The sequence below is a fragment of the Nymphalis io genome, chromosome 16, assembly GCF_905147045.1.
Source record: "Nymphalis io chromosome 16, ilAglIoxx1.1, whole genome shotgun sequence".
NCBI classification, from domain to species: Eukaryota; Metazoa; Arthropoda; class Insecta; order Lepidoptera; family Nymphalidae; genus Nymphalis; species Nymphalis io.
The window spans coordinates 4,198,180-4,342,358 of NC_065903.1; the positions used below are offsets into that span (position 1 = coordinate 4,198,180).

The 144,179-nt window shown below is 32.1% G+C and overlaps 1 protein-coding gene and 1 non-coding gene across 2 annotated transcripts; one reads left to right on the plus strand and one right to left on the minus strand.

Annotated features, from left to right (window-relative positions):
- Window positions 1-42,229: 42,229 nt before the first annotated feature.
- On the minus strand, window positions 42,230-42,302 carry Trnar-acg (transfer RNA arginine (anticodon ACG)). The gene has a single exon. It is a non-coding gene; the product is annotated as a tRNA-Arg (tRNA).
- A 10,502-nt stretch (window positions 42,303-52,804) lies between these two features.
- LOC126774518 (collagen alpha-1(XV) chain-like) lies at window positions 52,805-121,546 on the plus strand. The gene is made up of 24 exons (XM_050496083.1): window positions 52,805-52,883; window positions 78,110-78,442; window positions 92,732-92,780; window positions 93,188-93,216; window positions 94,078-94,125; window positions 94,339-94,476; window positions 94,645-94,839; window positions 97,040-97,195; window positions 99,194-99,311; window positions 99,666-99,746; window positions 100,918-100,961; window positions 101,823-102,029; window positions 102,784-102,927; window positions 103,332-103,421; window positions 103,503-103,740; window positions 103,945-104,016; window positions 105,051-105,163; window positions 105,998-106,090; window positions 108,755-108,868; window positions 109,333-109,463; window positions 111,392-111,571; window positions 112,876-113,019; window positions 121,292-121,363; window positions 121,477-121,546. The coding sequence occupies exons 2-24, from the start codon at window positions 78,254-78,256 to the stop codon at window positions 121,544-121,546; spliced, it is 2,715 nt and encodes a 904-aa protein (XP_050352040.1). The 5' UTR covers window positions 52,805-52,883; window positions 78,110-78,253.
- The last annotated feature ends 22,633 nt before the right edge of the window (window positions 121,547-144,179 follow it).

Consider the following 144,179-nt stretch of genomic DNA (forward strand, 5'->3'; position numbering starts at 1 on the left):
ATCACTGACAATAATATATTTTTATTGAATTTATTATTGTTTCTACTTTTTTCATTTAATGTCCTTGTTATTGAAAATAAAAATGATAAAAAATACACAATACAAATACAATTTACACAAAAAACAATTTAACAAAACCACTTTCTGTAGTAAAGCTTTAGAATACAAAATACATTGGAACCTTTACATACATTGGACCCTTGGAAGGAACGTTGCTTCAGTGGGAATGACCCGACAGCTAGTGCCGCTGCTGTTGCTGATGAGATCATGTTAGGAATGGAATACTACATTCCTTGCTCAGATCTCATCAATAGGGGTACGCGTAACCGTTGGTTCACTCGTGAATGTGCCGACGCTGTGTCATCTAAGCAGGCGGCATATCGCGCGTGGATCAACGGCTGCATTAGCGGAGCATCTAACATTGACTCACTGAAAGCAAACTACAATAAAAATTCCAAGTCCTGTAGGAAGGCATACACGAGAGCGGATGCACAGCGCATTGTACAGATTGGTCATGACCTTATTTCGCATCCTAGGGGCTCCCGTAGCTTCTGGCGTCTGACCAAGTCTGTGCAAAACAATTTCTGCCAACATTCGCTGCCACCGCTCAGAAATCCGGACGGATCGCTAGCTCACAGTCCGCAGGAGAAAGCCGACCTCCTGGCTAAACTCTTTGCCGACAACTCTGTGATCGATGATTGTAGTGCGCAGCCACCAACAATACCTTCATGTGGCCACACGATGCCTGACATCAAAATCAGGCAACGTGATGTGCGTGCGGAGCTGCAATCACTCGATATACGGAAAGCTAGCGGTCCCGATGGAATACCAGCCATTGTGCTGAAGAAGTGCGCGGCGGAGCTGTCTCCTGTGTTAACGCGCCTGTTCCAACTTTCTCTCTCTTCGGGATGTGTGCCGGAGGCTTGGAGAAGAGCTAATGTGCAAGCGGTTCCCAAAAAAGGGGATCGGTCTGACCCGGCAAATTATCGGCCAATAGCTATCACCTCAGTACTTTGTAAGGTGATGGAACGGATTTTAAACAACCAAATGATCCATTACCTAGAAGATCACTGTCTAATTAATGATCGTCAGTACGGGTTTCGACCAAAACGGTCCACAGGTGATCTTCTAGCGTACGTAACGCACCTCTGGGATGAAGCTATCGACAAGCATGGAGAATCGTTGGCTGTCAGCCTCGATATCTCCAACACAGAACAGAAGTCTTCTCTCCAAGCTACCGGCATATGGTCTGCTTGCTCAGCTATGCACCTGGATTGCCAGCTTCCTACACAAGCGTAGCTTTCGTGTTTTAGTAGATGGTTGCGCTTCACAATTCTATGTAGTGAATGCTGGGTTCCCCCAGGGATCTGTGCTATCTCCCACACCCTTTCTTTTGCATATCAATGATATGCTCTCTCTTGGGAACATACATTGCTATGCAGATGATAGTACAGTGCATGGTGGATACCACGGACGCGCAGTGGCTGGGCGGGCGGAAACTGAAGAGAGGCGGGAGAATCTTGTCATTGAACTCGATAGGACATTAGAGCTCATCGCCAAATGGGGTTCTGATAATCTTGTTGAGTTTAACGCCAAGAAAACACAGGTATGCGCTCTCACGGCGAAAAAGTCAACATTTTCCCCTCTTCCCTCCCTCTGTGGTACTCCGCTGGTGATACAAAGCAAAATCGCCATGCTGGGGATGGACGTTCGTTGCGACCTTAGTCCAAGGGATTACATCGAGGCTATTATAAAAACAGCTTCACGGAAACTCGGGGTTCTGAACAAGGTGCGGCGTTTTTTTCACGCCACAACAACTGTGCCTGTTATACAAAACACAGGTACGGTCTTGCGTTGAATATTGCTCGCACCTTTGGGATGGCTCCGCTAAGTACCTAATGGAGGCCTTAGACCGGTTGCAGCGACGTGCAGTACGCATTATTGGTGACGTAAAGGTCACAAACACCCTTGAACCTTTACAATTGCGTCGGGAGATAGCAGTACTGAGCGCTTTCTATCGTCTGTATCACGGCAAGTGCTCTGAGGAATTATTCTCTCTAATTCCTGCTTCCCCCTTCCTTCTTAAGTCCACGCGAGCTGGTTCTCGATGTCACCGCCTAACTGTGACATCAATTCCATCGCGCACAAAGAAATTTGGCAACTCCTTTCTTTGCCGCACTACCAAAGAATGGAATTCCTTACCAGCTCACGTGTTCCCCTCCTCTTACAATCCGGGTTCCTTCAAACGAGGCGTGAAGAGGCATCTTGCGGGCCGGCAAGGTGGGGACGGCTAGTACAGAACATTCTTCCCGACTGTACTGGCCGTCGTCGCGTTTGGACTCTACTACCACTTACCATCAGGTGGAGTAGAGTCATTTGCCATCCCGGGGCATATAAAAAAAAAAAATACATGTACCAAGGTTCACTTCATCTACACACTATCACAGACCATCTCCGACCAACGACCCTCACTTCCGAGCATCGCGTTGATGATGCTCGGCAAGGAGAGGTCTCCACCGACAACCGCCGCCAGGGAATGCCTCTGGGCACGCGGCACACTCCGTCAGGGTGTGATGCGCCGTGACGAATGGTGCACCACACTCGTGGCAGGAGGGTGACACCTCCCACCGCGCTATCTCGTGCAGGTACTTACCGAAGCAGCCGTGTCCGGTAAAGTACCTGCGTCAGCCTGAACGAGAGCGTGCCTCGTTTTCTTTTGAACCAGCGACTCAAGCGGGGACGTACCGCCTCCACTGTCGCCAGGCCCACCGTGGGGAGACCCCAGGTCCTCCTCCCATCGGGTGATCAGGGCCTGCTGATCTAGAGCCCTGATTCGCCCGACCTCCACCGACCCTGGACGGTCATCGCGTTCTCTCACGGAGGTGTACCGCTTCCGGGCGAGGCGAGGGAACGCGGCGACCGTGTACTAGGCGGGCCCTGAAAGGGTCCCAGCTTGTTCTCTGCTTGAAAGGGGGCAGGGATTTGCGGCAGTTCGGTGGGGAGCTTTGGCCATCGTAGGGTGCTACGTCTCTTCCAATAGGTCCCTCACCGACTACGAGGTGTACCTAGACGGGCCGGCAGGCTGCATACGCAGATGCTTATCCCGTCCCTTGTTTTAGGAGACTTCAATGCTCACAATGAAAAAAAACTACATTTTTATTTATGTTATAGGCGAACGAGCAAATTGGACACCTGATGGTAAGTAGTCACCCATAGACATTGGCGATGTAAGAAATAATAACCATACCTTACATCGCCAAGGCGCCACCAACCTTGGGAACTAAGATGTTATGTCCCTTGTACCTGTAGTTACACTGGCTCACTTGAAACCGAAACGGAGCAATACTAAGTATTTCTGCTTAGCGGCAGAACATCTGATGAGTGGGTGGTACCCACCAAGACGGGCAAAGGCCCGTTTGTAAAGACAAAGCCCTACCACCAGGTAAATTTTATGAAATAAGGGTCTTATTATACTTAAGATCTAAGAGATTAACAAAAGCTATAAGTTCGGAAATGTTTGAATAGAACGGAACTAATATAAGTCAGCTTAGAATGATCGATTGCAGGTAGTGATTATAAGCATAACTCTAAAATATTGAAGCGTGATTGATGTGAAAATTTCTTGCTTTTCGTATTCATACGCGTATCTCATTTGATAAAGGGACCTAAAGTTTCACCCTATCCTCATTTGCATAATTGTTCAAACATTGTATTTAATTATATTATTCATTACAAGATACATTCCAGGTTTTGCGAAATTCCTTTGATTAATTCGTACTTTAATTAAATATGTTATTAAATAAAATGTATAATTTTCAACTTTAAATATTCGAAATCATTGGAATGCAACTAGTGTAGTATGAGCGGAAAGAAATACCCTTATAAAATAACCTTATTTTATGGTGGTCGTGAATTTTTAATTCACCTGATTTAAAAGATTCAAATAATCGTAAAATACAATTGATATTTCTATTTTATTTTATATCCTTAAATAACAACGTTCTTGTATGAACAAAATAGATATTTTATTAATACAATGATATTAAAGTCAAATATTTAAATACTCATCTGATACAAAAATTATTAGTATTGCCTTAAAAGTTGTTTCGACGTACCGTAAAAAATATTAGTCGTTCCCTTATGTTTGATACAAATAATGCTTAAAATACGTTGTTTGAAAATGTTAATCATTTTATTAATCTTTTATAAAATTTCTAATCAGAATCGTTACACACATTAAAGTCACATTTACAGAGTTACCTTGAAACCTTAAACTAACTTTAATTTTGTTTTATTTGAAACGCTTATTTTGATAATATAGATTTTATAATAATGATTACTTTTTTTAAAATACTGTTTTTAAACTCATAACATTAAAGCGCTTTGAATTAATGAGACAGAATTAAAAAATGTTATATACAAGAGTTATTTAAATGTGCAAAGCGCAAACAATGGTACAATCTCACGTGTAATTCGCGGGGCTGTTATTGTTTTTCTTGTTAATAATCACAGAACAAAGGGGCATTGTCTCCAACCGTGTAAGAAGTGCCCCGAGAAAGAATAATTTTGTTTCGGGCAGGCCGCCGGAAGAAATTGGGGATCCTCAGGTAAGAAAGTATTAGAATGTAAATAAATTGGTACCTTGTCATTTAAAATGAATAATGGGTATTTATAGAGTACGGGTAAAAAAAGAAAAAACAAAAAATAGCTCCATCGTTGTTGAGACTTCCTCCACCACTTTAAAAACTGGCATTTTGAAAATGTGTAAAGCCTACAATATTAAACATAAATCTAAATTGTGTGCCAAACACTTAAGGATAAGAACAGCCGAAGACACTCCGATTTACATATCGGAACAACTTACTCCAAGAGGGGCCCGTCTGTACTTTCTGGCTCGGGACATCGCTAAATCGAAAACGTATCGGTTCTGTTGGACTGCTTACGGTAAAGTTTATCTACGGAAAGATGAAAATTCACCTATTATTAACATAAATAGTGAGACACAAGCGCATCAATTATTACAAATATGACTATATGTAGCCGGCTTTATATACCAAATGTGTTTCAATTTAAAGTACTTTAAAAATATTATATGTAAAATTATGTTTTGGTTATTATTAGAATTAGCTGTTAATGTAATTATTAGTATTAAGAACATTTATACTACACAGCATGGAACTCATTTACCTTTTTTCGTCATCATACAATCAACAGCACACTTACACATTTACAATGTACACATATCTAAATCTTATATACACAAATACACATTCACACATACACACCACCTAATAACCATATATTTTCTGACTACAAAAGTATATGTTAAAACCATTCACAACAGAAGCACGCGTATTCTTTTTAACTTTATTAAAACAATATTGTATACAAAAATATCTATATATTATACTACTATATATATAACTTACATACTCTACATACTACTCAGAATGAAATAGACGATCTCGAAGTTAGTAGAGCAATGCAATGTGATATTGAAGACCTTAAGCAGTATATACCCGTTAAAGAAAACGACTTAACTATCATATCACAAAACATTAGAAGTGTTTATAGTAATATATGCGATTTGAATGTTGCCTTAAATGTATTAAACTTTGCCCCTGACATAATTATACTAACCGAATGTAGAATTAATCCTAGTAAAACAATTCCAAGCCTTTCTAATTATAATATGCACGCCACGACTCATCACCTCAATCAGAATGATGGGGTTGTGGTATACTTAAATAAAAATATTGTTTGCACAAAAGCAAAAGAAATTAAATTATGTCATGCTTCATGTATTCAAATAAGTATTGGAACTACTGTTATTCTGGGCATATATCGTTCGCCATCAAACATAAACGCTGAACAGTTCATCAATTCATTAAATTCCCATCTGGAAACTTTAAAATCTTTTAAAAATATTATATTAACTGGGGACATTAATATAAATATTGTCGCTAAAGAAACAGAGCAAAGTCAGGAACGTAATAATAGATTAAACTATATGAACATGTTATCGATGCACAGTTTGATGCCGGGTCACTCATTCCCAACAAGGGAAAACAATTGTCTTGATCACTTCATGTTAAAATTAGACAAAAACAAAAATTCTGCCCAAATCGCAGTCCTGAACACTACCATCACAGACCATAATATGATATTTCTTTGTTTGGCTTCACTTACATCTAAACATAAAGCACATATGAACATAAAAACTATTGTAGATTTTGATGGGGCTCTTGTTAGTTTAGCGGAGAAAAATCTGTCAGAATTACTATTTTGTGATAACCCACTGTAATTGAAAAGCTTATTCATAATATTGCTGAGTCCTTGAAAGATAACACCAAAACTATACGTGTACCTAAAAATAAAAGAGTTATAAAGCCGTGGATAACTCCCGGTATATTGAAATGTATTCGAAACAGAAATAGAATGCAAAAAAGGCTAAGATCAGACCCATCTAACGAAATTTTAAAAATCTCATACAAAAGGTATCGTAATTTCTGCAATAAACTTATCAAACAATTAAAACGAAAATACGACAGAGATCAGTTGGAAAAATCATCTAAAAACTCTAAAAAATTTTGGTATAACATTAAATCTATAACTAACTTAAACTGCTCAAAATCAGATAATACAGAATTACAAACATAAGATCTTCTCCCACTCAATCAATTAATTATATCAATGACTACTTTGCTAGCGTAGGTGAAAAACTGGCCACTGATATTGTCCAAACAAGTGGTTCATTTTTTTCCAATACTCATACAAGTCAGTTAAACTCCTTTGTACTTCTTGATACAGACTGTAAAGAAGTACATGATGTACTTATGTCTCTTAAAACAGATAGTGCCCCTGGATGGGATAATATTCCAACTAAATTTTAAAAATAGCTAAATTAGTAGTTGTTCCAATAATCTGTCATCTAACGAACCTTTGCTTTAGAAAAGGAATCTTTCCGTCCCTGCTTAAACGATCTATCATAACTCCCGTTCACAAGGGTGGTGACAGAGATGACGTTAGTAACTATCGTCCAATTTCCGTTTTGCCGTCAATATCAAAGTTAATAGAAAAAATTATAAATGTGAGATTATTAAACTATTTAAATAAATTTAAGCTTTTGTCAGACTCTTAATATGGTTTTCGTCAGGGCAAATCCACGGAGGACGCTGTTGAAGCTCTAACCTCGCACATTGTTAAGAGTCTTGACAGTGGTAAAAGGTCTTTGGCTGTATTCCTTGATTTAAAAAAGCCTTTGATACGGTCTCTGTCCCCATTCTTGTGAAAAAGTTAGAATATTTGGGAATCAGAGATACCTCGCTGGCTCTTTTTAGGGACTACTTGAGCGACCGAACTCAAGAAGTCAAAATTGGACAGTTTGTTAGTCGTGCCTCAAAAATAACTTATGGCGTACCGCAAGGTAGTGTCTTAGGACCTCCCTTGTTTCTAATTTACATTAATGACCTCTGTAATTTAAAAATAAACAATGCTAAAATATTTTCCTATGCAGACGATACCGCAATTGTTTTTACAGATACTAGTTGGACTAAAGTTAAAAATACAACAGAAAGAGGTCTCTTCACTGTCTCCTATTGGCTGAAGTCAAATTTACTGTCTCTAAACACAACCAAAACAAACTACATGCCTTTTTCCATCTATAATCGAACCCAGCAAGATAGTAACTATAATATTACAGTTCATGTTTCCAATAGCATTAAATGTGAGGATTGTAATAACTGCTCCATGATCAAACGAGTGAACTCTTTCAAGTACCTTGGTGTGTTAATAGATCAAAGACTATCATGGGATGCACAGCTAGAAGCTATAGGATGTAGATTGCGTAAACTAATTTGGATATTTAAGATGTTACGCCACAAAGCCTCTTGGGCCTTATTACATAAAATATATAAAGCTTTGGCGCAGTCAATATTGGAATACTGTATTCCTGTATGGGGAGGAGCTGCTAAATCTAAGTTCATTGAAGTTGAGAGAGCGCAAAGGCTTTTGCTAAAAGTTATCCACTTCAAGCCACATCGCTTCTCAACGGACACGCTATATTCAATGAGCCAGATACTGACTGTCAGACAAATGTATATCCAACGTATCATTCTTAAAGCTCATAAATCATTAAAATTCATTAAATCCAGTTCATTAAAAAGAAGAATAAAACATAAAATTGCTGAAACGTATGGTGCTAAGACTACTTTTGCTAGCAACCAATATATAACACGTTCTGCCTACCTTTATAATAAAATTAATAAAATTCTAAACATATATCCCGAACAATATTTTAACGTCAAACAGAAATTATTTGAATGGTTAAAAACAAAAACATACGATGACACCGAATTAATTCTGTTTCATAAAACATAATCTAATCTACTGTAATCTACACATACATCCACCTACACATACACACACACATACACACATACACATACACACACACACACAAACACACAAGTAAAATTCATTTTGATATAATGTTTGTTTACCTACTGATTGTGAGTTTTAGTATATAGTAAGATATTGTTTATTCTTTTTAAGAACATGGACAGAATTGTATGTTATGGAAGAGCGGGTCCTTCTGTCACGAGTATTATATTATACTCACTAGAGGGTCCCAACCTTTATTTGCTATGTACAACTTGATAAAGAATAAACTATTTTTTCATTTTCATTTTCAATGGGTCGCACTAACTGCTAGTATCTAAAATAAGTAAAGTAACATTAAAGTTTTGGTGCGATACGGATATTTCTTAAGAAGATACAAGTAAAAAATGCAGGTCATTATTCAAAGTAGCCAATATTTCAGATAACAACTTAATTTTCATCAAATAGAATATAATGGAAAAATATTTACCAATAATGTACTAAGACATCGTATGAAAGGTAACAAAAAACAAGTGACATTTAATTGTCATTTTTTAGGAAAGGCCATTGAACTATTAACAATCAAAAGCTTACTACTGACTGGAAATAAAAATACGTCACACCTAAAATAACCAATGAAAAAAGTTACATATACTATAAAATACTTAGACATTACCTACTAAACTTTTCTATTACAACTTTTAACATTAAAAAAGAAAATTACTATAAAATGTAACAAAAATATCACCATTATTTGAAATATATATTATATTTCTTCTGAAATTTAAAAGTTACATTTCGCATATCTACGAAACCAATTATTTAAATATATTAATTTAACTATTCAGGACTGCACTTATAGTGCTGTAATTATAAAGTAAACTGGTTTAATGTTGATAAAACAAAAAGGAACGTCCATTCATGTTTTTTAGGTTTTCATTAAGTTTTAAAAGAGCTCTTCTGGAAGCCTAAAGACGAGCATTCATTCTCGCGTAAACCTAACGGAGCCCTTAATAAGAAAGGTGGGCACACACTTGACGCTTTTAGGTTTTTTTCCGTTGAAAGGAACGAGATGAGCGATGCTTCCAACCTTTGGGAACTCCGTGATTTAAAAACAGAAAAAATAAGAACGACACAAAGCGGTTTGAATTTTCGCAAGAGTTATGATATGATAAATAAATATGATATGATAAATCTATGTACTAATATTATAAATGTGAAAGTAATTCTGTATGTTTGTCACGCTTTAACGGCTAAACCATTAAACCGATATTGATTAAATTTGGTATGAAGCAAGGTTGAACCCTGAGAAGGGACATAGGCTACTTTTTTATACTTAACACCTGCCCATTCCCCAACACGCGAGTAAAACCGCGGGTGAAAACTAAATATTTATAAAATATAATATTTTTAAAATATTTATTATGCTCGTCCTGGGCCTTCAAGTTCTGGTATATTTGTGGTTTAGATATTATAAGATCACTCATCAGATATTCTACCGCAAAACAGCAGTACTTGGTATTGTTGTGTTCCGGTTTGAAGGGTGAGTGAGCCAGTGTAATTACAGGCACAAGGGACATAACATCTTAGTTCCCAAGGTTGGTGGCGCATTGGTGATGTAAGCAATGGTTAACATTTCTTACAATGCCAATGTCTAAGGGCGTTTGGTGACCACTTACCATCAGGTGGCCCATATGCTCCTTCCTATTCCATAAAAAAAAAATTGAAACCTTCTTGATTTTAAGACGATTTTCCTCTTTCAAAGTCATAACATTTTCGTTCAATATCGAATAAAATTATAAAAAATACAAAACAGTGCGATTCTGACTGTTCTTTGTTCATTAGTTATATAAACATTAAAAATATAAATCTCGTAAGAAATTTAATTTAAATGAAAGGTAATTCGTATTTCCATTTCAATGGTCTGTTTCCGATTATTTGGAACCCGATCGGTTACTAAGAGCATTCTTTTGTTAGTTGACAGACCTCATTTGCAATTCAATTTGGGAATTCGGATCGTCAGATTTTGCAGAAGATGCATTTATCTTCCAACAAAAGAATCATTTTCTATATTTAAATATTAATAGTTTGCTTGCGTTTTATTAGACACTGACATTAAAATCAATCAATATTTACATCAATAGATAGATAAGACACTACTTTGGAATAATTAAAGATGAGTTACTAGACTTCTACTTAAATATATGAATAATAGGATAACAGTGACCCTATGTACCTACTTGTAATAAAATTTATTTTAGCTTTAAAAATTTCTATAGTACTTCTTTCTAGTAGTCCATTATTACTAAAAAAAATGTGATTGTGAGGGAAAAGTCGAGGTTCAAATCCAAGCAAACACCACTGAATTTTCATGTGATTAATTTGTCTTCATAATTCATTTTGTGCTCAGCGGTGAAGGAAAACATCGTAAAGAAACCTGCATGTGTCTTATTTAACAGAAATTCTGCAACACGTGTACCCACCAACTTGTTTTAGAACAGCTTAGTGGAATAAACTCCAAACCTTAAATTAAAGGCGGAAGAGGTCTTGGCCCAGAATTAGGACGTTACTTAATTTTTTTATGAGAGGAGAGCACACGTAGACAACAAACAACAACAAATCACTGGTATGATCTATATATATATATAGAAGTACGTGGGTTCGGCGTTAAGCCAAATAGAACACATTTTGTTCTATGTGCTGTCACAAATTTTAAGCTCATTTCATACTTATGACATAAAACAGATGTGATTGTAAAGTTATGCTAAAAAACTGTACCAAATCGCAGCTCATTTTTTCAATTTAAAAATATCCTGTCTATTTTTCCAATTATCATAAAAAATCGCTCAGTCGTTTTAACAAGAAGCGATAATTACATGTTAAAAACTACTAATTTTTGTCATAATATTCGTACATTTTTATATATTAAAAATTAGGATAAGTTACTTTCTGGTCCCTAAGCTTTTTTTATATATAGAATAGGAAGGCGAACGAGCTTATGGGCCACCTGATGGTAAGTTGTCACCGATTGGCATTGTAAGAAATGGTAGCCATCGCTTACATCACCAATGCGCCACCAACCTTGGGAACTAAGATGTTACGTCCCTTGTGACTGTAATTACACTGGCTCACTCACCCTTCAAACCGGAACACAACAACACCAAGTACTGCTGTTTTGCGGTAGAATATGAGTGGGTGGTACCTACCCAGACGAGCCTGCACAAAGCTCTACCACCAGTATTATAATCTAATCACACTCACTGCAAAAAACATGTAATTCTGTTCTGTGTAATACAATGATAAGACAATTAATATATATTTTTCAAATGGAATTTTAAATAAAGATAAAAATAATTAATTAAAAACAATAAGGGCTTTGTATTTGATTACAAAGGTAAACAACATATAATTAATTTATTATGAATATTTTATATACTAGTATTAATAAGTTTGATAAAATACTTCAAAGTCCTTCAGTCCAGCAGCAATTTATATAAAGCACAAAGATTTACCGTTTCGTTTCAAAGACTCATTTAAATATCTTCAAATAAAAGCCTTACAGAGTAATACTCTGAAAATTATCACTTTCCGTCTCATATGTGTTTCGTTAGTAGCTATTGTGTGAGATGATAAAGATACAAGTGGAATTTCCCTTCATTAGTGAACAAACAGAGGTACTAACTTTGTTTGATGTAATTTCGAGCTACGAGTGTGACTCATATCATAAAATGTCTTCTATACTAATATTATACAGAGGTAAAGCTTGTGAGGTTGTAGGGAGTAATCTCTGGATCTACCGAAGCGATTTTGAAAATTATTTTACCAATAGAAAGACACATTATTTGTGAGTGCCATAGGCTATATATTAATCCAAAAAATGAAAAGAATTTTATTAATGTTCGGCCAACACGACTTTTGGCAATCAGGAAATAAATCATAGCACTTAGTACTAACCGAACAACAATCATAATTTCATCACAAGTAAAAATGTTTGCAATCAAACGAAGTCAGCTAGTATGTAATAAAAGTAATAAAACTAATATTAATGCTTTATTAAATCTTATTAATTAATATAAATATTAGGTTTTATTAATTCAAAATGTTACAAAAGCTTGGCATGATAATTCATAAATATTTAATTAACGGTGAATTCAGAAAGGTCTACCAACATACATCGTTATGAAAGTAAAACAATCCGAATGGTTTTTGGTCTCCATCGCCCATAACCATTGGCTCTGTATGATACATTACGAATCCTCATCTCTTATATGCCATACTTGTCGATACATCATCGATGCATCGACAAGTATGACATATAAGAGATATCTTGTGCCTGTAATTACATTGGATCACCCATTAAACCGGGACAATCAAAATGTAAAATAAAGTAAGGCAATGCCGTCTGGTGATCCTTATTTGATGAGTGAGTAGCATCCAAAGACGGGCTTGCAAAGATAATATATTTATCTTTGTATATATGTCTAATTAACTTCTGAAATATGATCATAATAGTTAATATTCATTACTGGATGGATACACATATGTCTGAGAATTTCAATCGACAAAGTCAAGTTATGTTTATTTGGAAAGAACAACAATAAAAAAATAATGAAAAATATATTTTCCTTACGATGTTTCCCTTCACCGCAGAAACGATATGAATAATTTAAAAAATAAGCACATGAAAACTCATTGGTGCTTGGGGAGATTTGAACCCGCGATATTCGGTTGATTCTCGCATTCTATCCAACTCCGTTCTAATAAGAACATAATAAAAATAAAATCGTTATATGAGTAATAAAAGTTCATATTTATAAAATGAAACAAGCAATGTGCCTGTTTACCAGCATTCTAGGAGGATGAAGTAGTACCAAAACAGGTGTTCTCATAATAACACTTCCGTCAGTTAATTTACAACATTCAGGCGAGATCTGAGTCTTTGTTTTGTGAACGGGTTATGTCTCGTACAAGTTATGAGAAACAATATTTTAAACATTAATATCAGACTACGAATCCAGATAGCAACTCTGATAGATTTTATTCGAAAAGGCAAACATCGTTTTTGCGAGTGATTGATTTATTTATAATTCATCTCGTACTACGCGAGAAAGCGACACGTCACGTCACTCCGACACGTCATGCACGTGCATGAGTATAATTTTGCATATACATATTTTCCAAGCCATAATGAAGCACAGTGATATATAATGTAACAAACCATCTACGTAACACAAGAGGTCGTTGTCCAGGAGTGCAATACAAACATTTATTTCATCAGGTAATACCCGTATTAGAAAAGCGATGTATTTTAAATACAAACTGGCTATAAATTAACAGGTATATTTTTCACAAAAAAAATCAGAGTATATTTACAGTAATATTGATTATTTTGATAGGAACTTTTGACACTCGAACATATACATATGTAAGGATCTACGCAAAGTCAAGTAAGATATTTATTTGTTCATTTATATAGGAGCACAAAAAGAATATAATCAGGACATACATTAAAATTACGAATTTATAAAATTTTAAGCTAGATTATATTCCTAAGCATGTGTACACGGCATGCTCATTAAAATAATGTGAATATAGTCAGTTGTTTATAATAATATAATAAGAATATATAATAATTAATTAAATTATTAAACTAAGGTAATTAATATAAGTGGATAAGGTGTTCGCTTCTATTATTGATTACTTAATACGCAATTACTTTTTTAACTCCGTTTCGCGTATTCGTTGATTCTTATATACAACAATTTAATAGTAATTAACATACATTTTTAATTAGTTTTGTGGAAAAGAGTAACCAACGTTATCGCTAATCTCTTATACCTTATGCTTGTATACTAGCAAGCCGTACGCCTGCGTCTTACCGAATCGAGATGACATCTTGAGTAATAGTTGCAGAATTCACATCGGGTTACAACCAAGCACAATTTTTCTTCTTAAAATATCGTGTCGCGCTCGCGCGAGAAATGAATACGACTGATGGCTTAAAAAGAGTGCTTTTTATGATAAATAAATATCGCGACATCGTACAAAAACAAGACTCAAGAATTAACAAATGTATAATATATTCGATTAAACAAGAATGCGGGTAGACAAAATTATATATAATTAAATAGAAAATGGTACTATAAATAGTGTAACCTATAAGATTCGATGTATCATAACCCTTGCGCTAATATTTACAATGTTCTACGCATCCTTTATATTGCCAAACAGCGTAATTGTAGCTTAGGCTTGCATAATATCTAAAATAGGCGTATTGATGGTGTAAGAAGTAGTTAATATTAGAGTGCTAGTGTTTTAAGCGAAGATAACAAATTAACCTTCACACCTTCGATTTGCCGACGATATCGTCATCATAGCAGAGTCGCTGGAACAACTCACCGAAATGCTGCGTAGCCTAGGCGAGTCTTCCCGGTGTGTCGGTCTCGGTATGAACTTGGACAAGACCAAGGTTATGTTCAATAGGCATGTCGTGCCGGAACCGATATACGTCGAGGGGAAACCTCTCGAAGTTGTTAGTGAATATACCTACCTAGGACAGATAATACAAGTCGGTAGGAACAACTTCGAGAAGGAAGCCGATCGAAGAATTCGCTTGGGATGGGCAGCATTTGGCAACCTTCGTCAAGTCCTCAAGTCGTCTATACCGCAATGTTTGAAGACGAAAGTCTTCAACCAATGCGTCTTACCTGCCATGACATACATAGCTTGCAAAATTAGCAGGCTGAAGTGGCAGTAGGCTGGTCACGTATGTCGTAGGACCGATGGCCGTTGGAGCAGACGAGTCCTAGAGTGGAGACCGCGAATCGGCAAGCGCAGCGTAGGGCGCCCTCCAGCCAGGTGGACCGATGTCCTTAAAAAGGTGGCGGGCACCAACTGGATGCGGAATGCGGAGGAGAGGGAGATTTGGCGCACCTTGGGAGAGGCCTATGTTCAGCAGTGGACAATGATTGGCTGTTGATTGATTGAACAACTTCAAAACACATAACCTTGTTATAAAGGAAACAAATTTAAATGCTCTTTAAGATATTCAAATAAATTGTATGTCGTAAATGTTTTAATTGAATTTAAATTCTATCATTTTTTTCTAAATTTCCAATCGTCCAACATTTTCTAAAGTCAAAAGGCAACCAAGTACACAATTCATACGATTACTCGTATAGGAAAACTTGGAACTAATTTCGCGGTCCACCGGTGCTATTCGCGCCGCTAACTACATCGCAAAGTGATTTTCTATTTTATGCCAAAGCAACGAAACTTTTGTTCACGTGGTGATTTTTATTGTAACACTAATTTATTTTCTCGGTTTTGTTTGTTTAAAATTATTTTTGGCGTTCAAGATAAGAATAAAGCTGAAAATGTGCCAAGCTGTAGTTCATTTTATACATACATTTATTTTAAAGATCAATTTAGAAATATATTATATATAAGTATTTGATTATATTTGTTAAATATGAAAAATATCTCTGCAAGCACTTTGATTAACATAACCGTCTGCTACTTTACCGTAAACAAGAAATTCAGCTTTTACGAGTCATTGGGCGTGATTACGAGCGTGAATACCATATCTGTTTTGACTTAGTAAGCGTGTATTTTGTGCATATTATTATTTTATACGGTTTACTTATCAAAAATAATATGTTGTGATGTACATAGCCTCTGCAAACTTATTTTGTTTGAAACTAATCTTAACCATTCTCTACATATCGATAGAACATTGATCTAACTACGTCCGCTGAAACACCAACATATGAAACGCTGAATAGTTGGTCAATGATTGGTCGGTGCTAATCAATAAGTAACCAATGAGCGTTTAGATAAAAATCATTTGAATTTGACTACCGTTACAGAAACTGGAGGTCAAAGGTTCAAAGTTGTTCTTTCAATTGATAATTTCTCTGCTTTAAGGAGCTGTTAAAATGGAACTTAGTATTATAAATCTAATTCGGTAATAGAATTGCCATTTAAATATTGTGTTACAACCATTATTGCATACCAATATTTATGTCCGAATTGCAACTTTATAACCATAATAATAAAGAATACTGTCCTGTTAAATATTTATTTTCAAAAGCTTTGGTAGTATACTAGCATTAAATATTATAACGTCACTGACATGTGTTACGACTGCTAATTAATAAACTAGACATAATGTCCAGTTCATTAAATTACCATAAAAACATTATGTAAATTAAACGCTCATTAATAGTTGATCATTCGAATGACTTACCTTAACATCGATTGATACCTATTAACTTGATTATATTCAGTAGATTAGTAGAGCGAGCTTGACTGGTAGTGCGTAAGGTAATATGATAAGCAATTGAGAAATATCACGGATGCTTAACGACATTGATTAGGTGACAAAATAATTTGATTGTTATTATTTTTATTATTAATATTGAAAATCGAAATATTTAATATGTAACAATATTGGTAAATTTTTAAAAAAACAATACACAAGAGGTTAAGTAATGCTCAAATTTTTAATGAGTACATTATGTTCAGACGACGAAAATCTGACTATTAGGCATTCATATATAGAACCACCGGTAAACCAAAAAAGCGATTCATAACACAAATATAAAATTATAGCTTTCTTAACGTCTATATTCCATGTTTAACCTGAAGGAGCTATTTTGTTCGCATCCGCGCAACACACATTAAAAGGATACGTCGTTGCAATATACGCGCAAAAAAATTGCATTAAAATGCTTAATATACTAAATTACAAAAACAGAGAGTTCTTTGCTTATTTATATCTATTGACTCTTAAAGTTTTTTAAACAAATTAAACGAAGAATTTCCTCTTGAAATACTATAAATTATATGGGCTCTCATAATATATATATATATAAAGTTCAGAAAACACAAACAATACGAAGCACGTGCCACCTAGATACTATGATTACTCCGTCAGAAAGTTTCATACAAGTGCCAACAACTGTACAAGTAAGTTTCAATACAATCCGATGAACTATGAAATACAAATATATGAATACAAATGGAATGAAAACTTAAATCGAGATTGCTATAATAAAACTGCACCTTAATTATATTATTGGTAAAGTAGTGTTCTTGTCCCATATTGATATTGTCCAACTGACCGATTTTGGCCTCGGCGGCCAATCTCAAGAGAGATTAGTCACCTGCGCAGGACATATAATAGTGCACAAGGATATGCGCAAACACAGATTCTTTTTTTTTATAGAACAGTTAGGAGGACAAGCATATGGGCCACCTGATGGTTAGTGGTCACCAACGCCCATAGACATAGGAATTGTAAGAAATGTCAACCATCGCTTACATCGCCAATGCGCCACCAACCTTAGGAACTAAGATGTTAAGTCCCTTGTGCCTGTAACACTGGCTCACCCACCCTACAAATTGCAGCACAACAATACCAAGTATGCTGTATTGTACCTACTTGCTGGGTGGTACCTACCCAGACGAGCTTGCAAAAAGCCCTACCACCAGTAAAAATTCTATTTCTTCATTCTCATAATACGATGGGACGGCAATCTGCCACGACCGGAAAGAGTTCAGGCGCAGGACTAAAGGCTAAACGTTCAAAAAAACCACCACTAGACCAACGAGGCAGTCATATACTATATTGTTACTTGTTTCTGTATGTATGATTACTACGGAGATTAAAAAAATATATTATACATCAGTTTTTCATTCTCTCTTCATCCATCGTATGAATTTGATATATATTCTTTTCAAAATTCAATAAGTTCTCGAATATTTTTGGTGTCGATTGGAAAAATAATTTACAATGATGTCAATAAGACACCCTTTTGATAATGCAACTCTTATTAAGCATATATGGACGGACTCAATTATCGAAAATTTTCAAAATTCTAATATCTTTTTTTTAAACTATTATAGCCCCTTTTGACAAACCAAAATACAATTAAAAATATTATTTTTGTCTTTTATTACAATTTTATTTCATTCAACTCGTGTCTTTACAAATTCACAATGATAAAATTCTATTCATTATCCGGTAATTTTCAACTATACTTTAAATTGGAATTATATTTTAAGTTTGTAATTTATTTAACACCTCTTAATTCAGAGAAACATAATATTATAATTATATATAACCTCTTTGTTCTCATAATTTTATTTTAAATTTTATATTTTAACTTACCTTATAACATAATTAAAATGTATAAGTTTTAAATACAAAATGCATTTATTTAAAGCAAACAACTATAATTTAAAAGCTAAGGATTTTAAATGCTTAGTTTATAACATATTAAGCAATTGGATATATAATGTTTTTTTTTTTTTTTTGTATATCAAAATAATATCACAATTTCCTCCTAAACTTTTCTGTAAAACAATCTCTATCGCAGTAATCGATCGTGAATTGTCAGAAATTCATTTGCGACTAATAATTAATAATAACTGGTGACTGGCGGGCTGGTTCATTTTTCGCCCAGAGGCAGAAGATCGGAATTGCAATTCAAAGGGGAAATGCTGCTAGCATTCTTACTATCATTCCACGCGGTCATGATTTCTACAGTAGCTCCTTTTAATTTTTATTTGTACATGTTTAAGGCTTTATTATACATCACTTATTAATGTAATATATAATAATAAATATAGAAAATGCTACATGTTTTGTATTTTATATAGCGGACCGTAAAACATTTCAGAAATTATACATGATAGTAAGCTCCTACGGAATAGTATTGCTGGTTGGAAAGGTGAAAATGAAATAAACATATAATATAATTTAAGCAACAATGGTGCTGAGCTTATGGCATCTTTGATTAGTAAACTTTTTAATGGCGTAAAACTCCCTCCTTCTTTAAAAATGGTATATTACTTACTCCTTGTTGTTAACAACGCTATAAAAATTATCTTGTTTAATGACTTTGAGAACTTTTGTGTTACGGCACTTTCGTATTTCGTCTCATACTTTGGCTCATTTCTATCCTTGGTGCCAGATTAAAATAAAGGAATATTTAAGCTATAATGAAAATTAATTACTACTTATATATTATTATCATTTTTCAATGGTTACTATGACTATGTTGTGTATTATTTGATATTAAGATATTATAGTAATTGTTTGGACATATATGGCACAGTATTCTGTTAGTGCAACGTGTTACAATAAATACAAAATAAAATGTAATACAATCATTTTCCATGATCTTCGTGAGCGAATAAATAATATTTTTTGAATGTTTTATTGTATCATTCACAAAGTCTGAGTAAACTCTTATTTTTGTAACTTGAAACAAGGAGCTTCAATCAAATCAAACATTTTTCACAGCATTTCAAAGCGCATTGATTTATATTTGGTAGTGGTTTGAACATTTTAAAACTAATTATTTGATCGCTCCATACTACAAACACCTTTATTTTTTAAAATATACGGCCTTTTAAATTTTATTATTCCTGAAAAATATTGCAGATAACATTTTGTTGCTTTTTAACCGTTAGTAAAAAAAACTGTCGAATCGAATTCAATTATTGTTTTCGTAATATTAATCATGTAATGTTAATTAATAAATATATTATATTAATTTAATGTTATAATATATCTGTATGTTAAGTAATCATTGTCCAAAGACACTGGCATTGTGAAAAATATAAATCAATTTATCAATGTATTTTTTGCTTGTAATTCCACTGTCACATTCACATTTTAAGTCGAAACACAACGAAACAATAAAGTGCTATTTGGCGAAATAATTGGTTAGTGATGATGTCAAATTTAGATCCACAAAATTCTACCATGCAATAGTATTTACGTATTCGACGTGTTTCCTTATTGGGGATTATTTAAAAGATCGAAGCCCAAACCAACTTACAACATTTTATAAAAGGTTTGATGAATCCTAGCTAGTAAAATATAACAAAACCCAGATAAAAAATTCTCACGTTTATAGAGCATTTTAACATTTTAGTCACAAATGTTGAGTAAACCATTTGGTTAGAAAATGACATCACACAGAAGCTGTTAAAGGACTGAATTTATATTGACTATTATTGGAGCGATTCTTGCATCGCTGCGATTTTGGCGAACCAAAGAAAATAGGTCGACAATAACGTGTCATATTTATTCAGAAACCTATTTTATTGAGTGAGAAAAATATTTTTTATGGAATCGTTGTTTGTCACTTTGTTTGAGACATTTTTGAGAAAACTATTAAGTCAGTATTTAATATAATTTCACACAAAAAAAATTCTAGACAACCAATTCGTGTCAATAGAAATGTTTTGGACGAAATTAATACACAATTATACACATACACTAAACTTACATGAACTATGTAGCCAAGTCTTAACTTATGCTTTACAAGAACTCACTCTGTTTAAACTTGAATCAAGTTATATTAAGATGATGCAATGTATGCTATAATCATGTCTGCGAATAAAGTTAACCAGCTCAGCATATTACACATATTTGACTAATGCTCGTTATTATGAGTCCAACAGCTATGACATATTATCAAGTGATCCAAAAATTCATCTCATGGCTAGATCAATCTAAGAGATGATTTATGTTTTACCCTATAATGTTGTTGCCACGCGTTAAGTCAAATAATGGATTAGTGTCAAGTTCCAAATTCCAAAGTATTTTTTTGTGAATAATAATTAGCGGTCACTTAGACCTCAGAGTTTCTGGAGTTGTGTCGAAGCACAAAGATAATAGAATGAAAGTAGATGAATAAATCATAATTGAATTGGCTTATTATAATGCCCTAATCGAATATTGAAATAGTAATATAGTTATAATAGTTATTTTAATTCCATAAGAGGCAATAAGCTATTATTTATTGTATTATTTTGTTATATATATTATGTATTTTTCACAATACTGTTTGAGTACATGGACCTGGCTCTAAACAATACACCGCGTTTAAATATTTGTCTTACAAATTCAAGCAAATATTCAGCGGTTTTATAAATTTTCAGAACCCAAGAGACGTCGTATTTACGTATACATTTGTTTATTTACTTTAAAAAAGTATCAAATTATTCTATAGTAAATATTGGCCTCAATTTTTTTGGGTTTATTTATTTCTATAAGACGAATTACAAAAATTGAAATTAATGTATATTATGTAAAAACATTTATCATAATAAATAATATCTTTCGTTAGGCAAAAACACCCAGGCTCTCTTCAACGAAGTTATGGTTATGTTATAGTATGGCATGGCACAGGCAGTAGTAGCAGCTAAATCTGTCACATCGGCAACGAGCACACAGCTGAGAACACTCTCATGACCACCATCAACTTTGGGATCTACAAGCGCTGGCCGAAGACAGGACGTCGCTCACGGTGGACTGCATTGGAATGAGTGGCTTTAGAGTCTCCTTGAAAACGAGATCCTCTTATTTCACGGTCCTTCTCTAGGGGGATCTTGACGGTATCTGTCTATTGCTTCTTCAGATCGTCACGAAAGGAGTCTGTACCACTGGTTCTTTGTGGGTATTCCAGCGCTTGAGGTGCCTTACGACTGCCGACGAGTCCTTCATACTCCTCCGCTTTATATTATAGGTAGGCGGACGAGCATATGGGCCACCTGATGGTAAGTGGTCACCAACGCTCATAGAGATTGGCATCCCTTGTGCCTTTAATTACACTGGCTCACTCACCCTTCAAACCGGAACACAACAATACCAAGTACTGTTGTTTTGCGGTAGAATATCTGATGAGTGGGTGGTACTTACCTTCATGAGCTTGCACAAAGCCCTACCACCAGAACTTACAGCTTTATATCCACCACACCATGTTCCATCAGGAAACAAAAAGGCTTAGCTGCTTTCATTCTCATCATTCAGTCTGTCTCAATTCCCAATTCACAGATTCTATTATAATTCGTGAAATCTCTTGAAATCCACAAAAGTATTGTTCTGAATGTGTTTTTAATTAAAGTATTAAGCTGCTTAGGCAGTTTAGCGAGTAAATTAAAACAATTGCCACTTTATTATCCGTACAAAGATTTTAAGCCCTTTCCTTAACAGAGACGGAGATTTTGGAACAATTATAAAACATATTCGGTGCAGACTATTATACTCTCAGTGAGGTCAAAAACAGTGTTTTTCAGTTATTGTCTTGTGACTCAAGTGGAGCGGATAGCCTGCATTGTTGCCAGACCTGCTGATGCGGACTCCAGGTCTTCCTACCGTCTGTGAATTAGGCGTAGCGTTCTGTTTGCTTTCCCTTCGCCCCTCAAGCAGCTAATAAATTATTGAGTAAATTATATTTTTAAGCTGTTTCTAAAACTAGACATTTCCATAAAAAATATTTATCGCACCAGTACTTTGTAAAACTTTGTAGAACTTATAAAGAAGTAGTCCAACAGCTGTAATAAACTTTTGATTCATTCGGCGCTTAGCGCGATGATTAAGGTTGAACATTATTAATATAATTAATTAAGAACATTAATTTTAAATGAATTTCATGTAAAATTAATGCTCAAAAATATCAGTAAATACCTTGTTTAATTCATACACATATTTACTATTTTATATTAAATAAAAAATAATTTAATGTTTAGAAAAGTTGCATAAAAATTAACATACTTAAATATTATATGTATATGCAACTCACGGGTGGTAAACAAAAATAAAGAACAACAAATTTAATTCTCCACTTTAAATAATCTAAGTATGACAAAACCATGATGAAATATTACGTATCGTTTGTGTTATAGCAACTAAATATTAATTGATATTATGTCTTTAGCTAATTTACAAATTAAAATTTATAATGAAAATACAATAATCTAATAAAAATGTAGAATATTAGTCCCAAATTAGGCAACAGCGCAGCAATCGGCGCGCTTTACATATAAGCGTCGCGTTGTTTACATTATAGGTCGCACTTAACCGACACAGTCCAGCATAAGCTGAACCCTATTTAATATGATTGATCATATAGATCTGAGCTCAACTTACATTGGAAAATTTAATTTGAATTACTAAATCTTTGAAACGGTCCAATTTTTAACTTTGGTTTCCATAAACTTTCATTCATCATCAATTTGCAGACTATCATTTATAGGCAGCTAAAGTTCCAGCCAATTCAACTGAACAGTTATTTTGTAGCATCTTTATCGAATAAATGTTCGACGTGATTCTTTAAATTGACATAACTTTTTTATTTATAAGCTGATTGAAATAAAAAAAGCACTTAAATTTAAGTGAAGTTTACCACAATACATTAGTAAAAACTACACTCAAATCAGTTAACTCGTTTCTAAGATTAGCGTGAACAAACGCGACAAACAGGCAAAAAATTCTAACAATCATTGTTTTGGGTTCTATTGCGTCGATAAAGGCCACCGATAATAGTTTTTCTCATACATCTTTCATGTACAGACAGTGATCAGTTACATTTTTAATATAGATAAACGTTGTTCGTCAAGAATATTAAATATAATTAGAGTTATATATTTGTGAAATTAAAATTATTCAATTTTGCAAGCTGCATAAGAAAGTTAGGAGACCAGATGTTAGCGGCTTCTCCGCTAGTAATTATTAAAGCCGTCGACAAAGTTAGTTTCATACAGTTCATCGAAGTTATTGTTAGTGCTGGGGTAAAAATGGAAAATGTTTTTCATTTATTGAAAATTAAACTTTATATAAATTTATGTAATTGAATATAGGTCGGGTAAGGTAAATATTTTCCTCGTTAAAAATACTACTAGTTTACGTTTAAAAACATAACTAAATCCATAAAGTATAATGTAAATAATTAAAAGATAAGAAATCGGAATAAAAATCTAATCAAATATTTTTATTATTTGAACTTATCCTACATTTATTCTAATAAATTTTATAAGTATTATGCACTCTGATAATTAGCTGATGACATATATTCCGAAGCAGCAAGCCGTAAAACATACATGTCTAATTAGTAAAATTATTTAGGTCAGGCTGGACAAAGCGAATGGAAAATTTCAAGCAAAGAACTTTCACGTTGCAGGGATTTATAAGTTTCAGATAACTTGAGTGTTCTTTCTTGGATTAAGCAGAAACATTGTGAGAACTTAAAAAAAGTCGCTCACTTTGTTCGCAACAGATTAACATAAGTATAAGTTTTTTTTTTATTGTGCAGTTCTTATAGAAAGAAGAAGTTGTCTGGATGCAATTTAGTGTACTAACACATTAAATATTAATGCACTTTATTTTTTTATTTGTTATACATCAAAGAAAAACTACTCATTCAACATTTTTTTTATATAAAATAGGAAGGTGAGCCATCAGATGGGCCATCTAATAGTAGATGATCATGAATGTTCTTAGACATTTATTTAGAAATATATATTATTGTTGTGTTCTGCTTAAAAAGGAGATTGAGTCTGTGAAACTACAGGCACAAGGAACATAACATCCCGTTTCCAAGGCTGGTGACGCAGGGGTGATATAAGGGATAATTAATATTTCTTGCAGTGCCAATATCTACGGATATCGACAACTTGATGTTTAGGGGCCCTTCCTTAGACAAACTGCATTTGCCAGTGCCAGGGATAAAAATAAAAATAAAAATACATTGTTAATAGTCCTTGAAAAGATGCCTAGTTAAGAAAAAATAATTAAACATATTAAAAAGTAAATTTACTTAATGCCGTAGAGGTTTTGAAACAAACTTTTTTTTATTTGTATAAAAATGTTTTATATACATATGTTATAAGCTATAAGCTTGCAAGTATTGTTCCTTATTAAAATAAATTACATATTTATTTAAAACATTATAAAAAACATCGCAATTTACAAGATTAATTCTAAACAATTGTTTTAGAAATATTACGAGATATTAAAATGCAAGCAAATAATTTTACAACAGTAAAATCAACAAGTAAATTAAATTATACGAAAGCAAAATTATATTACTACATTCCCAATAAGGATTCTCTTTCAGGGGCCAGCCAACCTTTGAAGTACGAAGAGATTTAATCTAGAAAACTAGATTAAAAAATCGTGTACAAACTAACAAAAAACTTTAAAATATAAATGAGAAAACTGCTAAGCAATACTAATAAACATTATCAACCTCATTTGAAAACGTTCTTTAGCGTTTTTGTCTACTCATATACAGAAAACTGTCAAGGTATGCTCTAAGGTATAATCAGTGTTCTCTTTTTCATTCATTAACCAACATTTGTACTAAGAAGACAGATCAATATTTAACTGGGTACCCCTTCTCAAAGAATATTAAATAGATTATTGTATCAAATAAATAAATATATATTGTATGTAAGCATATAATTATAACTAAATACTAATTGCCAGTTTCAACTTCGTACGGGTAAAATAAGGTTAGTTTTAGTTAACCAAGCATGACATACGAACACAGTGTATGTCATGTTATGTATGTGTATGTATATATATATATGATCTATTCAGCCGAATGTAACGCACAACACATGCGATTTTTTAAACGTTCATTTAAATATGTCGTAATATTTCTAAAACTATTGCTTAGAATTTAATCTTGTAAATTACGATATTTTTATAATGTTTTAAATTAATATGTTCTTTACTTTAATAAGGAATAATACATTGAAACAATTATATTAAACTAAGGAGGATGTATTTTATATTTTAAATCGGGAAAACGTTACAATTAAACAAAGTCACTTTCATATTTATAATATTATTTAAGCCATGCTGTCAAAAATTTAATAATTTTGAATCAATTTATTTTAAGATCATAAATAGTTTCCAAGGGAATCCGTACGCCAGTTTTCATTACATGGTAGAATTTATCACTTACCGCTAATTTCGTTTGTGTGAACTGTCTTGAACAAACTTGGTCTTTTTAAGTCGTAGGCTAGCGAAATACGGATAATTACTTGCCAAGAAGCAAGCAGCTGTTCTGAAAGTTTCTTATACGGACTTTAGAGGAACGACTTTGGTTGATATAGAATGTTACTTGCATTAAGTTTTTATTACCAATAAAAACTCTGGAACATGATGACAGGTTGAAAGATAAAAAGGAAAGTACTAATTTTTATTGAATCAGCGAACGAAAATTTAAGAAAAATCATATTTTAATATGGGATGTTGACATGTTCATTAAAGTTTGAATGAAATAATCAAAATATATTAGATAGCTTTTAAAATAGAATGGGAGAGAATTGTTCGCTATTCTCATAATTATTACTGTTATTTTATTAGAAGTGAAATACAGTTAATGAATAAAAGAAGAATATAAAGAATGAGGTATACTATTTAGTATTTATCAGAGACCAAGGCACAAAATCAACGGCAAAAAAAAGAATAGGTCAACCCGTAGGTGTTGTTTGAGCCAAGGTGTTCTTAACAACATTTATCAATTTATTTTATTATAGAATAAGTAGGCGGACGAGCGTATTAGCCCCCGATGTTAGTCCGCCTACATATACTACAAATAAAAAAAGAGATAAATATGTTTGCGTTTCGAGGCAATTTGTTTTTTTTTTGGACGATATATATAATCTGTTACATATAAAAGTCAATAATAATTGTCTCACTACTGAGAAAAGGAATCCTCCTCCAAATATAATCCTCATGAGGAATCATAAGGAGTATGATAATATTTGGAGCATGTGGAATAACTTGCCTCAATGTGGGTTGATATATACAAATGTGTCAGAACTTCATTCAAAACATGCACGAGATAAATTATAATCACAAATTAGGCAGATAAAATCTTGATTATTTTACGGGTTTGAACATAAAATATTCGATTGCCATCTTGACTCAAAGTTTTGTTGATATTTCTTACTGTTTTGTATAAGAAATTATGTTATATTACTATGGACTGTTTGAGGTATCTCACTATGAAAAAATAAACATTTATTGCTTCGTAAAACGGTTACTAACCCCACAAAGTCTAGATTGTTCCAAAATTTTATTCAATGAATATTCAAACATCAACTCAACAGAACTTTTACAATTTTTTTCTAAAACATTTTCTCTTTTAAAATAAGTTTAAATAATGAATAGTCATACTAAAGATATGTCTTTAATATTTAAATTATTATTTTTTTATATTATTTTGCTAATGATTCTATTATAGTCGAATAAATTGGAGACGAACTGCTTAGTTATTGCAATAAGGAAATATGCAATAAATATCATTCTTTGTGTCTATCCATATATATTAGTATACATATTTTATATATTTATACGTAGTCTAAATGGCCAATTTCTTTATCACGCTGGCTTATAATAAATCACTCAATTTCCAGTTACCGACAAAAAATAATAATTAAATTGCTATTTTAATACACCATTAGTTAATATTTCATCACCGAAATGTGTTTGTAAAACATAGCCTGTTTGAATTCTTAATATTTAATATTAGTGCTTGCAAGCCTTGAAATACGGTATTTTAATTAATAATGTCGAATAGTCACGCGATTGTTTGCAAGGAAATGAATATAAAAATAGTATTAACATATAAATTTCTTTTTTAAAACTGCTTCTAATAAAGACATAATATTAGTAGTTTCTTATATATTACTTATTTACTTACATATTTTACTACACGGTGGTAGAGTTTTATGCAAGCCCGTCCAGATAGGTACCATACATTCTTCGTATAATATCATACATCGTAGCGTTATAATATTATGTGATGAACGGGTGCCACCTCTCTTTACCACTCACACTTCAACCCGGAATGCCACAATACTAAGTATAACCAAGTGGTATATTTGCCAGACTAAAGTATAAATATTCTATTAGTTACCTGTCAAGACTTAATAGGATTTTAACATAAAAAACATATTATAATATTATAGGCTATGTAATAAAAACTTTAATTATTTAATGTATGAAAGGTTCAAATAATTCGTGCCGTGTCATGGAATATATTAAAACATTTCGTTTTTTTTTAAGAATTTAAAGTTCAATTCATAACTGAGCTTCCCCTGAACTGAGAACTCTAGACCTCGGGATATATGACTTTGTAAACTAGCCACTAGACCAACGACAGAAAGACAAACTTTGCGCGATCTGGTTGCGTAAGGGCAAAAATGGTACTGATTGTATCGTAATATGTTTTTATTAATCTTTATTTTAAATGAAGAAACTTCTTTGTTAAACCTCTGTGGATAGCTGGCTTACTATAAGTAAAATATAGAATATATATAGATATTCTACCGCAAAACAGCAATACTTGATATTGTTGTGTTCCGGTTTGAAGGGTGAGTGAGCCAGTGTAATTACAAGTCTTAGTTCCCAAGGTTGGTGGCGCATTGGCTATAAGCGATGGTTGACATTTCTTACAATGCCAATGTCTAAGGGCGTTTGGTGACCACTTACCATCAGGTGGCCCATATGCTCGTCCACCTTCCTATTCTATAAAAAAAAAAAAATAATCCTCAGTTATACTAGTGTAAAGTTGGCCAATAGATTGCTTTGGATATGTATTTTTATGATTAATTCATAGCAAGACTATATTATATTTAAATAATAGGCGTTAAGAATATAAATAAAATTTAAATATATCACCGAATTGTTAAAATTCAAAGGACGTGAACAACAAAGAAAATATGAACAGAAACTTTCAACATTACTCAGAATATAACAATAGCGAACTAGTTTTTCGTTTCACAAAGTTTATCCTTTTAATCAAGTCCGTGTAGATACTTCACAATATACCCAAGTAAAGTTCCAAGCTATGTATGATTGTATGAATCAAAACATAATCGCGGAAGCTTTTTTTATTATTTACTTCTATACTCATCAGATATTGCTACTTCAAAGGATAACATTATAACATAAAAGAAATGATATGACATTAGAAATCAAACTTTACAATATGCGAATACTTTAAAATAATTACATTTATTATTGTTATATAAAATCTTTACTTAAACTATAAATGTAAACAAACGGGCGGACAGTAATCTCTGAATTTTACGTATAAACTTATCGTGACTAAATATTAAAAAAGTCACCTTTCAAGAGAGATAGTCAAGATTATGTGTAATCACTTAACTTGATTTCCTGAAGAGTTTGTGCAGGCCTTTCTGGGTGGGTACTTCTTTCATCAGATATTCTGCAGCGAAGCAGCAGTACTTGGTATTATTATGTTCCGGCTTAAAGGGTGAGTGAGCCGGTGTAACTACAAGCACAAGGGACATAACATCTCAGTTTCAAGGTTTGTGGCGCATTGGCGATTTAAGGAATGGCTATTAAGTCTATGGGCGGTGGTGACTTACCATCGAGTGTCCCATTTGATCGTCCGCCTTACTATAACATAAAAAAATAAGAGTTAAAATCCTATATCCCTGAAAAAGTCCAACTTCACTTTGTCGCTAGTTTGTTAATTAAACCTGTAACCGAACACTGAAGTCCTTTATTATCAACTTGTTACATGATTCCAACTTTAATATCACGAGCTTCCATTCAAATCTAGAACTTTTTCTTTTATTTCTTTGCCTGTTATATAAAATAAAGTGTTAAAAATTTAGTCTTATATAGTAGTTAGTTGTTTAAATGATAAAAGAAAGTTTTATCTACTACATACGAAATAAATTATAAATTTCAAGAAATAAACAAAAGAAAAGTACCTAACTTGCTTAAGATAAGCCGTGTAGCTATCAAAAAAGGTACAACTAAAATTCGTATTACAAAAAAAATATACATTCCCTCAGACAATGCACAGCGTAAATAAGGTCATAGGAGTCGCTTTCTGCCAATGACTTCTCCATTGGCTTAAATGTTGTTTTTTGCGCTAGAAAAGGTTTCTTTTTTTTTATTTATTTGATATTTTTTGAGAAAGGTTTTACGTAAATGTTTTTGTTAAAACAGATTTTTTTATAGAATAGTACAAACTGGCCAAACAGATACAACAGAACAGCGTTTATAAATTTGCTCAAAGTCGGACTCGATCATTGAGTCAAGTTTTTGGTGAGGATATGCTTTAGTTTTCATTGAATTTTTCAGTTTCTAGACGGATGGACTTAGTTTATTTGATATTAAATTTAATATCGTTTGTTTGAAAAGGTTAATCATTGACATATTTTATATTTAATTATTTTTTTATGACTAATTTGAATTGTCAATGTAGCTGCTCAACTAAATCCAGAATCATAAAAAATATTTTTTAGGCAATACGGGTATTGTTTAATGCAATTTTTAAACTTATATAATATCCTAAAATGAAGTCCGGTGGGTGAAATGCATTCATTATACCTGCAAAAGTGTATTTAAAAAAAAGACTGTAATTTCATTTAAGCTGTTGATATTTTTTCAAATATTCTAAAAGAATTTTGAAGAAACATTATGGTACTTATGTAAGTATGACGCTAATCCTCTTTGACGGCCGCGTCTTTAATAGAAGTTGGTTTCTATCTTATTTTTAATGTTATTTTATTCAATTTTATATTATTTACTTATATATCGTTATTTCTATTGTACATATCGTAGTAGCCTTTAAGTAATATAGCACTTAATTAAAGTTTTATCAATTAAAAAAAAAATTCTCCACATTCAGCGTATAGCTATATACTATTCAAGAAATCGATCTATTTTTATTTACCTTCATGCGATTATATTATTTTTCCTATACATGGTAGCCAATTCAAAATATTCTTAAAAAACGGGACTCATTTCAAACGGAACTTTGTCCAGTTTTTTGGTAGTTGAGGTCTGCCGAAATATTCTAATTCGATCTAGCAATAGAGTTAACATCTTAAAATTTTCTGGATAATTAAAACTCAACGATATGTCTCACCTTTTTAAATAACTTACGTAAATATTAAAACATAGTTAAGTTAATTTATTAATCTTAATCATGTATAAATAGCAATTGTCCTACGCTTATACTTAATTAATAATTATTAATACGTAATAAGTCATATTTTTTTAATTGACGTTGGTAACATTTTAAATTAATATATTAATCGTTTCATAACTAATCCAATTTTCCTTTATCATGTCAAATATCCAATATCGTAACATCACACGTCTTCTCGTAATTACAGAATCTGGCCCACGGATACCCGAGGGATTTATTTACGCGTCAGAATAGGTTATTTTATATAGGCCATGAACTCGTGTAAGTGATCAAAATTTATTCTACAACACAGAATATATACATTTAGGAGTTACGTTATATGTTTGTCTCGGTATAGTTTGCGTGTTTATATATTTGTACATACTTTAAAGTACAGTTACATTTTGCTTTAAGAAAAAGGCGTAATTTAAATCGAAAGCAGACTTATAGGCTAATAATAAGTTGAAAATGTTTTTCAATTTGTAACACGACATCTAAACACGTGTAAATTCTGGTTTCGTTCAACTAAGCCTTATTGTATTCGTTAACGGAAGAGAAAGCAACGGCATAGCAATATTGTTTTAACTCAATGTTCTAGTGACTAGCTAATCTATCTTAAGATTAGTTGCTGTGGCTGAAATCGGTCAGGTAGACCTCATTTTTAAAATAAAATAATCGCCATCATGCTATATGATTAAATAGTTCGTTGCTGGTTTTAAAAATATATATAGATAGTAATTTTATTAATCCTTCGAACACAAATCCCATCTGCTGGCTTGAGAATAATTGTAAAATTGTAATTTACATTTTTAAAACCAATAAAATATACTCATATTATAGAAAAAATTTAGTAAGTTCTTATTTAATTAAATATTATAAGGTCCTTTGTAAAATGTATAAAAATTTCACTCTAAGTTCAACGAAATACAATTTTTGCATTTATATCTTCAGAGTCTTCAATTCAATTAATGGCTTATGTATGTTATGTTAGCATGGCTTCGAAGCTCTCTATACGGGATAGAATTGAGATCTTTGAATGGACGCAATGATTTCTTAATATCTACTTACTTATTTGCATGACCCGTCTGGACAAATGTTTAATTTTATAAGTAAAAAAAATGTTGATAAATTTTATTTTAAACTTATCCTTAAAAAGTGCCAGCTCAATCGGTTGAAGATATCTGCTTTAAAATTGAGTTGCAAGATTCCACCCGAACGATGTTCGTTGCAAGTTAAATAAAAGCTTGTAAAATAGAGGTGCTTTAAGTCCAGCAGCGAGATATTATGTACAGACTGTTACTTTACTAATGTTATAAAGAGTTGTGTTGGTTAAAGAGAAACTTTTTAGTAATCGATGACTAAAAAGTTGACCTGAGTTTAAGTAAATTATATCTATTCTTATGGATGTGAATATTCGTCAAATTTCTAGTCAGACCCATTGCAAAACTCATCTAAATGATTTTTTTAATAGAATAGGAAGGCGGACGAGCGTATTAGCATTGTATGAAATGTTAACCATCGCTTACATCACCAATGCGCCACCAACCTTGGGAACTAAGATGTTATGTCCCTTGTGCCTGAAATTACACCGACTCACTCACCCTCCAAACCGGAACACAACAATACCAAGTATTACTGTTTGAAATGTAGGTAACTATAAAAGGTACAAAAACTGTATCACAAAATTGTGTTATCGTTACTGACTCTCACCTAAGCGGTCACTATTACAACGGCTTGGCACACGCTGCGTTGTTCCATCCCAAACGAACCATAAATATTGCAATAAAACTTGTACCACTGTGTTCAGCACTATGTTCAGGTGAACGAGGTAATCCTCTATGTAAAAGAAAAATAATAAAAGATAATTTGAAATCGCAATTGTATATCACATAAATAGAGTATAGAAATTTTTATTTCGAGTGCCTATTAGTTATGTAATGTTATTTGATTTTTACAATATTACATTTGTGATTATAGTTTGATTTCATTTAATAACCTACGATTTTCTTCGATTTGAAGTTGAAATAACTGTTGCTCTTTACCCGCAACGAGGAATAGCCTATGTCATTCTTAAGTCCGGAAATTATCACCAACTATATACATCAGCTCCATCCGTTGCCGCGCGAAAGGAAGACACACCAACAAATTCACATTGACATTTATAATATTAGAAGTTGTTGTATCATCATATCATCAGTAATAGAATTATCTTAAAAATATATAAAGTTTTTTTTTAAATATCGCTAAATAAAATAATGTTTTCTCTTAAAATTTTGTGCGTTAATGTATTAACGTTATGCTATTGCTACAATGTGCTTAACTTTTTATTTAAGAAGATAAGAAAATGTTAAATATTATATTATTTTCAAAATTATAACTATTTAAAAAAAAAACAATACTTTTCACCAGTCAAATAACAATGAACTCTATATATGTAAATATTTCCAATATATAATATATTATGTTTTAATTAATATAATGGAATATTAGATTGAATGTTACATTTCAAATTCAATTATAATACGTTACTAAATAATAATCATTCATTTTAAGTTAAGGCTTCGACAAAATGACGGCACAGCAAAATTTTCACTTTGTCCCCGAATAATAAATATTTCATAAAATGATATCAGTCGCTAATGTCATTATAAACTCCCTCAAGCTATCTGTCGAAGATTTTCCCGTCAATTTTATTATACTGACTCTTAGTGGTACATGATTTATTCAAAGTATTTGATGAATGGATCGAAAGCTTCGAATATTATGTGGGTCCCTTTGTACGAAAATTAGGGGTTTTGTCGGGTCGCAAGTTTAACAAAATTACTGTTAGTATGATTAAAAATTAGTATTAAATTACATAATTATTTTTTTATAAGCACATTAAACCAAATTATTATTAAATACATATTTACAGGAAATGAATAGCACGTAAATGTCCCACTGCTGGGCTAAGGATCCTCTTCATGTTGGGACGCTGCTACTCAGATTACTCGATACACATGTGGCAGAATTTCAGTAACATCGACATATGCAGGGTTCCTCACGACGTTTTTCTTCACCGCAGAGCATGAGATGAATTATAAAAACAAATTTGGCACACGAAAATTCAGTAGATTTTGCCTGGGTTTAAAACCGTAATCATCGGTTAAGATTCTGATCTAACTACTAGGTCATCTCTGCTCTATAGATGTCCAGGAAAAAGTAAAATAAATGTAAATGTCCCAAACCTGGGCAAAGGCATTTGTCATATTTAGAGAAGGTTCGAAGCTTTCAGCACACTGTTCCAAGTAAGTTGGTGAATAGTAATTGGTGGTTGGTGAACGGCTCTGTTGGCATATTTTAATCTGACATAAACCAGTTTCCGCGCCTTGTTTACTACCGAGATTAATTATAAAAACAAATTAAGCATCTGAACATTTATATATTAATTATTAATTTTAATTATTAAAAATAAATTTAATATTCTAAACATGGAGTTATTTCGTTTCATTTAGCAAATTTAATTGCAATATTTTGGAAAGAATTATATAAGATAATGTGTGTCATAATAATTTATATATTAAATATATATTTTATTGCGAATACGAGAAAATATTTAACGATATGTGGTTTAATTGAAAAAAATGTTCTGACGATCTGATTTAAATGTATTGAATTTTAATAAAAAGTGATTATATTTTATTTCATATATTCCATAAAGAATTTCATTGGTATATTGTTAATAGCTTAAAAAATATAAATAAACTTTACACGGAACATAATACGTTTGTTCAATTAACAAAGGTATACTTTGATATGTTTTAGTAAAATTCATCTTACATGACCTCTTATATGAACTTTGATTTTAGAATATTTTGAAACGATTTATAGATAGAATTTTTCCGGACTCCCCGAACAATCTTCATATAAAAGTTGAATAAATGTTACAATCAAAAACTTACTTATTTTACTTACGACGAAAACTAATTTGCGAACACGAAATTATAATATAAATTTTTATCAACTTTTTCTTCTTTATTGACCGAGCATTAATTAAAATTTCATTATTCAGGGTGAGATTATAACTTCTCTGCCATTTGCATATTTGGCTGGAATGTTTAAAGAAAACTCTTAAAATTGTCTTATTGAATTTGTTATGGATCGAGTACTTTTTTACCAATACCATATTTAATACGACTTATGTAGCTATGTACAATTAGAATTTTATACTCATGAATTTTGTATCGGTTTATGAAATTTTCCTTTAAATTTATAATGTATCTCTAAATATAACGGAAGTGTTTATTTTTTATCAAGAACAAACATGTGTTCGGCATGTTTTGTAATAACTTTAATTTTTATGTCTTTTAACTTTTTCGTCAGCATCATATCCAGAAACCTTCAAGAACAAACAACGAGTGTACCAAGTTTCAACTCATTTAGATGTATTTTATAGGAAATAATTCAATTCATCATTAACAAATAATTATTTATATAGTTAGACTAGTAAAACCTGCCAACATCCTTTTTATGAAATAGCCACTGTTAGAAATATTAATCAGCCCTTACATTGTCAATGCGCTGCCAAACTTGCAACCTAATGTACTATTCTGTGTCAAGTCCCTAAATTGAACAACAGGTGGCGTTGTTTATTTTATTTGTTTTTCAGAATCACGCTATATTTTTTCAAAAGAAATACTATTAGGTTATTTATTTTAATAAAATGTCTTTGTCTAGGGAACGAGTGGTGTTTCATTCAGGTCGTTTGTACCTGTAGTTACACTGGCTCATCCTTCAAACCGGAAACCAATGGTGTTTGGCGATAGAATATCTGATACCTACCTACCACCGAATTAAAATAATATTTCAGTCATGACAATGTCATAAATTTATTTTGTGAAGTAAATAAAAGATCGTTTGATTCTTATATATTATATTCATACTATGTAGTCATGCTATATTTTCGTTAAATCAGTAAGAATTAATGTATGTATTAATAAGATAAGTTTGAAAAAAATATTTAATGTGAAAGACTGTATGTCATGTAAAACATTCTAAAAACTCTATATAGCAAATCTAAGCTTGAAAAACATATACTCCACCTAACCAGAAGTTTTCACGTTAAACCCTTTGATTACGTCAGACTTACTCAACGAATGACTGTCAGACATGGGTAATATTTCTTTTTTCTTTTTATAAATTCAGTCGGATTCTGAATAAATAAACTTAGTTGTTACTAAGTGTTACAAATTTGCTTCGTTTGACAAAAAAAATCAAAAGTATATAAAATACACATTTTTAACCGATTACAAAAAAGAAAGCTTAATTCAGTTGTAATTTTTTCTATGTTTGTTACTCCTGAACTCCGTAATTTATGGTGCCGATTTGGTAAATTCTCAATTTGTTTAGAAGAGTATACTTTCCGTTTGGTCACATACTACTTTGACATAATATTAAAATCTGTATCAGTGTTGAAAAATAGCGTATTAAATTATTTATACCTTCGAATTTTATATCAACCTTAGGAAAATATAAACTTGTCGATTGATTTAAAAATGCGTGTTTTCATATTTTTTTAAATGTTAATAGCGTTTAAAATTTTAGATTTTCTCAAATAGCTGGCCATAAAAAATAACAAGCAATATTATTGTTTTCGTTAATCTAAATATCTTAATATTGTTTTTACTTTACTAGTTAATTGAACTTTTTTTATTATTTAATTTCATAGGCAATAGATACGTTGAATTTCAAAAGCGAATTCAATTCTTTATTTAGCATCTATTGTTCACAATTATTCGTGCTTTATAACGCAATTTTTTATAAATTTCTAATTGAAATACTAGAATTTTGCACGAGTAAAAAATATTCATAAAACGCCCTGCTCTCGGAAATCTATTTGTATTCAAGCCCGAGGTATTAAGTTATCAGCGAGGACGAAACTTGGAAACGAACAGGTGAAATAATAACGAAAAACATTCTAAATATTTATGTAAGTCTTACAAAATAAACTCAATGAGTTCGTTATTATAATATAACTAGCGCTTTACCCGCTGCTTTGCTGACGCCATCGTTCAGAATTGCTTAATTTCCAGTTTTTTTATTCAAAAATGAAATATTTTGCATACATAAATCACATCACATCTTTGTGGTTAAATCTTAAGGGTTGCATTTTCCTCCTTGTGCTAACTTAGGATGTATGCAAATTTTGATGGTGACAGTCAGTCAGTCAGTATATATATATATAAGGTTTATGCATATCTGAGATGTCTGTACAACGCCGCTACAATGACTGTCCACATCCAGGACTGTAAGACGAAGGCGATCCAACTGCGCAGAGGGGTGAGACAGGGGGATGTAATATCCCCGAAACTGTTCACCAACGCGTTGGAAGACGTTTTCAAAACGCTGGATTGGACTAGGTATGGAGTCAATGTAAACGGCGAGTACATCTCACACCTTCGATTTGCCGACGATATCGTCATCATAGCAGAGTCGCTGGAACAACTCACCGAAATGCTGCGTAGCCTAGGCGAGTCTTCCCGGTGTGTCGGTCTCGGTATGAACTTGGACAAGACCAAGGTTATGTTCAATAGGCATGTCGTGCCGGGACCGATATACGTCGAGGGGAAACCTCTCGAAGTTGTTAGTGAATATACCTACCTAGGACAGATAATACAAGTCGGTAGGAACAACTTCGAGAAGGAAGCCGATCGAAGAATTCGCTTGGGATGGGCAGCATTTGGCAACCTTCGTCAAGTCCTCAAGTCGTCTATACCGCAATGTTTGAAGACGAAAGTCTTCAACCAATGCGTCTTACCTGCCATGACATACGGTGCCGAAACGTGGACACTAACTGCGGGACTAGTCCACAAATTCAAAGTCACTCAGCGTGCTATGGAGCGAGCTATGCTCGGAGTATCTTTGAAGGATAAGATCAGAAATGAGATTATCCGGAAAAGAACCGGAGTCACCGACATAGCTTGCAAAATTAGCAGGCTGAAGTGGCAGTGGGCTGGTCACGTATGTCGTAGGACCGATGGCCGTTGGAGCAGACGAGTCCTAGAGTGGAGACCGCGAATCGGCAAGCGCAGCGTAGGGCGCCCTCCAGCCAGGTGGACCGACGACCTTAAGAAGGTGGCGGGCACCAACTGGATGCGGAAGGCGGAGGACAGGGAGCTTTGGCGCACCTTGGGAGAGGCCTATGTTCAGCAGTGGACAACGATTGGCTGTTGATTGATTTGATTGATGCATATCTGATATATATATATATATATCAGATATTCTGATATAGATATTTGAAGTTTTGATATTGATTACAACTTTGCAAGCATTCGATTGCTTTCTGGTACAACTGATTGAATCCCATAAAGTATACTTTATGTTCATTTGTTTTAATTAGTTACATTTCTTTCTTTACAGAATGTGAATCTGTACCTTATTGAATTTATTTTTTATTATATAATTATTATATATTATATTATTATAAAGACTTCATTATAAATTTTCTTATCGATTGTTTTAAATTAAGCTGTACACTCTAAGTGCGTCATTTGCTTACAGCGCTACGATTTCAGCGATAGAAAGCGATGTTAATATCAACAATTCAATGAATCGTTTGGCTATTGTCACCTCTACTTTTTAAAATAGAGACGGTGGTTGGCTGTGGTGTGTTTTTTTCCATTCCATTCACATATTTTTTTATGTTTTTGAGTCATTTTATTCTTTGCAATTTCCATTTATCTTTTTTTCGGTCTTCTTTTCACTTTATAACCACATCACCCATTTCTTTCATTCATAGAATATAATATTAATTAAATGAGATGAGAATATTTGTTATTTAAAATTAAGTGGGTAATTTTATTGTTATAATTTTAGTATTATGAACTTCTTGTTATGGGGAGTTAAAATGATTACAGAGCTTTTTGGTATATATGTAAAAATATTCTATTTCTCCACATTACAAGCCCATTGTCGAATACCACGATAATATAAATTATTTCTTTTTGAGTTATTAGTCACAGAAGCTACTGTTAATTTATTTACAGAAAAAATAAAAACAAATAAATATTATTTTGTTTCACTTTGAGGCCATAATCCTATAGTATGATTTTTATCGTCTCCCTGTTTTTGCTATTGTTTTTAGTTCACACAGCTGTAGTAGTGTGTAGTTGTAATTATGTAATTTATTAAATTAAGTTTTTTTTTTTTATAGAAAAGGAAGGCGGACGAGCATATGGGCCACCTGATGGTAAGTGGTCACCAACGCTCTTAGACATTGGCATTGTAAGAAATGTCAACCATCGCTTACATATCCAATGCGCCACCAACCTTGGGAACTAAGATTTTATGTCCCTTGTGCCTGTAATTACACTGGCTCACTCACCCTTCAAACCGGAACACAACAATATCAAGTATTGCTGTTTTGCGGTAGAATATCTGATGAGTGGGTGGTACCTACCCAGACGAGCTTGCACAAAGCCCTACCACCAGTAAAAAAAAGTTATAGAAGTTAAATTAAATTAGCTGTATCTTCTGTTATATAAAAATACTTGTATTTGAAAAGGTTTAGCAAATAATATGGTATACTTTTTTTAAAACCCGGTTGACTTGAGTAAATAAAATAAAATAAATTAACTAATTTATTTCTATAACTGGTACCAACCATTAAAAAGTGGTAGAACCAATAGAAAGTGCTTACATAAAAAGCTATTTAAATAAAGAATATTTTGATTTTTGATATTACATTAATGGAACAACAACTGATCATCAGCCAGTCCGGGTACGACCATCGAGAGCTTCCTTAGAGTAAACTCTAGCGTATCCTTATAGACAATGTAAATTGCGTAACTTTTTTTAGTCTGAAAGCCTAGTCATATTTTACCCACTGTCAATAATTGTCACTTCAAATTACTATTTATCCATATAAAAATTATTAATCACTAATTTAAAATTACAATTAAAAATATTTAATTTAATTTTATTCATATATTAATCTTTATTTTTAAGCTGTTTTTGTAATAATTTTGTTTAGACAAAACAGTATTATATATAAAATACACATGTTATTATATGTGTATTTTGTGGTATGTAATCATTTTATTTCACCACAAACGAACGTCACATCGAAATAAAAAGAAATTATAATAATCCTAAGTATGCTCTTTACTTGCATTTAATTTCAATTTAAAAAAAAGGAACGCTTAGCTTATAATTTTAATAATGCATTTTCTTTACGGATGCTATTCGTATTTTTCAATAAATCGTCCGTTGAACATAAAATAAAACTAAAATAAAATGTCATCGCGGAACCGCGTGGTGAATTATTTACGACGTCATATAAAACATCCGACGTGCAATTTTTTTTTAAATTAAAAAGTTCAAATTACTTTTTAAAAGAATTATATAGATTCCTTTTCATGCTTCGCACTTCATATAGATATTCAAATACTCAGTAGTTCAAATATTCAATAAAAAAAATCTTAGTTTGAATATCAATTTTTCTCATAAACATACATATAAGAAAAAAACTTTTTGAATATATTTTCTCACATTGCTTTGGAGTTTCCCAGTAATGCGCAGTAACTATAGCTTTAAGTGATTTAAGCCCCATCACAAAGTAACCAAGTGTTTCTAATATTTGAAGGCAAGTAACTGATCATAATATTAAAGGGGACTTTAAATCAGCGAAGCTATTTTAAACCTGATGCAAGGGGTTGGGGTAGTAAGTATAACGGGTATATCAGAGTGTTTGCTGTGACATCGTATCTCCTAAACAGATGAACCAATTTTGATTTAGTTTTTTTTTGTTTCAAGGGTGACAATCTAAAATATTCATCAGCCCTTTTCTAGTTGTTGGAGGGATGCAAACAACTAGAAAAGGGCTAATGATATAGTAGATCCGAACTGATGCTGCTGGTTCATCTGGAATCAGCAGGATATCAAACTTCTCACCAACTTTGCATAACTATATATATATATATATATATATATATATATATATATATATATATATTAGGTTATATATATAGGCCTATGCATCTTTGTCATACGATTTAAGCAGCATCGCGAAGGTATTTGCGTTCATGACTAAAGAGACCAATGCGAGAATGGATCCTTCGGCCGCACTCTTGACAAGTGTATGCGCCCCCAGATGAGCGGGGGTTTGAAGCTTGCTCATGACGCCTAGATGCCTTCTTTAAGCCGTTTTTTAATTTAACTTTTATGTTTTTATAGTAATAGTATATTTTCAAGAGATTATATTTTTTTATGATACGTGTTTACTTAAATATGTAATTTAAAAAATTACGAATTAGTTCTTCTAGAAACTTCTGAGATGGCGGACGTAATCATTGTTCTTCTAAATATATTTTTTAAGTGTAATATCAATGTTATTTAACAAACTTATGTGTCTATTTCGTAAATCTTCGTCCCAAGATTGTATTGAACAAAACTGAAATTCAAGTGCACGTAAAAGATAAATCAAGAACAGATGTTTTAACAAGTTGCATGCAAAATGTAGAACATTTGTTTTCTATTATTTTGTACAACAATGATTTACTGTTAGCAATGGATACCGTCCACTTACAAGTTACTCAAGCGTTACTTTGCATCGATTTTGAAGTAAAAATTTAGATACAAGAATCACAGCATCGTAGATCCCATGATTAAAAACGTTAATTCGGTAGAAATATTCACTTAACTAATCAATTAAATAAATTTTGATAACAATATTGTTAAGATATTCTCTGGAAAAATACATTAACGCGATCACTTACGCATACTACCGTGACACCTCGTCGTGCCAGACGATACACTTTACACAAGGAATCGTTCGGAAGATTTTTTTTCTTGTATTAAGTCACGAATAGGCAACTTAAGATTGTTTGTTGTGTTGTTGTTATAGTTCAAATATATTGTTATTGTTAAGAGCGTTATTAATTTTGTTGCCATAGCAATAGGAGAATTAAAAAATATATTGTTTAGAAAACCATGTTAGTACACTTACTTACTTCTACACATAATGATTTATTAAAAGATAATACGACTGTACTAAAATCAAATAATATTTTATTATTTTAATTTAAAATAATAAAACTTGTATTCGACCCTGCCAGGATTCGAACCTGGAATCTTCTGATCCGTAGTCAGACGCGTTATCCATTGCGCCACAGGGCCTGGTTGATAACATTTCTTCATGAGCTATCATATCACACGAACCTTACTATGTATTAAAACTAGCAGACTAATAAATCACTTTTACTATTTTAAAGTACTTATAAGAGCCTAGATGAAAAATATATGTACTGTATTTATGTACTGTATATTATGAAATTTCATTTAAAAGGTATATTATGAAAACAGATTTTGATTTATTTCAAATCAGAATTATTATTATTTTCAAGTTTAGGACATATTTCACTCACTGGGACAATGGCTCCGGCAACGACGCCGATTGTCAAAAAATTATACTTTTCATTTTTCCGGTGACCCGGTTTTTAATTCTGAGACTTCATGACTTCTGTATATATTTTGTGGCATATTATATATGTATGAATGTATATATTTATGTATTTTTATAGTTTTATAAATATGTGCGTAAATGTGTTCTGTTGATAATATATTGTTTACCTCATTCACAGATTTCTGCTTAGCCTAAAGTTTGACTGGCAGAGAGTGACCTTTGTTCCAAGTAAGTAAGTAAAGTTCTTAAATAAATAAAAAGCAGACAAACAAGGGATCCACTAGATCAACATGGCATTTTATATATTTATAATATCAAGTGAATGAACTTACTATGGATAAAATTCAAATGTATCTAACAAATTATATACATAAATTTATTTTTTTAAAGACGCAAAGGGATTTTTTGGTTTTAGTAATTAAATTCATAATGTCGCGCCCACTCTTTTCCATTCGCTACAGTATAAGTGTGGAGTGCACTGTGGAGTTTTACTAAACTCGTCTGGGTAGATACCATCCACCCACAGTACTTGGTATTGTCGTGTTCCAGTTCGAAGGATGAGTGAGCCAGTGTATTAACAGGCACAATGGACATAACATCTTAGCTCCCAAGGTTGGTGGCGCATTGGCGATATAAGCGTAAATCAACATTTCTTTTAACGCCAATGTCTATGAGTGGTGATGCCCACTTACTATATATATATAGTGACTGACTCACTGAGTCATAGCAAGATCTCCAAATCTGTAACTCCGATGAACTTGAAAAGTAAACGCTCACTGAGAGGGTTTCAATCAATTCTGTCTAAAATATTTATTTTAACTTATTTTTTCAACTACGAATTAAGATACTATATAAGAGAACCAATACGAGGAGTCAAGAAGGCCAACTAGTAATAGATAAAATGTAAAAGAAGCTACAACACGTTAGTTTTATCGAAAAATACATACAAGTACAAACGATAAAGGAAATTCGAAGCGAGTTTCGTATTTGATTCACATTCAATTGTCAGACAGCTAATTGTTTTTGAAATGTCGGCCATTTTGGTATTCTGTAAAACGGAAGTATAAGTGGGGAGTGACGAATTGGGAATGAATTTAATTTATTAGGAAATTATTTAATTTCCGTCTAATGGTGACCTTGCTAAAGAAATTCGTTAGAGAGAAATTGCGTCTTTGTGTAGACTCAGCACTGTTTTGACTCTACAGTGTATCATTTGCGGGTCTAAATGATATAATATAAATAATTATACGATGATAATAATATTAAGCTAATCAAAAGTCATGAAAGGTCTTTATAGATGATAGAAGTAATATTTTTTAAATCAAACTTTTTGACCGCTATAATAACAATACCTCTAAAATAATACAATAATACAAATTTTTGCAACGTTTTTTTCGCAAACCTTTTTTTCCTGGGACACGTAATGTATGCACTCTATTTAATTTTTGACCTAAATGTGGAAGCCAATAGCTGATCTTGATAATGATAATAAAAAGTCACATGCACAAATTCATGATTATAAATATACTTTACTGCACAGATTACACATTATATAATTAATATGAGATAATTTTCTTTTTTTGTTTAGTGATTAATAAGCTGTTTTATCAATAAAAAATAAGGATTATATTGTCCACGTGCATTATGTTATGTTCATAGTAGATTTTATTCCAATAAAAACATAAATGTGGAACGAGAGCCAAGTTCAATATTATGATATATGCCTTGGTTGTTGACTTCAACGACAAAAAAAGTAATATCTAAATGGGTGCCAAGTTCAATGGTCAGTCCTGAAATTTATTTATAACAACTTAAAAAATAATTTCTTCTTATAACTTAGGATAATATATTGAAGCCTAAGGACTGACTTGGCTAGTTCTAATAACGAAATAAATACGAAAGTCGACTATACTCTTAGTTATAAGTAGTTATAAGTAATAAAACTGATATGTTTGGATTAAAAAAGCTTAAAATCTACATAAAGATCGGCTGTCATCAATTTTGATTACTAATACTTATATTACAGGCACTATAAGTAAATGTTCCTAATAGAATCAATTAATGGAAAAATATAACAAAATGATAAAAAAATTACTAGTTTCAGATTTATTCATTTGTAATCACCCAACTACCTATCTGGATTTTTTTTTTATAGAATAGGAAGGTGGACGAGCATATGGACCACCTGATGGTAAGTGGTCACCAAACGCTCTTAGACATTGGCATTGTAAGAAATGTCAACCATCGCTTATAGCCAATGCGCCACCAACCTTGGGAACTAAGATTTTATGTCCCTTGTGCCTGTAATTACACTGGCTCACTCACCAAATTGCCAAATTAGAACTTTCTAGGTCATCTGGAACTGGGTTAGAGTTTTAATTTATAGGTCAGTCAGTGATAAAAATGACGATTTTTGGACGTTAATATCTAAATGATCGTTTGAGGTGTGTTTATTAAATTGAGAGCACATATGTATCTCATAAGTTTTAATATATGAGACAAATTTGAAATGTTTATGGGAAATGGTTTTTGAGTTATGAGGGGGTCAAAAGTGGCTCCAAATGATTCGTGTAATGTTACACACGGTGCTGCTCGTCAGTCCTGTTAGCTTCAACTGGGCTTGACACGCTACCGCGTGTCTAGATAGTAACGTCAATTAATTGAATCATTTATTCAATATACTAAAACATCAAAACGACTTTTTTTTACAATGAGAGATACAACTATAATAAAGAGTTCCTTATCTTTTATTTTCTTTTTTAATTCATACTGATTGTAATGATCACTATTACTGGCTCACTACTACACGCAGCAATAGCGCAGGCGAACGTCCAATCCGCACGATGTCTAATAAGGCTGCTTGATTGACAACTACCCTCTCCAATCGTGTACATGAGACAATGTATTTTATCTATTGCATAGATACAAACACTACATCCCTTCCCTTTTAACAAATTGCAGTTATTGTAAACGTAATCAATGTTGTTAAATAATCACACTGAACTACTTTTATTTTTTTTTACTCATACTATTTTAGTTATCAAATATTAATTTACGTATTATTTTCTTCCATTATGTGATCCTCGTTTTTATCGGACTCTTCTTCTATCGATTCCCAATGTCCTTCCACACTCTTCAAGTGAATTACGTTCCTTCGTAATCTTTGTTTAGTTTCTTCATTCCTTATTGTAATATCCCCTCCTACTGATTTTTCCACTACATGTGGCTTAGGGTTAAAGGTAGTTGAGAGGTTATTAGCATTTTCCATTTCTTTTACGTACACCTTCTCTCCTTCTGTCAGTTCTAGGTTTTCCGCCCTTCTTTTACGATCTCCATACTCTTTCCCTTTTTCCTCATGTAACTTGTCTCGTTCTCTAACTTCCGTGTCATCTGATTCATTTATATTTATCAACATTGGGATTTTGTACCTGTTCAACCTTTTGAAGAAAAGTTCTGAGAGCGTCTTTCCTGTGACTGAATTTGGAGTGGAGTTGTACATAATTAAATATTCATATAGTGTATCTCTCATATATATTACATTTACTTATTATAAATAATAATAAATAAATGTGCTGTCGAAATGGAGGACGTTAGTAGCTACGACACATTAATATACTATTGTAGTTACTATCGTATATATTGTTTAAGATATATATAATTTGTTCAAAATAAAAATAAATAAATATATCTCGTTTTTCACTAGAACCTCGTATTTAGAGTTTTGACGCTCCACTTCTTCATTCATTTGCGGTCAATATGGCACCGTATTAAAAAGGTTAATGTTACAATTACGACAAAAAAATTTGAATTCCTCACTAACGAATTGCCGCCCGTTATCAGCAGTAATTGATAGCGGGTAGCGCAGTCGACTAAAAAGTTATTTTAAAATCTTTATTATTTGCGAGTTCGTTATGGTTCTGGTAATCTTGATTTCTTTATAGCGACTGTAATAGTCAATGACTACTAGGATATAATCATTATTCGGTAAGGGACCTAATAGATCCATAGCAATATCAACCCTTGGTTCAGATGGAAGTTCTCGACGTTTCATTGGTGCTGATGGGTTTGGTAAGCTCACTAGGGTGCATCCATTGCAGCTTTTTACCATCAATTCAACGTCTTTATCCATTCTAGGCCACCAAACCTTAGAACGAAGGTGACTCTTCATGGCAACAATCTCCGGGTGTCCCTCATGATCTGCTAGTAAAACCTGTTTCCTAAGGTTCTGAGAAATAACTATGCTGTTTCCTCTCAAAAGGATATTCTCGTAAAAACACAATTCGTCCGAAAATATTTTATATGATTTCACAGACTCATCCCACTGGTCCATTCCATTCTTAACATTCTTGATTTCCTGATTGCCTGCTGATTCTTTTATTATTTCTTGCATTGAAGTTGCACAGGGTCTGGCGAGTTCGACCATTTGGTGGACATAATTCTCTTCTAATGAAAAGATTGGCCGATCTGAGTATTTACACAGCCGTGATAATGGGTCTGCAATATTGGTATTACCCGGTTTATATTTTACGTTGTAACGATAAGCCTGGAGTCGCAAAACCCATCTTTCAACATGGACGCATGGTTTTGATTTCGGACTGAACAGAAATTCCAATAGCTTGTGATCTGTTATTAAATCCAATTCTTTTCCAAACAGAAACGTATTAAAATGCTCAATCGCACATACCAGTGCAAGAACTTCTTTTTCTGTTTGGCTATATTTTCGCTCACATTGACTGAGTGTCCTATTTCCGTATGCAATAATTTTTGGTCCTTTATTGTCTATCTGCACTGAGACTGCTCCTAGTCCTACATGATGTGCGTCCGCTATTACTTGCGTCTTGTCTTTGATATCGTAATATCCCAAAGTTTCTATTTTAGATAGCATCTCCTTTAGCTTCTCAAATACTTCATTGTCGTCATCCTTCCAGTATTTTTCTATGTTCGCCATTTTTCCAAGTTTCTGTCTTAATATTTGTTTTAGTGGTTCTGTTGTCGTGACCAAATTCGGGATCCATTTGTTTATATATATAGTTAACTAGACCTAAAAAACTTTCCAATTCTTCTATTGTTTTTGGCAATCTAAATTCAGTTATACTTTTTATATATTTTGGCAGTGGTTTTACTCCTTCCGGTTTACGTTCATGCCTTATGAAATGTATTGTCTGTACTTTGTAAATACATTTCTCTTGATTCAACGAAAAATTTTTTTGCTTCAACTACTCCATCACTCTGGAAAGTCGCAAGTCATGTTCTCTTTCGTTGCTCCCCCAAATTAATATGTCATCAATAAAATTTATATTGTACTTCTTCATTTTCCAGGGAATTTACTGTTGTTTCAATTCGTTGTCGCTTGTTACAGTCTTTTTCTCTTTCTTGATATTGTGCGAGTTTACGCTTTTGTCGAAATGATTTAGTTTTGCCGCATCTTTGATAGTAGCCTAATTTACCACATCCGTTACATTTTTCTTGTCTTTGGCTGGGCAAGGAAGACCTTGGGAGATATGCAATATATTTCCACGTCTGGAACACTTTGGCGTCTTTTCCTCTTCACTAAACTCATTTCCGTGCGGTTCAAAAGTCTTATTTTGTTTAAGGAGGAAATAGTCATCTAGTTTACTAAGAGCTATTCTTTCTAGCTATTTTTTCTTTTTTTTATTTTTTTACTGGTGGTAGGGCTTTGTGCAAGCTCGTCTGGGTAGGTACCACCCACTCATCAGATATTCTACCGCAAAACAGCAATACTTGATATTGTTGTGTTCCGGTTTGAAGGGTGAGTGAGCTAGTGTAATTACAGGCACAAGGGACATAAAATCTTAGTTCCCAAGGTTGGTGGCGCATTGGCTATAAGCGATGGTTGACATTTCTTACAATGCCAATGTCTAAGGGCGTTTGGTGACCACTTACCATCAGGTGACCCATATGCTCGTCCACCTTCCTATTCTATAAAAAAAAAAAAATCTGAAAATATCAACATTCTCCTCAGGTTCCACGTTTGCTCGAGGCAAATTGTAGAATCTTTCCTGCAAAGCACTCCCACCTAGAACTAGCAATGTAGCTCTCTTTTTAGCTGAAATCGTGATATCGGCGGCTTCAAGGTAAATTTGGAAGGATCGTTTCCATTTTTCCCATCTCAGACCAACTGAAGCACTGTCACACTCAGTATCTAATTTTTCAGGTGGCGGTAACTGATTTGCCATGATTAATTGTATCGGAGCGACCTCTTATTTACAATACTCTTATTTAAAAGATATCCAATATGTTCTAAATTCAATTTAATGAACTTCTTATTTCCAATTTAATGGAAATCTAAATTTAAAGTTTATTTTCAATTGAATGAAAATCTAGAATTAATTTGTAATTTTCTAAATTCAATTTAATGAACTTCTTGGTTCCTATTTAATGGAAATCTAAATTTAAAGTTTATTTTCAATTGAATGAAAATCTAGAATTGATTTGAAATTTTCTAAATTCAATTTAATGAACTTCTTATTTCCAATTTAATGGAAATCTAAATTTAAAGTTTATTTTCAATTGAATGAAAATCTAGAATTAATTTGAAATTTTCTAAATTCAATTTAATGAACTTCTTGTTTCCAATTTAATGGAAATCTAAATTTAAAGTTTATTTCAATTGAATGAAAATCTAAACTTGGACCACAATAAATACTACACCTAATAATTCCTTATTTTATTCACTTTGCCACGCTAAGTATGTTCCTTTCAATAAAACATACCGTACTGTAACAGCCTGTGAATGTCCCACTGCTGGGCTAAAGGCCTCCTCTCCTCTTTTTGAGGAGAAGGTTTGGAGCTTATTCCACCACGCTGCTCCAATGCGGGTTGGTGGAATACACATGTGGCAGAATTTCAGATAAATAAAACATAGTTAGTTAATAATTATCGAATGTATTGAATTTAAGCTTGTAACCTCTATATGAGTATATTGTGGTTGATTAATACATAAAACTTGTAGAAAATACAACGTTATCAAAAAAATCAAATCACCAATAAATGTTCAAACAGGTATTTAATATTTTATTTGGATTACCTACTTATGAACAAAGTGTTAATTAGGTTACAAGAAGAAATTATTGTAAGAAGTATAATTATCTAATTATTTTGTTACGATTTTATTGAATAAACACGACGGTACATTTAACAAGTCACTTGTTGTTTTCTGAATTAGATACTATGTGAAATAACACCTGTTCTATTAGTTTAAATATTATTAAAACATAAGGAATGGTAGGTTAACGTTTTTTCCTTTTTCCATACGATTTTCACCGTTTAGCGAATTGAAATTTTAGATAACATATTACATATTTTGTATAAACATATTCCTTTACGATTTTACAAATTACTTTTACTATATTTAAATAGAATTCATGCCGTAAATAGATTGTAATGTGACTTGTTTGGTTTCATGAACAATTAATCACTTCGTATTATCATCTTCCTTTCCTTTAAAATAAATAACGTTTTTATTTACTGACCTTTACTCTCGTCGCCACTTGTAATGATCACTATCACTGGTTCACTACTACACGCAGCAATAGCGCAGGCGCACGTCCAATCCGCACGATGTCTAACACCAGGCTGCTTGTTTGACAACTACCCTCTCCACTCGTGTACATGAGACAATGTATTGTATCTATTGCATAGATACAAACACTACACTGATGTATAATATATACAAAATTAAATTACACTTTGTTCAAGTAGGCTCTTATAAGCCATTTTACAAGATTGAATTATGTGTTAAGCAATCGTTTCGAAATGCCGTTTGTACGAGTATCTTGAAGAACAGGCAATCAAATTCCTAAAATATACATAATTGTTTAATTATCGTTCTTCCATTATTTAAATAACCTGAACAACTTTTTGTTTTTTAAAATAATATTATTGACACTTTAAATTTCTTGAAAATAACATAAATATTTGCATCATCGTTAATTATGAATTATTTTAATAACAATCAATTTGGATATTTTACATATAAAATGATTATGATATAAAATTCCAATAAAGGTTGCTGAAGCACTCATCAGAAAACTTTTAGGGAATGCAATGAGATATATTAATACTGTTTTTGGCTGAATATGAAGCGATCGATATTTCGGTGCAATATTAATCAAACTGCTAAAAGTAAAAATAATATATTAAGCCCATGCACAACAATTTAGAAATTTAATATTAATAATTTGTTATTATTATTATTAAGAAACATGTTACTTTATTTTTATATACTATATTCTGAACATATTTTTATGAGATATTGTTAGAAATATGTTAAATAATGAAATAAATGTAAATTTTTATCTGAAATGTAATATATTTAAAAGTTTCATGTATAAATTTCTCGCTTTCAATCATTTTTCTTTAAACGATATAAAAACAATACCATTTTTAAAGAATTTTAATTTCATCGCAAGTAAATCAAACGATCTTCATTGGACTCAATTGAGAAAGTCTACGAACCGTCAAAATTATCTTCTTGATTGAAAAACAAAAATTTCTGACACGAAAAGTCGGAATGTTAAAATAATTCGAAGAATATATTTTTAAATATATCTCAATCTACAAGTGACTGAATTGAAAAAATATAGAAAACGTGCAAGAAAAAGAAATGAAAGCAAATTAATTTATGATTAATAATCTGACGAGTATTTGATATTTCGTTAATGAGGCAGACATTATTAAAAGCGGTTATTTTATTGTAAGAAACTCCACTCGTTACGATAACATGCATTGTCAATTAACAGATTAAAAAAATATCGAATGATCATATTAAAGAAAAAGGCTCGTTACGAGTATGATATATAGAATACGAGCAATCTACAAAATCCCGCATTTTTTTTCTATAAAATGAAATTAAAAAAATTAATGATGCCCTATTTTACTTATAATTTACTAGAAACTAAAACGACGTGCCACCACGTGTTCGACTGCTTCTCTGTTAATTTTATTTTTTAACATAATAAAGTTTTTTAAAAACATTGAAAATTGATATAAATAAAAGAAAGAAAAAACATTAAATAAGATGGCTGTTATCTTTAGACATTAAGCAAGAATTAGAGAATTCAGAAACTATACTTATGTAAGTAGACTTAAAGATTAGGTATTTTGAACATTAACACCACTTGTATATTAAGAATGTATAGTATAACCAAACAACTGTTCAATTATAATAAGTGGTTAACTGTAAGACTTAAGAAAGTTACTTTACCACAGAGTAATAAAATCACAGAGATTTATTTTTTTATTTTATTAGAACCAACAAAATTATATGTATTGTTGATGTCTCACTTAAAGGCACCTACAACGTGCATTTAAGAAAAGTAAATCGTATGAATATAAAATATTAGTAGAAAATTTATTAAAAGGAATGAATTAAACACAATTAATCTTTCTTAAAAATTATACAAAAGAAAATAGTTCATTTTTAACAAATACAAAATTACAATTAAAAAAGCAAAATAAAATTTACTTCATACTTACCGCCTGACATCTTCCGCTGAAGGGTCAAGCGATTTTATTAGTTTATTTTTAAATATTTCTAATTTATCTGCAAGCATAGTGATTTATTTCTTAGCGTGAATTAATTAATCGCAATGAACTCTTACATAATTTAATTAATTAGCAACGAAGCGTAATTATATGATATAAATTAACAAAATATAATATATTAAAATGCAATTTACCTAATTCAACAATCGTAAAATGATACGAGACAAAAATAAACATATATTATTGCGACTTTATTACAACACAAAGTTAAAAAAATAGTCTAAAAAATTTACTTTAAATGGCTGGAATATAATATTTATTTTCAATTGCATAATGATTGTAAAGCGGTAATTAAGACGAACACATTTGTTATGAGAAAATATGACAAAACAAATTACAACATTATCAATGTAATCATATACTCAAAATTCGTAAGTCTATTGATTGTGAAATCTGTGCTACGAGAAATCTAAACTAAAGAATAGCGCCGGATTGTAGCTCACCGTAGGCAGTACCACCGCGGCATCGTAGTGAGATAGACGTACGCTACGCGCTACGAGGTTTCGTAGCTGTCCCATAGTGTCTCGTAAAACTCGTGATTTTAAGGAAAAAATAAAATGTACTCAGTGATTGTGTAGTGTAATAATAATTGCAGTGATTTTTTTTAAACGAAATTTTGTTGTTTCGCGAATATTAGCACAGGTAAACTGTAATGCGGACGTAAAAAATGAGCCGTAAATGGTTAGGAAACAGTACCCACAATTTTATTTCGTTTTATCCTACGGTACGTTAAGCGTTTCAGTCTAATGGTGTGTTAAGATAACGTCAGTCGATTTTACCCTGAGCGTTTCTAGTTAGCTATTAACGTCGAAATGTCTATCTTTTTGTTGAACTAAATATAAATTTCGTGAAATAAGTTATGTGAGATTGGCAGATTAATAAATTTGTCTTCTAGTTTCAATCCATATCAATTTATTCTATTTAATTGACTAATCACTTAATAATAATATATATAATAATCTGTAAACTATATATCTTATTTCAGAAGCAATAATGAACATTTCTTAAGAAAAAAAAGAGTACCTATCAAAAAGTCTTCGTACCATTCAAATTTATTTAAAAAATGTTCGTGATAAAAACAAACAACTGCGAGCAACAATTAAAACTTTTGCTATTACTTAAGTTAACAAAAGATTCGTTTCACAATTGTTTCAAAATGAGTATTACTTTATTTCATTCTGTTTTTTTGTATTACCTCTATAAAGGTTGGCTTAAATATTTGATTTTTTTTAAACAAACATCGAATAAAATGTATTTTCTTGTTAGTTATCGAGACTACCGTGATGCTTAAATCTAAACGTGATTATTTATAATAGTTCCACATCTGGCACTTCTATAGTAAATTACTACTTAACTGATTGATATTTATTTAATTCAAATTACACCTCAATACCGTGCGTATGAAAACACCTACAATAATATGGGGCGTTTATAATCAAACGCAATTGAAGAGTGTTATCCAATTTCCCGTATAAGGTCAAACTACTTTATTAGACGTACTGTTTTTAGCAGTATCACTTCTATCTATTTTATTTTCGAGAAAATGTTTTCGGTGTTATTAAGGATACTCATGTTATTCTTATATTATATGAGACGCTCGTAATATTCTGCCTTGTGAGTAAAGACCGGTGCCTTACCTGTTATCACATATTCTAGCTAAGGTCGTTTTCAATTCTCATTTTTGTGAGACAGCTATTTATATCGATTATGACTATTCTGACTTTGTTACGACATTGCTTCTGCAATATTACAAAATTTTATTTTAGTTTTATCGCAATCGAACGACTGTGGAAACGAGTGTCCATATCTTTCTTCTGAAAACTACCCCAAAGAAAATTTATATTTAACATTAATAAAAACTTGAATCAGTATTCGTTTATTTTTATTAAGGAAACAAATATTATAAATTAATTTAAATTTATATTGGTTAGGCGAAAAAAAGGCCACTGATGGAAATTCACCACCACCCATAGACTGAGAAATATTAACCATTCCTTATATCGCCAATCTGCTACTAATTTTGGATTATAATAAATTTTATGCCAGCAATTATACTAAGAAGTGCTGTTTAACAAACAATTTATAGATATCATGAGTGGGGTGGCGCAATGAGGCGGCCATGCACAATGCCCTACAATGAAGTAAAATATGTGTCGTACATACAAATAATAAATTTGTGATTATAATTCATCTCGTGCTTTACGGTGAAGGAAAACATCGTGAGGAAACCTGCATGTGTCTAATTTCACTGAAATTCTGCCACATGTGTATTCCACCAACCCGCATTGGAGCAGCGTGGTGGAATAAACTCCAAACCTTCTCCTCAAAAAGAGGAGAGGAGGCCTTTAGCCCAGCAGTGGGACATTCACAGGCTGTTACGGTTACGGTTACATACATATACATATTGCACCAATTTTATGAGTTTAGAACGTTATTTAATAAATATTTAAAAACTATCTATCAACTTAAAATAGATTAAGTGTGTAATAAACTAGCGAAAAAAATCAAAACACGAGTCTTTCGTGCGAACAAAGACCCAGGCGCTACCTAATACTTATACGGTAAATTTAACACTTGAGTAAAAAATTTGAGCTCGATGTCGAAAGAATCATGATTCAAAAAGGATCTTTGATCTCATCCCATTACTCACGTAAGCTTTTCAATGGTAATTCAGCATCTCTACGTAAATAAAGAAACTGAAAATAAGTGAATATTCCTTTGCAATTTAAGAATTCTTGGAGCGATGCTCAATATTGACTTCGTCTGTTTCATGACCTATTTTTTAGTAGTGTAGCTGATGAAACTAATATTACTTATCTCCCGTTCTATTCAATTATTTTTTTCGTATTTATTATGTTAACGGTATTAGAATAATATCAAATTATTATAATGAATATTCAAATCTAGACATCTCAAACACTTTCGCTAGGTAGTATATTTTTATATGACTGCCTCGTTGGTCTAGTGGCTTGATGTAACACCGCAGACCCGGAGGTCCTGGGTTCAATTCCCAGGTTGGGCCAGTAAAAAGTTATTGGGTTTTTCTGTCAGAAAACTCTCAGTAGCATCCCGGAGTCTGGAAATTGGAAGTGTGTACACTCTCGTGCCTCGGAAAGCACGTAAACGTTGGGTCCTGCGCCTGAACTCTTTCCGGTCGTGTCGGATTCCCGTCCCATCGGATTATGAGAGTGAGGGAAGAGAGAGTGTACCTACGTTTGCGGACACACTTGTGCACTATAATATTTCCTGCGCAGTTGGCTAGTTTCTCTTGAGATTGGCCGCCGTGGCCGAAATCTGCTGAAGGACATTATTAATATTATATTTTTATAACATATTTTATTAATAAAAAAGGCGCGTGTACTGTACTATCAAACTCATACTATGAAGTATATATTTTTACATATATAAGTATAAATTTAAATATATAACTATTAAGTAATTGTTTAATTATTTATTTTAAGCTATATAAAGTCATTTTCATTCATATATTCTACAAATAAAATTAAAATAAAATGAAAAATATTCATTCCAAATTTATACAATAAAACTGTTAATAATAATAAATTACTGATAGTAATTTACCTTTTCGGTTTTTCGATATAATACACCATTAGTCTTTGACGGGTATACGTGTAAGTACATAATTATTTCAATCTCTTTCGTAACTAACTTCGTAGTGTAATTTTGTGTTGCAATATTCGTTTCATCATATTATATTACCCTCAATGCGTTTTATGAAGCATAACTTCAATAAAAGTATAGAATATTTAATAAATATCTTATCAACCACTTGCTTATATTGTCTTTATATATTATGTCATCGTGGAGGCTATTTGGTATTTTAATAAAAACTATTTCTCATAATTTAATAACAAAAACAAACTGTGTGTGTTAATTTTCGTTATTTTATTATTACGTTTTTTTTTTATTATGTTATGTACTGGTTTTAAATTATTTTATTGTGATTGTGAATATCGCTGTTAATTTGTCTATGGTAATGAAGTAAGTACTAGTTATGGATTTAATAGCTTTGAAATAAAATTATATAAAAATAGTAATGATTTCTTAGAATTTGTTTAATTATATGGATTCATTTTTAAAAGTAAAGTAGAATAAACAAATTGTAAACATCCAAACAAGTGCATCACTATTAGTCACTTTAATTAATGTAATGATGAACACATTAATTACGTGACCTGTCGTGTCTGAAGAATGGCGTAAAACGTAAAATAATATAATTATTGCCTTAAAGCTAGAATAACTGAGTGGAAACGAAAGGTTTATTAGTCCCTTGGATTTGACACGCGTGTAATCATAGATTACTAATTTACTAATTTATTAATTTGCAGAGTTTGTTTGTTTTGTTTTTGAATGCTAATTTCTTAATCTAAATATCGGATTTGAAAAAAAGCATTCAAATGCATTTGATAGCCCAACTCTTGAAGAAACTTATTTAATATCACGATATGGCCTATGAGGAGAGATTATATAACGCAAGTAACCAAATAGTTCTTATATTAATATATTTTTCAAAATTCTATCTATCACTTACGAAGTTTGATTTAGATACTACAAATGTAAAATAGATTTTGAAAATTTAATATAACGTTTTGAAACTAAAAAATCCTGAATAAAAACTTTTAATAGTAATAAATATTAAAATTAACTATATTTAGCACGTGTAACTACAAAGTATCTTGGTGGTTTTTCTCAGTAGAATGGACATTTTGAACCAAAGGTATGGCTGATGAGCTGACGAAATATTAATGTAACTATTTAACGATGGATATAAGTAATTTCTAGTATTTGTTTTCTCAGCATTTCTTTTAATTATTTTTTTCGTTTTCCGTGATTCATGATGAATCCAATGAAAGCAAGTAGAACCATGAGCAATTTATTTAGAAGAGCTTTTTTACATGTTCATTACTAAGTCTCGCATTGTTTGCAGAGCCCTGGATACCTGCTTCGGGTATTTTGTTTATTTCTAGTATGAATTTGAACATCAGCCTTAGAGGCAGGTATTAGAAAATAATTTAATATTCGTTTTAATTTAAATAGTCGAAGTCAATGTCATCGATATCGCAATCGTAATAGTCAAAGTCAATGTAATCGATATCGCAATCGTAATAGTCAAAGTCAATGTCATCAATATCGCAATCGTAATAGTCAAAGTCAATGTCATCAATATCGCAATCGTATTAGTCAAAGTCAATGTCATCGATATCGCAATCGTAATAGTCAAAGTTAATGTCATCGATATCGCAATCGTAATAGTCAAAGTTGATGTCATCAATATCGCAATCGTAATAGTCAAAGTCAATGTCATCGATATAGTAATCGTCAATGTCAACAGTCAAAAGTATGAACTAAAGTTCATTTAATCTATTTTAATGATTTATTAGTTGAACTATTATGTAAGACCAAAGTGAAAAGTCTCCACGTTCATGAATGAATGTCGGAAGTTGATACGCGACTTTTGAGTACTATGATAATTATAACATATATATTCATTTCAAAATAGCGTGTTACCGTCCGTCAGTTTTCAACATTTCACGAATAAGACGCGAACTAAGTTCTAACAAAGTAGCATTGCTAATTATCAAGTTAAATTTCCTTTGAGAAATTAATATGACTTGTGTGGTATTCAATCTAGAATTTATCTTACATTATACCGTTGAAGCTATATAAATTCCTTCTTTAATATTATTGTTCTTCTTTACCTTATTTGATGGTAAATTGTGAAAGCTCATCTGGGTAGGTACCCACTCATCACTTTTAATACTTAGTATTGTTTTGTTCTGGTTCATAGGGTGAGGAAGTATAACTACAGGCACATAGGATATAATATCTTAGTTTCCAGGATTGGTGGTATATTGACGATGCAAGAGATTATTCATATTTTTCACAGTGCCAATTTCTTTAGGCGGGAAGGTCCCAACATAATTTTTTCAATCTATTCGAGGTTGCCGTTGTATAATTATCATAATTCAAACGAACATTAATAGCTACATACTTAGCTGCCTAATGTTCCGTTTTATACTTCTAGGTCTAGATTTATGGTCTAGATGTTTCAAGGAAATTAAATGTTATTTAAGGTGAGATTTCTTAAATAATTTTAACGAATAATCTTAAAAGTAAAATATTATGTGATACAATAGTTATGTGATAATTATGTCATGTGAGATAATTATTAAATATTTCGGAAATCTATTCCATACAAACAACAATAGCTTTATCGACATTCATTCGAAAGCACCCGGAATGGTGCTATATCTTTGGAAAATGTATATTTTCCTTTGTAGTCCTAAACTATAAGCTATACTAAACACGATATTATCTTTTCAGACGAAATAATAATTCTGTGTGAATCTGGACATGAAAAAAAAAGAAACTTTACGCTCTTACTATGGCTAATAAATAATCTCGTAATAATCTACGTACTGTATGAAGAACCATTATTCAATATTGTTATTTCAACGATATAATATCTTTCAAATGTTAATTTTGAATGGAATTAATATATTAGCCTCCTTAGTTAAACCATTGAATTGACATTTATAAAAGTCCTTGTACTAGGCATACAAACGTGTGTCTCCTGAGCGTTTCCTGGTATGTCCAAGTTTCGCTATACTTCGCTTAACTTTTTCCTATTCCGACGTGTCCTGTCACCAGCTTTGTTACAAACGTCGTTCGTGTAGTTCTTTTATAGCCTTGATACTGTTAATGCTAATAAAAAGTATTTTAAAACAATGCTATACAATTTTTATTTCTAATTATACTGCTAGGAATATTTCATTTCAATATACTTCTTATGTATAACTGAAAAGATCAATTTGAAATCGTAATTCCATCAATAATAAATAGATAATAATAATCTTATAATAACAGCCACTTATATTCAATAATTATTTGATTGCCTAGTCTTTGGTCCTAATACCTATCTATAATAATATATTGACATCGAAATGTATACTTGAGAAGTCAAGAAAACATATTTTTTCTTCCTATTCTTATTAAACATTTTTTATTTTTATACAGTTTAAAGATTGTTACAAAAAAAACATTTGAAGTTGATAATATTTTGCAAAGAATCTGTTTTCTGCCTTCTCTCGCCTCTAGGAAAGAGAGGGGATCTTTCCTATCGTCAACATAAAGCAGGAAACATGAAACTTTCGAATATTCTTTGGCGTGTTTTTGGTAAGGGTTCGTTTGGCGTTGAGTTGAGGTGAATATATTCAAGCCAATTTCGTAACTGAGCGTAACTGGCCCATTTTTTTTTTTGATACGTCAAATAAGATATTACACTTTTTTTTAGTACCTGAACGACTGAGCTTCGATCGGCTCTAGTGATTATTAAAAGAGTTTTATTTAAATCTTTATATATAAACTTTAAAAGCAAAAATTTATCTAAATACAAATCTTGAGCCAAATCATTACAACCGTTTCCGAAGATATGTTGTTAAAACATCAGTTAATTGGAGGATTTATCGGTATTTTATTTAAAAAGATAAAAATAATTTTTTTATGTGACGCTAAGTAATTATAGAAAGACATACAATTATAATTATATAAGATTATACAGTTCGAGTATAATATATATAAGAGTAGAAAAATACAAGTTGTTCATAATTTTTATTTGTAAAAAGTTATTATTTCGTAAAACAATGAAAACATTTTTAATAAACGCTGTAGTGTTTTTATTTGCACCTTTTTAGTATTTAAAGAATTGTAGTTGTCGAGCTTCATTCTTATTGTAATGGTTAATTATAAGACAAAAACTATAAGATCTCGAAGATCTTGGTTCAAATCCCGGGTCGAGCAAATAAAATTTAGGGTTTCAGTCATAAATCTCTGTAGCAATCTGGAAATTGAAACTTTTCACATATCGCCAGTGCTCAATCAACCTTGGCAACTATAAGATGTTATGTCCCTTGTGCCTGTAATTACACCGGTCCACTCAGCCTCCTAACTGGAACACAACTTTATTAAGTAGTGTTAATTAACGGTCGAATAAGTCAAGAGTGGGTGATACCTATCTTGTTGGTGGCTTTCCGTCTGAACGTTTTCCGATCGTAATGAACTGACATATCTTTGGTTTATAACAGATAAAGAAAAGAGAATGCACATAAGGGCCAAATTGAGTAAAATATCAAAAATCATGTAACAATTTTTAATATTACTTACTATTTTATTTTTAAATCGAAGACTCGTAAAACCTATAATTAAGGAGATATCTATTTTGCAGATTCATTAACTCGTAATAACGATTGAACATTAATTTTAAGCCTTAGTTTATTGTTCGGTTTCTTTCGTTATAGTCTGCTTATATGAAAACGGTTATCAAAAATCGTGTCACGACATACTACATTTGTTATTTGAAAGGCGATTAAAAATCCATTGTTACTTGCATAATTGGAGGCTCAGGGGCGGACTTTCGTCCGAATTTTAATTGGACTTGAAACAATAAAATGTGACATCATTTTTTTTGTAACAATTTAAATACGAATCATTAGCCTTAGAATCATTTCTTTTATTATAAATACTGAATTGAGTTTGTTTGGTTGTTCCGCTTGCACGTCTTAACTACTCAACCGATCATCATAAGCTTATACATAGGGTACTTAAATAATACCAATAAAAAGACAGATAAAAACAAAATTGTAAATATACTGAATAATATTATTTCAACAATTATATAATTTAATTTATTCTGATATGGCCCTTGTCTTCCAACATAATTAAGAGGAATATAGCCTATATTAGTTCAATTAATAAACATTGCTGGCTGTTTCTTTACTTTTTTGCAGACTTTTAAATGAAGTAAAAACGCTGTGTAATATAAGATGCTTAATAAAAAAAAATTTAAATCAACCCTAATTCGTAGTTTCCATGGATAGTCGTAGTCGTAGTTTTATACCTGCTGGCTTTCATCATCATCATCAGATAAATTCAATAATACCTATAAAATATTTCTATAGTCATCCAAATGATAAGTATACTTATAAAACTTTCAATCGTGACCTGTGTGCCTAGTACGAGTTTTTTACTTGATAGTTTTAATTTTAAATGCGGGGCATGAATACAGCGCCGTCTAGTTACAATTACCAGAATTCCATACAATACACAATTAAAGTCAACGCTAACGAATCCGCAAAAAAAAATCGCACTAGATACTGTTTTCATGTCTTTTATTTACATACAAGTTTATCTAAATAAAAATAATGTAAATATCGTTACTTTTATAATATTACATACACAATTATATAAGATATTCTTCAAAATAAAATTCGTTTGTTATGAACAGATAACACGTTACGCATGAATCACCATATGTTGATAAGAGCTATGAATCTTTTATTATTTCGTGATTTTCCTCGTATACGAGTTGCTTACATCACAATCTTTATTGTATATAAAATTCAGTTTTGCGTGTGTTCGTAATTCTTCTGCAAAATAGATTGATCCATTTTGATGTTTTTTGTTGTACTAATTTGCTAATCGTTCTTAGACACAGTTGGACTCTATTACCACAACTGGTAATTTCAATATTTTATATATATCGTTAGTTATGTAGCTTGAGTACTTTTTTAAAAAAACGATGGAAATTTTGCGTGTACCTTCTTTAACGTAGGCGCCGAAATATAAGTTAAAAAAAACTATTTTACACGTATTTCTGCAACTTCAAAAATGTCAGAATTTCTCAAAGAAATATCATTAGTGCTATGGTTAGCATAGCATAGTACCATACCAAAAAAAAAATTGATTGCAGTCTCGTTTTTCTAAAACCCCACTCAAAATTATTAATCTGTCATTTGTTAAAAAATATTTCGAAATGAAATCCTATTTCATCCGTATAAAGCCGAGACGAGCAACTAGTATTATATACACACATTTTAAATAAATACGGTATAAATTTCACGGAACAGACTTCATCTCAAATTCAGTAACATCATTTTTATTCAAAAGTTATTAAATTAGGGTCCGCGTTATTACGGTGATCTTATACGGAATAAATTTGATTTTTCTTCTAAAAATCGTAATCTTGAGTCTTAAATATTTTTATTAAGAAAGCGGAGTATAAGCCATCTGTGGTCACTTTTTATCACGAGAATTGGCATTTTTACCGTTCAGGATTTTATCCATTTTTCCTTAAATTTTGCACTAAATCTTAAATCAATATTTAAATAATTTAGTGATTTTATAATGTGTCTGTTATATACATGTATTGTACATTTTTTTTCCTTGTTTCTATTTAGTTTCGTTAGAAATTTTTGTTAGAATTGCTTGCGAATTGTGTCAAAATTTTCCTTAACAAACAACTGAAAAAGATATGAAATATGTATAGATTAAATAAGAAAATCGGCGATGATTTCAACATGCGAATCGCAATCAAAAGTTTTTCTATTCTAATCAGTAAACTATCTCAGGTCCGAAACGTAATATAAGTCATAAATTACAAAATAGAAAATGTAAATGTTTTACGTTATGGCACGTTTCCTAATATTTAGTGACTTGAAACGCGTAAAATAAACGAATAACACGCATACGAGTGTCTGAAAGAGTGGTTAAGAATAACTTATGTGAATTTAACACGAATTAAGTGGAAATAAGAAAAACGGTTATAACTTTCGTAAGTTTCGGCCAATAACCCTTATAAAGTTGTATTTCATTACCTATATAATTTCACACAGGAATCTTGATAAACGATAAAAAACCTTAACAGCTTAACGCAAAAAAAGAGGTTGAATACTTTCATTGTTTTTTTAATTTTTTAAAGGCAGGCGTTGTAATTAGAACACCTCAATAGGTAACTTTAGGGTATATAAAATACTACTGCAATAAATTAAAATCATTCCATCAACAAGCAATGTGCATCCTATCACCAGATACAAGATATGATGGCTCTCATATCTGTAATTACACGGCTGCCTCAGGGCGGGTCTAATGTCTAGCTTACAAGGTCGTAGACCCCAAAACCCTGGGACAATCTAGTTCCCAATCACGCCAGTAAAAAGTTATTGGGGTTTTCTGTTGAGAAATTCTCATAAGCAGTCCGAAGTTTGAAAGTTGGCAATGTCTACACTCCCCGTGCCTCGTAAAGCCGTTTGTCCTGCGCCTTGGCTCTCTACGGCCGCGAATTGTCGTCCCATCGGATAATGAAAGTGAAAGAATTGCTTTATGGGTTCGCTTAAACTTAAATAGTATTTCTATATTCACAACTGTATTAATTATTCACAAAGTCACTAACAAAAGTAATTAAAGTGATACAAATGTTTCCAATTTTCTTTTGTGAAGATACAGCATTTATTTTATAAATTTCAAATTACGAAAATACGTAACGAAATTTTACATTGGTCATTAAAAAACGTCATATTTATGTTACAAAAGTAAGTTGAATTAAAATTCTACATTCAAAACGAAAAAATCGAAATCAGATATTTAAATGAAGAAAATGTTCTGTTCTGTAATTTATTAAACGATATATAAGTAATCTAACAGCCAGGACTTTAATTTAAATAGCATATACTATTTACATTTAATTAATGTGAGTCGGACTAAAAGTAATAACTAAAGTTGTATAAATACAAGAGTTCATCCAACATGAGATTTAAAAGAAACGAATCTTTATTGTTGTTGCCATTAATTATTATTTCAACCACTACCAATTAGTTTTCGTCTGGTAAACTAATCTGTTCTAATTTGATGTTGTACATTTAAATAGAAACTCTTAGTAATTAAAGTAGACATTTTTAGTGTTTGTCTAGTGAAAGAGAATAATAATTCAATTGGTATTTGTGTAATAGAAATAGAATTATATAAAGAAAAAGTACATACTGCCAATTAGAAAATGAGGCCATCACGAGTCGTTCGGCACTCACACATTTATATTATTGGAAATTGATTTATCGGGATTTAATAAATAAAAACAAAGAGTTTCGTTGATAAAATAAATATTGTAATACAAAGGAATATAAGGCGATGGCAGAAAGGAGGCGTGTTATATGAATCGGGCTTACCTCTAATGCGCTTTTAGGCAAATAAAATAACTTGAGATGCAAAGTCTTCACATTTTGATTGAAAATAATCTTAACGATATAGTAAATATATTAACAAAAAATTAAAATATACTTACCGTCAGATGGTATTGGTACGGTATGGTCAATATTTCCACTTACCAACATACAATAGGAAACATATAAAAACATATAATTAACAAATATACAATACAAGTTTTGAAAACGTAACAGACAAACAGATAGAGTTACTTTTGCATTTATAATATTAGTACAGATAAATAAAATTTCAGGACAATTAACACGTATTTCATAAAATTAAATAACATGGCGGCAATATCAAATAACTCACAAAGTAAACATATGAAGGTGACAGTTAACATTTTTTATCTTTAAAGTATTTTATTAGGTCCTTAGATAAGCAATTGGTTTGTTGTTCGGGAGGAATATAGTCTTTTTTTTGTAAAATATATTTAATTAATCAAAATATGCACCGTTGTTATCTATGCACTTTTCATCATCACATAGGTAGTTCATTGATCCCTTTATTAAAAAAACCATGGGCGGAATCAATAAACTTTTTAAAGGCTGTTTGGACTGCCGCATCGGAGTTGAATTTTTTGTCCAAATTCCGGAAAAAATGGTAATCTGTTGGAGCAAGGTCCGGGGAGTACGGTGGATGTCGCAGACATTCCAATTGTAGCTCATCTAACTTAGTGGTTGCTTGTTGTGCAGTGTGCGCCGTACATATCATTAATCCTTCAAGCTGTTTCTGCAGCACTGGTGCCACGGTAGAACTCGTACTCGTAAATATACCGATATTTCATGTTTTCCATTGTGCGGTAATAAGCGATGCCAAAGAAAAAAATAATGAAGAAAAAACAAATGAATGACTGTTTTCAAAACTCAAAAGCAGCTAATACCAGCTAAATGAATTTATAAATTTGAATTTGGAATTCTTAACTAAAGAGGAGATATTTCAGATCAAAGTGGTCAGTACGACGAAACGCTAATTCCATTTGTAAGGACCTAATATAATACATGTTTAACCGCGAACTTGAACGGCCTAGTAAGCTCCAAGCCTTCTTCATCTTAAGAGGTGAGGTATCCTTAGCCCAGCCACTTAGTTTTTCAACAATTTCTGGTGTAATATTAGAAGTTAGAATTAAGACCGTATAATCTGATCCCGTTACATTGTTAGATTAAAAAAAAATTTTTTTTCAAGACGTTTTTCTTACAACCCTACATATAATTACATCACAGAAAATATTTTAACACAATGTAGCACTCATGTAACATTTCATAAATCGATTAAGTGTTTTTCCCAATACAAAATAGAATTTAAATATCTTGCTACAACCAATTTTATTTATTCGTGTAACATAATTTGTATTGTTAAAGTATCATCGATATTTATTATTAAAAATATGAAGACTTTGTATGGTTGAATACGTTAATCTTAGGAACTACCAGTCGGATTTGATTTATTGTTTTGGGATTAATACCCCGCTTACTGAGACAAGTTACAGATTTTTTTGTTTCATTTGCCAGCAAGCGGTTCAACTTATATTAAGTGGGTGCCACTTGGACATTTGCACAACCAGTGAATCTTTTTCGGTCTTTGAGGGATATGTTTATACGACCTCTTGAATAGTCCGTTATTATATTTTTGGAGAAGACAGAAGTTGAAAGACTATATAACTACGGAACGGATCTTGAATAAAGCGATAATCATAAAAGATAACCAAAAAGGTAAACCGTAAGAAACAGTTATTTATAAACACAATTAAACGTAACCGAAAGTTAAATATCCGAAAGCTGGTGAATTTGTAATAACAGAAACTACTAATTTGATTTCAAAAAGAAGGCATAAGCTGTACAACTATATGCTTCCTTCTAACAAGCGCAGCAGGTAACCAGAAATGGATAACAAATCTGCAAATTGTAAGCAAATAACTCACCATATTATCATAGGACGTATCAACATTTAGTGCTATAAATAACGCAGAATCAAGCAAGTGGTTCAAAAAAAAGTATTTCACTTCATACAACTAAGTAAAAATATCGCAAATGTATACTAATATGCGAAATTAACTGTTTGTCTGTTACGTTTTCACGGCTAAACCATTGAACCAAATTTGATAAAATTTGATATGAAGTAAGCTTGAACACAAAGGACTCCTTCCTTCATTCAACTTCTTTGTACCTAACACCTGCCCAAGGGGCATATAAGATGCAGGAAAAGCCCCAGGCGATAACTAGTTCGTAATAACTTTTATCCATAACAAAAATCTCTAATCATTCAAACTCTATTTGCTATCGGATTCCTTTACCCAAGATAGAGCATCGCCTATAGTTTGTAGGATCGAAGCTTACTCAGCAGATCGGGTTAGACGATAATAAAGTAAATTATTGCGTCCCGATCGTAACAACGATCGCTCGTAATAAAACTAGTATGAATTGTCTCAACCGTGAGCTTATTCAGTAGACAGTTGCGATTGCAAATAATAATTATAATGTAAATAAGTCACTTCTATCTATTGCACTTCGCAGTCGCGTGAAGTGGTTGGGTTTGATATAAGAAATGTTTTGTGGTGGAGTTGCTATTACGTAAAATCGAATATGTTTTTATCATATTTCTTCATTTTTTATTATATATATAAAGAAATAAAAAATGTCACCACCTATCATAATCCCATGCACCATCAACTTCGGAAATTATGATTTTTTATAAGAGTTTGAGTGTAGTACAATGCTTTAATTATATACTAGCAATTACGTTCATTGTAAATACTTAATATGTATCCATGTCATTCCCCTGTGGTAGTGACTCCCACGATACCGTCACACCCTATTTCTAATAATTGCTTGGTATTTTCTAATGACGGATAATAATTAGGAGCAATATTGTTGCTAACAGCCGAAATGGCCCAGTGGTAAGAACGCGTGAATCTTAACCGATGATCGTGGGTTCAAGCCCGGGCAAGCACCATTGAATTTTCATATGCTTAATTGGTGATTATAATTTATCTCGTGCTTTACTCGTGGTAAAGGAAAACATCACAAGCAAACCTGCATGTGTCTTATTTCACTGAAATTCGTGCAGCTGAATGCATTGGAGCAGTATAGTGGAAATAGCTCCAAAACCTTCTCCTCAAAAAGAGGAGAGGAGGCCTTTAGCCCAGCAGTGGGATATTCACAGGCTGTTACGTATTGATTATAACAAAATAATGAATGTGTTCTCATGAACATATTTTGGACACGTCAGACATTCTAAAAACTAGCCAACTGCGTAGTATATTATAATGCGAAAGTCTTAACGGAAATCCCGCATGCCCGGGTGGAGTTCAGGAGTATAAGTTTCGTTTCGTTTTTTCGTTCGTCAATAAAATAAGTAGATTTTTCTTATTATTATTATAATAGCAACATAACAGCGAAGTACATAATATACGTACTACAGGCATACACTCTCTGTATGAGGTCATGCTTTATGCCGTCAGTAGTCACAGCAAGCAATTTGGTCCTCAGGGCGTGTCAATAGAATATTCGCATCAAAAACCCAATAAATTTTTATCACACTGATTCAGATTTATTTGGGGCCTCAAGAACTTTATAAGCTAGCCTCTAGACTAACGAGATCGTTTATATATAATATTAAACGGAATTGAAGTCAATGAAAATTGTCCGGTTATAATAGGACGAGTATACTAACCTATTTCTTGTTCAGAAATGTAGTAATGACGGTTCAATTACTACGGGAATGCTACGTCACTGTGCTAATAGTGTTTATGGCTTTATTGTACAAGATTCTTGCTCATTTATATATTCGAATATTAGTAGCTAAGTCGAGTTGGCTTAGTGAATATCAAAACGAAGATATTTGCCAATGTACGTGAGTTCAAAACCTGCCAAGAACCACTGACTTTTCATGTGTTAGCTTACGTTTGCAATTCATCTTATACACAAGGGGCATCATGAGAATACCTGCATGTATAGAATATTTTTTTCTTGCGTACTTATCCGCCAAATCGTATTGATAGGACTTCGTGTAGTCCCGGCTGGTGTGATGAAATGGCCCTCAGATATTCTGCCACTAAACAGCAATACCTAATATTGTAGCGTTCCGACTTGAAGGGTGAGTGAGTCAGTGTAACTACAGGCACAAGGGACATATCATCTTAGTTCTCAAGTTTGGTGGCGCATTGGCGCATTTGGCGAATGGTTATTATTTCTTACATCGCCAATGTTTATGAGTGATGGTTACCACTTGCCTATAACATAAAAAACTTTAAAGGGAGAAGTGGATTAAGCTAAAAACTATCGCCCTTAAAAGCAAAAGAGTCTCATGTCTCCCTGGGGTATTTACTAACAAACCAATACTACAACAATCAAAGTTGGCTATCAATAATATTCTATACGTAGAGATACAGGGTATATTATTTGTAAAACACTAATTACCTCTCAGGACTATATTTCTATCATCATAAACTACAACATTTATTTTATAACTTTTTATAAGACATCATAATCAAAAATTGTCTAGATTTTGAAATACAATTTTTTTAAGCTAATTATAGGTACACTGCAAAAAACCACAAAGGTTTGACCTCAGTCTATTAATATGTTAAATGTACATACTTAATTGTGATTAGGAAATATAATAAAGTAAATATGAAATACATTAAAAATAAATAAATAATTAATATACCAAAAGTTTGGACAGCTGTTTTTTCAGCTTTTGCTTGTTACTGTTGCGCGTACCCGACAAATCGGGGAGCAACTGATTAATAAGACGAGGAATAATATAGCCAATATATTATTTATATCTATTTCATCCGACTGTTTCATAAAAAAGGCCGGGATGGCCTAGTGGTTAGAACGCGTGAATAAAACACTGAATTTTCATGTGCTTAATTTGTGATTATAATTCATCTCGTGCTTGACGGTGAAGGAAAATATCGTGAGGAAACCTGCATGTGTCTAATTTCTTTGAAATTATGCCACATGTAAATTTTACCAACCCGCATTGGAGCAACGTGGTGAAATAAGCTCCAAACCTTCTCCTCAAAAGGGAGAGGAGGCCTTAGCCCAGCAGTGGGACATTCACAGGCGGTTACTGATTGTTTTATCATCACCTAAACAGTCTATCACTCGATAATTCTTATTATACAACCTACGCATTTTTCATACGTGTTTTGCACTATTATTTACTTACTACCTTTAAAGCTGATTATATAATGTTTTTCAATATAAAAATAGACAGTGATTGTAAAATACTCGTATAAGAAGACAATGTTTTACTTACAAAAACCTTTTACAACAAAACCCTGACAACATATACATATATATATATGCGAAAACGAAACAAAATACTTATCTAACCTATAAACTTTAACTTACAAAGCTATTTACAAACCGAAAATAAATACGTATGTATGTATGAGTATTTTCAAACAACCTACTCAACTACCCGTTGTAATAATATGTCAAAACTATTAAAAATACTAAAAACTGTCTGGTGGTCTTATCTCGATGTCCTTCATAAAAATTAATATTTTATAAAAAGGACTGCAAATAATGCATTTTTTTAGAACAGATTTGATTACTATACAAAAAAAAAGTTATAGTCAACCTTAAAAGTTAAACATATATCTACGCATGGGCGAGTTAACCGACATACACCAGCATAAGCTGAACCCTATTTAATATGATTGATCATATACATCTGAGTTTAACTTACCTTGGAAGATCAGTTATTTTATAGCAATTTTATCGAATAAATGTTCGACGTGATTCTTTAAACTGACGAAACTTTAATATTTATAAACCGATTAATATAAAACAAACACTAAAATTTAAGTGATCTTCATTACAATACATTAGTCAACCGCACTCAAATCTATTACACCGTTTCTAAGATTTGCGTGCATAAACGCACAGACAAACAGACAAAAATTGTAACAATAATTGTTTTGGGTTCAATTGCAGCCTCCGGTAATAGTTTTACTCATACATCTTCCATGTACAGACAGCGATCAGTTACAGATTAATTATATGTATAGATAATCTATTTCACATTTGCTCGTTTTTCTTTGTAATATATATAAATATATTAGTAAGTATATATGTATATACCTTTGAGTTGCTCACGAAGATGCACTGGAGATTGAAGCCTAATATATGAATTTGGTTTAAAATTTACGTTGAATTTTTTTATACTTTTATAGCATATGTATCCAGATTATATAAACACAAAGTACAAATATATAAAACAATATCAAGGAGAACCAAACCAGCGACTGTTAGGTTTTGTGTTCATCGAACTGCACTGCGCCAATTAAGAGACAAATACACGTTCAATTCTCACTTCAACATTAGAGCGTGTTTATGTTAACTTGTATTTATTTGCTGTTCATGGGTTAGTCTAAAATAGTAACCGATTTGAATGACTTAAGCGTTATTCTATTGAAGTAAAACTCCAGTCATATGCCGTGACGGCAAACAGCATGACCTTGGATGCCGTCTCTATGCCGCTCTGAGAAAAGTATATTTCTTTTACCAACGAAATTAAGTATTTTTTTATTCTAAATGTTATTATTATTTTTACATTATACCATATTTTTTATGTTTCATTATCTCTTTATTTTTTTAAATATATAAATCATCTCATACAATATATAATAATACACCAATATTTTGTACGCAATAAACTATTTCAAGTCACCAAAATTAATATGAATAATCTGATCGTGATTTGTAAATTAATATGTGTCAGTTTTAATGTTTTATTCAGCAATATATGTACAAGCAATACATGTTAAAAGGTCCAATATATCCTGATAGGATTTGTTCAACATTTACTAGTTGGAAATAGATGTAATCACAATAAAGCAAGTCTGACCTCGACCCGACGGAATTACAAGTCCACGTTACATCACTAGCTACTGCTAATAAAGTAATTCGAGATAACGAAAGTCCGTTCAACGAGTGTGTTGTTTTATTCATTCGTTCATTTGTAACAGGAATAAATTAAATATATTCTACATGTAACATTTAATTTATTTTAAACTAGTTAATTTTAGAGCCTCGGTCGACTTTTATCTCATGGGGATTTAATATAAAAATAGTGTTGATATACCTATCATATACCTATATATAAGTAGATGGATTTTAGCTTAATATATATCTTATTATAAGATCTCTATTTTTGTCTTATGCAATTTACTTATTTACTCTAGCTATACTTATAGAAGTGACTGCCTCGTTGGTCTTGTGGCGTGATGTAAGGCCGCAGACCCGGAGGTCCTGGGTTCAATTCCCAGGTCAGGCCAGTAAAAAGATTTTTGGGTTTTTCTGTCAGAAAATTCTCAGTAGCATCCCGGTGTCTGGATGTTGAAAGTGTGTATACTCCCTAGCCTCGGAAAGCACGTAAATCCGTAGGTCCTGCACCTGAACTCGTTCCAGTCGCATCGGATTGCCGTCCCATCGGATTTTGAGAGTAAGGGAAGAGAGAGTGCACCTGTGTTTGCGTACATCCTTGTGCACTATAATATCTCCGGCGCAGTTGGCCAATCTCTCTTTAGATTGACCGCCGTGGCCGAAATCGATCTGGATGAAATTATTATTACTTATAGAAGTGCTTTCAATAAAAAGTTAAAAGCTACCCTTTAAATTTTTAGAGGTTTAATCATCATTTAATTTTCAAATAATTCGGGCGATGAGTGACGTCAGAGCTGACTTTAGGACTAACGCAAACTATACCAAAGTTATTAAGCGAATTATGTACTTGATTCAAAATTCAATATGTATATAAATATAAAAGCTATAATCGGTTAACGGAACATTGTTCTATCATTTAAAAATAGAACATTAAATACATTACGTGCAAAAAAAACCACGCATGGACATAGTTGCTCAAATATAGCCCATTTTTAAATAACCTAATACACTATTAAACTATTTGAAATAGAATACCAATTATGCTTGGCGGTATAATATGTAGAAATATCCATGTCACGTTACTGTTTATTAGGGCTTTTCATAACATCTAGGTTATCGAGTTCCCTGTACATTCAATACACGTCAAGTGCTGTCCTTCCTTTCCGACCTCGCTCTTTATGTATTTGTTTTGACATACAAACGTGTTTTCTACTGTTTGCAAACAGTATTTATAATTCTAACTCGGCATTAGAAGTAGGCATTTTTAAAACGGGTGTGTTTTCACGTGAATATTTCTATTTTATTTATATGCAAAAGCAGAATGGATATAGTTCCTCTGCCTTTAGTACATCGTGGATATTTACTTTTATACATAGACAAGTGACTAAGTGAAAATCAGATCAGAAAATCTTAACAGAAGATTGATTGGTGCTCCGGCAATCACAATTGAGGACACAATACTATACAGTTAAGGCTAGCTGGCCAATTAAAAAATATTTTTACGTGTATAGAAATATTATTATAATGAATATGTAAAAGTGATCCTGTGAATAATATGAGTATTTTTGAATTGAAAAGAATCGAAAAAGATTTATCGAAGATGATTCCGTTAATTTTTAAATATAAAATTTCACCCATATATAATAAGAAAATTTGTCGCTTGTTTATGAGGACATCTATAAAAATGGATAAAAAATGTCATAAATATTAAAACAATTCAAAAATAATATTTAAAAAATTGCAATTTCATATTTTTATCATATAATATATGTTTTGTTATCAATGGAGTTAACGTCAATGATATTGGATTTTGTAATTAATAACATTTAACACTAACATAAAGTTTAGTCAACACAATAAATATTGGATGCGGTAATGTGGCAGGAAACTAAATTACAACTAAAAGTAGGTTGGATAGGTCCCCACCCGTATGGTGTGCCAGTCCTTACTATACTTTAACTTCCTGTCTTATATTTGTCTTAAGAGTAAGTTTGTTACAAATTAATTGATTGTGATCAAAGTACTTCAAAGTAGAACATTCTTATTTACTATTACTTTAATTGGTAAAGTTTTTAAGCACTTTCAAACAAATTGGTTAATTTTCTTTAATACGAGAAGTATATACACTGTTTTTTTTAAATAATTAATTTAAAAAAAACAAAGGTAACAGCAAATAAAGGATATTAGTATTAGGGGTTGCATATCTGATGAAAAAAACATAACTCATTGAAGATCACTCTCATGTCTGTGTCTGCCATTATTTGAAACTGTGTTTGAATATAAAAAAAAAAACAAATATTCGTGCGAAATAATAGACCATTTACACAATAACGAGTACAAACTACGATACTTGGCCAGTTAGCCAATCAAAACTGTAAATATATATAACTGATTAAACTGTATACGAAAAACGAAATCCTATCCGGATTGCACTGCAACACTGTATTTCTAAAATTCGAAGTATTTTGCCAATGGCGTGTGATCTATATAATAATATATATTTAATATAATATATGAGTTGTGCATATATATTTTTATTAAGAATAAGTTAAAACCACCAAACCGATTACCATGGGATCTTTCACATGGATAAGATATTTAAACAAACAGTCTTATTATATATAATATAATCTTACTAAGTTACAAATAAAAAAACACCGAGATGGCCTAGTGGTTAGAACGCGTGAATCTTAACCGATGATTGTGGGTTCAAAACCCGGGCAAACACTACTGAATTTTCATGTGCTTAATTTGTGTTTATAATTTATCTCGCGCTTGACGGTGAAGGAAAATATAGCGAGGAAACCTGCATGTGTCTAATTTCATTGAAATTACGCCACATGTGTATTGTACCAATCCGCATTGGAGCAGCGTGGTTGAATAAGCTCCAAACCTTCTCCTCAAAAGGGAAAGTAGGCCTTAGCCCAGCAGTGGGACATTAACAGGCTGTTACTGTAAGTTACAAATAAAAACTTTGTATAATTATCTATGTATGTACATATATCTACACATTATAATATATGCATTCTCTATGACCTCAATCTCACGTAGTCAATCTGACTGGACCGGAGAGAATTTTGGTTCAGAACAGAAGGCTGTATGTGCTCTCCTCACAAATATGTAAGACTAACTTTCGGACTCTGGGTAGCTTCGGAATATTCTTCGAAAAAAAACAATTCCTTTTTATTAACTCGACTCAGGGTTCAAAACGCAGTACTTCGGGGTCTGCAACCTTACAAGCTGTAGCAACAAGGCAGACAATCTCGTAGTAGTAATTACACTTGCTCTACACCGTCTATTTATAATATTTATTAAAAAAAAATATGTTGGTCTTTTCAAATTCGAATGCTTAAAATTTAACTTTACTTAAATCGTATTTGGGCTAGTTCTTGCCAATAATTTCAACCAAGCGTTAAGCATCGTTAGTTACACCAGGAAATATTACACTTTATGACCTACAATTTAACTAGAAAAAAACTAAAATTGTAATTTAAGTACTGATCAAAACAACAAATCTCTGTTAAGTTGGAAGTAATTACGACAACGACCAGAAAAATATACCATTGTAAGAGTTTTTTAGTTATCTTACTAGTGAAAGAGAATAATTTCATTGGACATACAATTTCACCGGCTCCTTTGTCATACAAAACCCGGTAAGTTTTATTCACCGGTTCTTCTAAAGTCAGGGTATTTTCATTACTCACACACACACACACACACACACACCCACCAAGTCAATAAATTAGTCATCTGGACCTTTCGACGTCCAAAGTTTTTAAGATTGTGGTGATGATGTTGTTGATGATGTTGTTGTGAGGTTAGAAACATGCGGGCACATCAAAGTAAATTAAAGATAATAAACACCAAAGACATGAACAACACGTCAGTGGAGATACAAATACAAGAAAAAAAGAAAAATTGTCTATTGATAAATAAATTGAATGCTTATATCACCAATTATATTATTTCAATTATAAAATAATTTCAGTATATATGTATGTACTCTTATAGTAAAAAAATAAATCCACATAGTTATTTGTATGTATGCATGTGTGTGAATAAACGAATTTGAATTATATACAAGATAAAAAATCTATTAATAATTTTGTAACCGTATGAAAATTACATGTTAAAACATGTAATTTCCATTGCTTCACCGTTAGCTTATAGTTAGTGATGATGTCATTCAACGTTTTCAAAATAGGGGTATATCCCCTCTTGAGAGTTTATATTAAACCAATCTATCATAAGCCGATTAGGATAGCCAACGCGTGATGACTATCGTCGGCATGTGATTAATTAGTTTAACCGGCTTGCCGTTTTATCGTTATAAATTTCGACGGCAATTACGCCGTACAATTTTCAATTACATGATAGAACAGTTATTATCTCATAATTTTGTCTTCGTTAATGAATATTAAAATAACGTAGGTTTTGATGTGGTACATTTATTGCCGCGCCTTAAGGGTTTAGGCAGACTCGTATACCGTTACAGGGTTAATTTCAAATATTACTCCATATATTTTTATATATAAATTCTTTCAATATCTATGAATATATATAGAGGCAAAAACAAAGGAGTGCAGTACCTTTTCCTCCTTTTTTTGTTTGTTAGCTATTATTAAGTTAAAATAGTAGAACTTAGTATTGGAGTGTTCTATGGGTTATAAACATTTTAGTTTCCAAAGTTGGTGGAGCATTAACGATGTAAGGGATAGTTAATATTTCTTACAATGCCAATGTCTACGGGCGTTGGTGACCACTTAACATCAGTTGGCCCATTTCGCTGTCCGCCTGTTATATAAAAAATATGGCTATTTGCGAGTGGCCCAAACCAAAACAATATATTTTTTTTATTTAAGACTACTGCTATTTTCTAATAATTTGAATAATTTGTATGTATATCAAATAGGTATTGTGTACGTTATAACGGAAGGTATTGAAGGATATGCGTTACAAACTAAATTCCACGCTCACGAAGCCACAGACTTTGCTAGTTTTCAATAATAATTATGGTCGATTTTGAAGCACTGCGCGAACACTAGGTGATAAAATAATGGTAATTTAGATGTATATCATTGGCGTTCGGAAACATTAAAACTTTTTAACATAATAATATTATTATATAAAATCAATTTATTTATGAATTATTAAAATCTTGATATTACCATATAACGTCGAATGACGTTCCTAAGAGATTATATACTTATTATTATCTATTAGTTTATTTAAACTTCCTATTCATTTGACACTCGTATTTTTGAGGATTTCCAGTTTAATGGTTTAAATTTTATATTTAGGATGTTTTAATTAAATAACCTTTATAATTAAACAAAAATTACTAAAACATTAATGAAAATATTTAATTGTATATTGTATTAATTGTTGTATTAAATGCACTCCCCATAATTATATAAAAAATATACTTATTCGCTCAAGATTTTATATCTCCATCATAAGAATATTTAAAATAACTTTATGACATCAAATTCAAGGTGATAGTTTATTTCAAGATTTGATTATTATTATAAAATAAATAAATTATAATTTAGTGACTGTATTTACAAGAAGTCGCCAAAACCGACTTAACTCTTAACGTGAAAAATCAGAACACGTTGCTTGTATGCATAAAGGAACCCAATGGCTAACTAGAGACGAGAAAATTCTCACTCCACAACCGCGTTGCACTCATATCATCCCACTTAACACACTAGACTCGAAAGCAAAAAGTGGGCTGAGCAGTACTCATACATTCTGCCTGTAATAAATTTGTATGGATACCTACTTCTTATTCAGCATTTTCGTATAATGTAGGCGATCCAAATCATAACTGAATATACTTCTGTGTTTTCAGCTTTTACTGATGATAATATTTCGTATTTTTTTTATTTCAAATTCTCTATGCGAGTAAATTTTAAGCTCAACATATTCACTCATAAGTGAAGCTTTCTATTTTTAACAATTAAAAGGACTTTCACATGCTTTGCTTAATAAAAGCAACTTAATAAACATAAGAAGTATAGGTCATTTTTTATAAAGTATTACCCAGACTATTAAAGCGTATTTTTACACTAAAGGATATAACAAATTTCTTTTATTATTTTAAATCGGTACACGATAGGCTATGGAGCCTACCATAACGATGGTAAACGGATACTTACATTGTCAATGTCTCATTGAGACATTGGCAATGTAAGAAATATTGATCATCTTATATCAGCAATGCACCAACAACCTTAGAAATGTGGTGTTTCTTATACACTAGCTCACTTAACTTAGACATAAATAATAATCACTTAACATAAAAAACATTAAAACTTTGTATCACGATGTAATGTTTTTTATCGAATATAATTCAATCCTTTTGAAGAAATATTTCATGCACAAAGCCTTATTATTCTCGTATATATCAGTGTGTAATTATTGTAGAGAATTTTCGATTAGATACCACAATCTACGTATAACTAGTTGTAATCGAAATAAACAGTCGTACCATCGATTTGAAATTACGGCCTTTGTTCAATAACTACCACGACTTTAGTTCGAAATATTAATTTGAACGTGTTTCTATCTGTAGCATTTATCTCATACTGTATAACTTTAATATGTTTAGTATTTAGATATTTTGTTGTTCAAAACAAAGAGATGAAACAAAACACAACTAAACGTAAAGCTATGACTTGATCTGTACGTCAAAGATTTATATATCTGTATTAAAGATCTGACTGCACCTTTATTAATGATATTGATCGCACAAGCAGAGAATTGACTGTTTGTTTGTAAATGTGCGGTTAATCTCTTCATCTAAAATAAAGTCCTATCTATTTCCAGCTAAAACGTACCTATTGAGTTGGTTGAATCAAAAACGACCCTTAAATCCATTAAATGAATATCAGCCGACTTTAGTAATAGTAGAAAAAAACTCTTAGGTCTACTGGCGTTCTAATTCACGACCCAATAACTGACGAAATGTGAAAGATTCTTTGATTTTAATATAGAAGAAAAATATGACGTGGAAATTGAAATGTACGAAACGAACTTCATGAGAATTTATAATCTAAAAAAAATAGAAGATTTTATTTTATCAACGTGTGTGTGCGTGTGTGTGTATTAATTATGATTAAAAGGTGATAAGTGCTACCAAAATGGCTATGGTTATATCACAAGCCACTAAAGCTGCGATCGGCGGGTTCTTAGCGCTGATGATACTTGGAGCTGTTCTGGTTGTTGGTGCAGCATTCGGCTGGTTCGATCCTAAGAGAGAAGATGAAGATACACCTGCTAAAATCAGCGCTAGACTTCAAGGAAGAACATCATTTGTAACTCATAGAGCTGTGAGTATAATTATTATATTATATATTATGTTACCTATAAATATTAGCGGAAACATCTAAATAGAAATACTTAGTATTGTTGCGTTGCATTTACGCGTCCGCTACATATAACATAAAAAAGTAGGTTGTTTTCCATCCTATAATATTTATCCCATAGTATCTATTCTATAAATAATTTGCACTTCATACATTTTAGTGACCGCATTTCAAGTTAAAATAAAATATTTATTTTAACCTGAAATGCGGTTATATTTTGTATTCTAAGCATATAAATAATTATTTAAATTAAATCATTCAAATTTCTTAACATTTAAGCATTTTCATTAGTCAAACTTGAGGAATACTAATTACTAAGATTCACTGAAGCGGCACTCTTGCCGAAAATGTAACGAATATTGTATTCAACTCAGGGCAGATTGTGTTTAGAACAACTGTTTTGATCTGTTATTTAAATGCGAGAAATAAGAAATTCCAAACCGAAATTCGTATTATAAATTTGTTTAAATAAAAATAATTTTAACAACTCGGCCATTTTTTTAAGTTTAATTCATCTATGTCACATAAAACGATATACATACATAATATGTTCGGTATATAGAACTTCTACCGAGAAGTATCAGCAAGAATCTTAGCGATAACTCTTTTAACATATAAATATAAATAACATTAGTACATTGAGTTTCTACACGACATCTTATCTAGACATCGTTTAATACATGCATTTTGTCAAGTATATTTTTATAAAAAGCCTTACTTATAAGATTAAATTCATAAAAAATTGTTTAGTGAAAATTCAAGTTATTAAGGTTGCATTATATGAAACTACAACGTGCAGGGATATGTGTTTGACAATATTCTGATACCGTTTTACATTCGAGTACAATTTATACAGTTTGAAATGAGAGTGAGAATATTGACTACTGAGAAATGTCTGTTTAAATTTGTAATATATAGTTCGGAGCTTGTTAAGGTGTGGGGAGCTTACAGTACCGTTCCATTGCAAGCTTACGTCTTATAGTACATATCTGGATTTAGCCTTAGTTTATCATGCTACGAGTTCTATAAATTATGGATTAAATATAATATGATTGCCTGTTATTTCTATATATACTAATCATGTTTTCAATATCACAGGTTTGATTACAGATTTATTTTGAAGTTTTATTGCATTAATGAACTAACGATATTTTTTTAATCATGTATCGTCGAGTATAAAGCTATCAAAAACAAAAAAAAAAGCTTTAAATGTACTTTTATATAGCAGCTAACTTTAATAATTATAATAAAACCCAAAAGGGGTTAAATAATGTCATGGAGGTTAGGCTTAATATGTATTTGTTAAATAATAAAAACGTTTGTGGCTATAAAGAATATTTCAAATAAGAATAGTAATAATGATTCTCCAACAATTGGTAGACACGATGGAAAAATGTCTTTGTCGTGAAAAAATTGACATCGCGCGCTACAAACACGATTGTTTGCAATATGTAATTCGGTTCGAGTGTATTTAGAATTAAAAAATATATAATGTTAAAAAATCATTCAATATGAAAAAAATATGAAACAAGTTACACATAAAATGTACAACTACATCGATACATATAATAAAAATTTAACCGATCGCCTTTATCAACGCAATAGAACCCAAAACAATGATTGTTGTTTTTTTTGTCTATTTGTTTGTGCATTTGTGCATGCTAATCTTGATTTCTGAATCTAATCATTTGTGTATCTAACTGATTGACAAGTTGAAACTGACAGTGCAGTTTTCACTAATGTATTGTGGCAAACTTTCAAAATACTTATGAAAAATGTCAAGATAAAACAATAGACAGATTAGTACTTTTTACAGTTTTGACTTAAGGTAGTTGAGTAGGTTGTTTGAAAATACTCTTACTTAAGTATTTGTTTTCGGTTTATAAATAACTTTGTAATTTAAAGTTCATACGTTAGGTAAGTATTTCATTTCATCGCTGCATATATTTTTTTCTTATTGTTTTTCCAAATATGTCGTCATAGATTTAATGGAATGCTGTTTTTCTCATGACCAATTGTATGTTGCCCCATCTAGATCCGAGAACGGCGAAAACTAATAAATACTAATATCCCACGAAATAAAACTAAATTTTTGTATAAACTGAAATATTATGTCTGCTTTTAGTGATTTCTTTAGGTTCTACGCGGTAAAACCGCGGGTACAGCTAGTTAAATAAAAAAATTTAAAGAAACATGTGCGAATGTACTATTGCAAATGTGTTATAGAGACTTATACTATATTATACTGGGTACTATACTATCTAGTATCGGATCAAAACAGTAATGACAGTAACTGCATTGAATTTTTAAATACTTGGCATAAGACAACGATATTGAAAGAAACAAAAAAAAATATAATATTGTCTGATGACATAAATGACATAGTCAATTTCTCACTATATATTAAAAAAAGTTGGCCATATTTTTATATTCCAAAATATACATATATATGGTCCTAATAATATACATATGGCCTTACATGTGAAATTAGCGTTTTGTCGTACTGACTACTTTGATCTGAAATATCTCCTCTTTGGTTAAGAATTCCAAATTAAAATTTATGAATTCATTGTGCTGGTACATTTAAGTTTTGAAAACAGTCATTCATTTGTTTTTTCTCTTATTTTTTTCTTTGGCGTCGCTTATTACCGCATAATGGAAAACATGAAATATCGGTATATTTACGAGTACGAGTTCTACCGTGGCAACAGTGCTGCAGAAACAGCTCGAAGTATTAATGATGTGTACGGCGCTGGTGTCGCAAAGAAAGCACGGTACGTTTTTGGTTTCAACGTTTTCGTTCTGGAAATTTCAACCTTCAGAACCAACCCCGTGGACGGCCGGAGACCAAAGTGGAAAATGAAGAATTAAATGCTGTTGTAGAAGCGGATCCATCACAAACCACTTCAGAGATAGTTACAGGCTTCGATGTAAGTGATAACTGTTGTTCCACTTGAAGCAAATCGGAAAAGGGGTAGCTCATGAATTGAGTGAATCGAACTTGCAAACACGCGTCGACTGCTGTGTTACTTTTCTCAACCGATACAATAATGAAGGGATTTTAAATCGAATCATTACTTGTGATGAAAAGTGGATACTGTACGATAATCGGAAGCGGTCGTCGCAATGGCTGAACCCTGGAGATACAGCCAAATCCTGCCCTAAACGAAAATTGACTCAAAAAAAGTTACTTGTAAGTGTTTGGTGGACTAGCACCGGTGTCGTTCACTACAGATTTCTAAAATCCGGCCAAACGATTACGGCAGATATCTATTATCAGCAACTGCAAACCATGAAGGAAGAACTAGCTGCTAAACAACCGACATTGGTCAATCGCTCTAGGCCACTGCTGCTTCACGACAACAACAGATTACTATTTTTTCCGAAATTTGGACAACTTCTTACAAGGAAAAAAGTCCAAACCGCCTTCAAAGAGTTTATTGATTCTCGTCCCCCATGGTTTTTTAGTAAAGGGATCAATGAACTACCTAGGAGATGGCAAAAGTGCATAGATAACAACGGTGCATACTTTGATTAATTAAATATATTTAACAAAAAAAAAATTTGACTTTATATTCCTCTCGTACAATACGCCAATTTCATATGGACCTAATATTATAAGCAGGCATTTTTATATTATTAGGATAAAATTAATACACATCATAAAAAATAACAATTAGAGTTGTGTAATGTCTAGTGCTCCTTCAATTATAAAAAACAATAGCATACACTTTGTATACATATTAAAAAAATCCTAATTTAATAATTTTCTGGTACAAATATTAAATATACAAATAAAGATAATCATAGATATGTTATACATAATAAATAGAAAGGCGTGGTAAAAGAAGTAACAAAATATAATAATGTTAATAAGTTCGTATGTGTTTATACCAAGTAGAAACACAACGTTACATGTTATAACGTTAAAAGTCATATGTATTCTGAAAAGCCGAAGGCAATATGTGTAACGCCTTAACAAGACTTTCTCCTAACCTCATTTGCATATTCAAAAAGCAAAAATTAGTATGCATACCGTTACATGGGTTGGGTTTTTTAAAGAATTAAAATTAACTTGAGAAAATACTTCTCATGTACATTTGCAATAATTTAAAATACATATTTTTTATAAAAAGCTTGCAAAGGAATAATAATGGACATTTATAAAATATACTTTTTATATTGGTATTAAAATATATTAATACCAATATAAAAAGCATATTTGTATAAAGATACACAAGATATTTTACTGGTGGTAGGGCTTTGTGCAAGCTCGTCTGGGTAGGTATCTCTACTCATCAGATATTCTACCGCAAAACAGCAGTACTTGATATTGTTGTGTTCCGGTTTGAAGAGTGAGTGAGCCAGTGTATTTACAGGCACAAGGGACATAAAATCTTAGTTCCCAAGGTTGGTGGCGCATTGGCTATGTAAGCGATGGTTGTCATTTCTTAAAATGCCAATGTCTAAGGGCGTTGGTGACCACTTACCATCAGGTGGCCCATATGCTCGTCCGCCTTCCTATTCTATAAAAAAAAAAGATACTCGTACCGAAAATTTCGATCGGTCTTAAGGGTGAGTGAGCTAGTGTAACTACAGGCACAAGGGATATAACATATTTGGTCACAAGGTTGATGGCGCATTTGCGATGTAAGGAATGGTTAATATTTCTTACAACGCCAATGTCTATTTGCGGTGGTGATCACTTAACAAAAGGTGACTCATTTGCCAGTGCCCTTATACCACTTATACCATAAAAATATAAAATAATATAGAAACCAAATAACAAATAAAATATTTCAGGCCTTTTATATTACCTGAAATTATTAAAAGCGTTAAACTTTTAAATTTCATTTTCGTTTCTTTTTATTACTCTTTTTATAACAGAGTTTTTATGTTAATGAATAATGTTGTAAAAGTGAAAAATAAACACACTTTATTACTCATAAATTATTAAATTCGTACTTTAAGTACTTTTTCAATTACTTCGCTATGTTATACAGTGCAAGTTTTGTTTATCTATCTTGACTTTTTCGTTAAATGTTATAATATATGCTAAAATAAAATTATTAAATAGTAAACTTTTTTGAAGGTTTTTGTTATTATTATAATGGATTACATTTAAAACTATATATGAGTATGTTTCATTACAAATTTTGATGAATTCTAAATAAACTTAATAAGAAATATTTGATTATTGTCCATAATATTTTACTTTATTAAAACTAAAATATACAATTGATAGAAAAATCTAATATTTCTTTACTTGGCCTGACTCGGAGTTTTAAACCAGGATTTCAAGATCTGCAGCCTTATAAACTTATCACGAAATAAATGAGGAAATAATAATATTATGTTGATGAAAGGCTTTGAGGCATTTCGTTCAGATCTTTTTGTGTTCGTATCGCGTGTACCGAGTAGAGCCGCTAATTGCTTCAAGATTGTATTAAAGATATATAAAATTATTCACCATTTGAATTTTTAACTATATTTTCTATTTAATCAGAAATGACTATCCGAAAAAATGTGAAAATAATACAAGTTGCCTTACTAATATAATAAAAAAAATACTGACTTTTTTTAATTATATTAATAATTCATGCACAAATAAGCCAAATTTGGCTGCGTCACTTTTGCCCATAGACACTGTTTCTTTATTAAGAAGTATAAGATACTAAAAAAATATTTCCAACTATTGGATCATAGATTTTACATTGCTTGTGCTTTTATTACACTGGTTAACCCACTCTTAATATGGAAACACAGCAATACATGACAACGTATTCTTTATTCAGACGCTGAATAGCGGATAATCATATTATCTTTAATATAAACCTGCAAAAAAACTCTGTCAAATTTTGAAGCTTTCCTATTGTTAAATATGTTTTATATGAAAATAAATGGTCATTTGTACACACGGAAATGCACATATAACCATCTTCCAAACTTATGTTTAACTTATTATTATATATAATAAATATATATATATATATATATATATATATATATATATATATTTATAATATATATATAAATATATTATTATATATAATAAATATATATATCAATATATATATATATATAATAAATTTTACAGACCTATCATGTGGCTTGAATCCAGATCCTTGAGATCTGTAGCCTTGTAAGCTAGCCATTAATCGAATGATTCTTGTATTTATATTATTTGATTGACTCTGTAACTAAAATCATGAAAAAGAGTAACTACTGACTTGCTTGCTGGTTCTTCTCGGTAGAACTTACATTTCGAACTGGTGCTCGATTTACACGTAACTCAATATGTAACATGACGATTTAAAAGTGCCCTTTATAAGCCTGTTTGAAAAAAGAATTATTTGTATTGATTTCATCGATTATAGCTCGTAATTTCCTAGTTGCTTAAAAATCATAGCATATGAATATTTAATAAGTATCAGCGTGACGAACTGGAACGAGTTCCGTGACCGAAATCGTTAGCATTGGCTCATTTTGATAATCATGTAACAGTAAATAAGTCAACGTCGAGCGGCTGGAAATATTTATGTTGTTCCTAATAATGTTCAGTGTTGAAAAGCGATGTTCGTTTATTATTTGATAAAATTTTTATTCCGCTTTGTATTACTATTATATGTACGTATTTGTTACACGGATTAATAGTCATATTTTTATATTATTTTCGAATATTTCTTTACTGATACATTATATAAAATTATTTTGTTATAAAATTTGTAATTTTATTTTACTTAATACTTAATACACACATATGAACACTGAAACATACAAACATATAAACATACATTATCCACGCGAAAACGAATTTTTAAAACATTTTTTGTCCATTCCAATGTTAACGGAAAAAAGCGACTTCAAATTTGGGCAAGCAGTTCTGAGTTTCCTTGTGCTCAGTTCGTGCATGTGAAGGAAAAATCGTAAGAAAATCGGAAGATTATATTTCGTTACCTTATTTGCTCTACAACCCATGTTGAAGGAGGATGATTAAGCCTCGAATCTTTATTATAAAAAAGCTGTTATTATACTATGTCATATTTTATTAAACTTGCTTAGTAATGACGTAAGTAGCTGATATAATTATTCGATTTAATTTGTTTCTAATCATATACAGACATTTTTATAAAATACAAAATTAAAATAAAAAGAACAAAATACACATTACAAATTTAAAGCAGAAACACGCCGTCTAAAAGATTGTCCTGTGGCATTGTACCCAAGACGCTGGCAGTGTTGCCTCTCTGCACCGCTAGACTCAGCATTATATTTATTATAGTTATTATACTTAAAAATATTTTTAATACACCGTACAATTTAGAAGTATTTATTTTAAATGTACTTAGAACAAAAAACCTTCTGGAAGAAGTATTAGTCCTAACTACTCTTGTATCTTTTTTTAAAGTGGACTTGTATGTTGAAACGAAATTTCTTGCACTTTACAGGTTCCTTAAGGTCCTTTTGACTGGCATGAGGTTAACAATCTTAACGAAAATCTTGACCTTTGGGTGCTTTTGAATTTTGTTCATGCCCATCCGCTTGTCCACGGTATCGATGCTGTCGTCTTAAGCCTGGGTAGTAGTCGTAGGGTTTGTCTTATGTCCGTGTCCATTTTCCATCGTCGTAATTTTCAACCACAACCACTAGCACCACTTTAACCGATTTCATGATCTTACCCATGTTTACGCAGCGTATGTTCAAAACATAACAACAAACATATTATTTATAATCTAAGCCCGTCAATACGATAAATCTACAGAAAAGGGAATTGAAAATATATAAGCCAATATAATTTTAAAAGGAAAATATCATTCAAGAAGTAACTTGGATGTTTCTTGACTAAGAAATGTATATTCATCACTCCATACTTCAGCTGAGTTCGATTAAGCTCCTAATCCTTTGCCTTCACTAGAAGTTTCATGAATCCTTAAGCAAAGGGATATTAACGACTGTAAATATACCTTATATTCAATTAAATGTTTAAAACAAAATATAGCCTAATAAAATATATTGACACTCTGATTATAAATTAAATGATAATTGAAGAAGTAAGTGTTAAAATAAAATGATGTAATGACATAAATGATGAGTTGATTTTAAAAGAGATTTGGATTTTAATATAGTTAACAGTACAGGTTACATAAATATAAATGTTATGTAATAGGGTTGTTTCGTAAGACGCCTGATTAACTATGCCAAGAGTGAGTGCGCTTGTACTATCCTAGTTTTATCTTGGCAGGGGATGGAGAAAATTGGAGAGACGTTGTAAGACGGATTTGCAACGAAATCTAAATTTGAAAACTAGAACTTTGGATTCCAAACTTTAAACATTTTATTGATTCAAATACACACTTTATTAGTCGCAATATGTGATAAGAAACTTTAGAAAAACACAAAAAAAAATCTGTGGTTCTTGTACAGATTTGAAACCGCTTACATTTTTTTATTATGAAATATACACAGCTGTAAAAAACCGTCAAATTTTTTATATAAGCCTAATCTTGTAAAATTTTATTGGTGTTTTAAAGTGAAAACGCACGCAAATTTTTTTGTATCGACCATACTAAGCCACTTTTAAATGAATTATTTTTATCTAAGCAAAGATTCTCGAAGACGGGTCGTGATTTTGTTAAGGTGTATATTTTCCTTTCCATCGCATGTCTCCCTTCATTAATCTACTGTCACCGTCACGGAAATGGAAATAGGCTTTTTTGAAAAGAATTCGTATTGTTACACTGCTATAAATTCCTTTTTTCCAGCGACGGAAAAATTGTTGAGATTCAATAGCTACAAATTACTTAATTTGTAGCTATTGAAAATATTTAAAGCAATAAAAGTGACTGTTATCACAAAAGAAACGAATATACAACTGCTAGCTGATATTGATAGCTGTCGAAGTTAAACGTTTGTTAACGTGGAGTTAAAATTTAACAAAGATTATTGATAATACTTTATTCAAATATTACTTTTAAAACTATTTTCATCCAGTAATTAAAAAAATAATAATTGGCACAATCACGAACCAATGAATACTCAATAGTTACTTCTCTTGGCTAGTTATAATATTATATTTCTGAACAAATTACTGAAAACTTCGAAACCTAGCTATCAACTTAACTCGTCTGGGTAGGTACCACCCACCCATCAGATATTCTACCGCAAAACAGCAATACTTGATATTGTTGTGTTTCGGTTTGAAGGGTGAGTGAGCCAGTGTAATTACAGGCATAAGGGACATAAAATCTTAGTTCCCAAGGTTGGTGGCGCATTGGCTATAAGCGATGGTTGATATTTCTTACAATGCCAATGTCTAAGGGCGTTTGGTGACCACTTACCATCAGGTGGCCCATATGCTCGTCCTCCGCCTTCCTATTTTATAAAAAAAAAAGATATAGTGTACAGGTATGTGAGAAAACACAGTCGCACTGCAACTCTATTGTTGGATTGGACGGCAAATTGATAACACCAAAAATATAAGGCGCAAGACAACTGTCTTCATGTCGTTTTCATTATATAGATAAGTCTATTGATATTTGTGTGACAATATGTGACAATAAATAAATGGAAATTATGCAGTACCCACTAACTAAATATGTTATTTTATTTCCAATATATTTTTTTACATTAATTTTTTATTCATTTGCAAATATTGAAAATTATTTTTAATACAATTTATTGTACGTTAATAAGTGTTAATTTGAATGTTGTGACTACTTGTAACAAGAATTATATTTAATGTAGCGTAATGACCTAATATTCTGTAATTTATAAAATAAAAATACATAGTTTTGTTAGTGGTTCTATCAGAATAAAATAAAACAAAACGTTATAATATAATATAAACTAGCTGACCCATGCCCACTTCGTTGGGCGGTAAACATTTTTACTTGTGATCGATTGGCCGAACATTAAAGAAATTGTTTCACGTATTTGATATTTTAAATTATCTCGTAAATTATGCAGCCAAAAAAACAAACGTAAAACGAATTTTATATAAATAAACATTTCCTTTGTAATAAAGCAATTTATTTCTAAATAATTTGACGTGTTGTATATGGAAAACACCGTCTAATAGAAATATCACTCAATAGATTACAACACGGTGGCTTTTCCATACCTATATCACATTATCTCTTTAACCATTGGTCCCAATTAAATGCAGTAAAAGAGAAAAATCTTACAGCAAACTTAAAACAAGAGTGTTTTAAGTTTACTTACTTTGATAAAAAATTATAATTGTCGATAATATGACCAATAAACATGGCCTAATAATTTAAATTATTTTTTTTATATAAAAAACTACTTTTTGTGACTTAAATATAAAACTTAGACATATGCTGTCTCAAACTTTTTTGTAGGCATTATCAAGTTCTACAACTTTTCTCTAGAACTCAATCATATATCTCTCATCGTTAAAGCAGCGTTCGTAAGAAACGTTTTCGTTCGACCGTTTTTTCTCCGACTAATTTTGCAAATCCCACTATCACGAAAAAGTCTTTTCATTTTTCGGGTTAATATATCGCCTATAACACTCACAAATGATGTGACTTTCTATTCGTAAAAGAATTTTCAAAATCAATTTGGTAGATTCAGAGATTGCTCTCTACAACCTCACAAACTTTACCTATTTATAATATTAGTATAAATAGGCTCCGCATGTGCCGGCTTAAAATTATTATTGTGTACCCTGCCATTTACTATTGTGTACTAGTGTACTCCCTTATGTCAGGGGGATGGGGCTAGAGGGGTTCACGTATATAAAGGAGACTATATCCTTCCTTGAGGTTCAAGCTTGCTTAAGGCCAAATTTTATGTACATCGGTTCAGTATTTTTGGTATTGTTCTTCACTCAAATCGCTTCTAAGTCTAAGAAAATTCATATTATAAGCGATATATACCTGTCGAAAGGAGTAAAATTTCCAGTGTTGCAGTTCGTATTTAAATCAAAATTAAAAATTTAAGTACTCCAATAGAAGATTTTGAGAATTTTTAGCTAAAATTAAATTAAATATCTTTAATTTTATATTCAAGTTTAATTATGTAAAAGGTTGTATGAAAATTTAAAATTAATATGTATAACCTTATTGTTACCAATTACAAAAACAAGTAAGGCTTTAAAGCAACAAAATCTTTTATACATACATACATACATAGTAATTACACGGAACGAAAGCAAAATTATCCTATATAAAAACTGTGCAAATGTTTCCCTTTAAATTTGCATAAAAATGTAAATAAACATTAATATTTCATAGAGAAATTAACTTAACCCCTCTTTTCTGTCCCTTTTTAACCTAAGTATATGTAAGGCATAACATGAGATAGCAATAAAAGGATCGGTTCGTCGCAAAACCGCAAAACCTCGGTTAATCGACAGGTAGTCAACGGTTTACAGCATTATTAAAATTTAATATGAAGGTGACATCCCTAAATGGAAATGTGTTTTGTCGTAAATATGAAAGGTAATTATATTATTTGAGTGTATTTTAATACACTCAAATAATATAATTTTCATATATAAGGGAATACCATCCAGTATTGGAAGAAGTGAATCTTCACCGATGATACTGGTTCGAACACAGGCAAGCACTACTGAAATTTCACTATTTCCTTAAAGGGCGGCAACGCAACTGGTCTTCGGTGTTTCAGATGTCTATTGGCGAAGGTAGTTACTTTCCATCAGCCTTCTGACAGTTTGCCCCAAACCATAAAAATAATAAATATATGTATCCCAAATTCAATTTAATTCAGATCAATCAATCGGTGGGGCCTAGTATAATTTAAAATTAGTAACAAGATTTACGAATATATAAAAAGTGCTATTAAATAAAAACTTATAATAATAAACCTATTTGATATAAAAAACCTACCCAAGAACAAACCTGTGTTATATAACCATTTAATTTTACTATATATAGACTCAAATATGAAGTGATTGATTTCTGTAAGCTTATAAACAACTAGAAACAGTATTCTATCAATCATTTTTGTTTAACTTAGGTCTGTCAACGGCTAAATAAATTATAGACGGTTGTAAAACAAATTTCCTTTGACTTATCTTTGGCTATAAAACGAATTATGGCACTAAAAATGACTGTCCCAGGACACGAAAAACGATCGTTAGTTAGATTGTGTCCACGATAATTTGCTGATGAGCCACTGAGACACCACGATATAATGATTTATTGTTATTATGATTCTTTCGTGTTTTCAGGTTATACCTACTTTTATTCATGATATGTATTTTCTTTAAAAAAATGAAAAGAAAACCTTATCATTCTGTTTTTGCATCAAAAAATGGGTAGAAGTGAACTTTTTCCCTTAGAAACGTTTCACGTAAACGTTACACAAAGAAACGTAGCACAAAATGTATTCATTAAATTTTACTTTTAAAACTTTATATAGTGTTACAGTCAATTACTGGTATGAACAATAAAACACTTATTTTTATACAAAATGAAATACAACAATTTTTAAATATATGACAAACCCACGTAAACATCTTGCACGACCCGTCCGTCATGCGGTACCGAATGCGTTTCGCCGTACGAAAACCTTCTCAGCTATCGCTTGCGGCTCGTCGTCGCGCGTAACAATAGTTTTTTTTATCCATTTTTAGTTGTAAACATAGCTGGAGGCCAGTACTTATATTGTATTAAGTAAATTTACTCTTCAAACAGCGTTTATAACTCAATATTACTACTGGCTTTTACATTTTTAACTAAAAATAAAAAATAAAAAGTTTTAAAAATAAAATTATACCTACTTCATATTGCTATTATAAAGTTGAAAATAACTCAATTGGATTTTTTAACTAAAAGGCTTTATAACTGTTTGAAGTTGATGTCAAGCCCTGGAAAATGTTTGTAACTTTAAATCATACATTTACATATTGCCACCCTTAATTATAATTATATCAATCACTTAATACACATAAAGAGATAAGATTTGTTTTTTTGTGTTTGTTTGTAATGGATAAACTAAAAAACTACAAATTTGATTTAAAAAAAAAATCTATCACTTACAGAAAGTTTCATTATCAGCAAGTAACATAGGCAACAATTAATTTAAAAAAAAAGTTGAAGATCCCTATAAACATTGCAGTAATGTAACTCAAGGTATCAATTTTTTTTCTATAAAATATCTGCTGAGATAGACAATTATTCAAGCCGTATAAAGCCGTAGCTGGCCGCTAATAAATAAAAAATGTTTAGTGTGAATAAAATCTTTTAATTACACACTTAAACAATATACAAAAAGTTTCAATGTTTCCATAGTTAACGTATATATATGAGAATATGTCATAATTAAATGAATATTATAAAAGTTGATTGCGTTTAAACCGAGCGAGTAGAATAGAGTTGATACGTACTCAATTCGCGTTTAAAATAATTAAACTCACGCTTAGCGGTAAATGAAAACATCTTAAATTAAAATGTATGTCTCACTTGGTCAACCGACTCTGAAGTAGCATGGTATATACTTTCTCGTTACGGGAGACGTAACCTTTGCCCAGCAATAGGATATTTAGACACAGTTCCAATAAATCCAATTTCAATCATAATCCGAATGAAAATTCAAGTATTAAAGTTTTTCATTAGACCACCTTCAATAAATGACAACATTTTACCTATAAATCTTAATCCTAAGATCTTCACCCATTTTTAACGGAGAAATTTTAAGTATTAAATAGTATTAAAGGTTTTGTTGTTAAATAATAATTTATTATTATTATTAAATAATGGATGTAAGAAGTATTTTAAAGTTGGTCAAATCCTATTCACGATGACGCTTCATAAAATTCAGGCTTCAATTCAATATATACGATAATACTTGTTACCAGAAAAATAAGAACAGAATTTAAAATATTATTCTTATTTATCTAGATTATAAGACTTTTGACCCTGGAGTTCTAGTTTAAACCAAAGGTCAATAAAGAGAAGATTCTATTGAAATGTTCTCAGTGACAGATCAAATTGCACCTCGAAGCGTATCAGGATGCCGTTCCGTTATATTATTATTATGAAAGGGAGGGAATAGAGAGTGCACTTGTGTCTGCGAACACACTTATACACTATTGGACGAGATTGGTTAGTCGCTGTAACCGAAGTATGTTACGAGTACGTCAACTGTTTTTACATTGAATTCGATTTCTCGTATATTTTCGATAACATATTTTGTATTTATTGGGGTGATTGAGGTATTTTTAATATTCATTTACCAATTACAATATTAATTTAATTGTTTCAGGTAAATCCGGATGAAAACAGACTACCAGTCGTATCACATTCTTCGCTATGTGAGTATTTAGTTAAACAACAATACCAGTCTAACTACTGGCACAAGGGACATAACATCTTATTTTCCAGTATTGGCACATTTACGATGAAGGAATGATTAGAATTTCTTGCGAATGTGAGTGATAACCACATACCATCAAGTGGTCAATACCAACCAACTAGCAATATTATGTATTAAATAAATTGCCAACTAATATGATATTTGCAAGTTAAGCCTAAGTAATCTGCATGTATGCAAAGACGCATGTCAATATTGTCGATTGTATATTTTAAACTGATATTTATAAAAATATCAGCTTCATAGTTTATAATTTACTGTCTTTAAGATTTTTCTTTTGTTCATAACCATAGTAAGTTTAATAATATTTTTTATTCGATTGATTTTTATAATTACAATATTCTTCAGATGTCCATAAAGGAGAAAAAGATGAAATCGTAAGTATTATGTTTATCAACCGTTTAATTTTAAGATCATTATGTGTTACATGATATTGACAATGTAAATTAAAAAAAACCATATTCATTTTAACAATTATATGAAAGTATCATTTTAATAATTATTCAAAGTATATCATTTCCATTACAAAAATATATTTATCAAAATCGTTTTATATTGTATAGAATTATTATTTTATATAACTTTCCGCTCTCACCTTTTAGTTAAATTTGACTTAAAGTCGGTCCTGCTCTCATTCATATTCTATATTTTCGTAAATTATTGGTAATGGCTTCATATTTCTGACATAATTATTAATTATTATAATTATTTTTTAATCAATCTAAGCAAAGAAAGTGTTGTGATTATTATTTTTACTATAAATAGAGAATACCAGCAATTAGCAAGTATTTCAATGCCTTTTCACTTGTTTTTTATATAAACAATTAATTGGATATATATAATTGTAACATTATCAGCTAAAATACACCTGCCACTTATTGTAAATAGTACTATGCCGGAAACTTACACGCAAATCTCGTTACCAACTGTGAATAATACGTACAAAAAAATGGTATATATTATACCGATATTAATGATTTATATATTTTTTTAAGAATCCTTTCAGTCATTCAAGCGTTATTGAATAACAGCCATAAAAAGTGTTAAATAATAGAAAATCATCTGTGTTAGATTTCTTTTCTTATTATACATCATTAGTCTAATTTACTTTATGAATAAAACAATTAATCTTAATATATCATCACAAAAGATAGAGCACAATTAATCTCTCTGCTTACTCGCCTCTGCATAATATATAACATTATGAGGTACCCTTTAAAACTGTATTGTCTTACTAGGAGATCGCAGAAATTAGCACATCCGGAAAGGACCAGACAGATGAAGACGTAAGTTGTTTTATGTATTGTATAGAAATATTGCTTGGTTTCATTGTTTTGTTCACATAATTTACTGAATAAACAAATTATTCTGAATATTTTAACGATTCGAAATTCAATTCTCTTGATATTATATCCAAAAATACTTAGTATTAATACAATCTTTAGCTTAAGTATTTAAACTGAAACTTAATTTTATTTATTTCATATTTTCTGACATAGGTATCGTTGTCATCTCGATGTCAGTGCAGCATTAATGATATATCCCAGATATTAGAGTCTATGACAGAATTAGTGGGCCCCCCAGGACCTCAGGGGCCTACTGGTGCTGATGGAACAACCGGTGCACCCGGAAAAACTGTAAGTGCTACATGTATAGTAGCTTTTACAAAGAATATTTTGGATATAATCTGTCGCGGTGGTCCATCTAGGATTTCTAAATTATAAATAATTAGAATTTTTTCGAAGACAAAATTAAGTGTATTTATAAATTATTTTAATTATTGATATATTTAAATTACTTATTAGGGACAAATGGGAGACCCGGGTCCAGTAGGGCCTCCCGGCCCTAAGGGTGATTGGGGAGAAAAAGGTGAAACTGGTGCACCAGGGATTGAAGGACAAATGGGTCCAAAGGGTGAACCAGGTGTTGATGGTACTCCTGGACTTCAAGGGCCACCCGGACCTCCAGGGCCTACAGGAGCTATTGCGTCTGCACTGATCGTAAGTACAAGTGAGAATAATATTATTTTAGATTACGACCAATAAGCGAACAATCACTTTACTTTGTCGTCCTCAATATGACCTTTATAATATGATATATATAATTATCTAATTCTAGATACATTTAAAATAAATATCGATTTACTTTACCTTACCTTACTTACTTTCCATTTCTTGCAACTGAATGTGGGTACATTTATAAAAGCAATAATAGAATGATCTGTTGCTCGTTTTATATAAATACTACATTAAACATCAAATTGAATACAAATTAATTAATTAAATTTTAATTTGCGTATTCTAATCGTGTTTAAATATCTGTGTTTGTTTATAAACCAATTAATTCGATGATAAGATTTTAAATTATTTTATTACAATCATTATTATGATGTATAACACATAAAAATTAATCTTGTCTTACAGATGTAGTGGGTCTTGACAGACCCACTACATCAAAAATATAAGAAACAGAGGATTTAAATGTGACTCGTCATCGGTAATCATCGATCTCGCAGTCGCTTAAGGGTCTTTAATCAGTGCGTCCTACCTTTAATGACTTACGGTGCCAAAACGTAGACACACCATAGGATTGATCCATTAAAAGCAAATTTGACCCCTCCCTACCCCATTTAATTGGAATTTCATCCTAAAACCTTTCTGGTACACCAAGAAAATAAATATGCTCATATATTTTTTATCCATAAAGCAAGGGCGTTGAAAACGCTTATCAATATTATATTTTCTTTATTATATTATAATTCTAATTATTGGCTAAGCAATTTGAAGTCATTAATTGAAATATTATTATTGATTAAAATCTAGACACGCCGTAGCGTGTCAAGCCTAGTTCAAGCTAACAGAACTGGCGAGCAGCAACAGAAAACAACAAGAAAGGATACCGCTGGTTTTTTAGTGGGTGTTCCGATGTTCGGGTGCACTCGGCCCCTTGGATACCGGTGAGCCCCATATACCCCCCCACTGTTCTCGTGGGGGAAACGCGTAACGCATTTTTCCAGCGTGAAAAAAAGGCATATATCATATGATGATGATGGAATATTATTATAACATTAAATAAAACTAAATAATATTTTTTCTTAATTTCTGAATATTGAAACACTTGCTTTGAAATCTGATACACAAAAATAGCTTTAATGAATTTTAATGAAATTCTTTCTTCGTTTCCCTCAATGCTCGACTTTCGAGGTCAAGAATATATATTATAATTCGTGTAATAAAAACGAAATCAACGATTTCCTTATTCTTCCGATCAATGATCCATTCTTAAATGCTGATCACATGTATAAAGTTGTCAAGTAATTAATTAAATTATATTTTCGTTTTAGGTAAGCAATGGATTCAATAATTAATATGCTACAAGTTATAATTAATGAGCCGAGATGGCCCAGTGGTAAGAACGCGTGAATCTTAACCGATGATCGTGGGTTCAAACCCGGGCAAGCACCACTGAATTTTCATGTGCTTAATTTGTGATTATAATTCATCTCGTGCTTTACGGTGAAGGAAAACATCGTGAGGAAACCTGCATGTGTCTAATTTCACTGAAATTCTGCCACATGTGTATTCCACCAACCCGCATTGGAGCAGCGTGGTGGAATAAGCTCCAAACCTTCTCCTCAAAAAGAGGAGAGGAGGCCTTTAGCCCAGCAGTGGGACATTCACAGGCTGTTACGGTTACGGGTTACGGAAGTTATAATTTATCGTGCGTCTAAACAAGCAAATTGGTAATGTTTCTATTTCGGTTAGTTAGCGTGGCTAATGCCTGACATATTTGGATAGACATGTTTAGTTAAATACACAATAAAGTTTGATCATTTATTTTGAGATATATCTTGAAATAAAGAACTTAACTAGTAAATAATATGTGTGTGTACTAAAATTTAAGTCACTTAAAATTTTATTACTACTTGATAACGTATGAAGTTATCCTTATGCGTATTCGTTACAATTTAGAAAATAGAATCAAATAGCCCATTTGTCAGTTTGCTTAACTATCCAATAATAAAAAATATTAAGTTCATTTCAAATAAAAAAGGATGATTTTTTTTCGTCTATTTTGCTTAAAAGAATATTTTAATATTTGAAATATTTCGAATTTTCTGTTCAATCGTATACTTCTGTCAGCGTCAATTCAAAATTTACAATAATTTTTTAACTATTCCTCATTATGAAATTTTGACAGGAAACAACGGAATTTTATGCAAGCGATCGTAGAATTCCTGGACCCCCGGGCGAGAGAGGCCCAATGGGGCTCGCGGGGTCTCAAGGAGAAAGAGGCTTTCCCGGAAATAAAGGTGAAAAAGGATTACACGGGGCTAAAGGCGATAAAGGTGAACCGGTAAGTCAAATGAAATTCCGTATCAGAATATTTTTTGTCCGTGTTTGATAATGTATTGGGTAATTTGTAAATGTTGATTTTGATTTTCATATTTTAATGAATATTTGTTCGGGTATTCGATATTTAATTTGGAAAATATCGCCCGAAGCAAATACATTATTTTTTGTAATTTGAGTTCAAATTACAAAAAATAAAAACTTTAAATATATATCAAGGGAATCAGGATATTTAAAATATTATTGATATTATATTTAAATTTGACGTCAAACAAATGCGTGATTTTGAATAATAAATGTAATTATTCCTTATTGTTAGTGTTTTTATTGTAATGGAAATTTTAATTTAAATTCAAAATTATATTTATCATTCATTCAAAATGATATTTTTTGACAGTATTAACTTACTGACTGCCTTGTTAGCTTACTGGCTTGTTGATAATCTTCCAAATTCCGAGGTTCTGGGTTCAGCTCCATGCTGAGTTTTTCTGTCAACAAAGTTCCTATTACATTCCACTGAATAGTTTTGCCTCCTTAATTGGTAAGGCGGTGTTATCTGCTTGCACATAATGCAATAAGTATGAGGATGTACATTACACGTTAGCTGAATGTGTCCGAAATGAAGCAGAAATAAATATTTTATTAATAATATTTAATATTCATTTATTAGACATAGGAGCTTTTAACAGCATACTGGCCTATTCTCTCTCGGATCAGGCTAGAATGTTGTATAGAGTAGTAAAAGCAGGATTAAGACATAGAATTATTTAAATTTTGTTATGTATAAGGTTGATTTTGTAAGCTAGGTTTATTATGTTTAGTTATTTCTATAGGGGTGGCATGATCACTCAGTGACCAAACCTCTCTAAAATAAAGTCCCTGTAAAAGCTCAGCATAGAAAGTACACAAAGCCATTGGCCTTTTGATTGCCATTCCATCGGATTATGAGAGTGAAGAGGGAGAGAGAGGAGACCTATAAATATATATTCATTGATATCATTAAATAAAGTTTTCCTAATATAATGATCATTTAATTTTACCATTATATTTTAATTTCCAACATATACAGCGCACATTGAACAAATTTTTTTTTTCTATTCATTAAAATTACTCATTATAAAAAAATAATCGTACAGACCAGTAATATATAATAATGAAATAGGTCAAATACAAAATAAGTTTTTAATGTAAAAATATTTTATAAAAAATAACTACTTTTCAGAATAATTTAATATGTTTTTCATTTAGTCTTTAATTTAATATAGCAGATATATAATTATACATATAATTTAAAATATACTTGTAGATATTATAAATATAAGGCCAGTAAGACAAGGTATAAAATCTACAAAATTTAATATGTATTCAATAAAATAACTTCACATTGTAATATTATTTTAAACATCATAATATTGTAGATCTTTAAAGTAATTTTATTGGTTCAAATTATAAATATTTTAAAACATATAAATTTAATTCCAAGAATTACATATAAAAAATTTACTTTAATTAGGAACGTTACCATAATATAAAATAGATTATTAACTCATTTATTTTTATTATACTATCCATATTTTTATCACTTAAATTAATTACATAAATATTGTTATCTTTACTAATTTTCTTTTAATACAAATAACTCAATGAAACGGTGTAATCTTTGGTTCAATTTTAAACTTAGAACTTTTTCCAATCACGCGGTTATTTTGATTTTTATCTTTATATACAATGTTTAATTAAAAATATCGAGAAATAGCTTTAGTAATGTCATCCAAATACTATTTAATCGTAGCATTTTTTTAGTTGTAAAATTATCTGCGCTACAACTATTATAAACCAAATTCCATAACATATTTTAAATTCAAAATCAAATCTGCGCTTCAAACTGTTTCCATTCAGTAAGTGGCAATGTGGAAAATAAACTGAGTAACGCAATAACCGTCAAATCGACCCTCGTAACGTGATGTTATTTGTTCGACCCCAGGTTATAACTATGTTTTAGGGGTATGTGGGCATACGGGGGCCACATGGCGAGAAAGGGGAACGCGGGCAACCTGGGAAGGATGGGACACCTGGGCTGCCTGGCGCGCATGGTCGTCCCGCAGAAAAGGGTGAAAAAGGTATCAAACTAACAGCCATCAAATTTTATGTTTCACTATACCCTTTATTTATGCGAAACGTGCAAGTATTCAGGCCTTTACGGCAACGATTCGGCAAATCCTTATTCCTTTGCTAGTGCCTTCGAATTCCGAAATATTTAGTTCAAATATTATTTATTGTTATAGTTCCGAGTTACGCTCGGCGTTTTTTATTCAGAAAATTATTCGTGTTGCGTCATTATAGAACATTTAATTCGAATAACATTTATGACTTTCGTTGATATTTATTCGAAATTTCGAAAAGCTTCATGTCTCAGTTCAATCTTAAAACTACTAGAACGTTATATGTTTTAAAAAACACTAACGCTTTTTTAGGTTCTAGAGGACTACCAGGGCCTCCAGGACCTTTAGTGCTGAGTATTTCTGAAGATTCAGTAACCGACATTTCTCAAACAGGTAAATATAATTAACGATATTATCCATCGACACATCCTTACGCCATTTTTTTATTTGCTAATCTTAAAATCTTGTTTACAATTTATTAATACAACATAATAAAAAATCTTTTAAAAGCTTTTACCGATATCTAAAGTTTCGAAGTCTATTTCCTTAACAAGTTTCAAACTTAACTATTTATCGTATATCTCATAAAAATTCTCAAACTAAACAGTACTTCATACATAATCAAATACGGTTGAAATTTCGAGAAACTTACCTTGAATTGGGGTCAAGATTCATGAATTATTAATACATTAGTTTCGGGGCTTTGTTTTTGTACTCGTCATTAATTATTGTTACAAACACTATCTTATTCTTATTTATATAAATAATAATACGTTTGTTATATAAGCGCCTATTACGATTATAAGCTGATAAAGTTTCCTTCGCATTTGTTTCTCAGGTCTGAGGTATTTATTTTGGATCTACTAGTATATTTTTACAATAATTCAGCAAGTGTAACGCTTCTATATTTAATAGAGATTTTGTCTAGATCCAATTATATAATATTTTAATAAAGTAAACTGAAATGATAGACTAAGAAGTTTATTGAAAATATAAATTTCTTTGAATATTTCATTTCCTGCTAGCAACGGCTTGAGAGATTTACAATACTTGATTCATTAATCTAATATGATGAAGCAGCGATTCGTTATGAACTGTGTGTAATTATTTAAAAGTTCGACAAATATTCGTAAGCACTAAATTTCGACAGCTGAGATGGTTCAACAGTTAGAATATGTGAAACGTAACCACCAATTGAGGGTTCAAGTCATTTACTGAAAACTTATCGGTTTAATTTGTATTTATAATTTATCTCATGCTCCGCGGTGAAGGAAAACAACGTGAGTTCTCTCATGTATTACGTGAAAATCTATCACATGAGTGTCCATCAATCTACATTGAAGGAGCATGGTAAAATAAGCTCCAGACCTTTTCCTCTAAAGGAGAAGAGGATTTGTCATAACAGTTATAATACTTTGGAAACCGCAATATCGTAAGCACACAAGTACATAGGTAACAAAATACACATTTTGCGTCTGAACTCGAATAACTAATATCCCTTTGTTTTATGACTCTTCCATAATGTACTCGGAATATAAATGACTTACTTTCTCAGGGCCACGAGACGTCGCGAAGTTGAAAGGCGATAGAGGAGAGAAGGGTGAAAAGGTAATTACTAAGCCGATGTAAATATGAAAGCCACTTTGGGCAAATTTTTTCGTCTAAAATTTCTTGTTCCCCTCTATTTAAAAACTGGTGCGAGATGAGATGGTAAGCGGAACGATAATTTCCATACATAATAATGAACTTGCAGATAAATGTAACGTGAAAAATGTATTATTCTTTATAAAATAACATTATTTTTTGTCATTTATTAGGGATTTGGATTATATTTCAATCAAGTTTTAAAACCCGTTACCGCTCGTAGCTGAAATAGGCTAAAGCCTTTATAAATAGGAGGCTTTACCATCGCATATTTTGATCTGGAAAAGACGACTATTAAATTACTTTTTAATTTGCGTTTACGAGTATTATTTTAAAGGAGAACCTTTGTATAAATATTCTATATATCTAATTTAACATTTTGATAGTATAATATTTATCATAGTGAAATGCAAGCTAGCTAAATTGTTGTCAACATATTGAGGATTTTTTTGTCAAATCTTTAGAAGGATATTTATATATGTTATATATGTTCGTATTTTGGTGAACATTTCCATTCTCTCGCTTATCTTGAAACAAAAGTAACCAAAAAAACAACAAATTTGTTCTATTGCATAATTACATCTGTAAAAAGACCAAATTGCAATGAGAACATTATTAGTTTCCAAAAGAAACCTGAATATTCTGCTGCATGCATACATGTCAGAAGTATATTTATTATATTCGCTACAACACATTAGGAATCTTAATAGTCGTGTATCTGATATATTGATTTTGATTTAACTTTCAATTTGTATTTTATTAAGTAAGGCATCAGAACTTATTATGATTAACTTCTACAAAATGAATACGACATTTACAAAATAGGGAGAAAAAGGCAACCGAGGCATGGAAGGTCCTCAAGGTTTCCCTGGCACTGATGGTAAGCCTGGCGAGCGAGGGGATATTGGACCATCAGGCTTGCCTGGCACACAAGGAGTTCAGGGGCTAACTGGAAATAAAGGGGATAAAGGCGATTCTGGTCCACCGGGACCAGTGGCGATATCACAAGAGGAAGCTGCAATTATGACTAAGGTAAATTGATATTGTATTTTTATCTTAATAATAAAAACATCACATATGAAAGTTGTCATACCTGTCTATTTTTTTAGTAAAGTTAAATTAATCTAAACTCATGGGAAAGGCTGAAAGGCTACCTAAATAATGTAGGATTTTGAGCAAAAAAAAAAGTGGATAAATTCCAACCATAAATATAATATTACCGAATTTCTTGATTGTTCTGATATTCAATATTAAGTTTTATTATTAATACCTTATTTATTATTTTTTGAAATACGATTATAATCTCTCGAATAACGCTAGTCATAACATTATGTATTTGTGCTTATAATTCAATTGCTCGACGGTTCTTTAGCCAATTTGTATGTGTTGGATAAATTGTGCTACATTTTTATTCACCATGCCATACTGAGTTAGAATGGTGGAAAGATTTTACGGGCTTTTTAAGAATACTCAAAAATTAACTAGTTTTAATTTTACAAATTATTGCATCATTATTAAAAACACTGAAGTAACACCGAAGTTACCAAGAACTCCTACTTAATTTTCACTTACATGTACATAGATATAGTAAGTTTGAAGCTCTATCAAGAGACTCACTGAATACATAATTTACTTTAAACAATTATTGATTATTTTGCCGAAATGACCTAATAGATACAACACGAGTTAAACCAGGCAAATGCTATTGCAATTTTATATTCGATTTTACCTTTGTAATAATTAATAAAAAAATTAAAAAATATAGTTTCAAAATTTTTTTTACTAGGGCGATAAGGGTGAAACTGGTCCTAGAGGAAAGCGAGGTCACCCAGGGGACCCTGGTCCAAGAGGGCCACCAGGTCTTCCTGGCCCTCCTGGTTTGCCTGGTACAAATGGAATATCTGGTGACATAGGGCTTCCCGGGTGGACGGTAAGAGATTATACGAACATTATACATTTTTTAGTTTAAAGAAACGATCTTTTTTATGTAACAACTTAGAATTGTACACAATTACAAAGCAATAATTATAATAATATATTCTATATTCTTATTTATTAAGAAAGGAATTTATAGTTTATTAAGGATAAAAAACGACAGCGAATTCCTAACTCAAACAAAGATAGATAAAAGTGTGGATACATTTGCAATTTAAAAATTTGCTAAATATTGTTGTACAAGTAGATTTAATTGAAATATATTAAAATTTCAACTTACAAGGTGCGTAAATAGGAAGTTTCGCTTATAAATTATTAGAAATCAGTTGTTATAAAATAATCAATGAAGAATTTTATCTTTTTAAATTTATAAAGTGTCTAATATTTCGGGTTTAATAGGGTCCACCGGGCGCAGCAGGTCAGCCGGGCCCACCGGGGCCAAAAGGTGAAAAGGGTGACTCTGAAATCACGCCAATGGACCTCGAAAAGGTAAATTATAAAATCCAAATACGTTTATATAGCGGAAGAACATAAATTACGTAATTAATAAAGCAATTAATTTCACGAAAGGTTAAAGGTGAGAAAGGCGATCGTGGGTATGATGGGGCTCAGGGACCCCCGGGGAAAGACGGGCTGAGAGGGCCTCCAGGACTACCGGGTCCGTCGGCTACTAGCATGCAGTATTTACCGGTTCCGGGTCCACCTGGGCCGCCGGGACCACCCGGACCCCCAGGTGCATTCACTAATGAAATTCCAAGTGACACATTGACGGAGAGCCCTGGGATTAATCAAAGCGAGCCCGACACCAGTAAGTGACATTATTTGGTTATGACATTGGTTTTTATTATTGAATTAGTTCTTTTATTGCTCTAAATTAAGTAAGTTATTATATATACATTTATTATAGCTATTAACATATAGTGAATTGTGAATACTCTGAATACGATGAATATGAGTTGCTATTCAATTTTTATTTTTGAAGAAAGTTTTAACGAAGGTTTGTTTTGTATAGGCAAACCGCGGGATTCGTTACAAATTCTGGGAAACTTGAATAATTTGATGCAGTTCGGGCAAGAACAATTTAGTAAGTACAAAGTTTCAAACAAAACTAATAAGACTGTAGCTTTATTCAACTGTCTTTATTTACGAACGCTGAATAATTATTATAAGTTAAATTAAATTCCATCAGTTTTGTCCGAATAACTTAAAATCAACAAATTAACTTTTTTTTATTACAAATACAATTTGTTCCATATTTATAAATAAAATTATAAATTTTATAATTTTTGTTGAATTAATACTCTGGGCGAAAAATTAAACCTACTTACACTAATTTGCAATACAAGCTGTCACAATAATTTGCAAATAATTGATTCATCTTCGAAATACTCTCTTTGTTTTTTCTTAAATAAACCCTTATCCGACCCAGAATTTGATGCCACGCCCTATTACTAATTTTCTCATAGCATCTTTTTTTTTTTTTATAAAATATTAAGACGGACGAGCATATGGGCCACCTGATGGTAAGTGGTCACCAACGCTCTTAGACATTGGCATTGTAAGAAATGTCAACCATCGCTTACATATCCAATGCGCCACCAACCTTGGGAACTAAGATTTTATGTCCCTTGTGCCTGTAATTACACTGGCTCACTCACCCTTCAAACCGGAACACAACAATACCAAGTATTGCTGTTTTGCGGTAGAATATCTGATGAGTGGGTGGTACCTACCCAGACGAGCTTGTACAAAGCTCTACCATGTATTTTTCTATGTATGTGTGCTACAGGATGTTAGAGAACTATATAAAAAATAGATTCTACTGAGAAGATTCGTCAAGAAACTCAGCACTCCACTAACCAATAATAACGTATATTAAATTATTGCTATTACTTGCAAAAGATGCTTATTAACTTTATATTACCTAATCTCATTTATTATTATATACAAGGCTATAGACTGTGTCCAAATGCCTTGTTCAAGAAATATTCAAGATCATTTGAAATTTTTTTAAGTATTCATTTTTAGACAAAGTAAATACTTCCATAATAGGTTAATAATATCCATATAAGTTATAATAATTTTAAAAACATATACAAAACATAATAAATTAAACAGTTTTTCAAGACCAATGGGACCCTCTCACTGATAATATGAAATTTGGCGACGAAGATGAAGGGAGATTTATCGTTGGTACCATAATGTATTCATCAAGGAACTCTATGCTACGGGTGAGTGTAACGCAATAATTAAAATATGAAAAACCTCAATGTTTTTAATTGTAATAGATCGTTAGTAAAACCGTGATTGGAATTTTATTTTATTATTCTGTAAATTGTTATAGTAATAAATATTGTAATACGTGTATATTATTATCACAGTATATGAAAACTAATTTACTACAATGTAATGTTAGTTTTCATAATATGTAATAATAATATAAAATTATCTAATATTTAAAGTTATTAAATGTAAGTATTTGTTAATAATTTTTATTATTACTTTTCTGTAATATTTTTTAGATTTTAATAATAGTAGGTTCAAATTCATTCTTAATAATATTAATGGTTTTCATTAGATTACATGCTTAAACATATAACGTACAAAAATGTTATTTTTATGTCAGTTAATGAGATAAGATCTTTTAAGCGTATTGTCAGTCAGTAACAGCCTGCGAATGACCCAGTGTTGGGCTAAGACCACCTCCCCTTTTTGAGGAGAAGGCTTATAACAGAATAATATAAATACACATGTGGCAGAATTTCAGTGAAATTAGGCACATGCAGGTTTTCTCACGATGTCTTCCGTCACCGTCAAGCACGAGATGAATTATAAACATAAATTAGGCACATGAAAATTCAGTGGTGCTTGCCAGGGTTAGAACCCACGATCATCGGTTAACCACTGGGCCATCTCATCATGCTTAATTCATTTCATTTTCAATTACATACATAAAATAACAAACACAACATATCAAGGGTATGTTTTACGTATGCGCTTAATAAACTTCATGAGACTGTCTTACAAAATATAGACCTGTTATTTTTTTCTTTTGTTCCGTATAGTTGGGAATAAACCGTCCTCCGGGAACATTGGCATTTGTATTACAAGAGCAAGCGCTTCTAATACGAATGGACAATGGATGGCAGTATATTTCTGTGAGTATTATACATTAATTTTAATAACCTACACTAACGTCACACGGCTTTAGTGGTTTTATATATAGATGACACATAATTGTGGCTGGTTAATTGGAATACCGGTGTGGCATGGAAAATTAACTTAATTATTGCAATATGGAAACATTTTATAATGTTACAATTTTCGTTAACCAAGCTTCAATGATTAATATTGCTTATTAACAACAAAATGAACTAAGTGTTGCTTTTTTGGGTAGGTAACTACTATATATGATAATAATTTTTATATATAACACAAATTAATTCGCTTATAAATTATAATTCACTTTTAAATTTCACATAAACCACAAACAGTGGTTTTATGTGAAATTTAAAAGAATCGTTAAGGAACGATTGCGTGCTAAAGCAACCAATACACCATAACCAATTACTTCTTAGATGATTGCACACCTTGGGAATGAAATTATGGCCTCCAAGCTATTTCAAATAAAAAATATTATTCTGTTATTGTTTAAATTGTCTATGTAAAAGACGAGATATAAAAAAACCGCTTAGTTTCTTTCGCCGGTTCTTCTCAGGTCTGAGTTGTTTATTTCCAAACCGGTGGTAGATTTATGTCAATGAATAATTAAGTGTAACGCTTCTATATTCAATGAAGATCTTTGATTTAATTTTGATATTATGGTTAAGGAAAAATATTACCTCTTTTAAACAATACCTAGTTAAGTTTTACAAGCGATTGAAATTCAGAAACATAAAACGTATTTGATACCATCAACGTAAAGCCTGATACTGCACATATTATATTATTATAGTGTGCTTGCGAGATTATAATAGGAAAATAAACAATTGAAATCGGATAGAAAGTAAGAGGAGAAATCTCAAGTAATCTTCGTCGAAAAGCGCTCAGAACTATCAATAGTCTCGTGACAACGCATATTTAACTATTACGTCGTGCAAACTAAAATATAAATCATCGCGGATACCCGAGCAGTATATAATTATTATAATCATCACGAATGCTTAACCAAAAGTCACATAATTGGTTGTTACAGTTTTGGTCCATGCGACCATCAGCCTTCCAAACATTTATTTTAAAAAAAGTAAGAAGCCGTCAGATTCCATTGTCGACGTCGAAATGGATGATTATTGAGATAGTTTATCATGAATTAAAATATAGAGTTTCGTTACTAAAATATATATATTTTATTATTACTTTAATAATACGTTACATCGTATATAGCAACGAAGTATAAATAATACATGCGCCACTCACACACAAGGGAGTAGAGAGCGGAAGCGGAGAGGGGGTATGACGGCATAAGAGAGCGCAATGTCGTTTGCCGTCACGACACCCTAGTCGTTCTTACTCATTCTTACTCCTTTTTTTCATTTGAATTCTTTTAATCGCCTCTAACGTAACACGATAGGGTTATAGTAATTTTTACTAAGTTTCTCTTTCTTACGGCTTTCGGTTACAGAAAATTCATTTCGAGGATACGCTCTGTAAGGGGAATGTCAAATATAAAATTCGCTTTAGCTTTTGAGGATACGTCTCAACGAAAATGTGATAGCGATGGCGATAGCTTAAGTTGACAGGAAAATATTATTTTTCTTTAAGATTTTACTACATAAAAGCAATGCGATATATTTTTACCCGAAAACAATTACGTGGTTTGTAAATATTTATTGAAAGCAACTAATTATATACACAATCGATTGTCTGTATGTATAGTATGTGTTAACTTTTAAACTACCTTATGATCACTAATAGAAGTCATATTTACATAAGTTTATTAATATTATTATGCTTTTTTGTACACCTGAGTTCCAATACTGAAAATTTAAACGAAGTTACTGTCTCTAAATATGACGTCACTCCTGGCCAAAGACAACTCTATCAGATATTGCACCTTTCACTAAGAATATAATAGCATCTTAGATTTATAAAGGCTTCCAAAGAACTACAGATTATATATAAAGCAGCAATAATTTAAAACGACATAAATTTAATATTGTTTTTGATTCCATTCTATTATAATGTATGTTGAAAGTATTGTTGCAGTTTAAATATGTTATGACAATATAGAAAATTGTTAACAAAGTAATGAATTGCTCTTATTCAAATTATAATATTTTGTAATGATAAACAGTTATGTTCTCATAACCTGAATAGCTGAATGGTGTGTTACAAGTTCCATCTACAAGTTGGTCATGCACACATTAAAATGGTTATATTATATAATTTATAATAATAATAATAAATATCCTGGGACATTATTCACATACGGCCATCTGATCCCAAACTAAGCAGAGCTTGTACTATGGAAACCCGACAACTGATATACAACATATATTACTTTTCTTTTGTAAATACATACTTATATAAATAATTACATACAGACTCAGGATAAAGAGATATGTTCATGCACACAAATGTCTGTCCTGGGTGGGAAACGAACCCACAACCTTAGGTGTGAAAGGCAGATATCTACCAACCACGCCAACCGGTCCGTAATGAAATAAAATATGTATATAGGACTACTAGTAATTCCTTAAAGCGTTGCTACTATTCTTTTATTCTTTTAAAAGATATAATAATTTAAAATGACATAATTCATGATTAGTTAAATTGCTTAGTTTTTTTTATTTTATTTAATTATGCGTAAGTTTATTTTATAGATGGGATCACTTTTGGAAATTCGGAATCCACTATCCAGAGGTCCGACCCTAACACCGTTGAAGGACTCTGCTAGCATAGATCCAAACAAGAAGTTTGTTAGCGAAGGACCAGTGGTAATATAGACTAAGTATATTTTTATTAATAATGTCCTCCGGTCCAAAGTTCGGCCACGGCGGCCAATCTCAAAAGATATTAGCCAACCGCGCAGGACAAATTATAGTGCACAGGTGTGTGTGCAAACACAGGTGCACTCTGTATTCCCCAACTCTCATAACGGTATGGGACGGTAATCCAAAAAAGAGTTCAGGCGCTGGAACAACGGCTTTACTTGCTTTCCGAGGCATGGGAGTGTACACACTTCTAACTTTTATACTCCGCTACTTCTGAGAATTTTCGAGAGAAAAACTCAGAAGATTATTATTATTATAGTTTTATTAATATAAGATAAATCTTTGTTTAAGCCGTACTAATAAAGAAAACACATTTTATAAAGGACCGATATCGTTGTATCTCATTCGCACACTATAATTTACATCGTTGTTGTACTTTTTATTAATAATTGTTATTTTTTTACCAGTTACGCTTAATTGCATTAGATGAACCTCATACTGGAGATTTACATGGAATGAGCAATATAAACTACGCATGTCAAAGACAAGCCTCGAGAACCGGTATTCAGGGCAACTTTAATGCGTTTATTGGTTCAAGGTAATATTATTTTTATTCCATAATGCTTATATAATAATTAGTTAAGTTACATCCATTGTATAACTTCTAACGATTTTTTTTTATGATTATGACTACTTATGTAAATTTTCAAAAACGGATATTTATTATAAAAATGATTTATGTGATAAATAAGTGTTATGCGATTAGTTATCACACTAAATGTAAACGTAGACCTTTTAAAAACTCCAATGAAAACTTATCTATTAATTTTTCACCATTTTACCTACAGTAATGTTTTTTTCTTCATTTAATTAAACTGTAACTACTATAAGTGATAAAACAATAAAATAATTATCAAAATCAGCTACCAATTAAAAATGAACAACGAAGTTAGAAAGGACGTTAATACCTTCTTTATTAAAAATAACTAAGAATAAATAAGAGCGTACCTTACCTCAGAAATTCAACTTAAAAGTTTGACTCTCTTTCCGATTAAAAAGTTTTACGCAAAATAAATAAAGTCATAAACGTCAATTAATGTTTACCAAAAAATCTTATCAATTATCAAAAAGAATTAAAAATATTTTACAAAAATACAAACCTTTAATTCATTTAGGTTGAAAAAAAATGCGTAATTAATAAAATATTTCACTTAAAATATATAAAATTACATAATATTAAAAAGCTTACATTAAACTATAGGTTTGTGAATTATGTGGACATATTTTTTCGTAAAAACCATTTCGCAATCGCCCACAATAGAAATGTCAACTTGAACTTTCATGGTACTTGTCGTAAAACCTCGATGTTACAATAACAATAATAATAATATCCTGGGACGTTTTTCACGCACGGCCATCTGATCTCAAATTAAGCTTGTACAAAGCTTGTGCTATGGAAACCAGACAACTGATATACTACTTTTCTTTTGTAAATACATACTTATATAAATAATTACACCCAGACTCAGGACAAACAGACATGTTCATGCACACAAATGACTGTCCTGGGTGGGAATCGAACCCACAATCTTCTGCGTGAAAGGCAAGTATCTATAATGACTATAAGATTGTCTTTTCGTCAGCAGTAATTTAGGCCCGGTTACAGTAAATATTAATAAAACGATTTATTTTGCTTACTAATAGTAAAATCATTAATTGACGTTTACTTTTTTATTGAGATACTAGTATTTATCAACTTTATACATTTACATTACTCTCCGCTATTAGTTGCATTATTATCCGTATGTAGCAAGCTCGTAGACAATTCTATCCGAAATCGTTCGAGATTTGAAACATACAATTTATAAATGGCTTACGTATTAATAAAGCAAATTTATCAAACTTCAAATACCGTACTTTTTTTTTTTTTTATAGAATAGGAAGGTGGACGAGCATATGGGCCACCTGATGGTAAGTAATCACCAAACGCCCTTAGACATTGGCATTGTAAGAAATGTCAACCATCGCTTATAGCCAATGCGCCACCAACCTTGGGAACTAAGATTTTATGTCCCTTGTGCCTGTAATTACACTGGCTCACTCACCCTTCAAACCGGAACACAACAATATCAAGTATTGCTGTTTTGCGGTAGAATATCTGATGAGTGGGTGGTACCTACCCAGACGGGCTTGCACAAAGCCCTATCACCAGTAAACCTTATGAAGATCCGTCTAGTAGTTTGGGTTAATAAATCTTACAACGCTTGCGTTTTATTTTTTATATAAAATTAGTTTTTCATAGAAAATTGCAAAGTCAATATGAATACAACAATAATTGTTATCAAAGACGTTTTCATACTTACCTAAAGACTTACTTTTTATTATAAAAAATTACAAATTCGAGTAATGTTAAGTACCGTAAAATTTTATATAAAAAAAAAACGCTTTGGTTATCAAGTATGTGACGTTATCGCTAATTAACTTGAAACATGCTAAATTCATAATATTGTGTATTTTTTTATCAAGGGCTCATAGCGTCGAAGCCATTGTAAGTTGGGTGAATAGAAAATTATCGATAGTGAATTTAAGAGGTGAAACACTGTTCAATTCCTGGAGTGAACTGTTTGATGGGTCAGATGGGGTGTTCACGCAAACGCCTATGATTTACAGCTTTAGTGGCAGAAACGTGATGACAGATCCTCATTGGTAAGTTGTTGATTTGTTCAATTACTTGTAGAATAATATATTGCAATTGGTTATAATTGTTACATTTATCAAAAGGTTGCTGTTCAATTTGTGATTGAAATTTATCGCTTGCTTTGTTATTAAAGGAAATGTTTTCATATCATCATTGGAGGAGAACGTTTTTTTTTGAGATATTATATTATAATATATTCTTACTTTTTATTATTCAATCTCGAAAATTGTGTATTCGATGATTTGATGACATTTAAAATTATTGCTTTATTTGTACTTATCTAAACGTAGTTTTTTATTTTTTATATTCGTCCTGTCCTTTATTCGCAATTTATATAATTTAGTTAATTTGTACTATTTTTTTTTAATTTTTATAAGTACTCGCAGATTTATATAATGTATATTTTTATGAATAAAAAATATATAAAAAACACAATAAAACTATGTAAAAACATCATCATAAAATTATTATCATCATAAAAATTGTACAAGGATAATATACCGTATATTTATTTAATATCTCGTATGCTTTAATAACTAGCTGGCACAAATTCGCTGTAGTTTTACTGTTCGATCGTTATCGACGGTACGTATGAAAAATATCATTAATTTAAAATACGCTGTCTTTTTACTATAATTACTGACTTTGATATGACATTTTAAATCGAATGTCCTTAAAATAATAAACATTAAAATACATTTTACTTATACTTGTGCTATGTATTTTTTATTGTTATATTAATATAGAGTTATAACTAGCAGCCGGTCACAACTTCGTACGGAGACCGATACGGGTAAAATAACTATTTTATCCCATGCATATTTAATCATATAAATTCGCTAATCGACTTATTCGTCAATAAATAATAATGCTAAGAGTATAAAATAATATATATCAATAAAGCATAATATAAAAATCCCTATAAACAAATTTAAAAATAAATATTTTACACGTTATAGGTATTTCATTGTTGAAACTAAACAAATGGAACTGTTTAATTTAAATACTTAATCATTTTATTTATATTCTTGAAATATATACATATATATATATATACTATGTGTACATCGATAATTGTATAAATTATATAGAATTTATGTTATGTTTCGTTGTTCGTAATTTTATTGTATTTTAATTTATGCTTTTAGATTAAAATTATGAGATTTAAATTATGCGTTTAGATTTATTTATGCTAGTAATATTAAATGTGAAAAATTTTGTGTAATAGAATAGCAGTGAAGCAGCTTGGAAGATCATTTTTATCTATCTCAACAGAAGAGTGCAAATGATAAATAACGATTGTTCCTATTAGGCCAACGAAAGCAGCATGGCACGGTGTGGATGAAAAGGGCTCTTTAAGTAACGACAGGCACTGTGACATCTGGCACACAAGCAACCCTAGTAAATTCGGTCTTGCCTCAACACTGCTCTCAAATAAGTTACTGGACCGAGAAACGTGAGTAGATTTAGTAAAATAAATCCGTTAAAAATATTTTTTATATTATGAAAGCATTATAAAACCTTAGCTAAACCACATTTGGACTATCTGGTGCCCTACTGGTGGTAGGGCTTTGTGCAAGCTCGTCTGGGTAGGTACCACCCACTCATCAGATATTCTACCGCAAAACAGCAATACTTGATATTGTTGTGTTCCGGTTTGAAGGGTGAGTGAGCCAGTGTAATTACAGGCACAAGGGACATAAAATCTTTGTTCCCAAGGTTGGTGGCGCATTGGATATGTAAGCGATGGTTGACATTTCTTACAATGCCAATGTCTAAGAGCGTTGGTGACCACTTACCATCAGGTGGCCCATATGCTCGTCCGCCTTCCTATTCTATAAAAAAAAAAAAAAAATATCTAATTGAAGTTTGGGATTCGGCAGCCAAAACTAATCTACAAAAATTACAAACAACACAAAATAAACTCATAAAGACTATTTAAATACAACTACTTAACAGCTACTATAAAAATTTATAAGGATACAAAACTAATGAACCTATCCTATATAACCTATAGATATAGCACCTGCATTCATATTAGAAAAATCCTTACAAAAGTTATACACTCAAATTACTTTCACGAAAAAAAAATATTCATAAGCGAATGATTAGAAATGCTAATAACATATGTTTAGGCCCATCAAGGACAAACTACGGCAAGAAAAGTATTTTGTTTGAAGGAGCACGCACCTACAATAACTTCGCCGAAGGATATCAAAGATATAAAATCGCTACATAATTTTAAAAAATGCTTAAAAAGCCACATTTTAAAGGATTCTTCTTAAAATTCAATTTAATATTATATAATATTAATCTAAATAAATAAAGTTTTAACTACACTACTCCTAACTTAAAATAACATTACTTATGGATATATCTTATGTAAAATAACTACTAAAACTACTACTCAACTATGTATGTATACTACGATAATAATAATGTACCAGAGATTACTCTTAATGTACACTTATTGTACATTTTACATATGACAATAATCATGTAATATTAAATTAGTTGATTTATATATGTATATTTATAAGCATTATCCTAAATAAATACACACAATATATATTGTGCATTGCCTGTCTATATAATGAACAATCGCACACCATAATTGAAAAATATAAATTTTAAAAACATCATATGAGTCTAATATTACCCTCCCTTACTTGTCATTACTTTGTATACGCATAGTGCGTATACATTTATTCATTTTTTATGTTTTCTTTTTACTAGACTACCCTACTTCACGTCACAAACTACTCGTACTTGCCTGCACTGCACCGATATTATTATTTTATTATTAGGTTAATGTAACATTCATTGTTTTACTGTGTACGCCTATTCGATTTAAAAAAAAAATTATTCTTATTGTTCTGTAATTTTCTCTGTAAGTGATTTGAATGTAAATCTTTTGAGAAAATAAATGTCTTTAACAGTATATTTTGTGTATAAGTTTGTGTTAAAAAACTAAATTTTAAACTTCTGCTACTACTACTGACTAAGAATAAGCGCTTACAAAACACTGCGAACTTAATTAATTGGCACAAGTAGTACTTAGTTTCACTTGAAAGCAATATAAGAAAAATTAAATTCAAAGGAGGTGTTTATCACGGAAATATTTTAAGGAAAAAAAAAAGTAATTGGTTAAAGATTTATGTTACAACTAGCAAAAACCGTGGCTTTGCCAGCGTGGTATTCAGTTTGTAAGGAAAATCCTTCAAAATCTGTCCTTTGAACATACATAACGCCATATTTCAATTATACATATAAAATCTTCTTTTTCTGCCTAGCGTTTTCCCGGTCTAGTTACATTAGGGTCCGCTTTTATTCATCTATGCCTCCACTTTGCTCGATCTAAAGCGTCCTCCTTAGTGAGATCGTGCTCTCTCATGTCGTCCCTCACGACATCGAGCCAGCGCTTCTTGGACGTGCAGCGGGATCTAGGGCCTTTGACAACAAAGCCATTCCACCACCACGTCTACTTGTCGATGACGCGGTCTCCTTTCGAAGTGCCAAGCACCTGTTTTCCAATGGTATTCACTGTTGACTGGATCCTAGACCATTGACTATCGACTGATTCTTCTGTGTCGGTGATTAAGTTGGAGCTAGCTACGACTTTACAGAAGTCTCCGGTAAAGAGCCACCGACTTGTGGAGTAGGTGCTGATAAGATGAGTAATTACTCCTTCCATCAGTAGCTTCACCCAAAAAAGTCGGTCGCACAGTCTATTGACTTCTAGAATACCGTTCTGGAGTTTTAGTCCTACGGCCACTCTGTTCTTTCTCAGGGGGAGCCAGAATAGATCAATTTGTATCAATCCAATATCACGGGGCTTGTTCCCCTTCCAAAGAGTGCAGGAATGCAACGTGGACCCTGCACTTCATCAGTACGTCACCGATTTTTCAGATGGCAAAGTTGAGCTTCTTTTTAAGTACTTGCTTCTTTAGCCCTTTTCCACTTGTCGCAAGTTTAGGGCAATGTGCCTACGCGTCGTTTTGCGGCGACGCCCTAGCCATTGTACCTAAAATTCAGTTCTTTTTTTCCATGTTAAATGGCAGGTACTGGTTTTACAAGGAGCGACTGCCGTCTGACCTCCACAACTTAGAGTAAGGAACTAGTTCAGGATAGAGGGATGTTGAGGAAATTTGGTGGGAAATCAAGGTATAAGGATACTTATGCCACGGAGACAGGAAGACAGGGTGTAGCATAAGTAGCTCGGGGAAGGCGGGGTCGCGTATCTGTATGTTTATATCTTTTATACCGGACAGGTGCAAAGTTACAAACACCAGTCCCTGCAAATTATACGTATAAAATATTATAATTATTATATAGCAGCGGGATCTTAATTAAAAAAAAATGTATTTGGTTTTGGTACCTGCGAAACTTAGCTCATAAATATATTTTTTATGGTCATAAATATAATATTTAAAAATTACAGTAGCTTACTATAAATACCAAACCCCCAATTTCTAAAGTCCTAGAAAATAACTATTATAAAATTTACTGGGATAGAACGATCATCACCGACAAAACCATACATTATAATAGACCGGACATAACAGTAGACAAAAACAACAAAATTAAACAATTTAGAATCGATATTGTTGTATATAACCTACTAAAGTACACACAAAGAAAAGTAATGTAAAATAGATAGAATTGACAACTGAAATTAAAAAACAATGGATCAATAAACACAGTGAAAATTTTACCAATTATTCTCTCCAGTACAGGCGTTATCCCAAAAACACAAGACATCTCAATATTCTCCAAATGTCTAAGTCAACTCTCACACTTTTACAAAACGCAGTCATACTAACACACGTCTAACTCGAAAGTTCCTCACATCACCTTCCTCAACTTAACATTTAAAAAACCTATCACGCTTGGTCATAGCCATGTGATAGTTAAGTTACCCCTGTAAAAAGGGATATATAAAAATAGATACAAATAAAATAATAATAATAATAATATGAGTCATAGTTTTATGATATGACTTATGTAACAGAAAAATAACCCACGAAGCTTTAATGCGACTTATGCCGTATTTAGGTCATCTGATTTTTGACTCGATGAAACAATTCTCTCTCGAAAAATTTTATTCTCATTTCATAATTTAAAATTGGAACATCGAAAATATTTGATTACGTTAATTCGATAAAACTGTATTGTATTTTATTTTAGTGTTATTATTGAACGAGTTGTTCTGCCCGCGACTTTTATCAATCGTTTTTCTAGAAGCTTTTTCTTTTAAAGGTTATTCACTCGGTACAAGTTTAAAAGATAGCATATGCGATATATGTAATTCAAAACTACCTTTATAAATTGTCTGTATTATATTCGAGGGCTTACTCACGATCATACCTTTTTATTTTCGTCGTTTTAACACATTTCCATCTGTCATTGTCATGCGCTGCCTGGCTCCTCCAATGTCGACTACACGAGTTTTTTTCGTCTACCTCCGTTTTTATTGTATTTATTTCTAATTCAATGCTGCGAACACACTACACAGATACAATCGGACCGTACAAACGTTCATAGCATATCAATTTTATGAATTTTTTGTAGTTAACAAATCTACTGTCGTAATTTCATTTTTAAAAAATTCAAATGCTTTACACACTAAGCTGTAGTAGTAATTCATAATTAAGTCTCTAGTGTAAAAAATCCGGTAAGTAAATAAGATATAATCACGTATAAGTACCCAATGTTATGTTTTACATCTATACATATAAATAAAATTGAAGGGTATGTATGTGATGATGTGTGTAATACATTAGGAAGGATTCTGAAAACTCCACCTCTAAAGGGTGAAAATAAGGGATGTAAGATTGTATGGGTCCCCATCATTTTCAAAGTTAGAGGCATGACATTTCATAATTATACAAGCATCTAATTAACAGTAAATATTATATTTATTTGAAAGTTTTTGAAAATCTACCTGAGAGCGTAAAATAGGGTTTGAAAGTTTGTATGGAGACTGACATTTTTGATGTAGGAAGAATTATATTTAATATTAAAGCTTCTGAGAAAAAATAAATTCATAAGATTTTCGTCGTTTTTAAAAATTCAATCCAACACGGGAGAATTGTGGTGGAAACATTTGTAAAAAAATTAAAAATATATATTCTGATCTACTTAAAATTCACTATTTGTGTTTCTTGATTGAATTGATAAACATCTATTTCAAAGTTTTTAGAAATTGCACCCAAACGGGTGGCAATTTTTTTATTTTTGTTTTGAAGAGTTAGAACGTTTGTATGTACATATATAAACTTCATATACATGCTTCTGGGTGCAAATAACTAAATGCAAAATACACAATCTCTTAATATCCATATATCCTAGGAAGTTGCAAGCAATCCTTTTTTCTATACAAATTTCAGTACTATAGTGAAATTTCGAATCGAGACTAAAGCGTCGAGTCATCTTCCGACTGACACAGGTAATGACCGGTCATGATTGTCAGTTATTTTAGCGCCAATAGGAAACACCGCAAACGTTGTTTACAAAGAGGTGCTTCGATTATTAATTATAATATATAAATATAAAGTTTTCAGTGAGTTAGTTTTGTTTAATATGTATTTAATATAATAAAAAAATATATATTTTGTACGCTTGCTTATTTATAGTATTAACAATATCCAACGGCGTGAATAGATAACCGGGGTACTTAAACAACAAAATCATAGATCGAAAGACATGTATAAAATAAATTTTTCTTCAATCCATTTAGGTCTCTAAAATATATTTAGTCAAACTACAGGTGTTTACAGTAAGTTCATCGAGGGTTTTATTATAAGAATAATCAACAATATTTTTATTTAAAATTAAGAAAACTTAAAATACTTTTTTTTCTAACCAGAATGACATTTCATGCTTCTTACTTTAAAATTACAGATTTCAAAGCAATCATTTATCCTGTACTTATACGTAAGCGCGAGCGAAACCTCGGGCAACAGCTGGTATTATATATATTTATTTATAGAAATTTAATAGTGACCTATTAACATTTTTGACGGTATTCAATTGGACAATGGTTCATAGATATCATAGTGAGATTTACAAAAAATATTTTAGGTTTTAACGTGATAATTGGATAGCAAATATTTTAATAAGGATTTTATCAAAAGGATTTGTAGACTAATAATAGTCTGTAATTAATTATACACGGATATATCTGTGGTATATTTTATGACACATATATATAGTTACTTTAATTAAAATAATTTCGTATTTAATATTAATTTTTAAAATTATAATTATTTATATTTTTAAACAACACTCTTATTAAATATACATATTGTATGCGTATATAAGCTCCAAACTTTCTCCTCAAAGAAGAGAGGAGGCCTTAGCCCAGCAGTGGGACATTAACAGGCTGTTACTGTAATGTGTATATACATTACTTATAAGGTTGAAGTTGTAAAGTTAAATATTATTTGTCTAAAATATTACTATTTATTTCAAAGTCCTCCTAAATGGTACATATGGGTCATTATTTTGGCTTATATGTATTTATGTACCTAATTCTTAGAATGTAAATACGGTGCCGAGCATTTTATCAGAGGTGATAATAAATCTCGTGCCTGTAATTGACAAGCTTGTACCGAAGGTTATTTTTACAAGAAATGGGACAAATTTCTTTTAGAAATATTATTACACATAGAGATACGCTACATACTGTCGCTTCGAGATCATTCGTAGAGTTCTGTCACTTAATACTATTATATACATTAACTGGCTGGACCAAAAATCTCAAATGATTTCGAAAAGTTGTCATTATGTAATAATAACTTCAAAGTAAATACGTGTTTGTGTGTACGATTTGAGTAATAAAAGTTTTCGAATTTGTGACGATTTGATAATAGGTATATAAATATATAATTAAAATGTAGTTAAATAACAGCCTATGAATGACCCACTGCCGGATTAAAGCATTCTCTTGCTTTCTGCTTTGGAGCTTATACCTCGCTGCTCTAATGCAAGTTGGTGAAATTTAAATTTTTGTATACGAATGAATTTCTTTAACATGTTTCTTTTCTATACATTTAATGTTTGAAGTCTATACTAGCAATTTTAATTATTATATAAATTTATATTTTAGTTTTAATAATATATGGATAAAATGTAATGCGTATGTTTTATAGGATGAATACAGCCGTGATGGATTTTAGAAAAAAAAAATAAAAATTAAGTGAAATAGTTTCGTGTTATTTATTTTTAAAACATTAAATTTATTTGTTCTGTAATATATTTATACTCCCGACTATGTACATTACATTGAAAAATATTACTATTTTTATTATTATTATCAGTTCGAACGATGATACAATCTGTTAGTTTCATTGAGTTTTCTGTCAGAAAATTCTCAATAGCAGCCCGGGGTCTGGAAGTTGGTAGTGTACACTCCCGTGCCTCGGAAAGCACATACATTGCTATGCAGATGATAGTACAGTGCATGGTGGATACCACGGACGCGCAGTGGCTGGGCGGGCGGAAACTGAGGAGAGGCGGGAGAATCTTGTCATTGAACTCGATAGGACGTTAGATCTCATCGCCAAATGGGGCTCTGATAATCTTGTTGAGTTTAATGCCAAGAAAACACAGGTATGCGCTCTCACGGCGAAAAAGTCAACATTTTCCCCTCTTCCCTCCCTCTGTGGTACTCCGCTGGTGATGCAAAGCAAAATCGCCATGCTGGGGATTGACGTTCGCTGCGACCTTAGTCCAAGGGATTACATCGAGGCTGTTATAAAAACAGCTTCACGGAAACTCGGAGTTCTGAACAAGGTGCGGCGCTTTTTCACGCCACAACAACTGTGCCTGCTGTACAAAACACAGGTACGGTCTTGCGTGGAATATTGCTCGCACCTTTGGGATGGCTCCGCTAAGTACCTACTTGAGGCCTTGGACCGGTTGCAGCGACGTGCCGTACGCATTATTGGCGACGTAAAGGTCACAAACACCCTTGAACCTTTACAATTGCGTCGTGAGATAGCAGCACTGAGCGCTTTCTATCGACTGTATCACGGCGAGTGCTCTGAGGAATTATTCTCTCTAATTCCTGCTTCCCCCTTCCTTCTTAAGTCCACGCGAGCTGGTTCTCGATGTCACCGCCTAACTGTGACATCAATTCCATCGCGAACAAAGAAATTTGGCAACTCCTTTCTTTGTCGCACTTCCAAAAAATGGAATTCCTTACCAGCTCACGTATTCCCCTCCTCTTACAACCCGGGTTCCTTCAAACGAGGCGTGAAGAGGCATCTTGCGGGCCGGCAAGGCGAAGGCGGCTAGTGCAGAACGTTTTTCCCGTCTGTACTGGCCGTCGTCGCGTTTGGACTCTACTACCACTTACCATCAGGTGGAGTAGAGTCATTTGCCCTCCCGGCGATATAAAAAAAAAAAAAGCTGGTCCTGCGCCTGAACTCTTTCCGGTCGTGTCGGATTGCCGTCCCATCGGAGTGTTAGGGAATAGTAGTTGGCTAATCACTCTTGAGATTGGTCGCCGTGGCCGAAATCGGTCTGGAGGACATTATTAGTTTCATTAAAATATATGTATAGATTTTAAGTTTAACCTTACTCTAAAGTAAAGCCTTAAAAGTAGTTCCATAGTTATATAAAAATTCTGTTTAATGTATTTAATCTGTTTAAAATAAAACAGATTAAATAAAATAATCATTTTATATTTTAAAATGCTAATATTTATTTATTTTTTCGTTCAGGTATCCGTGCAGCACAAGACTTATCGTGCTATGTATAGAAGCAACACCACTGAAAACAAAAAGAAAAAATAATTCCAAGTATGTAATAATTTGAATAACTTACCAACAGACCACGCGAAAGGAGTATACAAATTGACATTACCATAATTCATTCCATTTGATCTAACATCGTTTTTTTTCGACAGATACCACACAAACGAAAAGTCACTCGACTTTGAAAACATCGAAGAACGAAACGACACATATCCTTTATAGATATTGAAAATGTTTCATTTCATCATAAGCAAATTGTGAAGACTGTAAATAAATGTTTAGATAACGCCTATGTTTCTTAAACGATTCTCGTGGAACATGATGACAATATAAAATAAAATGTTTGTTTAAAACGGTTTCCAACTTGCGTAAATTTAGAAATTTAAATGACCCATATTAAGCTAGACTATAGGTGAAGTTCGTTAAGCTCACAGCTTAGAACAAGGGAAACTTAAGCATTCGTTGTTTCAACAAAGTAATAACTTGGAACAAACTTATATGAAAGTTAGAATATACGTTCTAAATCCTCATAATGTTACGAAAATAGACCTCATGTTTAAAAAAATATGCTACAAATACAATATCTTATATATTTAATAAAATATATAATTACTATAATTAATAAAATAAATGAAATGATTTAGTTACAGGATATTATCACTGTATAAAATAAATAAAATTAATTATTATAAAAATCCCTAAATAAAGGCTATTCATTCAAAATATCGACATCAATCAGAAATATTTGCTTCCAAAGAGAATAAATCAAATGTTCGATATTTGACCGCAGCCCATGTTTTATAATTATCTGTCATTCGCGATTCTAACGTCGACGTAACTGCTTGAATACATCACAAATCGGTTGGAAACCGTTACATTTAACGTCAGCCATTTTGAAAATATAGTCGTTTTGTAAATACATGACTTTTGAAAATTTTCTATAAATATTATCATAAAAAACGCCTGTATAGATAGATTGAATGTAATTCATATGTAAATAAATTCCTGTTAAATAATAGAATTATTATTATAATATTCAAACTACTGCCATTTTCAGTAGTTATTGGTTTTTATTTTTATTTCGATGTGTAACATTAAGCTCATTAATATAAAATCATGAATGCGAAGAAAATTTGTAATGGAATCAATGGAGAAGTGTGCTCTATTGAATATACTCGGGCTATATATAGTATATTATTCAATGTTATATTTCAAATCAATTTCATATTTTGCTAGTTCTTTTTTTAAATTATGTACTGTCTAAATATAATACCCTATTTTGAATTCTTATATACAAATTAATCTGCCTTGGCTATAATTATTTATGTATATATATATATGTATGTGTATGTTATTGTTTGTGTGTGTGATAAAGTAAATGTTACACATCGGTGACCTAATGTAAGGCTTGTACATTTTTTGTTCTATACTATATTATCTTAAACGATAATTTTGTCAAATCTTATACATATCCACGTGAAATGATAATAATTTTTATTCTTTTACATATATGAATAGTTTAAAAAAACGTCGCATTTACTTAATAAGTTTTAAAACAAATATGTATATATATATATTAATGGATAAAATGAAATTTTACTAAATTGAAAACGAGTGTTGATGTCGTTTTTCATAATTATGTTTTAGTCTCAATTAAAAAAAATCGCTGTTAAAAATCATATAAGTACGCCTAATGTTGTATAATTTTAATATTTTAATTGTATATGTTAGAATTTATAGTACTTGATAAGTACGTTTGTTTTTTAAAAATAAAGATCTTTTTAAATGTGTCGTGTTATTATTTTGACTTTAAAATAAATATCCACTGTAGTATTTTATACTATTATCTTAAGCTCTTTGCAATCAACACTTAATTTCCGCTGATCAAAATAATGTTTAACTGTAACAAACAATTATTATTACATAACGAAACAAAAACCATTAAAAAAAAACCAAAATCATTATATTTTGTTCTTGATCATACGCGCGATTTAACTTGGCCGTTCAGAAATTAACCATGTCTCTCTCGGGAATATCTCGTCAAGCCTAACTTCAAGTCGGCCAACTTAGATTGCGACAATTGTAAACTCAGCTTAATTCTTATTGGTTTTAATATTAAATGCTTTTTTTTTTCATTTTTCAAATGTCGCGTTGAACGTAAATTTGACATAACTACTAAAAAACAGCATCAATTATTTACAAACATTAAAAAAAAATATATTACAGTAAAAAACAATCAAAACACAAATTTTTACTTAATTTAATTAAAAAAAAGTTACCACCGGTAATATGGATAATTCACCACCAAGAAAAGCTTTTTTTTTATTTTTTTTTTTTTTTTTTTTTTTTTTTTTTTTTTTTTTTTTTTTTTTTTTTTTTTTTTTTTTTTTTTTTTTTTTTATATCGCCGGGAGGGCAAATGACTCTACTCCACCTGATGGTAAGTGGTAGTAGAGTCCAAACGCGACGACGGCCAGTACAGACGGGAAAAACGTTCTGCACTAGCCGCCTTCGCCTTGCCGGCCCGCAAGATGCCTCTTCACGCCTCGTTTGAAGGAACCCGGGTTGTAAGAGGAGGGGAACACGTGAGCTGGTAAGGAATTACATTTTTTGGAAGTGCGACAAAGAAAGGAGTTGCCAAATTTCTTTGTTCGCGATGGAATTGATGTCACAGTTCGGCGGTGACATCGAGAACCAGCCCGCGTGGACTTAAGAAGGAAGGGGGAAGCAGGAATTAGAGAGAATAATTCCTCAGAGCACTCGCCGTGATACAGTCGATAGAAAGCGCTCAGTGCTGCTATCTCACGACGCAATTGTAAAGGTTCAAGGGTGTTTGTGACCTTTACGTCGCCAATAATGCGTACGGCACGTCGCTGCAACCGGTCCAAGGCCTCAAGTAGGTACTTAGCGGAGCCATCCCAAAGGTGCGAGCAATATTCAACGCAAGACCGTACCTGTGTTTTGTATAACAGGCACAGTTGTTGTGGCGTGAAAAAACGCCGCACCTTGTTCAGAACTCCGAGTTTCTGTGAAGCTGTTTTTATAATAGCCTCGATGTAATCCCTTGGACTAAGGTCGCAGCGAACGTCCATCCCCAGCATGGCGATTTTGCTTTGTATCATCAGCGGTGTGCCACAGAGGGAGGGAAGAGGGGAAAATGTTGACTTTTTCGCCGTGAGAGCGCATACCTGTGTTTTCTTGGCATTAAACTCAACAAGATTATCAGAGCCCCATTTGGCGATGAGATCTAACGTCCTATCGAGTTCAATGACAAGATTCTCCCGCCTCTCCTCAGTTTCCGCCCGCCCAGCCACTGCGCGTCCGTGGTATCCACCATGCACTGTACTATCATCTGCATAGCAATGTATGTTCCCAAGGGAGAGCATATCATTGATATGCAAAAGAAAGAGTGTGGGAGATAGCACAGATCCCTGGGGGACCCCAGCATTCACTACATAGAATTGTGAAGCGCAACCATCTACTAAAACACGAAGGCTGCGCTTGTGTAGGAAGCTGGCAATCCAGGTGCATAGCTGAGCAGGCAGACCATATGCCGGTAGCTTGGAGAGAAGACTTCTGTGCCAGACCCTGTCGAAAGCCTATTTATTTATCTGCAATAATATTAAGAACATCCGCTTGTGTATAAGATAATCTCGAGTTGTAGATATTCTAGGGTGGCTTTTTACGAGGGTCCAGGTTTGTGTGTAAACAGTAAAGACCCTAGAGAGTTGAGTAAACAAACATGAAAGGATTTGGACCCAAAGCCTTTATGTCCTACACGCGGCGGGCAGCTGCGACATATTTATTCTTATATAAAAATCAAGAAAGTCTGTTATAATGACACATTTTTTATAATTCTAAAAGTTTATTGTGATGTTGCCCGATAATAAAATTAAATAATAAATAAATATATCCTGGGACATTTTTCACACACGGCACGGCACAAGCTTTGTACAAGCTTAATTTGGGATCAGATGGATCCCAAATTAAGCTTGTACAAAGCTTGTGCTATGGAAACCAGACAACTGATATACTACATATGCTATTTTTCTTATGTAAATATATACTTATATAGATAATTACACCCAGACTCAGGACAAGTAGACATGTTCATGCACACAAATGTCTGTCCTGGGTGGGAATCGAACCCACAACCTTCGGCGTGAAAGGCAAGTATCTACCAACCACGCCAACCGGCTCAACCTCCTTACCTCGCAGATCAAATAATACGACTCAAACAAATAGATGCACTAAAATTACAGACAACATGACTGAGGATATTTAAAAGATCAATGAAAAAGTAACGTTACATTTATATGAAATGTTTATTGGCGTACCTTTGGGGTAAGAACGACTCGTTTGCCGTGACGGTACGGTACGGACGGTGACGGCCCTGTTTGTGTTCCATATCCGCCGCTGCCCTCTAGTCCTTTATGTATTTTGTAGATATATATTGTTATAATAATAAGAAAAAAAAACTATATTAACGAAAGTATATTTATGTTTATTTTGACCAATAATTTATTTATCGGTTTTCTTTAATTATAATTTTTTTCAATGCGTCCAATTTGTTTTAAACATAGTTTTTAAATTTGGGCGTACGCTGGAAAAACGCTTTACCCGTTTCCCCCAGTGGGGAGGTATGTGGGGCTCGCCGGTATCCGAGGAACCGAGTGCACCCCGAACATTGGAATACCCACTAAAAAAACAGCGGTACCCTTTCCGTCCAGGCCGAGTTACACAGTTTTATTCTAAATTAAAAACGGGAAACTTGCGCCGTCTTAATTTATCATAGTGGCTTAAATCGAATAATTTTGAAACGATTAACAATCTTAATTCATTTAATTTTTTTAATTACCATTAAAGTACATTATCATCAGAACTGTATCAATTTGTAATATTTCAACTCCGTAGTATAAGAAGAAGTGTTTCTAACTCAAATTGCATTATTTGGTCTAAACAAATTAACACACAGACATTGCAAGTTAAATAAAAGCTTGTACAAATAAAACTAACTATACAATATTTTACTTGGTGATAGGGCTTTTTGGAAGGCTTTTTACATAACCAAATATGTTTGGAAAGATTTATATTTCTTAAAGAGCTAATTTTTATAGACGTTGGTTGACATAATATCAGATATTTACTGGTAATAGGGCTTTATGCAAGCTCGTTTGGGTAGGTACCACCCACTCATCAGATATTCTATCGCAAAACAGCAGTACTTGGAATTGTTGTGTTCCGGTTTGAAGGGTGAGTGAGCCAGTGTAAACAGGCACGTATATAGAGACAAAATTTATAGTTAGTATCAGATAATTTACTATAATATTTTATTCAAATATAAATATTTATGGTTATTATATTCATAATAATAAAGTTATCTTTGTCCAAATATTGGTATATATATAGTTACTTAATTTTTTTATTATATACAGTTCATTTGTGTTTACTTAACTGATATTATTTTATAGTATTATCATATGAAAATTAGACAAATGATATTTTTAATAACTTATTAAATTAATAAAATAAACTGACATTTCTCTACGTTCAATATTCTATAACAAAAACGATACAAACTTCAAATCTAAAGTAGCACAGCAGCCCTCGATATAAAAAAAAACGCTATAAATAGTAATGACGATGTAAGTCTTGAGCCGTCAGTGCATGGCTTGCTTAAAAAGCGTTAAAATATTAATCTGCTTTATAAAATAACAGAGAAATATATGAAAGGAACGTGCCGTTACTGAAATTAAAAGGGATTTAAGGTAAATTAAAGGTGTTAGATTTTCGTCCGGCGCAATGAAAGACTGCTTTGCGGTGCTAAACGATGAATACGACCAAGTGATTTTCACACAAATTCACCTATAATAAGGTATAGAATGGCATGAATGAGTTTCAGTATTTAATGGTAGCACAGCCTAATGTATCCAGGTACGTACGTGGAAGGGTTATGTAGACATTTTAATGGAGATTAAAGTTGTTATGCAAAGCCTTCATTTCGCATCGTTAGGACAGGTTTGTGCTAAATTTAAATTTTTTGCGCTCATTTGCAAAGTGAATACGGGCAGAAATATATCTAATTTTATAACATAAATGTTGGACAAGGGTAAGTAAAATTGCTCTTTTAAGCGGTACACAATTGGATTCAATTTGGGTTTTTTTATTAGCGTTTCGAAGCAATTGTTTTTCTTTTAATTTTAAATTGTCTAAGACAAGAGTCACTGTATAAGTCACTGGTTTGTGCAAGCTCGGCTGGGTAGGTACCACCCATCCGGTCATCAGATATTCTACCGCAAATCAACAGTACTTGGTATTGTTGTGTTCCGGTTTGAAGGGTGAGTGAGCCAGGTCACAAAGCACAAGCGACATAACATCTTAGTTCCCAAGGTTGGTGGCGCATTGACGATGTAAGCGATGGTTAAAATTTCTTACAATGCCAATGCCTATGGGCTTAGGTGGTTACTTACCATTAGGTGGCCCATATACTCGTCCGCCTACCTATACTGAAAAACCTGATGGTAATGGTCATCACAATCATAGAATATATCATTTTTAAGGTAAGGTAATTTATTTATTTATTTATTTAATTCTTAATTATATATATATATATATATATATAGGTTAGGTGTAGGTATATTATATATATATATATATATATATATATATATATATATATATATATATATATATATATATATAGACGACATCATCAATGCGCCACCTAACCTAGAAACAGATAATATTACATCTCTTTTGAAGAAATTAATATTACAAGGAATGGCTTATAGCCAGCCAATTTCAGTTGCTTAATAGAATCATTAATAGATATATAATATACGACATATTATACTAATTGCTATAATAAGTATTATGTTAATGATTTAAAGCGTTGTCGTTTATAATCCTCATCACTAATGTGTGAGCCATGCATGCATATTACCTCCATACTACACGTGTGTCACGTAATTTTTAGACATTATTGTAATTAGTGAACAATACGATTATAACGCTTCATACTAAGCTAACTTTATAAAGCCGAAAACTTGAAATAAGAAACATTTAATATATTAAAAAGGCGAGATGGCCCAGTTCGAATGGCCAGTGGCCGCGTGAATCTTAAGCAATAATCGTGGGTTCAAGCCCGGGCAAGCACCACTGAATTTTCATGTGCTTAATTTGTGATAATAATTCATCTCGTGCTTGACGGTGAAGGAAAACATCGTGAGGAAACCTGCATATGTCTAATTTCACTAAAATTCTGCCACATGTGTATTCCACCAACTCGCATTGGAGTAGCGTGGTGGAATAAGCTCAAAAATCTTCTCCTCAAAAAGGGAGAGGAGGCCTTAGCCCAGCAGTGAGACATTCACAGGCTGTTACTGTAACATATTTAAAAAAAATGTATTTTTTAATGAAACATACAACGTCATGACAACGAACGATGACACTTATAGTATAATAATATATATATACATCTGCTGAGTTTCTACGGATATTATTTTAATTTTAATTAACTGACACTTGAATGTATATTTTAACTTATATAAATTATAACTTTATTGTATTTTTATCGGTTCTTAATACGTTTTGTGATCTTTTTAATTTTTTAACTATTTTTAACTCTTAAACAGCCTGATAACCGTGTTGCAAACTTTCATTTATCTACAATGTACGTGGTAACATTCAACATCCAAATTAACATCATATAAAAATACTTCTACAGAATCAGTACAAAATGAATAATTGTTGTTCTTTTTTAATTATATTTAAATAAATAAAGCCTTTTATGTCGATTTTTGGTAGATTGTATGTTTTGAACCGATGAAAACCTTTTTTGTTTTTTTCTTGTTTAGCCCAAAGGCTGAGTCTAGCATATATCATGTGATACGGTATTTCATTTATATTACATTGCAAGTGTATTTTGGTCCAAATAACGGCACGAATTTCAATTCCGTCTCGTAAATGAATATAATTCTGAATTATAGGTGAATTCCATTCTGGTAAAATACTTCCCTTGTACAAAGCGGGGCGTGACGTTTGACTCGCGTGCACATTAGTGTTTGAGATATGCAGTAATATTGTTGGTAATACAGGAACAATATAAGTATTAATACTAACTAAGCCCACATACTTCACACAGTTGAATTAATTGTTTTGTCCTCATTCGTATCTTGTAACTTAACTTTATCATATTATGTCTAGTGCCGTGAACTAATTTCTCTAGAGGAAGGTTACTGAGGCCGAGTTCATCAATCAGAATAACTTCATCATTAATGAAAATATTTTTGTTCATTAGTTATTTCAGTCTATTTTATTAATAATGATGACAGGTGCAACTATGTCGAAACTTATTAATATTTCTTATTATAATTTTTCTTTCTAAATAAATATTACATAATAATATTAATATATTAGTTAGTATTTCTTTCTATTATATTTTCTTAATTAGCATTTTAAATACAAAGCTAAGTCATAATGTTATAAAATTAATGTTACAAAAGAACGCTTTAAATATTTTTGCAGATTTATAATTCATATGCTCATCAATACACGTACTTTGACGTGTATTTATGTTTTATTTCCTTAACATTTTATTTATAAATTTTTAATAGTAAAATATAAAAATATTAACTTTTCTGTGTTCATTTACTAGTCTATAATATCTTAAATATATTACTCAAGGGTGCTCTACGTTCTGATGACCCAAGAGCCGTCGCTTACCTAGCTCAAAGACTGAGCTCAGAGGACGCTATTATTATATAAAGATAATTTACATATTAATTAATCGATTTATTTGAATTTTAAGTTACTTAGTTTTTACCAATATAAACGTTTTTAGACGTTCAGTATGAGAATATGACTGTATCTATTTACAAAAGGCTTTGTATTTTTAATAATATATTTATTAATATAACAATAGTGAAGCGCTGACTTCTGAATTAGTGCCGACTGTGCGTCAAAGTCAGTTCTCTCTCAATAAAAATACAATAATATATTTTAAAAGGTATCACAATACATTCTTAAGACTAACTTCGTTATTTTAAATAAATCCAAAACCGTGATTATTCGATTGTGTATGGCACATCCGTGCATGTGTATGCGTGTGTGTTTGGATGTGTGTGTGTGTGTGTGTGTGTGTGTGTGTATACCTGCATATAAGTTTACTAACTGAGTGTAGGTTTATTATTTTTCATAAGCATGGAGTGTACGTATTTTCTTCTTACTTCACGATAATTAATTAATAACTTTTAAATAGAATACATAAGTCTTATTAATTTAATTATTTTAGTGTTCATAGAAATGATGTTTAAATTATTAAACTTTATAAAAAAACTACATACATTGTAAATGATCATTGTCTTTGAATTGAAATGAAAAAAAAGAATCGACAAAGAAATCTCATACATTTTTGTAGTATTTTATTAAATGAGCCAATTTTAACTTTAGTATAAATAGAAAATGTAACAATAAAGGCAAATAATAAAATTGTATGTTACAAATATAACAAGCAAGGTCAGATATTTCGAAAGTTTATTCCTTTAATAACAACCGACCGTTAAACACGAAGGGTTCTATTTTCGACTTATATTTGCAACGTTATAAAACAAATAGCTTCGAGTTCACATTAGGTATTTATCTTCAGTTCTGTTTCAAGTCAGGCGATTTTAAAACAAGAATAAATAAATAATATTCAGAACAGTTTAAAAGGTGCTATAAAATCAAATGTTTGTTATTGATAGACGAGTCTATCAAATATTATGTTTATTATAGCCATTAGACAATATTAAATTAAGAAATTTAATCTTCTTAGTATGTGTCATACATATTAAGAAATTAGAATTTAAATATTTTTGAATGAAAATATATTTCATGAAATTCTAATCACTTATAAGACTCTCGGGCTCGTGAATATGTCTCACATATCTCAAATACAAAGAATAACGTTTAAAAAATAGAATTTCCCGTGAAGCATTATTATACTTTCCTTATTATTAAAATAAAAGTCGAGATGGCCTAGTGGTTAGAACGCGTGAATCTTAACCGATAATCATGGGTTCAAACCCAGGCAAGCACCACTGAATTTTAGTGGGCTTAATTTGTGTTTATAATTCATCTCGTTCTTGACGGTGAAAGAAAACATCGTGAGGAAACCTGCATGTGTCTAATTTCATTGAAATTCTGTCACATGTGTATTCTACCAACCCGCATTGGAGCAGCGTGGTAGTATAAGCTCCAAACCTTCTCCTCAAAATGGAGAGCAGGCCAGCAGTGGGACATTAACAGGCTGTTACTGTTACTGTTATTATTATAGATTTCTAGGAAACGTCATATGTACACCATAAGTTAAGAGAAACAAAATTACACTTTGAATAATAATTATAATAAAACGAATTTTATTTTAATGCCTAAATTTTCTAAATAAGTTACATGCTTATAATTGCTATAATATTTTGGTGATGTTATAGTGAAGGTTAAAAATATAATGACTTAATTTTAAAACCAAATGACGTTGTACGGTTTAGCGAAATTGGAGTCGTGGAAATAATGAGGCACTTTGACTGCCTTCGTGTACAGCATGTTTTCTGAGCACACTCATTAGCTTCAAAGCTATTTACTGCTTCCAGTTAAATCGTTTGCAAAGGTGTCTTGACGATAGAACGCGATCAGCAATCAATGTATAATGTGTAATTTAATTACATAATTAAAAATTTAATTAAAATACCCAATATAACTGTTTAATATCCAATGTTATATTTCGAAAGTGTTGTAGTTGACTTTTTATAAGTGCTGAAAAATCTCCACTTTTTGAGATCAATTGAGTTTCATTTTTAAATGAAATACTCATTGTTCGTGTGGGTGCCTTATATATAAATATTTCTATTTATTTATGTAGGCTACATTGGATTATTGATTTGTTTTCAAAGTTATAAGTATTTGCATTATTTTATAGCAATATGATTCATATCATACTGTTGTAACTTTTAAATGTCACTAATAGTATGTATATACGTAAAGCCGTTGGCCCTGCGCCTGAACTCTTTCCGGTCGTGTCGGGCTACCGTTTCATCGGATTATGAGAGTGTGCCTTTGTTTGCACACACACTTGTGCACTATAATATGTCCCGCACAGTAGACTTATCTCCGTGGCCAAAATCGGTCAGGAAGACATTATCATCAGAGTATATTTTAAGAATGTTTAAATTTTTAACGGTAAGAGTAATATCCTACAGCTGGACAACGGCGTCCTTTTCTTTTAAAAATAAGGTTTTAAACTCGAACCAAGTTGAAAAACGCTATCTCAATACGATTAATACGATCTAAGGTAAAAGTGAATAGGCATCTTGTAGGATATCATATTTACCTTTACTATAACAGTAATTACAGTCACGTATTATTGAGATCAGGTCTATAGTTAATAATAAAAAGGATAAATAATGAAAACCTAATTGAATTCAAATATTACAACAAAAATAATAATAAGCAGTGACTGACACATTGCAATAAAAAGAGCTAGTAACTATCAAGGATTTTAATACTTTATAATATAAACTATAAAACTGCTGTATGTGAATCCATCGCGTGCGAATAGTGATGAAGATCGATAGTTTTAAAGATAAAATGTGAGTTGAAACTGATAACTCATGTTAACCGCCGAAGCATCACTTCACTGTTCGTGACATTTCGTGACATGAGTCCATTGAAACTTTGCATGAAAATATAAGTAACTACTCTTTGTGTGTTTATATTTTAAAATTGTTAGTATAGTCAGTTAAAAAGGAATATTATTATTAAACGCGTACTATTCTATTATTATGACCATAGATATACATGTAAATAGTTTTTGCTAATATAATATAAAATAAATATTATTAAGAGCATTTGAATATTTTATGCTGACTGTACAAACGATTATTGAAATATTTAGTTCAATCAAAATCAATCAATCAACAGCCAATCGTTGTCCACTGCTGAGTATAGGCCTCTCCCAAGGTGCGCCAAAGCTCCCTGTCCTCCGCCATCCAGTTGGTGCCCGCCACCTTCTTAAGGTCGTCGGTCCACCTTGCTGGAGGGCGCCCTACGCTGCGCTTGCCGATTCGCGGTCTCCACTCTAAGACTCGTCTGCTCCAACGGCCATCGGTCCTACGACATACGTGACCAGCCCACTGCCACTTTAGCCTGCTAATTTTGCAAGCTATGTCGGTATGTTTGAAGACGAAAGTCTTCAACCAATGCGTCTTACCTGCCATGACATACGGTGCCGAAACGTGGACACTAACTGCGGGACTAGTCCACAAATTCAAATATTTAGTTGACTCTTCAATATTAATAATACTGTTTAATCCGATACAAGCAATTGATTTGACTTAGTCATTCCAATGTAGGAATATAATTCAATTAACATGTAACATTTGCACGCGTGATAAGTTACACAATACAATTATGTACATGTCTAGACGTATGATAGTTATAACCCTCCGAGTTCAATCTCGTTTCGCACTAAGCTCACGTACTATTTATGAAGTAATCCTTCGTTATTTCACCCGGATAAGTTAAAAAGTATATAAATAATTTTAAAAGGTATACGACCGACGACCGTATTCATTAATCTTGATGTGCTAAAAAACAATAAAACTTTGCCTTAAGGGCCGATTGGCTGATTTCAAGCATTGAATAATGTCAACCATTAAAACTCAAATATCACCAAGTCGTTCTTAATGAAATTTTGTAATTTAGTTTAAGCTGTGCGTTGATAGTCAGTCATATAGTACATTGTCTTTTGAATATAAGTTGTAGAAGAAAAACTTCTTTATTTTTTTGTTTTTCTTCATATGGATATGCCTTTTACATTCTGCAATGTAATGATTTCCATCGAAACAATATTTTATATAATTTAGACCTCGATCTTTGATTACGAAATCATTTTTTGAAAATTACGACGTACACTTTATTTTTTATTTAAATAAATGACATTTAGGTAGATCTAATTTTACCAAAAAAGTGACTCCATTTCAAACATAACCCTCCGAGTTCAATCTCGTTTCGCACTAAGCTCACGTACTATTTATGAAGTAATCCTTCGTTATTTCACCCGGATAAGTTAAAAAGTATATAAATAATTTTAAAAGGTATACGACCGACGACCGTATTCATTAATCTTGATGTGCTAAAAAACAATAAAACTTTGCCTTAAGGGCCGATTGGCTGATTTCAAGCATTGAATAATGTCAACCATTAAAACTCAAATATCACCAAGTCGTTCTTAATGAAATTTTGTAATTTAGTTTAAGCTGTGCGTTGATAGTCAGTCATATAGTACATTGTCTTTTGAATATAAGTTGTAGAAGAAAAACTTCTTTATTTTTTTGTTTTTCTTCATATGGATATGCCTTTTACATTCTGCAATGTAATGATTTCCATCGAAACAATATTTTATATAATTTAGACCTCGATCTTTGATTACGAAATCATTTTTTGAAAATTACGACGTACACTTTATTTTTTATTTAAATAAATGACTGTCTAGATCTAATTTTACCAAAAAAGTGACTCGATTTCAAACTTACAGTACGGTTATACTATTAAACTTACAGTACACTTTGTAATATCGACCAAATAATAATTTAAAGTTAATTCATACGTACAAGATTTTCTCTTTTCGATAGATTTATATTACATTTTATTTAATAGTCTGCCCATTAACCCAAAATAAGTAACAGCCATGTTAACTGATTTTGATAGATATAATTTGATTAACATGAATCTGCAAGCTTGAATTATAAATTATCATATGCTGTACCAACTTCAACTAGGATTTATATCAAGTACAATTTTTATTACTTATAAAACATCTTTGATTGTACTTTAATATAAATCCGTGTACATTTTCTCTTCGCATTTGTTCATTATTTGCTCATGAACCAGACAAGTGAACATTTTTTAGACAGCAAAGATTTATTCAACGGGTATATTTTAGTTGAGATGTATCGATACGCATGATAAATACAATATTCCAAGTCAGTACACTTTGACAAATAGCTTACTTGCCTTGAAGATATCATTCAAGGCAATTTATAATTTTAATATATTCTCTTTAAAACATTGCCAAATAGTATATATATCGAAGAGAATATTTTAAAATTTTGTAAATACTTCTCAAAAACTCCTCAAAAATTCTTAAAAAAATAAATCATATTGATCACTTAAAATGAAGCATTGCTTATGTCAATTTATTGCGTGAAATATCAAATACCTTTTGTCGCGATTTCAATAAGTAAAAAATACAATCAAACTAATTTTGCAGTTTTAGTTTTTTATCTTGGTCTTCTTAATCTAAAGCTTTTAGTATGGAATCAATTTTGTAATCGTTTTATATTATCCATTATTAATCAATTCTAAAAAAAACGTTTCGTTGTGACTCGTAATAAGAAAAACACGAGAGAAGACTTTTCAGCGATAATGTTACGATGTAATCCTTGGGATTTCCTATTAAGTTATATAATATAATGTTGCTATAAATGTCAGAAGGCCATCGAGAACAAGGTTGGTCTTTCGAAGTTAAATTGTCTGTTTCAATATTAGTTATATTATTAGATAATAATTATAATACAAAAAAAATGCTATCAACACTATGTATTCCTTTTTTATTTGTTTCAGTTTGCCTATTAGTCTGACACAAGCAATTTAGTTTGACAGAAGCGTTTAGTCCTTTCGCCGGACGTAATCCAATTTGCGTGTGCCTGGGCGCGTGAGAGCCGCTGTACTGCGGGTTTATTCCTGATTTGCACTGGCTCGGCCAAACGGAGCCATTTGATTTGATTTCAACGAAGGGAGCGGTCGACGGAATAGTTTCGAAAAGCTACGTACTATTCGCAAGAATGCTGGTTCAGAATTTACCATGAAGTAATGTGTGTCTTAATTTTTTTATACAAATAATGTCATATAATTTTTTTTATTAAAAATATATGTTTTGCTGATTGAGGCTTAATACTAAGTAGTCGGGAAGAATGTTACACAACCCTTGTCAAAAAAGATTAATATCTAGTTAATTGTTGAACTATATATTAAAATTAATATTCCAATAATCCATTTGCTATTTCTTCTCTGCTTAATTTTTCTTTCCAAAATACAAGTACATTTTTCAGTACAATTAACATAAATCTTGGCAAAATTATTACAAATTTTATAATGTTAAAGCAAAACGAAAAAAGTCACTCAATGTCAAGTGTTGTTGACTTTGACTGGTTCTAACATATAGAATGTGACGTTTACAAATGGATTTTTTCGTGCAGCAATGTTGGCTCTTCAGCATAGCTGTCGCATACCCTCATGCCGTCAGATGCTTAGCGAAGTGATTCATAATCGGAATGCCTTGTACGATACGCGAACTTTCTGACGGACGTTCCTAAGAACGTTCCAAGAATTTATATTATGAGAATCTAAAGTGATGTTTAATAAAAATTGAATTTAAGAAGTTTTTTAAATATTTCCTTTAACACAAAAATATATTTTTAATTAAAAATTGACTTATGCCCCACAGAAAATGTCACCCACTCGATTGTTTAATCTATTTTTGGGAATTAATTTTACTTAAATCTGACCTTAGTTATCGTTTTAATATATGTACACATATTATGTATATCAGTAATTATATACTGATATAAGTGATTTGTGTTTATTTCGAGACCAAATAGGGAGCTCGACAATGTATGTCTATATTTTGTAATATATTATTTTTATATGGGTTGTATGTTGTTGTTGTAATTGTAAAATTGTTAGGGTAAATTTAAAATTCTAAAGAGGCAAATAAAAATAAAAATCGGTAGATATGGAAAAATAGAAATTAAACAAACCTCTAAAGAATAGTGCTCCAGAAGTTAGAAAAAGTACCCATATTATTATTTTACAATATAATAATAATAATAAAATCATTTATTTCGAATAAACAGGGTTCATAAATACAAATAAATAGTAAAAAGACAAAAATTACAATGATAATATTTTACAGATTTTACATATTATAAATTAGATTAAATTAATTCGAATTAAATTATTATACCAAATTAAACTAAAATTATTTAAATCAAATCTAAATTAATTAAAAAACAAAATAAAATTTGAATTAAATCAAATCAATTCAAATTCACACTAATCAAAAGAAATCAATCACATTAAATTATATTAAATTAGACTAAATCAAATTTATAAAATAAAATTAGATTAAATCACATTAAATTAAATTCCATTAAATTAAATCAAAAATAAATTTAAATTAAACAATATCATGAATGTAATTGTTGTCAATTCACATATTAATATTCATTTTTAGTCAGTACATGAATCATATTGCAATGATTGAAGTACTGACAGTCAAATCTGCATGCGAACATTTAATGGTGTTGGAGCTGTCCCGAACCCTGCACAAAAGAGATGTACATCGCTTACGCATAGTTGCATAAAAACAATCGATTCGCGAATCTGCGAACATCTCTAATGCACTACAGTACCGCGTTAGCCCCATCAGCACCCTAAACGCATTATTATACTGGACACGAAGTGCTCTGAACTGTAAATTTATCCCTAGCCGCAATATGAGCGTCACGAACATGCCTGTTCCACCTTTTTACTGGCCTTTTCTTCCTTACCTGCCTCACACAATAACTCTAATAAATAGATTTACCAAATGGATAGTAAATCTATTTTCTACATTATTAATTCCAAAATGCAAAATGCTCGGGCGCTAGGATGATTATATCCGTTTAAAGTTAATATAATTAAGTTACATCTAATAATTTCTTCTTTTTTTTAAATTCTTAACAAGTGCCAAAGTAAAATTTTACAAAATAAGTTTAACAAAACAATAAGTTGTTATCTAAGTGGATACAAATTAATGTTATAAATATAAATATTACCAAAGTTTAATTTTCTTAGCAAAATTTCAATATGTAAATATTTTTTGAATCCTTTGAATACCAACTTTTTAAAAAATAAAATATTAAGTTACAGCTTATATAAATCATACGCGGTTCCACTACAGCGTTGAAAATAATATGTAGAAATTACATACCATAGTCCAGTTCTTTAAGTTACTTAAATAAAGTTTTAACCTCCTTAAAGTCTTTCCAAAGAGCATCATGAAGACATCTTTAAATAAATCTTCCAAAAGTTAGGTTTCTTAAGAATCCAATTCGAATTTTATTCCCACGAGGTGTATCAGGATAATAGCAAATCCACGATTATTTAAACAAACCAATATGGATTTTAATTAATTTCACCAAAATGTGGAATATTGTGAATGAAAACAGTACTTTTAAACAATATTATGAGTTTACAAAAAATAAAAGTTACAAAAATTGTAAAAACTAATTTAGGTCACTATTACGACCCAATGACCGGAAGGAAAGTGAAGTCTTACGCAAATGTCAAAGAGCATCTCAAAGATAATAAATTAAAATCAGTTCGAAAATGCATAATACATAAAAATTTTCATTATGACGAGACGTCAAATGTAGGGGTATTTTTCAAATGTTGAATAAACATAATTATACACCTGTCAAAGTCAATTGACACATGTCAACTAATGTTTTAGGTTATAAATTTTAATAAATTTGTCGTATTTATTTTAAAGCAAAGCAACCATGTAATGTATGCCAAAACTACGTTACAATTTTAAATGAATATTTTAAGTGACTTAACGTCCATTTATAATAACATGCGTCTATTCAATTTAACATAAAACTATTTCATTTAATGATATCCCAATAATAAAAAAGTTTCATTGATATACACAAATGTACCGCCCGTTACTTACATATGCAAAATGTATGATATCCCATTATGTGGGAAGTAAATAGTGGATTTATTTGAAAGGCCAATCCGCAGTTTAATTGGAACAACGTCACTTTGCGGTGGTCATTGTCCGTCTGTGAATGAAATGTGACGTATTATCGGTACAAAGGAAACCGTTAATGTAAAATGTTGCCACATTAAATACTATACAGAATATTAAATATTTGTATTCATTTAAGGCTATGTACGGATAAAAGGAGTTTAAGTGGAAAGCTAATAGGGGTTAGCATTTCAAGGTCAAATTACACCTTATTATATTTTAACTCAAATTAATATATTGATAAAGTAGATACTGGCTAATCTTGTTGAAGTTGGAAAAATTATGGTAAGTGGTTACCGCCACCAGAACACAACAAACATTGGTACTTAAAGATATATTAACTATTGCTTACATCGCTAATGTACCATCCACCTTGGAAACTAAAATGTTGTGTCTCTTGTACCTGTGGTTGCACTGGCTGACTCATCCATCCAACTGGAACACAACAATGGTAAGTATTTCTGTTTGGTGGTAAAATATATGATTCAAAACTCAAGCAAGTTTTGAATATTCCCGGGTCCCAGACAAAGATTTTCCTCGTGGAAGGTGTTGTAAGGGATTTTTAGTATTAGACAATATTATAGAACAAAAAAGAACACGATAAATATTTATAAAAATCGTTATATGGAATAGCTTACAATTTATATTAACATAACTATGACTTCCACTTAAACTTAATAATTTAGGGGTCTTATTGATTTAGTGAGAATAGTTGCCAATGTTGGCCAATCTATGATTAGAGAAACTGATATATGGATGGACATGACAGTTTCTAGGCTAGATTATATTATAATAAAAAATACCAGAATATTTAGATTTCATCACACATTTAAATTTATTTTTATTTAAGTTAAGTTTTAGTTGAGATTAATAAGGAGGAATGAGATTTAGGAATGAAAACGAATTCGAAATACGTTACTCTTCTTTTATTTACCCCTATACATATACATTTATTGCACACTATGTGGTGTGTACTCATCTGTGATGTACAGAGCTGAGAAGCTTGTTGACTTTTCGAGAAATCCACTTAAAATTCGGATATGGTGAACATTTTACAACAATTTGGTCACTTCGAATTCTAAGTCAATATTGATCCACTACATGTTTTCGAAAAAAGAACTCGCTCAGTAAGCACTTTCCAGCATTTCCATTTTACTCGGCGCATGTGTGCACGTGACTGGCTTGGGTATACACCTGGTGCCTTTCATTGTTTATTTTCATAGCCAAGCCGAATTCACGCCCAAATAAATGTTGAGTTTTTTTTTTTTTTTTTTTATATCGCCCGGAGGGCAAATGACTCTACTCCACCTGATGGTAAGTGGTAGTAGAGTCCAAACGCGACGACGGCCAGTACAGACGGGAAAAACGTTCTGCACTAGCCGCCTTCGCCTTGCCGGCCCGCAAGATGCCTCTTCACGCCTCGTTTGAAGGAACCCGGGTTGTAAGAGGAGGGGAATACGTGAGCTGGTAAGGAATTCCATTTTTTGGAAGTGCGACAAAGAAAGGAGTTGCCAAATTTCTTTGTTCGCGATGGAATTGATGTCACAGTTAGGCGGTGACATCGAGAACCAGCCCGCGTGGACTTAAGAAGGAAGGGGGAAGCAGGAATTAGAGAGAATAATTCCTCAGAGCACTCGCCGTGATACAGTCGATAGAAAGCGCTCAGTGCTGCTATCTCACGACGCAATTGTAAAGGTTCAAGGGTGTTTGTGACCTTTACGTCGCCAATAATGCGTACGGCACGTCGCTGCAACCGGTCCAAGGCCTCAAGTAGGTACTTAGCGGAGCCATCCCAAAGGTGCGAGCAATATTCCACGCAAGACCGTACCTGTGTTTTGTACAGCAGGCACAGTTGTTGTGGCGTGAAAAAGCGCCGCACCTTGTTCAGAACTCCGAGTTTCCGTGAAGCTGTTTTTATAACAGCCTCGATGTAATCCCTTGGACTAAGGTCGCAGCGAACGTCAATCCCCAGCATGGCGATTTTGCTTTGCATCACCAGCGGAGTACCACAGAGGGAGGGAAGAGGGGAAAATGTTGACTTTTTCGCCGTGAGAGCGCATACCTGTGTTTTCTTGGCATTAAACTCAACAAGATTATCAGAGCCCCATTTGGCGATGAGATCTAACGTCCTATCGAGTTCAATGACAAGATTCTCCCGCCTCTCCTCAGTTTCCGCCCGCCCAGCCACTGCGCGTCCGTGGTATCCACCATGCACTGTACTATCATCTGCATAGCAATGTATGTTCCCAATGGAGAGCATATCATTGATATGCAAAAGAAAGAGTGTGGGAGATAGCACAGATCCCTGGGGGACCCCAGCATTCACTACATAGAATTGTGAAGCGCAACCATCTACTAAAACACGAAGGCTACGCTTGTGTAGGAAGCTGGCAATCCAGGTGCATAGCTGAGCAGGCAGACCATATGCCGGTAGCTTGGAGAGAAGACTTCTGTGCCAGACCCTGTCGAAAGCCTTGGAGATATCGAGGCTGACAGCCAACGATTCTCCATGCTTGTCGATAGCTTCACCCCAGAGGTGTGTTACGTACGCTAGAAGATCACCTGTGGACCGTTTTGGTCGAAACCCGTACTGACGATCATTAATTAGACAGTGATCTTCTAGGTAATGGATCAGTTGGTTGTTTAAAATCCGTTCCATCACCTTACAAAGTACTGAGGTGATAGCTATTGGCCGATAATTTGCCGGGTCAGACCGATCCCCTTTTTTGGGAACCCCTTGCACATTAGCTCTTCTCCAAGCCTCCGGCACACTTCCCGAAGAGAGAGAAAGTTGGAACAGGCGCGTTAACACAGGAGACAGCTCCGCTGCGCACTTCTTCAGCACTATGGCTGGTATTCCATCGGGACCGCTAGCTTTCCGTACATCAAGTGATTGCAGCTCCGCACGCACATCACGTTGCCTGATTTTAATGTCAGGCATCGTATGGCCACATGCAGGTATTGTAGGTGGCAGTGCACTACAATCATCGATGACGGAATTGTCGGCAAAGAGTTTAGCCAGGAGATCAGCTTGCTCTTGCGGACTGTGAGCTAGCGATCCGTCCGGATTTCTGAGCGGTGGCAGCGAAGGTTGGCAGAAATTGTTTTGCACAGACTTGGTCAGACGCCAGAAGCTACGGGAGCCCCTAGGATGCGAAACAAGGTCATGACCAATCTGTACAATGCGCTGTGCATCCGCTCTCGTGTATGCCTTTCTACAGGACTTGGAATTTTTATTATAGTTTGCTTTCAGTGAGTCAATGTTAGATGCCCCGCTAATGCAGCCGTTGATCCACTTGCGATATGCCGCCTGCTTAGCTGATACAGCATCGGCACATTCACGAGTGAACCAACGGTTACGCGTACTCCTACTGACGAGATCTGAGCTAGGAATGTAGTATTCCATTCCCAGCATGATCTCGCCAGCAACAGCAGCGGCACTAGCTGTCGGGTCATTCCCACTGAAGCAACGTTCCTTCCAAGGGACCGACGCATAGTAATCGCGCATACCGTCCCAATCCGCCGACTTATAGTGCCAAACGCGACGTTTGCATACCGCTAGTGGCGGCAGCTTGGCCTGTGGCACTCTGGTAGAAATAAGGCTGTGATCCGAAGAGCCAAGAGGAGCCTGAACCACAACCTGATATTCCACCGGGTGAGAAGTCAGCAGAAGGTCCAGTAGAGAAGGTGCTTGCCCATCAATGTCTGGGATCCTGGTGGGCTGATCAACCAGTTGGGTCAAGTCATGTGTGAGAGCAAAAGCATGAGCAGTCCTTCCAGCATGGTCAGTTTTGAGGGATTTCAACCAGGATTCGTGGTGAGCATTAAAGTCCCCCAAAAACACCAATTCCGCGTTAGGAAATTGCTCTTGCGCAGCATCTGCCACCCGACTAAGATGGTCAAATAGTCGGCTTGTCTCCAAGTCACCATTGTGGGATCTGTAGAGGCACACGTAGACTCGGCTCTGACGAACCAGGTCCACACGTACCACCAACATGGAGAAGGAGGGGTCCTCCAAGCAGCGCAGTCGGTGACAGCAAACATCCGTCCTGACGAACAAGCATACTCCGGCTTTCGCTTTGAAGGATTCTTCAAGCGTGTAGCCGGGATAATTAAGGTAGCTGGTATCGGCAGGACGGAGTATTTGTGTCTCCGTGAGAAACAACATTGCTGGCCGTGCTGTCTCGAGATGGTGGTGGACAGCGTTGAGGTTAGTGTGGAGTCCTCGGATGTTAGAGAACTCGACCTCAAACAGCGAGGGTATGGTGGGGGTGTGCACCGCTGTACGACCGTTATTTCTGTTTTGTTGCGCCATTTGGGAAAAATAAAATGGAAAAGAGACGTGAAGCGAGCGATGTATTGCCACGATAGGGATGGGCAAAGTGTGGTGGCGTGTTTCCCCAAGTGGTTGCCAAAAGGAAAAATACACTGACCCGCCGGACGGAAGGGCCCCCGAACCCCCCCGGAAGTGGCCGCCGGGACCCCACCTACCGGTCACCAACCGGCACGACGGTCCACCCCGAGATTATGCGTGGCCTGGTGGGGCAGCCTCACGAGCTGGTTAGGCACGCTCGGGCCCCTGTACTATGCCACGGGCGGCCAGCGGAACAGCCGTTGCTTCGGGTCTCCCTGGCCGGCAGGTCAATACAGTTTCCCCCGGCATTGGTTCAACAGCCGTCTCCAACCGGACCAACACCCATCGCGGCAATACTCGCTCGGGCTCTGGCTGTACGCTGGCTGACCTCGAAACGCGGCTGCAAGCCACTTCACGAGTTTTTCACCATGCGTACGGTGGTAACAAGCCAGGCGGATGTTAGCATCCTACCACCAGGTGAGCAGATGGTCGCTCAGATATCCCTTAGTCGCCTCTTACGACACCCATGGGAAAGAGAGGGGCAGTGAAATGTATTCTTTCTCCGTCACTGCACGGATAAACCCGAAGGACGTTAATTAAGTTCTTGGCTTT

Bases quoted from the DNA above. Each gene is read 5' to 3' on its own strand.
- LOC126774518 (XM_050496083.1), top strand. From the start codon at position 78,254: ATGGCTATGGTTATATCACAAGCCACTAAAGCTGCGATCGGCGGGTTC. The intron at 103,422-103,502 runs GTAAATTATAAA...ATTTCACGAAAG, and splicing joins CGCCAATGGACCTCGAAAAG to GTTAAAGGTGAGAAAGGCGA. The intron at 113,020-121,291 runs GTGAGTAGATTT...TTTTTCGTTCAG, and splicing joins AAGTTACTGGACCGAGAAAC to GTATCCGTGCAGCACAAGAC.